The following is a 132,216-nucleotide window of genomic DNA, read 5'->3' on the forward strand; positions in this document are numbered from 1 at the left end:
GATTTTTCTGACCTAAGGGAGCAAACCTGGGTCTCCTGCATTACAGGCAGATTCTTTACCATCAGAACCACCAGGGAAGGCCTAATTTTTTTTTTTCATGTTAAAATATAATCATTTGGTTTTAAGAATTTTATTTATTCATTTTTTCCCCCTCTACACTCATGACTTTAGAGTTGTTGGCTTTCAATTTTTGAAACCTTATTGGGAACAGACCTCAACTGGTAAAGAATCCGCCTGCAATGCCAGAGACCTGGGTTCAATCCCTGGGTTGGGAAGATCCCCTGGAAGGGAATGGCTATTCACTCCAATATTCTGACCTGGAGAATTCCATGGACTGTATAGTCCTTGGGGTCGCAAAGAGTCAGACACGACTGAGCAACTTTCACTTCACTTCACAAAGAGAAACACTGCCTCTCTCCCTTCTACTCCATGAATGCTCAGATAGTCAAAAGCTTAGAGAACCCTAAAAGTAAATTCTTTGCAGCTCTGTCTTGAGCATGAGCCAGAGTGTTTTAATTGCCAGAGACCCCAAAGACCACAAGAGAGAATGAAGCCTTCACAGTTTCTTTTTTCTCAGGCCAGACTTTTCCTGACTGATGGGTTATAGTCCAGATTAAGCTATTCATGCCAATCAGCAGCCTAGAAGCTTCCCAAGATTTGAAAGGACGATGAGCAGACCAAAGCCACCACCTCCCTACATAGTGTGGATGTAGGTTCCTTGGGTCCTGAATAAAGGAATAAGGAGGAACAGTGAGAAATCCAATAACACTTTCCACAATGAAAGGGCTGTGTCAAAAGATATCAATTAACAATTGAGCACTGCTTCAGTCATTTGTAGATCAACAGTGCACACGCAGACTTGCTAAGCAGCTTTGTGCTTCAGCTGAGCTGCAGCCTCCCGCAGGCACAGCAGGACCGGCTCCTCTACAAATCAGCAGGTGGAGCCGCGGCCAGACACCTCCTATATCAGCTTCAGCAGGTTTAAAGCAGACAAAGTCAAAGTGAGGATGTCAGTAAGGATGTCTCGGGCCCAAATCTACTCGAATATTAGTTTAACGGTTTTCTCTTTAGTGGTTTTCCTCCTCCTCAGTTGACTCTTTAGCAAGCTCTCCCAGTGGCTCAGTGGTAAAGAATCTGCCTGCAATGCAGGAGCCACAGGAGACATGGGTCAGGAGTATCCTCTGGAGAAGGAAACGGCACCCTGCTCCGGTAAACTTGCTTGGGAAATCCCATGAACAGAGAGGAGCTTGGCGGGCTACAGTCCATAGGGTTACAAAGAGTCAAACACGACTTAGTAACTAAACAATAGCTGTTGACTCTTAGAACAGTGCATACTGAAAGGGAAAGAAAAACCATTTTGCTGACTGTCCTGTCCTACTATTACTCATCTCTTAGTTTATTTAATTCCCCGTGAAAGCCTTTTGAAGTGGATATTATGCATTCCCACTTTGTAGATAAAGAAAGCTGAGATTGGGAGAGATGAAGTCATTGGCTTATGGAGATGGGCTTTGAACCCAGGATTGGGCATAGCCTTAAGTCCCGTGTTCTTTCATTATACAACACTGCCCCTCCCACATCGACTCTGTAACCTCCTCAGTAACTGAAAAGATCTTAAGTGGTGGTTTTCTCAGATTGTGGAAAATCCCAAATCTCTCCATGGGTTATCAATAATCAAACACCCTTTCAGCGCAAGTGAAGTGTGTTAGTCGCTCAGTTGTGTCCAGCTGTTTCTGACCTCACAGACTATAGCCTGCCAGGCTCCTTTGTCCACATTAAAATTTTGAGCACAAAAAGATTTGTTTATAAAGCATTGTTGCATCCCACAGACTTCAAGAGGAATCAAAAGATGTCAATGGACAAAATAAACTTCTATTGCAAGAATAATAGTGTCTTTGTTCTAGAGCAAAGACACTTTAAACAAGTATATTAGGAACAGGATACCATCAAAATGAATATAGGGACTTCCCCAGTGGTCCAGTGGTTAAGAATCTGCCTTCCGGGACTTCCTTGGTGGTTCAGTGGCTAAGACTCCGAGCTCCCAACACAGGGGCCCTGGGTTCCATTCCCGGTCAGGGAGCTAGATCCCACAGTCTGTAACTAACAGTTCGAATGCTGCAACTAAAGATCCCATATACTGCAACTAAAGCCCTGGAGCAGCCAAATAAATAAATAAAACTAAATATATTAAAAAAAAAATACTCCTTCCAATGCAGGGGAAATTGGTTTGATCCCTGACTTGGGAACTAAGATCCCACATGCCACAGAGCAACTAAGCCATGAGCTGAAACTAGAGAAAAGCCTGAGCACTCCAATGAAGACCCAGGGCAGCCAAAAAATTTTTAAAGTTAGTATAGGTCCTTTGCATCAGAATCTCAATCTAGAGTCAATGAAATTGAAGAAGATGGATACAAATCAGAAATTTTCCGCTTGAAACAAAACTATACCTTGCTACAAATTAAAAAAAAATATATATATATATATATATATAACCACCTAAAGAAACAAAAGGATTTCAAAGTTATCAAATGAGGTGAAATTATTTGAACAAGAAAAAGTTGGGGAACTGTATTTGAAGTTAGATTTATAACCATCTCTTCACATTCTTTTGAGTAGTACAACACCAGAAAGAGCTTTTTTCAACCCCTGTCAGGCTCCCCTGTCCATAGAATTCTCCAGGCAAGAATGCTGGAGTGGGCTGCCATTTCCTTCTCTAGAGGATCTTCCTGACTCAGGGATCAAATCTGGGTCTCCTGCATTGCAGCCAGCTTCTTTACAGTCTGAGCCACCAGGGAAACCAAAGGAAGACATGAGGTGTAAAACTAATGCCATGATTTGGAGCAAGGTACTATTCAAATATCTGTCACTGTTTAACTAACCAGGTGTGGAAGCTCTTTGATTGGAAATGACTTCAGATCCCAGGAGATTTGAAGATGGGCCTGGCTCTGCCTTCACTGAGATTTGCCTTGCTTTCTCAGGTACATGATAGAGTAATACAAACTTTGTGATGACATTCAGTTACTTGTCCTGAAGTGCCTTAGCTCTCCCATGGTTTAATTGAAGACTCATAATTTAGGCACCTAGTTCAAATTCATATGATTTTACAGGTTACATGTATTTGATTCAATCCAAGACTTATCAGATTTTATACAAGGCCCTGGGCATAGAGGTGACTAACTTAAGGTCTCTACCCTGTAGTTGTTCAGTGTCCAGAGGAGGAGGGGGATAGAGAGGGAGAGGGGCTTCTGGCATCTAATGGGTAGGATGCCGCTAAACATTCGACAATGAACAGGACAGCTCCTATCACCACCAACAAAGAATTATTGGGATCAAAATGTCAGTAGTGCATATGGTCAATAGTACTGAGAGAGTCTGATTTAGATGACGTATAAAACTGGAGTTCTTCTGAGTGAGTTCAAATTGCAGTGCCAATAACTACTAGCTGTTAGAGGTTGACAGATTGGCAAAATGACTTCACCGGTATTTCAGGATTTATTTTACAGAAAACAATAATTTACTTTTAAAGCAAAATGTTCAGCATTTTAAAAAGTAAAATTTCTTGATATCCTTGAATGACACACACACATACAACTAAATGTAAAAATGTAAGCTTAAAAAACATGAATGTTAAATATACATTAATATTTTAATATGATTGTTAGGATATAAAATTAATAAAGTATTATTTTAGAGTAAGAAACTGAATGCCAATAAAAGTAAAAATATAAATAATTGGAAGTAAAATTATTTGCTCTTTCTTTTAAATGAAATTTATTTTTACATTTTTTAAAAAATTTTTACATCTTTATTTTATTTTGTCTTGGTCACCTGGTTTGTGGGATCTTAGTTCCTGGTTGTTTGTTGTTCAGTTGCTAGGTTGTGTCTTACTCTATGCAGTCCCATGTGCTGCAGCACACCAGGACCCCCTGTCCTTCACTATCTCCTGGAGTTTGCTCAAACTCATGTCCATTGAGTTGGTGATGCTATCTAACCATTGGACCAGGGCTCAAACCCAAGACCATGGAAGCCTGGAATCCTAACCACTAACCATCAGGGAATTCCCTATTTGCCCTTTTCAAAAATAGTGATCTCTTAAAGAAATATATTAAGATATCACTGTTAAATTGTAGGTGTGTTTTTGGTACAAATTTTTCTAGCTGCTTTAAAAAGCTCTTTATGGTGTTGTATTTCTCAAAGGAATGTGAAGAGATGGTTATAAATCTAACTTCAAACATAGTTCCCCAACTTCTCCTCGTTCAAATAATTTCATCTGATTTGGTAACCTTGAGTTATTTTTGTTTCTCTAGGTAGATATATGGGCTTCCCTCATAGCTCAGTTGGTAAAAGAAACTGCCTGCAATTCTGGAGACCCAGGTTCAATCCCTGGGTCAGGAAGATCCCCTGGAGAAGGAAATGGCAACCCACTCCAGTATTCTTGCCTGGAGAATCCCATGGACAGAGGAGCCTAGCAGGCTACAGTCCATGGGGTCGGCAAAATTTGGACATGACTTAGTGACTAAACTGCCACCAGGTGGATATATATATAAATATATTTTTAATTACTAGCAAAGTATAGTTTTGCTTGAAGTGGAAAATTTCTGATTTGTATCCATCTTCTTCAATTTCATTGACTCTAGATTGAGATTCTGATGCAAAGGACCTATACTAACTTTAAAAATTTTTTGGCTGCCCTGGGTCTTCATTGGAGTGCTCAGGCTTTTCTCTAGTTTCAGCTCATGGCTTAGTTGCTCTGTGGCATGTGGGATCTTAGTTCCCAAGTCAGGGATCAAACCAATTTCCCCTGCATTGGAAGGAGTATTTTTTTTTTAATATATTTAGTTTTATTTATTTATTTGGCTGCTCCAGGGCTTTAGTTGCAGTATATGGGATCTTTAGTTGCAGCATTCGAACTGTTAGTTACAGACTGTGGGATCTAGCTCCCTGACCGGGAATGGAACCCAGGGCCCCTGTGTTGGGAGCTCGGAGTCTTAGCCACTGAACCACCAAGGAAGTCCCGGAAGGCAGATTCTTAACCACTGGACCACTGGGGAAGTCCCTATATTCATTTTGACGGTATCCTGTTCCTAATATACTTGTTTGAAGTGTCTTTGAACTAGAACAATTATTCTTGCAATAGAATTGACATCTTCTGATTTCTCTTGACGTCTGTGGGATGCAACAATGATTTATAAACAAACCTTTGTTTGTTCAAAATTTTAACATGGCTACACCTCATTTATAAATCATTCAGAATTCAGATTTCTTTTTCCAATGTTGAAAGAATATTTCTACCTCAATTAAAATTATATTTTGGTATTTTAAGGTATGAGGATATGTGCAAATAACAAAATGCTGAAAACCAGTATTTTAATCACAACCAGCTATGCAACTTTGGGCAAGCCATTTTACTACCATGCCTCAATTTCCTCACCTGTGAGATGGGGGTAGGGTGGATGGTTCCTACAGTAAAGCAGGATGGTGAAGATTACAAAAAGGATACATAAACTTAACGTGTATTTTTTATATCCTGTGTATAATATATTGTTACAAAGTTGTTCATTTATTTGTCTTTATTTTTATAATGTGTAGCTTGTTGGCCGAAGTTCTTGAATATAATTTCCAGATCAGTTTGGTGTAATTGTTTTAAAATATGTCCACAAGGGAATTCTCTGGCAGTCCAGTGGTTAGGACTCAGTGCTTTCACTGCCGTGACCTAGGTTCAATCCATAGGTTAGGGAACTAAGATCCTGCAATCAGCATGGCCAAAAAAAGTCCACAATATTTTTTCCTACTTTTCTCTTAAGGAGCATGAGCTGGACTCAGTAATTTGCTTCTAATGTATATAGTGTGATGGCAGTGATAGAGCATGACTTTTGACACTAGGTCATAAAAAGCACTGTGGCTTTCTTCGTGCTCTCCTGGACCATTTGCTGTAGCAAAGGAAGCTATCGTGTAGTCATGACACTTAAACAACCGTGTGCAGTGCTATTCTTAGTTGCTCAGTCATGTCTGACTCTTTGCGACCCCATGGACCATACATAGCCTGCCAGACTCCTCTGTCCATGAGGATTCTCAGGCAAGAATACTAAAGTGGGTAGGCTATCCCTTCTCCAGGGGGTCTTCCCAACCCAGGAATCAACCAGGATCTCCTGCATTGCAGGAGGATTCTTTACCAGCTGAGCTACCAGGGAAGCCCCCAAGCAACCAGGTTGGTATGATGAGGGAGAGGTTAGTATGATGAGGAACTGAAGCGTCTTGTCAACAGCAAGTATCATAGGAGCTATCTATCCACATATACATACACCTATATGTGCCATGCACTGTGCTCATATGAAGATTCTATGTGATCTTTAGAAAAACTGCAGTATACTGAGTAAGCATTATACTGGTCTGCTATGGGGGGATGATGTGGGACATCAGGGAAACCTTCAAATGTGGGGTGTGGTCTGAAGTACATCTTAAAAGACAAGAGTTTAGCAAGTGGAGGAATGAAAGGTGGGAGTGTACAGCAGGGGTGGAGGAGGGCAGTGCAGCTGAGTGGAGGAAAGGATAATCTTTTGGGGGTTTGGTGCTGTAAAGAGCAAGACAGGGCAGATCTCAGAAGGCTTCTTAATGGTATTAGGAAGCCTGAATGCTACCTTGTAGGAAAGGCTTGCTTACTATTAAACAGCAGAAAGATCATCTAATTTGTATTTTTCAATTATTTAGCCACATTTTTGGGCATAAATTTTGGTAGGAGACAAGAGTGTAGGCAGAGAAACTGTTGAGATGCGGAGGGTGTGAATCAGGGCTGTGGCCGGGAGTGAATCAAGAAATAATTAGGACATCAATTTAGCAGCAACTCGGGATTGCCTGGGTATGGGATGAGAGAGAAGTAGGTCTTTAGAGTTAGTGGTGAAAACAAGCATGATAAAAAACATAGAAAAAGCCTATCTGTGTAGGGAAGTCGGGGGGTGGAAGGTGAGGGGAAAGAGCATGTGTTCAGTTTTTGGTATGTTGAGCAGAAGTGCCCATGGGACATTCAAATGGAGATGACTAGTCAAAAGTTCTGGGAAAGGAGCTAAGATTTAGAATTCATCAGCATATGAGTGGAAACTAAATGGGTGAACATGTTAAACTGTCTAGGCGGAGTGCAAAGAAAAAGTGAGCCAAGGATAGACTCAGTGAAAAACCAAAACTTAAGGGATTAGGAGGAGGAAGTCCGTGAGACTTCAGACACTAAAAGCAAAATAACATGGTGATATACTGTTCTTGCATGATGGAAAATTCTTACACTCTCTGTCCTTGATCTTTGTACTTCTAAAGATCATTTAAATCTGTTTTGCAATATCCCTTGAACAGAGAAACAAATTCTGCCTACACGGTTATTTTTTTAAATTTTTTATTGAAGGATAATTGCTTTACAGAATTTTTCTGTTTGCTGTCAAACCGCAACATGAATCAGCGATAGGTATACATACATCCCCTCCCTTTTGAAACTCCCTCCAATCTCCCTCCCCATCCCGCCCCTCTAGGTTGATACAGAGCCTCTGTTTGAGTTTCTTGAGTCATACAGCAAATTCCCGTTGGCTATCTTACATATGGTAATGTAAGTTTCCATGTTACTCTCTCCTTACATCTCACCCTCTCCTCCCCTCCCCCCATGTCCATAAGTCTATTCTCTATGTCTGTTTCTCCATTGTTGCCCTGTAAATAAATTCCTCAGTACCATTTTTCTAGATTCTGTATATATGTGTTAGAATATTTATCTTTCCCTTTCTGATTCACTTCACTCTGTATAATAGGTTCCAGATTCATCCACCTCATTAGAACTGACTCAAATACATTCCTTTTTGTGACTGAGTAGTATTCCATTGTGTGTATATACCACAACTTCTTTATCCATTCATCTGTCAATGGACCTGCCTACACAATTATTAATCAAACTCTTCTCAAAGATTTTCTACCCTCAGAAGTCCTATAGATAACCCAGCAAAGTTTGATAGCCACTGAAGTGACTTAATTTTGCATTTCCTTCTTTGCTTAAACATTCTCTGTTCCTTCACAATTCCCCATGTGCTCCATGTGATGGTATTTTCAGCATTTTATTTCTGGTGATTCTCTTCTGGTCAGTCTTCAATTTGTCAATTTGTCCACAAGCACAGCAAGGCATCCTATGGAAGTATTCTAATTTGTGCACAGTACACCTTAGGTATTATATTCTTCCCAGTAATACAGCCTAAAATTAAGTTTATGAGCAGCAACATTATATTACTAGCTGTTAGAACACAATTGTCTGTTTAATGATTAGAACTGTTTGCCCATTCTCTTCAGACATTTCTAGATGATTACAAGCTCATATTCCTCCAACAGCAAGACAGGGAGGACCCTTGAAACCCTGAAAGCCTTTCAGGCAAATGTGAAACACATGAAAGGGAAAAATTCTCACACACTTAGAAAAGATGCAGCACAGAAGTCAACCTCAAGGAGCCAGGCAGCATTGCCAGATCGAGCTTCCAGCTGAATGGAGGCCAAGGCTGTGAACTCATGAAAAAGGCCATCTGTCCAGTTCAGGCCTCTGAACGCTGTTCTTCCCCAAAGAGCAAGGACTGCTAAGCGACAGTCTTTGTGAAGCTGAGATAAGCAGACTGCCCCTCTATCATTCCCACATCCTTGAGCATCTTCCCATCTGGGCCCTATTGATGGACAGGGGCTCCCTATTCTAGGGTGACTGCTGGAGCCAGACTGCCTAGATTTGGATTCTGGCTCCATCATGAACTAAGGCCATGGCTTTGTGAAAGGTAACTTCTATAAAATAACAGTATCTTATCTCAGGGTCCTGATAGAAAAATATAAGTTAGTATAGATCACCTAGAGGAGTGCCAAGTAGGAATGTTGCATTGTTAGTGTAGACAGTTTCATGTTCCTGGGCTTGGAATCAGTCTTGTGTCTTTTTTGACTGTGCTCTGTGGCATGTGGGATCTTAGTTCCATGACTAGGGATCTAACCCTTGCCCCCTCTAGTGGAAGCATAGTCTTAACCACCAGACTGCCAGGAAAGTTTTTTCTTTTAATATTATTTTATTGATTGATTGATGGCTGCACTGGGTCTTTATTGCTGCACACGAGCTTTCTCTAGTTGTGGCGAGTGGAGGCTCCTCTCAAGCTGTGATGCACAGGCTTCTCTTGTTGTGGAGCACAGGCTCTAGGTGAGAGGGCTTCAGTTGTGGCGCAGGGGCTCAGTAGGTGAAGATCAAAGGCTCAGTAGTTTTGGCGCATGGGCATAGTTGCCCTGCAGCATGTTGGATCTTCCCAGACTAGGGGTCAAACCGGCGTCCCCTGAACTGGCAGGAGGATTCTTAACCACTGGATCACGAGGGAAGTCCCTTGGAATCGATTTTAATACAGGTATAAGTCCTGCTTGTTTGCTTCTATCAGGAGAGACAAATGAGGATTGAGGGAGTTAACCGTCAGCACATAGATAGGTAAGGACTTATGATAAGTGTTAAGCTTATGGACAACAATAGAAAACAACTGTTGTGGTGCATAATGGTCTCAAATTTCTGATTGGGACGCCAAAGCAGTTTCCTCCTGCACATACTTATTTGCACATGCTAAACCTTACTATGCATATCACAGAGAACTGCTAAGAGCAGGTTACGGCTGTCAGGGTAATCCTTGCTTCTGGCCTTGTTTTGTACCAAACTAAATAAACAGCCAGGAGCAAAACAGGGGACAAGGCAGTAGGGGCAGAGCACAGAGTGAGGGAGACAGAGCTCACAGTGAGGCAGGCAGCAGCAGTTCTAGCCATCAACACTTTATTTTTCCAGTCAACACCTGCACAGATGTTACTGTCCATTTCCTGACCCTAGTAGGGGGTCCCACCACACTTGGACCATGGCCCAGAGAAACAGATCTCCTTACTCCTCCCTAAGATAAGAAAGTCCCTTGCCCCACAAGACAGAGGCCCTGCTCACTACCACAGCGCTGGCGTATGTGCTGTGGGATCCCTGCTCTCATCCTGAATAGGGAAGGGCCGGGACAAACGAGGGTAAGGGCGCAGTGGAGGTTCCACGGGCTACAGTGACTCAAGTGCATTAACTACTGACCCGACCCACCACCCCAGGTTTCATCTGTACCTCCCAGACAGGAGCCTCCCTAAAGCTTAGCTGGGGCCTGCTGGGGAGGAAGAGCTGGTAAAGAGTGGGGATTGAGCTGCTAAGGACAGGACACAGCAGGGAAGTAAAGCAGAGAGGGGCTGGGATAGGAAAGAAAAATGATAAAGTGCCTGAACTAAACAACCAAGTGGGACACGAGGACAGAGCAGCACAGGTCCCTGAGGAAAGGAGGAAAAAGAAAAGGACAGACCGTCAGGGCTTGGGGCATTGTGGAATGAGACTAGAGATGAGGCGGGGAGGCAAGTGGGAAGGACTCCCCTAGCCCTGTTCATAACCACTAAACCCAAATGTAAAATTATTTACAAATTTAAAAGAAATCCCAGGTACTGTACCAGGCCTGGGACGGCAGGCAGGCAGGCAGGCAGGTGGAGGGTGGACTGGCTCCATCTGATAGCCAGCTTCCCCACATGTTGCTCCTCCCCAGGATAGCAGGGAAAGGAGCCAACAGTGACATCCCTAGCCAGGAAGCCCTACTGTGCCTGCAACTCCTTCCCCCAGGCTTATGGCTCTGCCACGGCCTGAGCTTCCTGGTCTGACTGTACCAGAGACAGGGTGTCGGGCCCTAGGGGTGGAGGGGGTGGAGCGTCAGGGGGCTCTGGGCATGTTGGCTCTGGACCCAACCCCAGCTCTGCATTCAGCTGCTCCAGCTCCCCCTGATCCAGCAACTCGAAGTCCTCAGTGGTGAGTGCCTCTTCTTCCTCAGGGGCAGGCAGGGGCTGGGGTGAGTCCCGGGGCAGAGACGGGAGGACGGAGGGGGAGGGGACCGGGTCACTTTCCGCAAGGCCGAGTGGGGGCGACAGGGTGCTGGGAGGAGTGGTGAGGTCACCACTCACTGCCTCCAGGCTTGGTGTCTCCACTGGTCCTCCAGGGGAGAGCATCACTCCATCTGTGGGAGACCCTGCCCCATTGAAGTGCGTGTTCACAAAGTGAAGGGGGGATGAGAGTCGAAGCAAGGTTTCCTTGGATGCCACATCTTCTTCCTCCTCCAAGTCCAGGTCTTGTCGTGAGAGGGCCTGAGGGGGGCCCAGCAGGTCTTCGGGAGGGGCCAGGTCTGTCTCCTCTCCCTCCCCTAGCTCCCGACTCAGGGCCTCCTCTGGCTCACTTGGCAGGCTCTGCTGGTCCAAATCTGTGCAGAAAACAAACGGCCAGGAATGGGCCTGCTGTTCTGAGTAGCTGCAATGGGCCATTCAGTTCAAGGATGAGAACTCAGGACATAGGATGCTAGGCCAGGCCTTAGGTGTTAAGGTCTTTTAGGAACTTGGTGTACAACTAGGGGATAGGCTCCCCAAAGAAAACATTTATGGCGGCAATCACCAGAGAGCACAGCCAGCATCCCAAGACAGGGAACAGGAAGATCAGGAAGGACAAAGGACTTCCCATACCCTCTGACACGTCAGTTAGTTGTGGAGTGGTTGCCCGGGAGACAGAGAAGCCACCGCTTTCCAAAATAGAAGCCTCCTCATCTGACAGCTCTGAGTCTGTAATGGCCAAAGCCAGTGCTGTTTTCTTCACATCCACCTGCAGGGGAACCACGATGAACACAACAGACAAAGGGGTGAGAGAGCCCATTTCCAGGAGCATCCCTGCCCTGCCACCGACTCCCATCCCCTTGAGAGGTGGCTGCTCTAAAGCAGATTCTCCCCCAGCCTTCTACTCGACAGCCCATCGCCCCTGGACCCCTGAACCTCACCACCGGGGAGAAGCCAGCCAGTTCTGCCTCGCTGTCACTCTCTGTCTCTGCCAGTGGCTCATCCCCTCCAGGCAGTGCATTCTTCCCCTGCCGCTCTGGAGAACAACAGGAGGGCAGTGACCAAGCAGGAACAGAGGTGGGGGACAAACATAGCCACAGGTCTGGAGAGTATCTAAATCCCAGGGCATTTCACAAGTCTCAAACCAAGGTCCTCCCCGCCTTCCCCTCCTGGGTCATGGGATCCCCTTACTCCTCTTGTCATGTTTGTGATGCAGGGCATCAGCTTCTGCCTTCATGCTGTAGTCCAGCTGCATGAGGAGGGGCTCCAGGCGCGTGTACATCCTCTGGATCAGTTCATGATACACCACCAGGGGCCAAAGCAGGATACTCAGCACTGAGGGTCAGAGAGTCCACTCAGAGTTCCCTATGCCTATTACCTAAGAGCCCTTATTCAACTGATGCCTAAACAGGAAAGGCTGAAGGAGACAAAGTCCCTTCCTGAGGCTGTGCCAACTTCTTCCCACATCCACTGCCCTCCTTCCACCAATCCCACAGCATCCTCCTGAAGATCTCAGAAGTGGGTAACTGGGCAAAGAGACTGCAACAACCCCCCTTGGGTCAGTCCAAGAAAAGAAGACAAAGAAAGGGCTTTGGAAAGGGCAGGGGCCCGATGCTACTCACAGACAATGTAGGAAATCATAATCCCTGGCACATAGTGTCCCAGCACAGCCAGCACAGCACAGCCAGAGCAGACGCGAGCGCAGAACTGCAGAGAAGAGCACAGGGTCTGAGAAGAACAGGAGACTGAGGTATGTGCTCCACTTATCCGGGGAAAGAAATATTATTGCTCCACTGGTGGAAGGAAGGGTATCTCCTCTAAGAACGCAGTGATCCAGTTTAGTCAAGAGGATGCCCAGAATCATTGATTCAGGAAGTTTGCAACTGACATAGCCAAACACCTATAATTCAAACTTGGTCTCTCTTGGCAAGAAATAGTGTCAGGACACCAAAAGCTTACTCCGCGTCTTGTATCAGGTTACTAGCAGTAAATTTTGCCTTTAGAAGGCCCCAGGCCTTATCCTTCCTCTCCAGTCAAGGAATTCGAGTCACTCCTCCCTATCCCCACCTCCATTTCTCCACAGGGTAGAGCACTGTTGTGTGATGAGGGGGAGGTTACCTGAGCTGGATTCTGCCTCTTGTACTGCAGCAGCTCCTGCAGATGAATCTGGAAGGTGAGCCAGCTCTCAGCCAGGTATCTGCACAACTCGGGCACACTCAGCAGGTGCGGCCGGGCTCCTGACCCCGCACCCTCACTGGGGAGACATGATATGACCCCTGGAGGCCTCAGACACCAGCTTCCTAGGCACTCAAATCCCTCTGAGAATGCCCATGAGCTCTGTAGTCTAAGGAAGTGGACAACCCTGCCTCCCAATGGGAGGCTGTCTAGGTCCTGGGAAACAAAGCCTGGGGCTCCCAACCCTTTGCCCTGAAAACAGCAGGCACACAAACACCTACACAAGAACCCAGGACCAAGCCTGCTACGGTGCATTCACTATGCTGGGGGCTGTGCCCACAGAAACTCCGGATTGCTCTGCACCGTGGTGGTGACACTGGCACCAAAGCAAGGGTGTGGACATTTGTCTGTTCTTCAAAGGGTGGTCTGCACTCACCTGTCAGAGTGTGGCTCCTCCGGGGATGATGCTATAGAAAGGGAAGGGAGACAAGTTACTGAGGGGCAGAGCTCTGGGAAATACTCCCCGAGCCAGAAACAGTTGCCCTTCCTCTGCAGTCCCAAAGCGCTTTCTTCAAATGCCATTTGCAGGAAGTATTACATTGTTGTGTTGTTTGTATTGTCTCCTTCCTCACACTTTACCCTTTTCAACAACAGGAACCCCATCTTATTCACATTCACATGTACATACACCCCAAACAGTTCACACACAACCTGGCACCCAATTCTCTAAACAGTCTACTAAGTAAACATGTGGACAAGAAAACCCTGGTTAAGATCTAATACTCCTACCATACATGAAACCCTACCATAAGCATATGAAGTGTATTTATAAATTCAAGAATATCCTCCTCTTCATGAAACTGGAGATCGAGTGACTTTTATAAGGTCACATACAGGGTAAACGGGAAGCAAGCAATGGAACCCAGGCAATCTGGATGCAGAGGTCCACAATCTTTACTACTACTGCTACACACAATGAAGACTGAAGTCAGGAGGAGAAGAGGGCGGCAGAGGATGCGATGGTTAGATAGCATCACCACTCAATGGATAAGAATCAGACACGATTTAGCGACTTAACAACCACACACGATAACATGAATTTTGAGAAAGAGGAAATTTATTTCCCATCTGGGGAAGTAAGCAGTCGTGCTTTGGGAGGCAGGTGGCCTGCGGTACATGCGTCTCACCATTCAACCCAAGCCGGGTGGGTCAGGCACAAAACAAGTGCTCACTGGGGCTTGCTCAATGAATCAAGTCACACTCACCAGAGATGTCTGGGAGGAAGCGAGGCTGCCATAAATCCAGCAGAAAATAGGCCAAAAGTGAGATGCTGAGTAGGAAGAAGGGCCGTAGGGAGGACGAAGACAGCAACCTTAGGGAGAGACAGGCAACTCAGCGATGAGTGGGTGAGGGAGGCTCCTATACCCGTCGCGAAAGGCGGAAAAGCGCCCACTGATGCGGGAATGGGAACCTCCAGGCCTAAACCGACACCGGAAGACAGGAACGGGGCACCCCAGGCTGACAGCGATCTTTAAACACCAGGAGGTGGACCAGCCCTCCAGGACAAGCGTCTTGCCCAGAAACGGGAATGGGACTCGGGGCTCGCCCGCCCCCGCTCTCCCGCGCGGCCCGGCCCCGCCCCCTCCTCCGCGGCCGTTACCAGAAGAGGCCGTTGAGCGCGGCCGCCGTGACTAGGCTGTGCAGCGGCTTCTCCCACACCAGCAGCCGCTGCGCTGCGGCCAATGCCGCCTCCCAGCCGCGGAGCCGCAGCCACAGCGTCGTGGCGAGGCGTCCCACCGCCTCGGCCGTGGCCGCCTCCTCCTCCGCCTCGCCGGTGGCCTCACCCATGCCCAGACCCAGGCCCAGGCCCAGGCCCAGGCTCAGACCCAGCCCCGGGCCCCCACCAGTGCCGGTGTTGCCACCGCCACCGCCACTCGCCATAGCCCCGCCGCAGCCGCCGCCCGAGCCCGCGAGGAGCCAGGGCTGCGCGGCCGCCGCCTGGGGCGCGTCAGGCGGAAGGGGGCGCACACCGCTGAGAGGGCCGCCCAGGCCGCGGACGGGCGTCACGTGACGGCGGAGCGACGAGCCCGGCACGTGATGTGCCCTAACCGCCGGGATAGGGTGACCGGCGCCTGCGCGCAGGGGGTTGCGGGTGACCCTGCTCCTACGCAGGTGTGTGTTTTGGCGGCGCCGGGCGGTGTCTGCCTCTTCCTGACAGAGGGGCTGTATCTCCGCTTTCGCCCACCCCAGCCAATTTTCTTCCCTCTGTGTGGGCAGGGCGGCTAGGGCGGCCGGTCCTGGCCTGGATTTCTGGTGTGAGGCGACCCGAAGCGGCAGGAAGTCAGCTTCCAGATGCCCCCGTGGGATCTTTCTGCTCTGGTTAGGGCGGCGGCCGTCCTTTTACTCAACCCTCGACGTACTGGTCCTCCCAGTTCCCTCCCCTCAGCAATAAACAAACACCAGCGCGTGACTCGATCGACTCAAAAACAGCTTCGGCTACACAGTAAAGTTGTTTCCGTCCCAACTTTCTGTAAACTCTCCCGCCTTCACGCATTGGAACTCCTTCCAATCCCTTAAGCGAGATACTGGGGTCTCGAAGTCTAAAAACCCTGTCTAGGTGCTATTTACTCTTGGCGGGGGAGGAGGGGCGTTAACGCCATTTATTGAGGCTTCCAACGTAACAAGCGTGTTGTTACGTGTTCCCTTGAGAACATTTAATCTCTGCAATATATATAGCCAAAAATCAGTGCCTTTGCTACTTTGTACACAATTCACCAGTTAAAATTTGTGTACTCTTGGTGATTTTATTTTTAAAATGTATATTGTTCTGTGTGTGCATACATCTCCCCTTTAAAAGAAAACAATCGCGAGCAACTCCCTGTCCCGAGTCTTTGTTTTATTTATGTTTATATCTACACCGGCACGAAAAGGTCAGCCGGGCTCGCTCGTCCTCGTGTGCCACGGCCCCCTAGGAATTGTCCCGATTTCGCAGACACGCCGGGGCTCAGCGATATCAGGAATTCTAGCCCAGCTCCTTCCCAGCGGTCGAAGCCGGCGGCTCGGCCCAGCTGGCAGCAGGAAGTGCCCGGTGCTGACTTCGCCCGCGACGCCCCCGCGGCTTGTAAACGCCGGGCAGACGCGCGGCGCGGCAAAGGCACAGCACGCGCCTCGAAGCCAGGACTCCTCTCTACTCGGTGAGGTGGGCGCCCAGGCCCTGCAGCTCCACGCCCCGAGTCCGGAGGCCAGAACCGGGAGCCGGGAGCCAGGAGCCCCGCCCGGAGCGGAACAGGAAGAGGCTCTGCTGCCCGGCCCCGCCTGCCGCGGCTGGCGCGAGGGGAGGGGGTTGCACCGGCAAGGGCGGCGGCCCGCGTGAGGGAGGCCGGCGGACAGGTGGGCAGGCTGGCAGGGACGGCTCCGCAGCCCCTTTAGAACTCGTTCCCCTCCCTTCGTAGGGCAGTGGCTGGCTGCGCGATGGACCTCGCTGGGCTCCTGCTGGACGAAGAAGGCACCTTCTCCCTCACCGGCTTCCAGGACTTCACGGTGAGCACGCGGCCCGCCGCCTCCCTAGCCTCCCAGCGCTTGGAGCCGTGACCGTGGGCGCTCCCTCCGCGCCCGCCCCCCTACCGGAGCCCGAGCGGGGCCGCGAGCTCGCCTGATGGCTCTGCCGGGAAACTAGGCGGTAGCCGCTCGACCCGTGCCTACTCGAGGCCCTGGCTCCTTGGGCCCATGGGGAGAGCCGCGGGGTACAGGAATGGGGTAGGAGGTAACCAGCCCGGACCCTTCTTGGAGAACTTCTCCTCCAGAGCCCTCGGTGAGGAGGACTCCACCCCCTGTAGACAGAGTGCCACTAGCAAACAATCCAGAGAATGCGGGGCCGGGTGGGGCACGGGCCTCACTAGCCGTGAGGCAGGCCTACCGCCCCGTAGCCCCCTTCCAGCCAGGAGCCAGGATCTCCATCATACCCTTTCCTGCCCTTCACCCTCCACCCCACTCCTGCCGTTTCAGTTCCTCCCAGGACACCAGAAGCTGAGTGCCCGAATCCGAAGGAGACTCTACTATGGCTGGGACTGGGAAACTGACTGTACTCTGGAGGAGCTCTCCAGCCCCGTGGCAGGTTAGACAGTGTTGTACGACCCGACAAGTGAGAAGCCTGAAAGTGGGGTTGTCAGCCATCATCAAAATGACTCTAGGTGTAGCCTGTGAACTACACTGCCTCTTGGTAGCTAGTATGTTTGACAGGTGTAAGGACTAGATTTGTATTTCATTTTTTCCTTAAATCCAGATGATTAGGAAATATTGCTGCCTTACAAATCTATATTATTCTTGATCTATAGACTAGAAACTTTTTAATTTTCCAAGCATACCTATCGTATATTTCCCCCATCAACAAGACATGTTTATCTTCTCAAATGAGCTAGAGTGAAGGACACATCTAGGTAATTAATTGCAGGTGACAGGGAAATAAGCCTTCCTGTTGGAAGGAGCTGGAATTCATATTTGGAGTAGGCCTTTTGTTTCAGCGTGGGAGAATTGGATCTCTGCTTTGTTACTGTGATCCTGTCTCCAAGACCTCGGAGAATGCAGATCTGGGTCTTCTGCTGATAGCAGTGGGCACAGCTGTGGGGGAGTTGTTTGCTCACTCTGTTATCCTTCTACCTCTGCAGATATTGCTGTGGAACTGCTCCAGAAGGCAGCCCCCAGTCCTATTCGCCGGCTCCAGAAGAAATATGTAGCCCATGTGTCCCGGTGAGTCCACAGTTCAGAGATACAGAGTGAGAGTGTTTGGGCTCTAGAGATAGGGGAACAGTTATCTCTAAAGAGAACTTGTAACAGGGATAAGCATCATAAGTTACAAGAACTGAAAGATCCTTGCATTTAATTCCTAATCCTTTCTGATACCCAGAGAGGCTTGCATCTCTCCGTGTGCTATGATGCTGGCTCTGGTATACATTGAGCGGCTCCGGCATAGAAACCCAGACTACCTACAGCACGTGTCATCCTCTGACTTGTTCCTGATCTCCATGGTAAGATGCCCCCTTCTCTTCAGCTCCCTGGTAAGCCCGGAGCCAGGTGTGAGCTCTACTGATACCACCTCTGGTTCCTCTGCAGATGGTGGCCAGTAAGTACCTCTATGACGAAGGGGAGGAGGAAGAGGTCTTCAATGATGAATGGGGAGCTGCTGGGGGTGTGGCCGTGCCCACTCTTAATGCCCTGGAGAGGGGCTTCCTGAGTGCCATGGTGAATAGCTCTTCTCTCTTGCTTTGTTTTCCTGACCTGTTGTTATGTTCTTTTCATCCTTTGTTTTTTATCTCCCAGCTTCCTCTGGTCTCTTTATTTATTTTTCTGTTTGTCCTCTTTATGTCTTCCCTTATTAGCATCTTCCCCTCCAGCTTTTCTGGAATAAGCACAGTCTTTGGAGGTTCCTAGCATGGTGAAGTCAGGAGTGGAGACCTCCCATTGTCAGTCTTCAGGTCCCACAGAGTCTGAGCCAGAGCTTATCTTACTGGGCTCTGGGTATTTGCTTCCAGACTTTGCCTTTCCCTAGATTCTGGGCTTCCTATGGACATGAACCATTCCCAGGATTATTTTTTTCTCTTTGCTTTAAATGGAGGGTGCAATGTGAAACCAGATATGTGGTGATTAAATAAGTTAATACATAAAAGTTTTTGGAACAGTATCTGGCACATGGTAAGAGCCAAGTGTTACCTGTAGTGGAGGTTGTAGTTGCTGCTGTGGGTCTGGTTATTAATTGACTGTGGCTCATGTCCAAGTCTGGTTGGATGCTCTTCTCTTTATCCACAGGATTGGCGGCTCTACACTGATCCTCGGGAAATCTTTGAGGTGCTGAGCTGGCTGGAGGGATGGTAGGTTCTAGGAATTGGAAAGAGGGACTTGAGGATTTGGAGGCTGAGGCCTAAGCCATAGGAGCTAAACAGAGGTGAGGGTCTGTGTAACTGGGGGGTAGGGAGAAAACGAGAAAGAGAATTGCCCAAGGTCATGGTTCCCAAACGAGTCTGCTGTCCTCTGTCACCTTTGGAAGAGTGGGAGAAGCTTATTTAAAATGCAGATCTTGGTCTCACCCTCATCTTTGGAATCAATGGGTATACCTAGGAGCCTGTACATTTAACAAGTTCACCTGTGTTCCCTGGTGGGTCCCCAGGTGAATGAGGGTGCCGGTGGGCCAGCTGCAGGAAGATTGCAGACCCTCTGTGTCTTTTCTCCTATCCCTGCAGCGTGGCTGAGCAGCAGGGGCGCCGGCGGGGCTGGTACACCTACACAGACCTATGTGTGCTGCTGGAGCAGCCTGCCTGGCAACTGGCGCTGGGCTCCCTCTGCCAGCGGCTGGCAAAGGTGAGGCGGGTCAGGAAGCAGAGGGAGCTTGAGCTGGCTGATAATGTAAAGCAAATACAGAATGGCTCAGGAGATGGGGTTGGAAGTAGATGGTGACTGAGAGCTCTAAGTTGAGTCCACGAGTCCAGAGATAAGGGGCGGGTGTGTTAAAGACAGAAGAGGGTTCAGGGGAAGGGGATTTGGGCACTGACCTTTCTTAACCCCTCTCCCCCAGCTATCCTGCCTGTTGGCTATGGCATATGTGAGCAGCGTGGCCCTCGCTGTGGCATCGATGGCCGTAATACACCAGTCCTTAGGGCTGTCCTGCAGCCCCCCACCTGGCCCTCCAGACCTTGGACTGGCCTCCAGGTGCCTTTTGGAACCCTGCATACCTTCCCCCATGCCACAGTGCCTGCCGTCTCCTGCTAACGTCACCGGCTGCCTGGAAGGCGATGTAGTGCTGCATTCACTGTGGGGCAGTCTGCTAGCCTCGCTGACTCCCCCACCGTTGCCTCCTCCAGACCCTCCTGCTCCCCCCACTCTTCTTCACAACTGCCCCCTTTGCCAGAAGCTCCAGAAGGACTCCCCAACCTGCCGTGCCTGCCATCACCTCAACCATACTGTCCCCACGGGGCCCCCCAGTCCTTGGTCTCACTCCCATGGCCTGGCTCCCCCCTGGCCTTGGAGCCCAATGCCCCCTCTGCTCCCACAGCCCCAGCAATGTTCCCTTTTCAGCATTATGGAACTGGCCCGCCTGAAGTCTTTCATTTTCCCAGGCTAGGTAGGGTTCTCAGGAATGCGTTAAGAGGATTTGGGAGTCCCTGAGAACCTGGAGGGGCAAAGCTTGATCTGGGTCCTTGGCTGGTCTCCTGTCCTCCTGGGTGATGGAGCTTAAGGGGGTCGTGTGGCAGAAGGACTGAAGGTCACTTGCTCTTCTGTCCCTCAGTGGCTGACTGGCCAGGGCAGTGGTGGTTCCAGGGAAAGCCTCAGCTCAGTGACCAGGGGCGTGTCACAGGTGGACAGGGGCAAGGCCTCTGTCTCTCCATGTCCCGTGGGCTCTTCTAGACTTCTGCTTTTGAGTTTCCTAGGATTGGGTGAGGGAGGGAGGAAACACTGATGAGGGTCTGTTTGATGTCCCTGGGGTAGGAGAGGCGGGGACTGACAGGGCCCCCCGTGGTGGGAGTTGCTGAGGGAAGGCGGGAGAGGGGGGAACCTCCCACACCCGCGCCAAGTCTAGAAGAACCAGGGGCTGCTGGGACCTTCACCCTGGCCCTTTTGTCTTCCAACATTCTCTTCTTAGTCCCCTGCTCCTGGGCTTCCCTCTCTTCCAGTTCCTCTCCTGGGTGTTCTTTTCACAGGCCTCTCTGGCCACTGCTTTATATCTGGGTTTTTCACGCTTTTGTAGAACTAAGGTTTCAATAAACAGTTTTAGTTGCATGGCCTGGACTCTTTATTCTGCAGCAGCCCTCAAAGAACTCTCCTCCCCAGATCTTCCTTCTCAGCCTCCCTACTCCCTGATCCTATCATCCTGCTGCTCATTCTCTCTGAGTCCCATTCCAGAACGTCCTTCTTGTTTGATGGTCATAGATTCTCATATCAAGCTGCTTCCTCGTTCCTGCTCCCAGCACCCTGGGGCCCCTAACACTCCTTGACTGGTGCAGTGGGGCACAGATGGTGACTGTGCCCTGCCTAGGTGTAACCCTGTCTGTCACAAGTTCTGAGTGAGAGCCATCTTTGTGGATCCCAAGGCCCATGTCATGGAGAGAGTATCCAGTAGAGCCCCATGAGCTCCTTGAGGGCAATCTCAAGGATACTTTGTCTGCTGACTTCCTTTCTGGGCTGACAAATGGTGGTTATTAGCTTAAGGGCTTCTGTGGTGGCTTAGTGGGTAAAGAATCTGCCTGCAATGCAGGAGACCTGGTTCAATCCCTGGGTTAGGAGGATACCCTGGAGAAGAAAATGACAACCCACTCCAGTATTCTTGCCTGGGAAATCCCATGGGCAGAGAAGCCCGGTGGGCTAGAGTCCATGGGGTCACAAGAGTCAGACACAATTTAGTGACTAAACCACCACCAAAGAGAAGACCAAGGCTGGGTTATCACTGAAAGAAGAGCAGCCAGCTGAGCTGAGAGGATTTGGGACCACAGAGGAAGATACACAGTGGGGGTGGTGCTGCCACCTAGGGGGCATCTGGAAATTTATGGGGCATTTTTTGGTTGACAAAAATTTGAAGGGATGGGACTTACTGGCACTTAGTCAGCCTATATAGTAAGCTACACATCCAGAAAGGCTCAGGAACTCCCTTCTTATGAAGAATTCCCGAGGCAACTTTTGAATGACTGGGTGGACATCATGTATGACTTTATCTGAGCCTGGAACTACTTATTTTCTCTAAGCATGTAAACAGAATAGATTTTGCCCATTTGGAAAAAGACTGTTTCCCAGGAATGCATCTCTGTACATTAAATCTACGCTTTGTTCAGCACTTTACGAAGAACTTGTTCACTCTTTTGGAACACTGGGTCATGAATGGCAGCACTGCTGATGGTACACATGTCATCAGGGAAGCACCAGTATCAGTTGGAACTGTAGCTGTTGCATCCATGGCAATTCCACATGAGGGGTGGGCACTAGGCTACTACTTCATTGTCTTCCAGTTTAGTTGGACCCAAGCTTTCCCATGGTGAAATACATTATTTAAATTACTTTGAGGACTTCCCTGGTGGTCCCGTGGCTAGGACTCCATGCTCCTGATGCAGGGGGCCTGGGTTTCATCCCTGGTCAGGGGAACAGGATCCCACATGCCACAACTTCAGAGTTTGCACGCCTAACTAAAGATCCCACATGCTGCAGCAAGGATTGAGGATTCTGCTTCCCCTAATTAGGACTGGAGCAGCCAAATAAATATTTTAAAAATAAAGAAATCACTTTGATTTCTTCTTTATATTACAATGAGGACATTGTATACAGAGTTGTGATCACAGTTGTCATACATGACGAAGGGATGTTTTCTCTTGAAGTACTCCAGGAGGCTTGACCCTAAAAGGCTTGAGAACTACTGTGTAATTTTGATGGTTCCAAATGGCAGTGGTGAGGAGGTAGTACAGTCTATCAAACTTCTCCTGGCTATGCTAGGGGCAGTTTCCTCCCCACCACTCCTATCCTGGGACAGGAGACCCAGATGGAGATTCTTGGGAGGCGGAGGGACTCAGAACTTGGTTCCCCAGTTAATGGGTGATGGAATTTGCACAAGAGCTGGGCAAAGGTGAAAGGGCTGCGTCCTGCCCCAAATCCCTCATCTCTTCGCTCTGCTTCATTGACACTCCCGCCCCCTCCCTGCTCCAGGCAGCTAACTTCATACAAACTCTGACCTCATACTCTCTCTCTCTCCCTACTTAACTCTGGCCCAGGGCGGCCAGGACAAGACAGAAGGCAGGGAGTATGAGCCAGTCACCCCCCAACGCCATACAGCTCCAGTCTTCGGGTTCCCAGAGCACCCTGGCTCCCCTGCCACGGCCACCTGATGTCCAAAATCCCCCCTCTCATTCTTGGGCCTCTCTGTGCGGGCCTCCTCCCTGGGGCCTCAGCTGTCTTCTGGCTCTGCAGGTAGGAGGCAGAGGTGCCTGGGTTGCTGCTACTGGCTGAAGAGGGTGTTTGGAGGGTGTAGGTGTGGCATCAGAAACCCTCTGGAAATATGTATTTCTGCCTAATCGCCTGCAGCATATCTTGGTGTTGGCTTCTCTACTCTGCACCTCCCACCTGCTCTTGCTTCAAAGTCTCCCAGCAGGAGGACTCTCTTTCTCCTCTGCCCAGCTCCTGGCTTCCAGCCTCTTTGCATGTGGTGTGTCTACCTCCCTGCAAACTTGGATGGGCAGCAGGTGAGAGGAACTCCCTGGAGAGGAGGTGATAGGGTCCCAGCCGGGAGGCGAGGCTCAGGGAGGCTGGCGACTGCCCCCACGTTACCAGACCTGCTGTTCCTACAGGCTGCCTCTTGTCCAGGCTCCATCCTTACAGTTTCTTATCCCCGCCCTGGTGCTGACCAGTCAGAAGTTACCTCTGGCTCTCCAGACACCTGGAAACTGTGAGCATAGAGCAAAGGCACAGGGTGAGGGTGGGGTTGGCTGCTCCTCTGAGCACACAGGTGGATTTGGGTGCAGGGCTGAGATGGGGCAATGATGAAAGGGCCAGGCGCCAACCAGAACTGTAGAGCAATGGTTCTCCATCCTGTTTCCATCTCTCTTCTCCACGCCCCCAACTTCTCCCAGCCTCCCTTGTGCTGCGCCTCTGTGGGGGGCCTGGCTGCCATGGCTTGGAGCTCTGGAACACTTCTATCCGAGAGGTATGTGCTTAGGGATGTGGAGGAGAAGGGCTGGACTAAGAGTGCTCCCGGGGTTGGGGAGGTTCTTGTTTCCATTTTGTAGGAACTGAGATGCTCTAGGGGAAAGAGGTGGTGGTGGGGAACCCCTCCTGGAATTGTTGGGGTTTTTTTTTTTGCCACACCATGCAGCTTGTGGGATCTCAATTCCCCAACCAGGGACTGAACCTGGTCCATGGCAGTGAAAGCCTGCAGTCCTAACCACTAGGATTCCAGCGAACTCCCTGGAATTAGTTAAGAAGTCCAGGCTGAGGTCACCTTGATCAAGAAGAATGTTTGCTCTTTGTCCTTTTCTCCTCTCCACCAGGTGTCCGGGGCGGTGGTGATCTCTGGGCTGCTGCAGGCCACTCTGGGGCTGTTGGGGGGTCCTGGCCACTTGTTCCGCCGCTGTGGGCCCCTAGTGCTGGCCCCCAGCCTAGTTGTGGCAGGGCTCTCTGTCTACAGGGAAGTAGCTCTGCTCTGCTTCACTCACTGGGGCCTGGCATCGCTGTAAGTCCTGAGAGGCGTGATGCCTGGTGGGCTATGTGGGAGTGGGAGGAGAGAGCTGCTACTCTACCAGTCCAGCAGCTGTCTCAGCAGGGATAACACTTGTGGCTTTGGAATCCAAGACTTTTACTGGATTCATTTGGTCACCTTGGCTTGTACCTTGTCTCCCATTGACCCCCAAGATGCCCTCCATCCCTCTCCACGAGGGCATTCTTTTCTGGAACCCCCTTTCGTGGTATCCTGCCCCTCCCAGCTCTACTCCCTGCCTCAGGGTCAAGCTTCCTCTTGCCCCTAAAGCCCCTTCCCTCTTCTAGGCTGATTGTGCTCATGGTGGTCTGTTCTCAGCACCTGGGCTCCTGCCTGCTACCCCCACGTCCCTGGAGGCCAGCTTCAACCTCTTCAACCCATACTCACATCCTGGCCTTCAGGTTCCTCTCGGTATGTGGGGGTTTGGGCGGGGCAGTTGGAGTTAGGAGGGCTGGCATGGATTGCTCACTTGGCCCCTACTTGGTTGTTGTCTACCCCTTTAAGAAGGTTGGAAGCTTCTGGGGGAGGGGTTCTTTTCTGAGTCTTGTCCTCAGGTGCTGATCCCAGTGGCCTGTGTGTGGATTGTTTCTGCCCTTCTGGGTCTCAGCATCATCCCCGGGGAGTTGTCTGCCCCCACCAAGGCACCGTGGTTTTGGCTGCCTCACCCAGGTAGGCTTTCTCCTAGAACTCAGAACCTGCACTCAGGAAGCTTATAATATGTCAGGGAATACAGATACTAATTCAATAGTTACCTAAGTGAATGTAGAGTTGCATGTAGTAGATACAGCAAAGGACATGTACCTTGTATGATGAAGGTTTATAATGGGAAAAATCTGACTTTATTGGAGAGGTTAGGAAAGGCGTTCTTTTTTTAATGGTTTTTATTTTTATTTATTTATTATTATTATTTTTTGACCATGCCACATGGCTTGTGGGATCTTAGTTCTCCATCCAGGGACTGAACCTGGGCCCTCAGCAGTGAGAGATGGAGCCCTAACCACTGGACTGCCAGAGATTTCCCAGGAAAGGCATTCTTGAGGAAGTGATCACTGAGCTGAGATGTGAGAGATGAGTAGGAGCTTATTAGGGAAAGGCAAGAGACAAGAGCATTCTAGGTGGAGAGAACAACTTATGCAAAGGCCCTGTGGTGGCCAGCAGCGCAACAAGTACAAAGGCCTGAAACAAAGGCCAATGTATCTGGAGTGAAAGAAATGATGAAGAGTGTGGTTGTAGATGAGGCTAGAGAAAGAGGTAAGGGTCAGACCAAAGGGACCTTGTAGATCGTAGTAAAGGAATGAATGGGTTTTTATCTTGAGTTTGATGGCTTTGTCCCAAGACATTATCTTCAAAGACAATGGGGCCTTTAGGCTTCTTGTGTCACAGGCTTTTGTAGGCAGGGGGATGCTTCAGACTTGAGGCTGGCCCCAAAGTGGCTCCTTCTCCCTCCCCAGCTGAGTGGGACTGGCCCTTGCTGACACCCAGGGCTCTGGCTGCAGGCGTCTCCATGGCCTTGGCAGCCTCCACCAGCTCCCTGGGCTGCTATGCCCTCTGTGGCCAGCTGCTGCATTTGACTTCTCCACCTCCGCACGCCTGTAGCCGAGGGCTGAGCCTGGAGGGACTGGGCAGTGTGCTGGCTGGGCTGTTGGGAAGCCCCATGGGCACTGCATCCAGCTTCCCCAATGTGGGCACAGTGGGTCTTCTCCAGGTATGTGAACTGGGGTGTGGGGAGAGGAGCTGGAGGTGCAAGAGAGGGAAGGGAACCCATGGCTTGCTGTGCCCAGCCCTTTGTCAGGCTCCTCACAGCGGCCATCTCATTGAGAGAGATGCTTAGAAGTTGTGGGGACTAGGAGTGTGAGGGAGACACTAAATCACTACTGAGCTCCTTCTGTGCCTCAGGCATTTGTACCATGGCTGAGGTTCTAGAGAGAAAGGAGTCAGATAAGTCCCTGTTCTCTTGAGGACTTCAAGAAAGAGAGAGGCGGACAGGTTAGGAGAAAAGCAAATAAGATAATTTCCAAAAGTGATAAGTGCTATTAAGAAAACAAAGCAGGGGCTGGGAAGCATGTTGAGTAAGAGAGAGCCCTTTAGAATGCTTTTTGGGAGAGTAACATTTGAGTTGGGATCCAAAGGATGAGATGGGTTGGCCAAGCAAAAGGCTTGAGTGGTCGAGGAGGTGTGTTCCAGTGTCTTTTCATCACGTAGGCTGGACCTCGGCGAGTGGCCCACTTGGTGGGGCTGTTCTGCGTGGCGCTGGGGCTCTCCCCAAGGCTAGCCCAGCTCCTCACCACCATCCCGCTGCCTGTGCTTGGTGAGTGGGCCTGTTCTTGGTGAGCAGATGTCTTGGCAGCACTGGTATTGAACCGGGATCCCTCAGCAGGGCCCAGCTGGTTGCTTGTGGGTGACACCCTTTCTTTCTGAGAAGCCTCCCTAGCATATGGCTGTGAGTATGTGGCAGCTGCCTTCATTTTCTCAGTCACATCTCGGCCTCCTGACTGGGCTTCTTGGCTCCTGGGCTTTTTGGTGGTCTCTGCCCATCACAACCTGCCCCACCCTATAGTAAGTACTCTGCTGTGCCAGCCCTCTCCCAACCTCTTTGATTACTTCCGGATGAGACAGGTGGGGTGCTGGGGGTGACCCAGGCCATGGTTCTGTCTACTGGATTCTCCAGCTTCCACTTGGCTGACATTGACTCTGGGAGGAATGTCTTCATTGTTGGCTTCTCCATCTTCACGGCCCTGTTGCTGCCGAGGTGGTTTCGGGAAGCTCCAGTCCTACTGAGCACAGGTGGGAGGAGGGGGAGGGACAGAGGAGTTGCCTGGCAGTGGGCAAGCAAGGGCTCAAGGCTTGAGTTTCTCTGGACTCCAGGCCTCACACCCTTCTCTGGACCTGGGGATAAATAGTCTGTCCATTTGTTTAGCAAGTATTTACTGAACACCATGCTAGCTTCCTTGGGATACAAAGGTGCCTGTAGATTTACAGTCTAGTAAAAGAGATGAGATGTGTAGAAATGTAACTAGAAAGGTTCAGATAAAGAGCTGTGATGCTCTGCAGTGAGAGAGATGGCTTCTTTTGGAGATGACCTGGGTAACTTTTATGGAGAAAGTAACATTGAGTTGGTCTTGAAGGATGGTAAGATTGAAACGTATTTGATGAGAAGGTCATTACCCACCGAGGAACCACGGTAAACAAAGATGCTGAAGTAGGAAGTCATACCATATGTCCCAGGAGCAGCAAATAACTTAGTTTGTTAGCTCAGCTCAGCAAACAGCCGTGATTTTAACTGAGGATGGTTTTGCCCCACAGAGAACATTTGCCAATGTCTGGAGACATTTTTGGTTGTTATAAGCAGGGGAGAGGTTACTTGCATTTAGTGGTTACAAAGATGCTGCTACACATCCTATAGTGCCCAGGACAGCCTCTCTCAAACAGAGAAGTATCTGGTCCAAAATGTCAGTAGTACTGAAGTTGAGGAACTCAGGCTAGAGCATAGAAGGTGAGAAGTAGGAAATAAGGCTGGGGATTTTAATACCAAACTTTCCAAAGACAGGGAGCCTCGAGTGATCAAAGCATATCTGGAAGGCACGTGGATGCTCAGAAGATAGGGTGTTAAGCAGGGGTCCTGTGGGAAGGGTCTGGGTGTGGGAAATAGAGAGCAGGGGGACAAAGTAGGGAGGGGGAGATAGAACAATTCAGAAAGACCTGTCCTCCATCCAGTACTTAAGCTTAGGTTGGAAGTATTAGACCCTTGGTTTTGCATAGCGTCAGAGTCCCCCTCCTGCCTGGTCCCAACCCCTTGTAGGCTGGAGCCCCTTGGATGTGCTACTGCGCTCACTGCTCACCGAGCCCATCTTCCTGGCGGGACTCTTGGGCTTCCTCCTAGAGAACACCATTCCTGGTAAGTTGAGGCCAGGCCCCAGTAGACTGGGGAGTGGCCAGGAAGTCATCACTCCCTGGGTTGGGCAAATGACCTGACCACTTTGTCTTTTGCAGGCACACGGCTTGAGCGAGGTCTAGGGCAAGGGCTGCCACCTCCTTTCACTGCCCGAGAGGCTCCGATGCCTCAGAAGTCTAAGGAGAGGGCAGATCAAGAGTACGAGCTTCCTTTCTCCATCCAAAACCTGTGTCCCTGCATTCCCCAACCTCTCCGTTGCCTCTGCCCACTGCCCCAAGACTCTGGGAATGAGGAAAGAGGGCCCTCTGAGCCCGGAGAGACAGCTGACTTGCTGCCTGACTTTGGGGACCAGTGCCCTCAGCCTAGCAGAGGAGAGTCCCAGTAATTACTAGGATTCCTACTCTGGTTAGTTTAATCCTACCTCCCAGCTTGCTGGAGAACCAGATCGCAGGCTCCACTTTCTCCCAGGGAGAGGATGTACTTGTGTGTCTCACATGGGCTCCCCAAAAGTCTCACTTCCCAATAGGTGTGTTTGCCTTTTCCTTTCTTAGTTAGGCCTGTTCCAGAGCAGGGGCTGTGAATGAATGAGTGATATTTTGCCTGTGAACGATCTATACTCAAACCCTAGCATTCACTTAACTGATATTTATTGAGTATCTCCTATGTGTAAGGTCCTGGAAATACAGATATGGATAAGACATGGTCCCTCCCCTCTCAAACACTTATGATTTAAAAAGACATGTAATTACTGGACTTCCCTGGCGGTCCAGTGGTTAAGACTCTGAGTTTCCAATGCAAGGGGTGTGGATTCGATCTCTGGTGGGGGAACTACTAAGATCCCATAAGCTTCATGGTGCATCAAAACAATAACAATAAAAGACATGTAATTACTAACTAAAATCCAAAGTGGAAGTCAGTCTTCAATAAAGATTAAAAGAATGCTATGGGAGCTATGGTTTTTCCAGTAGTCATGTATGTATGTGAGAGTTGGACTATAAAGAAAACTGAGGGCAGAATTGATGCTTTTGAACTGTGGTGTTGGGGAAGATTCTTGACAGTCCCTTGGACTGCAAGGAGATCCAACCAGTATATCCTAAGGAGATTAGTCCTGGGTGTTCATTGGAGGAACTGATGTTGAAGCTGAAACTCCAATACCTTGGCCACCTGATGCGGAAAGCTGACTCATTTGAAAAGACCCTGACGCTGGGAAAGATTGAGGGCAGGAGGAGAAGAGGACAACAGAGGATGAGATGGTTGGATGGCATCACCATCATAATGGACATGGGTTTGGGTGGACTCCGGGAGTTGGTGATGGACAGGGAGGCCTGGTGTGCTGCGGTTCATGCGGTTGCAAAGAGTTGGACATGACGGAGCGACTGAACTGAAAAAAAAAAAAAAAAAATGCGAGCAGAGAGGAAGAAACAATAAATTCTGATTGAGGACAGTGGGAAGGACTTTACATAGAAGCAGCACTGGGGCTGGCCTTAAGAGGACTTTGGGTTGTGGAACATGGATGAGGAGAATTTTTCAGACTTGGGTGTCCAGATGGAGTGAAACTAAGTTACACAAGGTACAAGATGAGTTGGATTGGTGATGGAGCATAAGTATGGCGGTGGATGGAGGGAGAAAGGAGGCAGGAGAGGTACAAGATAAGGTCAGACCAGGGGAAGTATGCCTGGGAGACTCATCTCTTAACTAGCGTGCTGGTGGGACCCAAGAGAGAATATCTAGTGAAGTTCAAGCCCCTCATTTTATTTAAAAACAAAACAATAAAAAAGACACGGTAGGGTACGGAAATTTGACTTTCGGTTTTTCAACAAGTCCAAATTCGTGGTCCCCTCTCCTGCATTTCGTCTGGCATTCTTTCTACTCTGCCAGGGCAACTCTGCTGTGCTGTGTTTAGTCGCTCAGTCGTGTCCTACTCTTTGCGACCCGATGGACTGTGTCCAGCCAGATTCCTCTGTCCATGGGGATTCTCCAAGCGAGGATACCGGAGTGGGTTGCCATGCCCTCCTCCAGGGGATGCATCTTCCCAACCCTGGCCTCCCGCATTGCAGGCCAATTCTTTACTGTCTGAGCCCCCAGGGAAGCTGGGCAACTCTTAGGAATGCCTTTATCCTTCCACCTCCCTACCAGGGGCTTCGGCACCGGCACCGGTAACCCTCCGCTCGGAGCACTCCAGTTATCAGCTCCTGGGGCCCAGATGTCCCGCCCACATCAGGCCTGGGCTCCGCCCCAGTGTCCCAAGACCCCACCTCCCTGTAGTGGGGGTGGGAAATGCTTCTACTCTAGGCCTTTTCGTTGGCGCGGGCGGGCCAGCCTGCCGCGGGGAGGCTGAGAGCTGTCCCGGCCGCTCACGGTAGGTGGGGTCGAGCTCTAATCCGGGCCAGGGCCCGGGCCAGGCAGTGAGAGACTTCTCGGGCCCTGCGGGCTGGTCCTGGCAATAGCGCCTCCTTCCCCTAAGTGTCCTGCCGGGAGGTACCAGCGCGCGGCCGAGGTTCTGGGCCAGGCCTCCGGGGATGGGCGGGTGGGTGGCGGAGGCCGCGCGTGCGCAGCTCGCCTCCCGGCCGCGGGGCGGGGTTTGTGGAGGTACTCCTAGCCGGCAACTTGCTGCGAGGAAGCAGCCCGTTTTGGGCCTTGTTTCCCCTTGGGGAGTCCGGAGCCGTGCCTCACGCAGCCGGCTCTGTAAAAATAGAAACGCGGACTGGAAGGCCTTTCTAGCGAGGGCGAATGGAAACTGGCTGCCACCAGGCGGGGCTCCTGGGGTGGGGCTGTGGTAAAGTGAGGCAGGGTCCGCCCTCTCCCCGAAGGGTGAGGCGGGGCGAGGTCTAGCCCGGACGGTCGTTGGCGTTCTGCTGCCCTCTGCAGGATGGCGGAGGAACTGCGCCTAGAGGGGCTCATGCCGACCCGCCTTAGGCAACCCCACTCAGCTGTTGGCCCTCCGGACTTCCCCTTCCTTCATTCAGTAATTATAACAGGTGTACGCTTGACTTCCCTCATAGCTCAGTAGGTAAAGGATCTACCTGCAATGCTGGAGACCCGGATTCTATTCCTGGGTCGGGAAGAACCCTGGAGAAGGAAATGGTAACCCACTCCAGTATTCTTGCCTGGAGAATCCCGTGGACAGAGGAGCCTGGCAGGCTACAGTCCCTGGGGTCGCAAGAGTCGAACACGACTTAGCGACGAAACCACCACCACCACACTTGAAGCTAATATAATATTGTAAATCAGCTATACTTCAATAAAAAATTATTAGGAGGAAAAAAAAGAATAATAAACGGGTGAATCTGGTTCATGTGAAGTCATCCTAGAAGGAAATAAAAAGCTGAGATATTGAGGCCTCAGAACTGGACGTGTGTGGTGGGAGCAGCTAACTCTAGGTGTAGTGCTGAATTTCTCAAACCTTTTTGGGGGGCTTGTTGACCCCCCCCCCCAGCTGCATTTTAAACTCCTCCCCGCCCACAAAACACCATATAGTGTGAGCGTCTTGAGCATCCAGGCTTTCTGAAGTGACAGGCTCAGATAATCAGCCCAATTTTGGTGACTGAGAGTGCACCCTGGGGAGTGCCTAGAAAGGAGAGCAGGGCTTGGTGACTTGCTGTTTGTGATGGACTTGAGGTGTGTGATCTTGGGCAAAGTGGGACTGTGGTCTGGTGAGGACTGGCTTCGTCATTCCCAGATCTTCTCCCAGCAGGAACAGCAGGGGAAATGTGACTGAAATACCATCCTCCAAACAGAAGGTTTTGAGGCTGCAGATAAAAATCACAATACGTGCATTTCTATTTCACCTGCCTAGTGACTGTACAAATTATGTTACAAGACTGCAGTAGGTTATGGTTGGAAGAATAATGGCTTAGATTGAGATGAAAATGACTGGAAGAACGGAGCCATGTTAACCATATTAATGAAATCCAAGGATTTTCATTGTTATCTTTATATTCTTAAAGATCTGCCTCCCCTAACTTCAGTTTGTATTTATAGACTTTGATTTTATCACTTTTTTTTAACCCACAGGAAAAATGATTAAACTGCCTATAAAGTAGCCATAGTTACTGAACATCTGTTAGGTTAAGGCTACACATTTAGTTAATGAAGTGGAAAGATTGGCTTCCAGGATGTTCAGCAGGGCGTGATATCATTGGTGGCAGTGCCTTGGGAGGGGAGGTGGGCGATGAGGGAAGTGGAGTTATTTCATGGTCTCTACCTTTGCTATGTTCTGTATCTTATATTGACTTCTTAGTCATTCAGGTTCTTCTTGAAATGGAGTTGGGGCTTTTCTCTTTGCTTCTGGACATGGAGTTATTAGCTCTTTATTTGACCATAACTGTGGACCTCTTCCCTCCAAATGGGTATATGCATTTATGCACAAATTTTGCTTTTATAAGCAAAATTCCAGAGAACTTACATGCATTGACTCTAGATTAAGAATCCCTGTCTTGGAGAATGTATCTATATTTAGGGGAAAATGTATTTAGGGGACAGATAAATGTGTATATATATATATATATATATATACATACAGTAATTTAGGGAATATATATATGTTTAGTGAATATACACACCTCTAGTATTCTTGCCTGGAGAATCCCCATGGACAGAGGAGCCTGGCAGGCTACTGTCAGTCCATAGGGTCAAAAAGAGTCAGACATGACTAAGCAACTAAACACACACACACACATACACACATATTTAAAATTCTGAGAGCTTCCAGAGTTTTGTTTTTAGATAATGATCAAATAATTTGAGTTTCCTGCTCATGACACTTATGATGTTTTATAAAAAAAGAACAATTTCTTCTCTTTTGGAAATTCTGGGAAAGGATAGCACTGACATATTTATTAGGAATGTGATAAAGATGTGACAAGAATGGTGTAGGTTTCCACATTGTTTTACCATTGGAAAGCAGAAATACTAGTACCCATTTATTGAGGCTTAAATGCTATAGAAGAAGGAGATATTTTACATCCTCTAGGAATTTAATATGAGAAAAAAACTGTCAAAATTCTAGATAGATTTTTAGCGAAAGGACGTAGTAAGATTGATGCTCAGCTTATTACTTATTGGGATGGTGGAGGAGAGGGGGAAGAAAGTAAATCCATTCCTTCTGTTTTCTTAGGATTTTCACAAAGCATATTTGATACAGAACTGTCTGAGTGGTGTCAGACCTGCAGCACCCTGGAGGCACTTTGCTAAATTAAGACTCTGCTGCAGATGGAGGAACTGGAGCAAGGCCTGCTGATGCAGCCATGGGCATGGCTACAGCTTGCTGAGAACTCCCTCCTAGTCAAGGCGTATATCACCAGGCAGGGCTATGCCTTGCTGGTTTCAGACCTTCAACAGGTGTGGCATGAACAGGTGGACACTAGTGTAATCAGCCAGCGAGCGAAGGTAAGTGTGAAGAGAAGTACTGCTGTGGGTGGCAGTGGACATAATTTCTTCCCTAGTGAAGGTCAGGGAACCTTACCATCTCCCAGCTTGTTGGCCTATAGGTTGCCAAGGAAGGTCAAATCAGGATAAAACAATTGCCACCAGTGTTCTGCACTTCCGCCTCTAACCCTGGGATCTTTTCATATGGGTGTGGGTGTGGGTATATTTCTGTAGTGTATTCAGTAGAAGGAAGAATTGTGAAGTAGGTCAGAATTGTTTTCTTCTTTCCTGTTCTGATGTTTTTATTTTCCCTCACCTTCCTCTTCTTCCTACTTACTGTCTTCTCTTTTAAAAATATGTCTTCATTTACGTTGCTGCATCAGGTCTTAGTTGTGACATGCGGGATCTTTCATTCTGGCTTGAGGTCTTCTCTAGTTGCGGCCTGTGGGCTCCAGAGTGCATGGCCTCAGCAGTTTCTGCACACTGGCTTAGTTGCCCCTCAGCACGGGCCCCTCACTTGCCCCTCAAGTTTTGGGATCTTCCCAAACCAGGGATTGAACCCACATACCCTGCATTGCAAGGTGGATTCTTAACCCACTAGACCACCGGGGAATTCCCCTGACCACTGTCTTCCTGTTAACCAGAGCTTTCCTTTGCTGTTACCTATGAGGGAGTCCCAGGTGGTGCTAGTGGTAAAGAACCTGCCTGCCAATGCAGGAGACAAAAGATACTTGGGTTCAGTCCCTGAGTTGGGAAGGCCTCCTGGAGGAAGGCAAGGCAACCCACCCCAGTATTCCTGCCTGGGAAATCCCATGGACAGAGGAGCCTGGCGGGGTCACAAAGAATTGGACATGACTGAAGTGACTTAGCATGCGTGTACAAGGGAGTCAGTTTCCTTTTAGCATTCTCACTCTGTACAACCCCTGCTGTCTTTTTAGGAGCTGAACAAGCGCCTGACTGCTCCTCCTGAGGCTTTTCTTTGTCATTTGGATGATCTGCTTAGCCCGTTATTGAAGGATGCTTCTTGCCCTGGCACGGCTACATTCTCCTGTGATCGTGTGGCAGAGGCGCTGATACTACGGGTGCGGAGTGAGCTTTCTGGCCTCCCATTCTATTGGAATTTCCACTGCATCCTAGCTAGCCCTTCGCTGGTAAGTGCACTTTGAACATGGGGTAGGGAAAGGGGTGCCAGCTGCTCCTTCTTCTCAAAGCTTCTCACCTGAAGCTTTTGGTACTATTTTTTTTTTCTTTGTAAACCCCATTTGAAATTCTTCAATTAGAAAACTTTTCTTAACTGGAAAGAAGGCATAAAGGTTTCTTGACCTGTATATCTTTTCCTTACAAAAGAAGCAGAATTTGGGTCTACATGCTTTACTGGGTATCTTTAGTCATTACTTGATTTATTGAACATTTATTAAGCATCTACTGTGGGCTAATTGTTGGTTGTTCAGATTTAAAACAATATAGCCTATTGGTGGCTCAGACAGTAAAGCATCTGCCTACAATGCAGGAGACCTGGGTTTGATAGATCCCCTGGAGAAGGAAATGGCAACCCACTCCAGTACTCTTGCCTGGAAAATCCCATGGACGGAGGAGCCTGGTAGGCTACAGTTGCAAAGAGGGTTGCAAAGAGTCAGACAGAACTATGTGACTTCACTTCACTTTACTTCAGCCTATTTCTGGATTCATAATCTAATGAGAAGACAGACAGAAAGCAGGATAAAGAATGGTATATATGTTGATCAAGATAAGCCCAGGATGACTGAGAAATCTGGAAAGCATTTTTGAAGACAGCTTCTGAGATGAGTTTTGAAGATGAGCAAGAACTAATTGGAGAAAATGAAAAAATCATTCTAGGCAAGAGTGCATTTTGAGAGGAGTGGAGGTGTGTAAGTGTGGGGCAAGTGGGGGAACTTCATGACTACAGGAAGTCGTGAGAGAAGAGGTAAACAATGGCCAGATCTTGAAAGATTCTAATGAGTTTGGATTTGATCCCAAAGGCAACAGGGATTCATTGAAAAACTTTAAGCAGGGGTTTAACCTATCCAAGGAGAAGGCAATGGCATCCCACTCCAGCACTCTTGCCTGGAAAATCCCATGGATGGAGGAGCCTGGTAGGCTGCAGTCCATGAGGTCACGAAGAGTCAGACATGACTGAGCGACTTCACTTTCACTTTTCACTTTTATGCATTGGAGAAGGAAATGGCAACCCACTCCAGTGTTCTTGCCTGGAGAATCCCAGGGATGGGGTCACACAAAGTTGGACACGACTGAAGTGACTTACCAGTAGCAGTAACCTGATCCAATTTGTAATTTATTAAGATCACTCTGGTAGTAGGGTAGGGTATTTACCAGTGGTGAGTACATTTCTGAACGTTATCTTGTCTTTTAATCCCCACGACTGTTCTGCAAGGTAAGTATTATTATTGATGTTTTTCAGAGTAGCAAGCTGAGATTCAAGGTAATTTGTCCAAAGTCATCCAGTTTTTGAATGAATGAGCTGGAATTTGACTTCCAGCTAGGTCTGATTCATGAGCCCATTTTCAGGGACTTGGGAGATAATGACCTCTGCTCACTTGTAGCTCTCTAGGTCCCAAGAGCTTTTATTTGTTTATTTTTATCTTTTGACTGCACTGTGCGGCATGTGGGTTCTTAGTTCCCTGACCAGGGATTGAACCCACGTACATTGGCAGCGTGGAGTCTTAACCACTGAACGGCCAGGGAAGTCTCCCCAAGAACTTTTATTAGTGATTAGTTAGTTGAGAGTGAAGAACTAGTTTAAAGGAATTACTTCTGCTAGTCTTTCTACCCTTCTATATAAACAGAGCTTGTTTCAGCATTAGAGGACAGGATCTTCTGTGGGTGTTTGAAGGTTGGAGTTTATCAGCAGAGAGAACTGAAGACAAGTGGGCATCATTTCTTACCTTCCTTCTTTAGTCTCCCAGAGGTGCTGTGATGCTTTGGCATCAGTAAGGTGATGGGACAAAGTGCTTTTCAATAAACTGTTCTGTTTTTGATCTGGTATTTTTGACCCAAGCTAGACTTGAGTGTTTGGAGAACCACTGCACATTAAGCTCTGTATTTTTAAGGCTCATTGACAGTGCTTAGCAGGTAATAATCACTCACATTTGTTGATTTTAGTTGAGCTTATGAAAATTTCCACCTTGCTTTAGATAGAATTTATGTTTTTGTTCAAAACCCCTGTACCTTTTTCTGAGTAACACCAGGGGGCACTGTTCCCTCAATAATGCTTGTGGCACCAAAACATTACGGCAACCTTGGGGAAGCCCTCGCAATAGCTACTCTTATTTTGTGTCACACAGCCCTGGAAATTCAGACAAGTGAGACTGGAGAGGCAGTTCTCGTTGGAAGCTTATGAGCTCTAATAGTTATTTCTTTCAACAGAATACAGTAAGGGATACTTGTATAATGATAGTATAATGGAAAGTAATATGTTAAGAACACTTAGCTCTCCTAGGCAAATCCCTCTAGTTGGAGAACGGCAATTTAAAAAGAGGCAGCAGTATTTAGAGTTGAATAAATCTTGGTTGGCCATGAGGAAAGCAGTTTATTAATAATTATGCTTCAAGATATATTATTCAAAGAAGAAGAATGCCATCTCAGGGAAACCCCTGTACCTGAGAAAGCTTTATAAGGGAAAATTTAGAACCAGTGGACACGGGTGAGGATGTAGGTGGATTCTATTTCAGGCTTGTATGTGTCTGTGAGGTCACACAGTCATAATTTTTGTTTGTTACTCATTCTTGTCATAGTTCTTATTTAATTCTTTTTGAATGAGTAACTCATGCCAAAGGCAAACACTTCAAATGGCATTTAAGGGTATGTCGTTAAGAAATCGGTCTACTTTCTATTCCCTTCCCAGTCCCTCATTTTCCTTTTCTAAAAGAACTACTGCTATTACATTCTTGTGAATTCTTAAGGAAAGCTACATATATGTTTGTGTGTATGTATCTATACACTTACATATGAATATATGTATATATATGAATATACTCATACAGTCAGATACATATCTTTGGATATGTATGTATTTTCACAAATGTCAGCATGCTGTTCACAGTGTCCAGGTCCTTGCTTTTTTCACTTACTTTTAGAACTTGGAAATCATTCACAGTAATACATTTAGAAGACCTGCCTTAATATTTTTTTAATGGCCACATAGCATTTTGATGAATGAATATATCAACATGTATTTAGTTGATCTGCTGCCAGGAGACACTTAAACTGTTTCCATTCTTTTGTTGTTGTATGTAATAAACACCCTTTATTTACTTTTTCTATGTGTAAATGTGTGAGTAAATTCCTAGAAGTGGAATAACTAAATCAAGGAATATTGGCATCTTTAATAAATCGCTAGCATAATGCCGTCTTGTCTTCTGGAGAGATTATGCAGTCTAAGTCCTCCTCGTCATACAAGGGAGTGAGCGCTTCCCTCGTCATACAGGGAGCTTCCCCACCTCCGCTACCACATGGTGTATCCACGTTAGTAATGTGTTGATAATAGTTTTCCTCTCTCTGCAAGATATTATGGGATATATAAAGCTTTCTAACCCAGAGCCCGTTTCCACTTCTGGCCAACCTCTCTTCATCACCCACTCCTTCCCACTGTTCAGTCTTTCTATTATCTAATCTAATTCTTTTTTGTTGTTGCTATCTTTTTCCCCAGTGTAATTCTTTTTTGTAAATAATTTTATTTCTTTGTTTTTGGCCACGTTGGGTCTTTGTCGCTGTGCCGGCTTTTCTGTAGTTGCGGTGCACGGGCTTCTCTTCGTGGTGGCTTCTCTTATTGGGGAACATGGGCTCTAGAGCATTATCGCTTCAGTAGTTGTGGCACGTGGGCTCAGGAGTTGTGGCTCGCGGGCTCTAGAGCACAGGCTTAGTAGTTGTGGCACATGGGTAGTTGCTCCAACGTATCCAGGATCTTCCTGGATCAGGGATTGAACCCATCTCTCCTGAATTGGCAGGTGGATTCTTTACCACTGAGCCACCAGGGAAGCCCTAATGTAATTCTTGATATTCCATATTTTGAGTTTCAAATTTGTCACCTCTTTGGCAATTTTATGATTCCCAGGAGTCACATCCAAAGGTTTTTTTCTTTTTTCTTTTTCATAGTGGAAGGAGCACATGGTTTGGAACCAGCAGACCTGAACTTGTAACTTAACTCCACCACTTTGACTACTTGTATCAGCTTGGATAAGTTACTAAATGTTTATGAGACTCAGTCTCTTCATCTGTAAAATGAAGATAACAATCATGACCTTACTACGGAGTTGTGAGGATTAGATAAGAGAATATGTGTCATATTACTTGGCCTTAGCATTAAAGTGGACCTATGAGAGCAAATATTCCCAATTCCATAATTTTTCTTTTTAAAAAAGACAGGGACCATGAGAGTACTTGGGGGTGAAGTCATTTTCACAGTCCAGGTGTAGTTAGAACCAGGGCTAGCATGTTAATCTGATTCCCAGTCTACTGCCTTTTTCTTTAAATTCAAGCATGCTGTGTTTCATCTTGGGATTGATAACTGCTGTCCTGCTCTTCTGACTCATGAACATTTCTATGGGAAATCTGAAGACGTTGGGGAAAATTATAAATAGCTTTTCCTCTAGACAAGATTGGCGACTCCTGCTTCTATATCCACCACACTTCCTGACTTCCTTAGCTGTTGGGAGCTCTGTAAGGGCAGAGGCCTCACAGGGTCAGAGCACATATTCGACACCCGGTAGGTATTTATTGAATTGACTTATTGAACTGCATCTTTCCATATGTTACTGTCCGTAGATGAAGGGGAAGGAGTGTCCTTGGCCTCCCACAGCACTTCAGCGTTTTTCCTTGTAGTATCTGTGAATTTGCTTTGAAATCTATTGCTTCAGCCACAATGTCTTATTCTAATTAATTGATCTAAGACAGGGTTCAGCTAATGTCGAAATGAGTTATACTCTGATGATTCAGAGTGGTGTAACCCAACTCTGTGAAATTATTTCAGAAGCTGAAATATTCAATGATAAAAAACTTAAAAAAATGCTGTATAGACATTGGAGTCCTATCAATAATTGAAATAATCACCACATTTAATTAGACATGGCATTGATTAAAAGCTGTTTCTCTTCATGTTTCATGCTGTTTTATTTACTACCACTCAAAGGAATTGCTGTGAAAGTAACCCCCAGAGAAAGGTTGGTTATTAACTTTAGGAGTTTCTATATTTGAGTGCTGCTACCAGATAGATGGTGACGCCACTCAGTTAGCAGTGGCAGTTATTTTCAATTCAGCTCACCAACCATTGACTTGCTTTCAGATAAGTATTCACCTGTTTTTCCTCCTGGTCTCCCTTGAAAAGGTCCAAACTTAAAACAATTCCTAGGAAAGAGGGTTGAGTCTGGAACAGATACATTTGCCAAAAGCAGGACTTCTGCCACACTCTGAACAGTACTGCCTGGAGGTTTAAGTTCATACTAAGGACTGAGCTGGGAGATAGTACTTGGTTGGGGTGTGCTGTGGGACAGAAAGCAGGGACTGGTCTCTGTGGCTGGACTTGACTACTGGCCTCCCACGCTGCACTGTTACCCCTGCATTTCTTGGATCATGGTGCTGATACAAAAGCTGTTGCCGTTAACCCCTCACCTCCCCCACAGTATCACACACCCAGTGTCTTCTCTTCTAATCTGTCTGTAGTGAAAGATCTCTTCCTCTCAGTTTGAACTGTGATACGCTTGAAGTCTTTAGTAATACGTTTTACTAGAAAATTAATGGAAATGCACACAGAAGAGTCTGAAGAATTCAGACTTCTGATCCTGGTCCAAATGAGTCTGGCTTGTACATCTTATTTGCCACTTCAGTACTTTTTCTTCACTTCAGGCCTGTGTGGGCTATCTTATCTAAAAGTTCTCCTGTTCAGGTCTAGGGCAGGGATTGGCATACTGTGGTCAGCAGGCCAAACCTGGCGTGCTGCTTGTTTTTGTAAAGTTATATTGGAACCCAGCCACCCCCATTTATTACATGTTGTCTATGGTGGTTTTCTTGCTACAACAGCCGAGTTGAGTATTGTGGCAGGGACTGCATGGGCCACAGAGCTGAAAATATTGACCATCTTGCCCTTACAGAAAAAAATTTGCTGACCTCTGATCTAGGGCATTTCTTCTTAGTGCCTCTTAAAAGAAACAATTCTCCTTGAGGGAAAGGAAAGGAACTTTCATACTACCTCCCAGGCATAAATGATCGAATTTAGCTTTTTTTTTTTTTTGGACTGGCTATTGTATACCATATGTAGGTGAATGAAATAGTTATTCTATATAACTATGCATTATCATATAAGCATCACCCTAGCTGCATTGCCATATGGCCATGCTTGCATCCTTCTTTACCTCTGGTTAAGAGCAAGCTGTGTGGAGGGCTGGCTTATTCCTTCCTATGCTGGTCTTTCGGTGACTGGCTTGCTTCAGCTATAACAATGATCTTAGACTTTGCTGCATTTGTGGGGACAGATTGAAACTCTGGCCTCATTGTGGGCTGTTATCAGCCCTGAGCATTCAAAAAGCTAAGATCAGCCCTGAACATTCAAAAAGCTAAGATCATGGCATCCAGTCCCATCACTTCATGACACATAGATGGGGAAACAATGGAAACAGTAATAGACCTTATTTTCTTGGGCTCCAAAATCACTGCAGATGGTGATTGCAGTCATGAAATTAAAAGATGCTTGCTCCTTGGAAGAAAGGCTGTGACCAACCTAGATAGCATATTAAAAAGCAGAGACATTACTTTGCTGACAAAGGTTTGTCTAGTCAAAGCTATGGTTTTTCCAGTAGTCATGTGTGGATGTGAGAGTTGGACCATAAAGAAAACTGAGTGCCAAAGAACTGATGCTTTTGAACTGTGGTGTTGGAGAAGACTCTTGAGAGTCCCTTGGACTGCAAAAAGATCACACCAGTCCATGCTAAAGGAAATCAGTCCTGAATAATCATTGGAAGGACTGATGCTAAAGCTGAAACTCCAATACTTTGGCCACCTGATCCGAAGAACTGACCCTGCTGCTGGGAAAGACTGAAGGCAGGAGAAGGGGATGACAGAGGGTGAGGTGGTTGGATGGCATCACCAACTCAATGGACATGAGCTTGAGCAAGCTCCGGGAGCTGGTGATGAACAGGGAAGCCTAGCATGCTGCAGTCCATGAGGTTGCAAAGAGTTGGACATGACTGAGTGACTGAACTGAACTGATCAGCCCTGAAATGGTTCATAATTAGTGTCTGAGTCTGATTTGACTTTCAAAGTTCTCTACTTTCTGCTGTTGTTTGTCTTCTGTTAGAAGAAGAAGTGCTGTGGGAGGCCAAGCCTCTTCTCCAGCCAGAATACTCTGTTTTAGCTGCACTCACTTTCTTGAAGTTTACCTGGATCTTCTTTTTTTGTCTCTAAATTTTTCCTGAGAGTTGAGTCCATGCTTACCTTCTATCACCTGTATCACAGCCTTCTCTTTACATCACGAGGTTATCTGTTCATGTGTGCTCTCCTTTATTCTTCCCATCCTCTTATCTGTGCCACAAAGAAAATCCCTGGACCTCTTTCACATACTTATTAAATTATTATATCTGTGTTTGCATTCACGTAAACATGTTGCTTGCTTGTGAAAATATAAGTTCCTGTGAAAACATTTGTGTTTTTTTAGCATTTTTTCCTAATACCTTATATTAGGGAGTACTTAATGTGAATCTGTTGACTAATTAGTATCTCTTCCATGGAAGGTCTCCCAACATTTGATTCGTCCTCTGATGGGCATGAGTCTGGCATTGCAGTGCCAGGTGAGGGACCTAACAACGTTGCTTCATATGAAAGATCTAGAGATCCAGGACTACCAGGAGAGTGGGGCCACACTCAGCCGAGGTGAGAGGACATTCTTTTAGACATCATGTGGGGTTTTTCATTTGTTTGTTTTAAATAATTTTATTTATCTATTTTTGGCTGTGCTGGATCTTTGTTGCTGTGTGGGCTACTCACTAGTTGCAGCAAGTGGGGACTATTCTCTAGTTGTGGTGCACGTGCTTCTCGTTGCAGTGGCTTCTCGCTGAGGAGCACAGGCTCTGGGGTGCACGGGCTTTAGTAACTGTGGCTCCTGGGCTCTGGAACGCAGACAGTAGTTGTGGCACACGGCCTTAGTTGTTCTGTGGCATGTGGGGTATTTCCAGATCAGGGATCAAACCTGTGTCTCCTGCACTGACAGGCAGATTCTTTACTACTGAGCCACTAGGGAAGCCCAGGACATTCTTTGGGAGTTGGGTGGGGAGTGATTGAAGGGCCTTTGGAAAGGGGGAGACTCATTTGTATTAGGGAGGTGCTTCCCCAGGTGCTGGGTGCTAACCAGGAACTGGAGCTTAGATGACACTTCTTTTGCTTCAAGTATCTGGCTGGGGCCCAGGTGTCTAAGAGATGCTGTAAGTGAGTCAGACATGCCCTAGGCAGTGGCCAGGAAAGACTCTGGAAAGGGGCCAACAGCTATACAAAATTGCGTGAGGGCAAACATGACTTGGGGCTTTAGAAGGCTGCATAGCTCCAACTTCAGATTAAAAATTCAATCCAACCTGTCTTTGCGGTGGGAAGACCTTCGAGAGCACATGCTGCCACTGAACCTGTTGTCATGGCTAATCACCCTTTCCTCCTCCTGCTTGGGCTGTTCTCCCACTGGATTGATGTCTCTGGATGTTGCATCTTTATCCTTTTCCCCAAGAAGTCCTAGGTTCTGTTTCCTTTCCATCTCACAGGTAGGGAGCTCATTCTAAGACTCATATTTCCTTTCTGTCTCCCTTCTTGTCACAGATCGGTTGAAGACTGAGCCATTTGAAGAGAATTCCTTCTTGGAACGATTTATGGTGGAGGTAAAGTGTTCGTTATTTCCTTTCTCCTTGTGCAGCCTTCACTTTACTTCCTCTTTCCAGGTGCCTGAGTGGTGACTTGCATTTTGGGTATTGGGTTTGATTGCATGATTGAAAAATCTATTTTCTAGAAAAGTCACGTATAGAAAGTCTGAAAAGCTTAAGATGGAGAAGCTGGGGAGAAGTAGGGTGAAAGATGTAAAAGGTAGAAGTGGGCTGATTAACATTTGTAAAACGTCTCTGCTGCAGTACGTAGGCATTTTATTTGGAATTCTCTTGGAAAGCTTGGTTGACCAGTTGCTAAATTTTTGCTTGTTGAGATCTGATCCCAGGTCTGGATTGTGGAGTGAGGGGCTAGTCATTATTACTTGTCCCCTTGTACATCCTGCAGTAGGGGAAGGTGAAAAGCGCAGGGCTACCATTTGGGGACGGTCTTGTGGGCGCAGTAGGCTGTGGAAAATCACAGTGTTTATGCAAGGGGACTGGCAAGGGAATGAATGGGGAGTAGATAATTGTGGCCTGTCAGAAGCTCCTTCCTAGGTTTCCCTTCTAAGGATTGAGCTTGGCCAAAAGAAACATCTATTAAATGCCAAGCAGGGGGAATATTAATAATAGTGACCTTTGATAATACCAGTCAATATTGATCTTTTTCTCTAACTCTTCTGGGAGTTGTTGGTTGTACAGTTAGTACCCTAGTATTATTGCACTATTTTCTAATTATACATGTTACCCAGGTTGGTACCTTATTGTGTAAGTAAATAATGCTGTTATAATATTTATCATATGTATGGATTATTCATCTTTCTGTCTTGTCTTCTAGGCTAATTTGTCAGCTCCTTGTGGGCAGGGACTATGACTCATACTTCTTTTGAACCTGAAATTCGTGCTTTTCATAGGGCTGGGCAACAGGCAGGTGTTCTTGATTCGGATCCTTCTGTCCTGCCTCTGTGTATTGACTGAGCAGTAGCTGCATGATGCTTGAGGTCTTAACAGTGAGAACCAAATGTGTGAACGGAGCCCTGAGTCCCTCTGCTAAAGTGGTTGTAATTCTGGAGGAGGAGAGATGCATTGCTAAGTCTTCAAGCAGAACAGGTTTTAGGTATTCATGGGGAAAGAGAGACCTTTAAACCAAAACTTGGGACAGAGAGATTTCCTAGGCCATTTTTCTTTCAGATAGCTTCTCCTGTCTATAGGGTTAGGTATGAAGGAGGTTATTGTAGGCTGGTATGGCATGCTTGTTCCATGCCTCAGACTTTTAGTCAAACAATGTTAGGCTTATTCTTAGCTCATCAGGGAGGTCCCTTCCTATCTAGTGCCTGCATACCTATTCAGCTTGGTTTCTCAGCATTTTTTTTCTGTATATTTTATGCATCAGCCATATAGAATGGCTTTGAATTGCCAAAAATGCTGTTTTCTCTCGCCTTTGTGTTTCTGCACACATCGTTCCTTTATCTAGAATGCCCAGTGCCCTGGTCTTTTCTCCCATGTGAACTTCTTTTAATCTTTCAAGTGTCAGCTTCAACTTCTTTGGGAGACCTTTACAGATTGTCCTTGTAAAGATAATTCTTCTTTCCTGAGTTGATAGTCCCTGGGTTCATGCCTCTATTTTTTAGCAGTTATAGCTTCATAATGATGCTGTTTCTATGCTTGCAAGAGTATGTCTTTTTCCACTGAGCTATGGATTCTTTGAGGGCAAGAACCATGTTAAATGTGTTTCCATGTTCCCAGCACCAAACATAGTGCCTGGAAGTAAGAGGTTCTCAATGAGTTTGTGGGTGAATATGTTGATAAACCTATGCTAGAGGGATTTTATGAAAATTGTGGCTGTGTGGGCTGTGGATCCAGTGTTGCTTGTTAGACTCATATTTGGGATCTTCAGTTTTTCTTCTGATTTATTTTGTGGCTTTGATAAATCACTTCTCTCAGAGCCTCTATTTTCTCATTTGTAAAATTGGAGGCTCATTTCACACTATCGGGGTGGGGGAAACACTGTGGAACTGAATGAGAAATCATGTAGAAAACAGGTGTTAGCCCAGGAAGGAGATTGGTGTTTTGGAACCAACTGCTTCAGGAATACTGGTCCTCTAGATTCTGGGTGGATCACATCCAAACTGCATAAACTTGTAGAGTTTTATTATATCTGGAAAGGATCTGAGATAGATAGTAGATTTCCATTTCATCGCTTAAGAAATTGGGCCTGAGGGACTTTCCTGGTGCTCCAGTGGTTAAGAATCTGCCTCACAATGCAGGGGATGCAGGTTTGATCTCTGGTTGGGGAACAGAGATCCCACATGCCATGGAGCATGTTGCAACTAAGACCTGACACGGCCAAATAAATAGATAAATAAAATAAAAGAAATTGGGCCTCAGAAAGGTTAAGTGACTTGCCTAAGGTCATATGGTGGTAGCTGTAGGTTTAGGACCATCCACACTTCTTGACTCATAGTCTAGGATTATCCCTATTTTGTTTTGATACTTTTACTTGTTGTGCACACAAATTAGAGAGTCAAGGACTGGAATAATGTAGAATTCTTGTGACCTCTGGGATCACTGCACTGTCCTCAGAATGTCCTACAGAGCTGCTAGAACTGAAAGATTTCTTCCCAGGACTGCAGCATTTCTTCTGGCCACTGCATCTTTTCAGCAACCCTGCTCGCCTGGGGTCCTACAAACAGGACACAGAAGGGTCATAGGGTCACCCAAGACTGAGCTGAAAGGATGTGCCATCAAAATAAGCAACATAGGAAGATAAACAAACTGGGGACAGAGAGCTTGGGATGAAGGTGCAGGGGGCCAGGGCCGATGTCAGAGGGCTGTGCGGTCAGTGCCTGGGGTCTGTTTCCCTGGTTCTCACTGGGACTGTTGCTAGGCAAGAGGCCATCGAGATAGGGTGCAGGGGGCAGTGGATGGGAGGTTTCTAGGACACTAAGGCCAGGAAAAATATGTAAGGATTGAACAGGGGTTACCTCTCCATATTTAGACCTTTTGTTTTTCCTCTTCCCTCAAGAGCCTGATTTTCATTTCCAGGGACCCCAAAGGGGCCAATCGATGGTGACCTAACTAGAGGAGGAATCCTGGCAATGCCCACTCAAGTCAGGGCTGGCCCTGTTCTCACAGAGGGCAACATCCCCGCATAGAGCATTTCCCAGAACGAGGGGCTGAGAGGCCCCTCTAGGAATGGTAGACCCATCAAGGATCTGGGGGCTGTGACTACATGCCAGTCAGAACGGTGTTGAGGAGGAAGTTTAGGATGAGTGGGCTGGCATGGCCCTCACTCAGCAGGGTCCACTGGAGGGAGTTCCTTCTCCTGGCTCTGTCGGTGCCTCCCTCTCTTCATCTGGTTGCCATCAGGCCGTGCGGCTGCTGGCGTACTCTTTATTTATTTATCCCAGTGTAATGGGGTGAGGAGGGAGCTGGCCTAAGGCTGGCATTCCGAGGCCATGCCACGAGCCACAGGCGGTTTGCATGGGTGTGTGAGTCACTGGGGCTGCCTGCTGCTCAAACCAGAGGCGGCCGGCTCAGGGACAACAGGCAGCCCAAAATAGAGCCCCGCCCTCTGCAGCTGGCAACCCCTGGCTGGGAATCAGCCCCAGACTCCGAAACCTGGGCAGTTGCATGAAGCCGGCTTCCTCAGGGAGGGGAGGCTTCTCAGAGATAGACATTTTGCAGTTCTTCCTCTCTGTCTTCAGAGGAGAATATTCGGCATAGCAGTTACTCCCATGACTGCTTTCTGAATGCCTTGTCAGACTTAAATAATCTGTTCCATGTAATACCTTAACCAATTTCTTTTCTTTTTTACTTTTTATTTATTTTTTCCCACTTCTTTAAAATTTTTTTTTCTTAATATATATATTTTATTGAAGTAGAGTTGACTTACAGTGTTTCAGGTGCACAGCAAAGAGATTCAGTTATACATATACACATATATTATTTTTGAAATTATTTTCCATTATAGGTTATTACAAGATATTGACTATAGCTCTCTGAGCTATACAGTAAACCTTTGTTGCTTGTTGCATATCTGTTTTTTAAATTAGAAATTTACCATTCTATTCATACTAAGTCAAACAAGTGGAATCAAATGTCATAAATTTTTTTAGTTAGGCAAACATTCATGTTTTCTATAATATATATATTGTACATGTTATTTATAAATATGTATACAAAGGCTTTTCTACCATGCTTGATAATAAACTTTTTATTTTGTATTGGGGTATGGCTGGTTAACAATGTTGTGGTAGTTTCAGGTGAACGGTGAAGGGACTCAGCCATACCCATATATGTATCCGTTCTCCCCCAGACTCCTCTGCCATCCAAGTTGCCACATAACATTGAGCAGAATTCCGTGTGACCAATTTCTTTTATACAGTTCTAGTTCTACAGCTATAATTCACATTGATTTGACTCAGCATCCTGAATGCAGCCATGCCCTTTGTGTCCTGCCTAGCTTTAGGTAGTATTTTCATCCCTTGTCTGGTTTCAGCATGATTCTAGAGCAGAGACCTCAAGCTCTGAAGACCTTCATGGCTGCTCTTGTGAAGCTGGAGCTTATGTCAAAGACACTTGGGGAAGATGGGGAGTCCTTTCACCTGAAAACTGCTCTGCTGTTAAGTTCACAGACAACTTCTACTTGGTTTCCTTGGCTGGCTCTCCATCCTTTCGCTGACCCTCACATGCTAGTGCTCCCGGGGCTGGTAACCCTCCATCCTCCCACCCTTCAGTCTCTCTCTGGTGATCTCATCCAGACCCCATCTCCAGCTATCACTAGCACACCCCTGAGTACTGGTTTTCTATCTCCGTTAGGTTTCAGGCTCATATTTCTTTCTGCATCTTTGACATTTCCACTTGGATGTCCCACAGGCAATACCCTAAACGTGTACAAAATTAATTGTCTACTCCCCCAAACCCAGTTCTGTTCTATATTCCTTATCTTGGGGAACTGTACCACTATCTGTTTAGTTTTCTAAGCTAGAAACTTGGGAGATAGCCCCTCTTCTCTTTGTCCTTACTTCCAGAGTCTAACTTGTTAACCCCTTAAACATTTTTTAAACATTTCTTTATTTTGGGTGCCCTGGGGCCTTCTTGCTGCACACAGGCTTTCTCTAGTGGTGAGTGGGGGCTTCTTTCTAGTTATGGTGCATAGGCTTCTCATCATGGTATCTTCTCTTATTGCAGGGCATAGGGCTCTAGGGCAAGCAGCCTTCCGTAGCTATGGCCTGTGGGCTCAGCAGTTGCAGTTTCCGGGCTCTAGAGCACAGCCTCAGTAGCTGTGACATGCGAACTTCGTTGCTCTGTGCCATGTGGAATCTTCCTGGACCAGGGGTCAAACCTGTGTCCCGTGCGTTGTCAAGTGGACTCTAAACCACTGGACCAACACGGAAGTCTTTGTTAACCCTTTTTTGAATCTACTCTTCTTCTCTATTCCAACTTCCATTGCCTAAGATTAGCCATCATCTGCCCCATTTTTGGTTTGACTGTGTCACAGCTTCCTAATTTGTCTCCCAGTTAGTTCTTATTTCCCTCCAATTGGACTGGAAGTTATGTCAGAGTGGTCTCTGAAGCAGAAAACTGATGATGTCACTCTCCTGCTTAAAGTCCTTAACTGGTTCCCAGTTGCCTGCAGAAAGTGAAAGTGTTAGTCCCTCAGTCGTGTCTGAATCTTTGCAACCCCATGGACTGTAGCCAACCGGGCTGCTCTGTCCATAGGATTCTCCAGGCAAGAATACTGGAGTGGGTTGCCATTCCCTTCTCCAGGGACTCTTCCTGACCCAGGGATCGGACGTGGGTATCCTGCATTGCAGGTAGTTTCTTTACTGTCTGAGCCACCAGGGAAAGTTCAAACTCCTTGCATGCCACACAAGATGGTTCATGATTTGGTCCTGCTGACCTCTTCAGCCTGACTTTCTGTCTTTCCCCAGTAGAACCCGCCCTTTCATCATGTTCAAGTATTGACAGCTTCCTGTCCATATATCTCGTGATCCATTAGCCTGGTAGTCTCTTCTTTCTTGTCCTCATGGCTTTTCTTGTTCAGCTTTCCCAGCTCCACACTGGTGTCATCCCTTTTGTGAGTCTCCCATGACAATTTTTCCCTCCCTCAGTCTGCTCTCCTTTCTCCAGACATAAGTATACTACCCTGTTATCCCTACAGCCTCTTGTACTTTTTCTTTTTGACTATATCACATGGCATGTGGGATCTTAGTTCCCCAGCCAGGGATCGAACCTCCGCCCCTTGCAGTGGAAGTGCAAGTCTTAGCCACTGGACCGCAAGGAAGTCCCTCAACCCCCTGTACTTAGCACTGCTGTAAAATTTGTCAACAGGGAGGATGTGGAAATGAAAAGGAAGGGTAGGGAGGCAGAGGACAATTGAGTTGACTGATCCTTTCTTATATAGGTTTTTCCTTTATAACACTTGTCAATTCCTTTTCCTTAGTATACTGTCTTAACGTGGCTTCCACAGTATAATAACTCTCCTGTTTTTTCTGTCTCACTGGTCATTCCTTCTAGACTCTTTTTCTGGTTCTTTTCCCTTACCTCTTAATGTTGGAGTGCCCTAGGACTCAATCCTTGATGCTCGGATCTTTTTTCACTCCTTTAGTGATCTCATGTAGTCTCATGTCTTTAAATATCATTGCACTGATGAATCTCAAATTTTGTCTTCATTCTAGGCCTGGCCCCCAACTCCAGACTGCCTGCTCAACATTTTGACATGGAAGTCTAATAGGATCTCACCTTTAACATGTCCACAACTGGACTCCTAATCCTAACCCTCAAATTTGCTTTTCTAAAACCCCCTTCTCATGTGGATGGAAAGGGCTTCCCAGGTGGCACTAGTGGTAAAAACCTGCCTGCCAATGCAGGAGACAGTAAGAGATGTGGGTTTGATTCCTGGGTTGGGAAGATCCCCTAGAGAAGGGCAGGGCAACCCATTCCAGTATTCTTGCCTAGAGAATCCCATGGACAGAGGACAATTCATAGGGTTGCAAAGAGTCAGAAACGATTGAAGTGACTTAGCACATCTAACACAGCACATGTTGATGGAAGCTTCATCCATTCACTTCCTAAAGCCAAAAACCTTGGAGTCATCCTTGGAGTGAAATCTGTCCTTTTCCATCCTATATCTAGTTTATCAGCCTCGTGGCTTTACCTTCAAAGCACACCTGTAATTTCACCTCTGCTGCTGCTACTCTTGTCTGAATCACCAGCATCTCTTACCTGAAGTTTTACATGAACCTCTTTATGAGTATCCCTGTTGCCACTTGTCTCTTCTGGGCCCATTACCAACAAAATGGTCTTATTAAAACCAGATCCCATCATGATACTCTCCTGCTCAAAGCTGCCTTCACATTTCATTTATGGAGTAAAACCCAAAGACCTGATGATGGTCTGCAAAACCCTACATGATCTGGACCTCATCTCTTCCCTCTCTCCTCCCATCGCTTCACTGAAGCTACACTGAACTTGTTGCTGTTTTTCTACATTTTGAGCATCACCTCCTTTAGGCCTTTATATTCCTATTCCATCTGCCTGGAATGCTCTTTCTTCAGGTATTTGTATGGCCCAAACCCTCCCTTCTTTTCCGTCTGTATTAGTTATCTATTGCTGTAAAACAAATTACTCCAAAACTTCGTGGCTTAAAACAACAAATATTTATCCTCTCACACAGTTTTGAAGGTTGGGAATCTAGAAGTGGCTGGCTGGGTGATTCTTTCTAGACTCAAGAGTTTCTTCTGAAACCGCAAGTCAGGATCTCAGCTGGGAAGGCGTCATCAGAAGGGGCTGGAGGATTCATTTCCAAGCTCTCCCCTGTGACTCTTGGCACGAGGCGCCATTTCATTGCCACATGGCCTATCCATAAGGCCACCCACATGACGCGGCTCTGGCCTCCTCCAGAGCCAGTAATCTGAGACGCAGACTGAGAGAAGGAGACCAAGAAGGCAGCTGAAGTCTTTTTATAACTTGATCTCAGAAGTGACACCCCATCTTGACACCATCTTGCTATATTCTCTTCCTTAGAAGTGAGTCACCAAGTCCAGGTCACACTCCAGGGAAGGGTCATTTAAGGGGAGGGGGCTTCCCTGGTGGCTCAGATGGTAAAGAATCTGCCTGCAATGTGGGAGACTTGGGTAGATCCCTGGGTCAGGAAGATCCCCTGGAGAAGGAAATGGCTACCTACTCCAGTATTCTTGCCTGGATGAGTCCATGGACAGAGGAGCCTGGCGGACCACAGTCTATGGGGTCACAAAGAGTCAGACACAACTGAGCAAGTAATGCTTTCATGTTTTTTGTTTTTTTTCCTGAAGGGAAGACATGTCAAAAAATGTGTAGACATACCTACGTGGACTACAATCATGCCTTTGTTCAGGTGTCACCTTCTCAGCGGGTTTACCCTGATTATACTATTTAAGATTGTAAAGCCACACCCCCACCCTTCTGCACCTGGCACTCCCATTTCACTTCACCATGCTCTACTTTTTATTTTTTCACCATAGCACTTATATTCCATATTAACATCAACTTTATTTTATTATGCTTATGGTTTATGGCCTGTCTTCCCCCTGCCAGAATGTTTAAACTCAGTGAGGACACGGATGTGTATTTTGTGCACTGGTTTATCCAAAATACCTAGAACAGTGCTTCCACACATGGTGGACACTCAGGCAGTATTTATTAATGGATGAAGAAATCATATCTTCTCACTTTTCCTTATTTTTACTGTCTTATGAATAGTAAACCATGAGACCATCACCATTTGGTAGCCTGAGACTTAGACAGTACTGCTATGAACAGATGAGTAGCTTAAGGAGAGGACCACTGTCAGATTCCTGTTCTAGTACCTGCCTTGTTTCTTTGGCACTTAGTTTACTGGGACATAGTCCCTTTTGGGGGAAGAAGTATAAACCTTGACTCTTTCATTATTGAGAGATCCTGTGTGTGTGTGTGTTAGTCACTCAGTCATGTCCAACTCTCTGTGACCCCATGGACTGTAGCCCGCCAGGCTCCTCTGTCCATGGGATCCTCCAGGCAAGAATACTGGAGGGTTGCCATTCCCTTCTCCAAGGGATCTTTCCGACCCAGGGATTGAACTCAGGTCTCCTGCATTGTTGGCAGATTCTTTACTGTCTGAGCCACCAGGAAGCCCATTGAGAGATCCTAGAACCTCTTTTTTAAGAGCCAGTTAAGAAATTAAATATCTCAAAAACCAAAGGAATAAGAACCTGACAAAATCCTGGAAAGAACATTAGTCATAGAGCCCAAAGTAAGTTATTAAGTTTCTCCCTTCTTCAGCCTTTCCTCTCTCTGGGCTCTGCTTCCAAGGTTGGCAGGGCTGCTCTTCTGCCTTGTTTCTGTTTTTCAGCATGTAGAGGAAGACATAGCATTCAGAGGATGTTTTTTTCCGTCTCCTTCATGGGCATCTCGAAGAGGGGCAAGTCTAGATGCATAAGAACATCCTCCCCACGATTGTATGTGTCAGTTCTCTGATCCTTGCAGCTAGTTCATCCTTGTAGTATTCAGTATTGTGCATGTGTACCATGCCAGGTTCTATGAGCATAAATGATAATGTTGCCATCAAAGAGCTCACTGTGCTTAATGAATGGTTATGGGGCCACAGTAGTGGAGTGATTGGAAAAAGCTTCCTGTAAGAGACAGGACTTGAATTGGACTTTAGTTTGTTTTTTTTTTCAGATTTTCCTAGGGAACTATGTGGAAGACATTTTAGGTGGGAAACACATGGACAAAGGATGTAAATTAACAAGAGTGGGTGAGGATCAGTAGAAAATGAAGTTAGTAAGGTAATACTTGAGTTGGGGAGCAGGGGGCTTAGATGCTGGCCTGGAAGATTGGTGCTTTGTGCTAGTGGTAAATGTTTTGTAGTTCTTTTCTGCCTGTAATCCATTTATTTACCCATTTCAGTCCAGTTATTAACATCTGTCATTACATGAAGTGATGCTCAAATAGGGGTATGTCTCCTAGGACAAAGATAGGGCGCTTCCTGCTTGCAGTTAACTACTGTTATAGAGAGTGGGAAACCATGGGAAGTTTTGACTGGATAAGTGACATATGAAAGTGATCTTTCAGGAAGATTAGGCTGTCAGTGCTTTGCCTATGTGATCTGAAGAATAGTGCTGCCATTGACAGACTGGAAAAATCATGGGTGGGGCTCAATTAAATCTAATCTTAGGCCTATAAAGGAATGGCTTTCCTTATTTAAAACACAAGTCCACAGTATTTGAGGTCTGGAATTAAAATCTCCAGGGAGGCAGGGATGGCCGCACATGTTTCTCAACCATATTTCTTCTGAATTTTGCCTTTTCTTTGGGGTTTTCTCACTGGGATTCCTGTAGTCACCATCAAGCCCTGCTATCAGGGCTCACCACTTCTTTTTGTCCCAAGAATGTATAGAAAGGCCTCTTTGTTTATTTTTCTTTTACAGAGTTTTATGAGGGCTTATACTTTCAAAAGGAAATGTATTAAAAATATGAAAAAAACCCACCAAAAATCTGAGGGAAAAGCTAAAAGGAAATTGATATAGAAAATACAATGGGTTAAAATTACTCATTTCCAGAAGATAGGCTCTCTGATTCTGGGAATTCCAATAGTGAAGGGCTCTATCACATTTAAATTCTCTTATCCTGAGTGAAAGTGTAGTTGCTCAGTAGTGTCTGACTGTTTGCAACCCCATGGACTGTAGCCCACCAGGCTCCTCTGTCCATGGAATTCTCCAGGCAAGAACACTGGAGTGTGTTGCCATTCTCTTCTCCAGGGGATCTTCCCAACTCAGGGATTGAACCCGGGTCTCCCATATTGCAGGTAGATTCTTTACTATCTGAGCCACAAGGGAAGCCCTCTCTGATCCTAACATACTCAAACCCAGATGACTACATGGGATAGGTATAGTACAGAAACATGTGTGTCAGACTGGATAAAAGACAGCAGGGTTTGTAGGGGCCTGTGGGAAACTAGATGGTGTACATCTAGACACATCTAGACCCAGATTGCCTAACATAGATAACAAACACTGCTGCAGGGGTTGGGCATCTCGCTTCATTCAAAGGAAGTTACCCATTCTTCTAAAATGAAAACCACTTTTTTTTTTTTTCTGTTTAGCTTCACCATTTGGTTTTAACCTCTGGTCTGAGAAATCCACTTAGTTCAGAATTGAGTCATGAGGCAATGATCATTGATACCTTATTTCTAGCAAATATTGAATCTTTTTAGGCTTAACCTATAAGCTTCATGGGCTTCCCAGATGGTGCTAGTGGTAAAGAACCTGCCTGCCAATGCAGAAGACATAAGATACATGGGTTCGATCCCTGGGATGGGAAGATCCCCTGGAGGAGGGCATGGCAACCCACTCGTGTATTTTTGCCTAGAGAATTTCATGGACAGAGGAGCCTGGTGGGCTACAGTCCATGGGGTTACAAAGAGCCAGACATGCCTGAGCATTCACACACACAATAAAAGCTTCACACACCTCTGGAACATCTTGCCATGATTCACACAGTTGAGTCTCCCCCCTCATCCCCTAGTAGAGGAACAGTTTCATAAAAGTCCATTCATTTCAGTATGACCACTTAACATAAGCCTTAGCTTGTTGGAAAAATAGTCAGTGCCTTATATATAATCAGAATTAATTTACAAAACATGAGATGAGGATCTTTTTTAATACATGTTGAATTTAAATTGATCATAAAACATAGAAGTGGGAATGTTCAGGAAAAGAGTTAAAAGAAATAGAGTTGAAGCTTAGGTTGATAAAAGGACCCCTAGAAATAGATTTGGGAATATTCTACAAAGGAGCAGCATTTGAAAGCATTAGAATGGAAGCATCTTTTACTGGGAACAGCATGGAGAAAAGAACAAAAGTGATTGAGATTTGGGGGACAAATGTAATTGGAAGGTCATAGGAGCCAGTGAAGGAAATGTGGGTGAGATAGGAAGGGAATCTGGGTAGAGGAGTAATTTAGCTAAGGAAGGGGAACTAGCAGTTATCTAATACATACTGCCTGTGCTAGACACAGTGATAGGTGCTTTAGCTAAGGAATAACTTTTAATCCTTACAACAAACCCATGAGGTTGGTGATATTATCCTCATCTTAAAAGAAGCAGAGGCCCAAAGGCTCAGTAATTTGCTGCAGGCCACTTCAGGTCATGGAATTTGTCTTTTTTCAAATCCCTTGCTCTTCCCATCACCAGGGAGGTGACCCACTGTGCTACACACAGGAGAGAGGCCAGACTGACTGCCCGAGGAAAGATCATCATGCTGTTCAGAATCTTGGGCAACATCAGCGGATTACAGGCAGCTAAAGAAGGCTTGATTGATATGGTGGAAACAGTCAATTTAGAACTTTCACTGGAAGTTTCACAGTGAGAAGGTAATAAGAACTAGCTGGAGAGCTAGAAGTGGCCCAACAACCTCCCTTTTTAAGATGGGAAGACACATGTGTGTTTGAAAACAAAGGAGAAGCCACTGGAGAAGGAGACATTTATGCTGGTGATGTGAAAATGACAGTGTGAAAGCAAGGACCTATGGAGTGGAGCAAAGCGAGGGGCTAGGCCTTCCCCTGGGATTTGTAGGTGGAGTGAAGGCACAGGTGATATTTTGAAGATTGAGGACTTGATTTCTGCCTATTTCCGTCTTCTTTCCCCAGGAGACATAGCCTTTTCATCCAGGAATTTTGCAGTTCTTTCCAAGGGCATTTAATTCTCCTAACTTAAAAAGAGCATCAGATGGTTCCGTGATGTTTCTGTAATGCCAGAAATAGTGAAAGAGACAGAAGTCAAAGTATAAGCTATATTCTTTCCTTCGTCTGAGCTCCCACAATGCTTTGTATCTTTCCTATGTCACATCTCACTTTGGCCTTGTATATGAGAATTCCTATACTTATCACCCCTTTTAGGTGATAAACTCCTTCCAGGGCAAAACTGTCTTGCTCATTTTGTTTCCCTTCTGAGTCTACCGCAGTGCCCAGTAGTAGGAAGTCCAAAATAATAAATGCTTGTAACTCAGAAGTCTTGGCATTGAAGTTTCTCCCGTTGTTCAATGTCTCTGGTTATAGAAATGAAGAGAGAAAACAAAAGTATCAAATGACTTACCTTTAAGCTTTGCCTGATCTATTGACTTTACAGCTTCAGCCTTACACCCATGTTCTCTTATGATGGCTTTTGCTTGTGGGTGAAACTTTCTTTGGATAGTGAGCCACAGTGAAACGTGAGACAGGGAGGCCTGGCGTGCTGCAGTCCATGGGGTTACAGAGTCGGATGTGACTGAGCGACTGAACTGAAACATGAGAGTGAGGCTGAGGTCTATAGTTTGGCAGCTCACCTGTCCAATGTTTAGGGCACAGACGGCAGGATTCATGGGTATCCTTGCTATCTCTTATAATGAAACTGTCAAGGGGAAATTGCCCCAGAGTCTCAGAAAGCTTTTTTTTTCATTCTGTGTGGGAGATCCTTGGTCTATGTGTTTGTTGTTGTTGTTTTTTAATTTGGAAATTTAAGCTCTATGTGGACAGTACTTTTTAAGCACCAGTGAAAATTTAAACAACATGGAGTCATACTGAAAAGTTAAAACATGGTCTTTGTCCTTGAAAGTTGGACTTTTGAGAGATTAGGCATATTTACACATATGCAAAGAATATTCTAAATACATAAAATATATGTTGTCTGAGAGGAGGAAGAAATAGATTCATTTGGGTGGCATCTGGGGTTCATACCAGGCTAGTTTGGGTAAGGTATTTCTGGAAGAGGGAAATCTTGAGCTAAAAGTTCAGAGGGATTTTATATGGTGATAGGCTGTTGAAGGAAAGACATGTCTAGGGATTTTATTCAGTTACGCAATCTGAGAAGCTCTCCCTAGATATGGTGGTTTGAGGGAATGCTGCAGAAACTCTTAACGAGCTTTCCTCATAGCTCAGTTGGTAAAGAATCTGCCTGCAATACAGGAGACCCTAGTTCGCTTCCTGGGTCAGGAAGATCTGCTGAAGAAGGGATAGGCTACCCACTCCAGTATTCTTGGGCTGCCCTTGTGGCTCAGCTGGTAAAGAATCCGCCACGATATGGGAGGCCTGGGTTCTATCCCTGGGTTGGGAAGATCCCCTGGAGAAAGGAAAGGTGACCCACTCCAGTATTCTGGCCTGGAGAATTCTATGGACTATATAGTCCATGGGGTCACAAAACGTCAGACACGACTGAGTGACTTTCACTTTCACTTTTTCTTCAAACTTTTGGGCATCTGTTACTCTTACACTTGAAGGCTGAGCAGTTCTAATGCTGCTTTGAATCTTTTACTCCAGTGAAATCCTTCCAACTGGGTGTAAGTGAGGCTAGGAATGAAGAGGAGCTTTTGAGACAAGCTGCTGCTGCTTGGTGTAAAGAAGGAAGAGTCAGGGACTTCCCTGGTGGTCCAGTGTCTAAGACTCTGTGTTCCCAATGCAGGGGCCTTAGGTTTTATCCCTAATCAGGGAGCTAGATCCCACATGCTGCAACTAAGACCCAGCACAGCCAAATAAATAAATAATAATAATAAAAAGAAGAAATAGTCAATGAGCCTCTTAGCATTTAGTTCTCTGCAGCGCCTGGCAGCCAGGGAAAGAGCAGATTGAAACTGCTGAATTTAATGGATACCTAATGAAATGCTAGTTTCAAGCAGAATATCCCCCCCAGTTTGGGGTCATCTCTGATACTGAGATAAATAATAACCAATATAACCTGGCAAATAGATGGGGAAAGAGTGGAAACAGTGGCTAATTTTATTTTTTTGGGCTCCAAAATCACTGCAGATGGTGATTGCAGCCATGAAATTAAAAGACGCTTACTCCTTGGAAGGAAAGTTATGACCAACCTAGACAGCATATTAAAAAGCAGAGACATGACTTTGCCAACAAAGAAATGTCTAGTCAAGGCTATGGTTTTTCCAGTGGTTATGTATGGATGTGAGAGTTGGACTATAAAGAAAGCTGAGCGCAGAAGAATTGATGTTTTTGAACGGTGGTGTTGGAGAAAATTCTTGAGAGTCCCTTGGACTGCAAGGAGATCCAACCAGTCCATCCTAAAGGAGATCAGTCCTGGGTATTCATTGGAAGGACTGATGTTGAAGCTGAAGCTTCAATACTTTGGCCACCTGATGCAAAGAGCTGACTCATTGGAAAAGACCCTGATGCTGGGAAAGATTGAGGGCGGGAGGAGAAGGGGACGACAGAGGATGAGATGGTTGGATGGTGTCACCAACTCAATGGACATGGGTTTGGGTGGACTCCGGGAGTTGATGATGGACAGGGAGGCCTGGCGTGCTGCAGTTCATGGGGTCGCAAAGAGTCAGACACGACTGAGCGACTGAACTGAACTGAATATAACATGGGTGAGATTAGCTATCTACAGAAGGAACCCACCCATCTGTTTGTTGAGGTTACAAATCTCAAGGGCCCAGGCTAGTACCTTAAGAAGGAAATCATGGTGTCTTTGGTACCTTGTTGAGAAGATTAGAGTTGTAGAATTTAAGAGCTGGAAGGGGCTTTATCAATCTAAGGATATGTCAAGGCTCTTTGTTTTACTCATAAGGAAATTAGAGCTTGCAAAGATAAAAGAATGTAATGGAAAGTCAGTGGTAGATTGGCACCAGGACCCAGGGCTCTGAACTTGCTGCCCAGTATTCTTCCATTGTGTCCCATTGCCTTGCTACATATTACACAGCTACAGCTAGACCTTCATGTGGGCACTAGGCAAGACTGAGACCCATCTATGAGCAGTAGGGAGCCTCCTAACTACCTCATAACTTAATTACAAGATGGGGAAATGGCCATGGCTGGAGAACTACCCCAAGAACGGCCTCATTGCTTATTCCTTTTCTTCTCTTTGTCTTGCACACCTATAGGCTCTTATAAGCAGTTTGAGAAAAGCTGTTATATAATTAATTCATGAAGTCTGAGGAGATGTACTAACAAAGATCAGAGTTGTATAGAATGTGGGAAGAGAAAAACCAGGGAGTGACAGTTGATTAATTTGTCTACTCCAGTGCTCCAGCAACGCTAGTGTAGAATAAGGATGAATGGCCAGCTTTTTCTGCAGTGTACATGCACTATTCCATAAAGTCATTTGTTGTTTTTGCCTTTTTTCCTGTGTTCAGCAAGGGGGGCTCTCAGTTTTTATCTCTCTTCTCAGGAAAAGTCAGCACAAGGTGTATCAGCCACCGGAATGGTTATAGCCCCCACCTTATAAACTAATAAGTTGGCGTTTTAATTTCTAAATTGGTCTCTTGTGATTTTAGTTAGTATCAGTCAATCCTCTGGAGTCTGATTATCCCTAAATTAACCAGTGAAGACCAAGTTAGAGACTCTGGACCTTTGGTGACGCCTTCAAAGTATAGACTCCCACAAGATGCTGCTTTAGCAGCCATTCAGGGCCTCTCAAACCGTGTATCTCCTTCCCTGCCTTGACACTTCTTATGGAAAGCCCTCAATCTCAGGGGCTTCTCTAACGCTCTCTCGGAGTATCAGGGTGATTTTAAATGCACCATAAATCAGTCCTCGGAGAGTGCTTATTGAATGCTCTGCCTTTTGCTCAGTGCGATAGATGGACACCTGGCCCCTTTCACTGAACCCAACATGTACAGTAAGATATCCTCCCATCAGTTGTGAGGCTTTGCCCAGCTAGAGAAGCTCTTTGGATGGGGAATGGGAGGTATGAAATGCGAACTGGAAGGGGGTCTCTCTCAGCACTCCTTTAACTTGTAGCTTTCCTTTCTCTGACTTCATCCACCAGCGGATGGGGAAAATACTGGTGCCCCATTGTCTCTCTCTGTCCTCTCATGCCCATTTTAGGAAATTTAGTGTCAGAGGACTTCCTGGAGTTTTGTTCCCCTGATCTATGGCGCCTTGATACCTCAGAGTTCGAGGATTGGTTCTGGCTGTACCGATCTGGTCAGAACCGCCTGGCTCAACTAGCAATCAGCTGACACACAGACCCCATAGCCTCTCTCTCCTGAATCAAATGGCCATTGTACTAACCTCGTATTGAGGTTCAGAATGTCAGTTTCAAGCTTGTCCTCATATATAAATATAGGTCTCTCTAGATATAAAAAGTGAGAGAGTCTGTAAGTTGCTTTTTTTTTTTTTTCTATACCCCCTTTCATGGGGAAAGCTAATGAGATGCATATCATTAAAGACCTGATGTTTTGTGGGACGGAGCCTTTTAAACTGGATGTGCCTGGCTTAGTCATGGCAAATATTTACCAAAAAAAAAAAAAAGGGACATACCATATAAAATTAGAGTTCTGAAAATAGTACTGAGAGAGGGAGAAAGAAAAAAAAAAAAAAAAAAACCCAGGACAGAAAATACAGGCCAGTCTGTTTGGGGAAAAGGGAAAAAGAGATAAAATGAGAGAAACCTCGCAGTAAAAACAGCATCTTGGTAAACAGACTATAAAAAAAATTGTGACCTGCTTTCTGGCAGGCCTGGCGGCTGTCGAGCGGGTGAAGGTGGCGGAGCTGGCGTCTGTGTGGACACACGGTGCCCCGGGCGCACGGCTCCCCTGGCCGCGCAGGGCGTTAAATTTAGCCACATAATGATGGGCTTGAGGACAGCCTCTTGTTGACCATACCATAATTACTGCTTCGCTTTATGAATTTTATTTTGCTTATTCTGTTTCCTCCTTCTTTGGCATGAAGGAGGCTTGGAGTGGGGGGGAGTCCCGCCCCCACACCCCTCCCCTTATTGGACAAATAAGTCTTCATAGAAACTTGGACTCTTGAGCCATCAGGGTAAAGAGTAAGCTCCCTTGATGAATCAGAAAGGGAGGAAGCTTTCCTGGTCCCCCATGCTCTTGATGGATCCTCATAAAGTCATAAGTAGGACTTGCCAGCCCTGCTTCTCAGTGCTCTTGGAGAAAATGTCCCGAAGTCTCTGGTCTTAGAAGACACTCTCCTGCGAGTCTGGGAGGTTGACACTCTTACTCTGTTTATACCCCGAGAGCTAGACTAGCAGATGCTGTCGGATGTTTGTTTGGGTCTTTGGTCCCTGCTCCCTAGCTGGCTGCTAGAAGTTTAGTTTTAACAACATTCTGTGTCATGAAGAGGTGCACTGTTTTATGTACGTTAGTCTTGGTGATAATTGGGTTCTTGAAGCTGAGACTCTAATATAATTGACTCTTCAGATAACTTAAAAATACATGTTGAGAATAAGTTGTTGAAACCTCAGATATCATTCTTCTTGGGCCTTTGGAGAGGTGCCGATCTACTTGATTTTAGACTTAAAATAACATCGTTGGCCAGAGCATACCATGGGCTTTGTTGGAATGGTGCTCTGAGGCCTAGCTTTACCTACCACTCCCCAGAAGTATGCCCTTTGTCTCAGACCAAAAGTACCATATTGGGAAGAGAAAGTAGGCTGTAGAAAAGGCATAAGAAGAGCTGTATGGAGAACATACTGGGTCATGGGGGGTAAAGTTCTTGAGTAGTGACCTAGGCTGGCAGCTCCCTATGGCCCCACAGTGGCCCTCCAACTGAGGAAGTGGTGGAAAAGGAAAAGCAAACAGGGGTTGTGGTCAGGGTACTGGCTTGTCTCTCATTGGCCAGGACTGTCCTGTTTGTGTGTTAGGGGTGGTTGGGCTCCTCCTGAAGCCAGGCAAGAACGTGTCAAGGAGAGGCTCCTTGCAGCTCTTGTTTTCCCAAAACAAAGGAAGCTCCTTGCATTGCTGGAAGTCGCGTGCTTGGATGCTGAGTTTGTTATTGCCTGATAACCTGGCCGCCAACTCCTGCCCTCCTCTTCACCCCATACAGCCAGTGGCCTAGGAGGAGCAGCTTCCTGTTCCTCATCCTCCACAGCAGATTCACTCTTTATTGTAACCAGAAGAGGGGAAAGAGCTGGTCCTTCTACCCCCAGACCTCTCCTCTTCTCTTGCTGTGAAACCTTCTAGAATGGTGCTTTTCAAAGTAACCTGGTCTTACTGTGCATAACTCATTGCAGCACATGCCGCACGTGACGAGTTCAACAATGCTTGAACCGTTTTATTCCCTGTTCACTGAGGTGAGTCCTCTGAACTTGTGTTTGGCTGTCATGGCAATATCAGGTTGTTATACAGACTTTCAAATGCTTACACTTAACTTCTGTACTTAGCCTGTGTGTGGTAACAAGGAGTCCATGGACCAGGACCAGTTTACTGATAACACTTTGAATAGCATTATTCTAGAACCATAAGACCTAGTGAGTTACAGCCATTCTCTACTGGACATAGAGGTCCTACGCTAGACCTGTCCAGTGGGGGATGAACATAAAAATAAGTTCTGAAGGAAATTTCAGGCAGTAAGAAATAATCTGATTGCAATTGCCAGATCACGTCAAAGGGCTGTGATACTCTTGTGGAAGGCTGGATGGAGGATTAAAGGTTTCTTTCCCAGTGCCAAGGTTCTGCGATCCTAAGGTTAAATGGTGAGGCCAGGAGATAAAGTTAATGGCCATGATGCCTTCCCCTTAGGGTATTGATTCTAAGCCTTAAACTGTGGCTCTAGGTGACTTAATGAGGTAAAGAAAGAAAAGGAGGGGATGTTTTCCATACACTTCATTTACTAGTCTATCATTATCATCCAGATATGAGGTCTTTCTTATACAGATTGATCATGTGTCTGGGCAGTATTAGCTTAGTCTTCTGTTAGGAGGCCCCCAAATTGTTTCTAGAGGTTGAAAGATCTAGGATTGAGGAGAAAGTAAATATTGGCAAACTTGGTGGAATTTGAGTAAGAGATAAGAAATGGGCCTTGGGTTAGAAATGTGAACTCTTGGCTGGGTGACCCGACGGTCCTCATTGGAGAGTGGGGGCTGGGTGGGGACGATACTCAAGAAAGGACAACAAACCAGATGGAAGCTCCTGATTAAAGTAAATCTGGTCATGTGTGTCTGCTGAAAATTAATTGGTCACTCCCTATTGACCTTAGGATAAAGTCCAAGCTCCTTAGTGAAACCATGAAGGCCCTAAATGATCTGGCCTCTGCCTGCCTCTCCAACTCTTTTGCTAGGCCACAGTTCAGTTCAGTCACTCAGTTGTGTCCGACTCTTTGCAACCCCATGAACTGCAGCATGCCAGGCTTCCCTGTCCATCACCAACTCCCAGAGTTTGCTCTGACTCATGTTCATCAAGTCGGTGATGCCATCCAACCATTTCATTCCCTGTTGCCCCCTTCTCCTCCTGCCCTTAATCTTTCCCAGCATCCGGGTCTTTTCTAATGAGTCAGTTCTTCTTATCAAGTGGCCAAAGTATTGGAGCTTCAGCTTCAGCATCAGCCCTTCCAGTGAATATTCAGGACTGATTTCCTTCAGGATTGACTGGTTTGATCTCCTTGCAGTCCAAGGGACTCTCAAGAGTCTTCTCCAACACCACAGTTCAAAAGCATCAATTCTTTGGTGCTCGGCTTTCTTTATGCTAGGTCACACTCACCTCCAAATCTACACTTCCAAATCTGTACCCCTAAACCCATCCCTGATCTTCACTTCAGTCCAGTGAACTATGGTCAGCTCCTCGAGCTCACTGTTGTCTTGTCTCTAGTCCTGGGCATGTGCTTTACCTTCTGGGAGTGCCCTGCCAATCAGCAGCAAAACCTTCTCATCTGGATGATTGCTGTTCATTGTTTGGGTTTCAGAGAGGATGTCACTTCTGCCAGGAAATTTTCCCTGGCCCTCTGAGCTCAGGTTGAAAAGTGAAAGTTGCTCAGTCATGTCCGACTGTTCTTTGCAACCCCATGGACTACACAGTCCATGGAATTCTCCAGGCCAGAATACTGGAGTGGGTAGCCATTCCCTTCTCTGGGGATCTTTCCAACCCAGGGATTGAACCCGGGTCTCCCATATTGCACATGGATTCTTTACCATCTGAGCCACCAGGGAAGCCCAAGAATACTGGGGTGGGTAGCCTATCCCTTCTCCAGCGGATCTTCCCAACCCAGGAATCGAACCGGGGTCTCCTGCATTACAGATGGATTCTTTACCTGCTGAGTCACCAGGGAGCAAAAGTTAGTTGTCACTTTTTTTTTTAAGGCTACTCTGTGTGGCTTGTAGGATCTTAGTTCCCTGACCAGGGATCCAACCTGGGCCCCCAGCAGTGGAAGCATGGAGTCCCAACCACTGGACTGCCAGGGAATTCTCTAGCTGCTCTTCTTATGTGCGACTTTATTTGTTCTATCATAGGCCCTATCAACACTACACTGTAAGTACTAGTTTTTCTGGCTCCTTCTACTACATGGTAAGTTCCCCAAGGGCAGGGATATTATCAGTCTTGTTTAATTTGTCTGGTCCATTTTAAGTACTCAGCAAATTTTTTGGTGCTATGTATTCTGCAGATGATTTCTGCCTGCATTATTTAATTTGATTCTCATAACTTCTGGTGAAATAAGCAGGTTTCATTGAGGAAAATTCAACGTAAATATATTGATCACCTACTCAGATTTTTTAAAAGGCTATGATAAGAGAGAAGTAACTTACATATAAAAACTTTGTTTCCACTCCCCTCAGGCCACTTCAGGATAAGGAGATATGATGGATTGGCTCAGAGAAGTTTAATGACCTTTTGTCCACAAGTCATTGCAGTTGAAGCCAGACCTCATCCTTTGACTTTCTAGGACAGAGCTTTTCCACTATCTCACACTGTCTCAGAGACTCTGTTCTAATGAAATATATTTGAGAAGGGAGGATACTCAGAGAGTAAAAAGCGTTCCTGTGACGCCCTTATATGTGCCCTCTGAAACATAGTTCTGAAATGATAGAAAAACAGCCAAGCCCCAAACCCGAGCCTCATCACATAGAAGGTCAAGGAAAAATGTTAGGACCATGGGATGTGGACATGACCTGAGACACAGTTAGAGGGGAGTCCTCCCTGTAGAGGGGAATCTCTCTATCTGGAGAAGGATCTAAGAAACACTGACGTTTTCAGCTGCCAAAATGTTTCCCTTGGGGCTACCCTGGGAACAGGATGGCCGAGTGGGATGAGAACAGGGTGGGATACTTTCTTCCTCATCCTCTTCCAGTTTCTAACAATTTCTCAGCCACTGAACAAGTAAGGCAGAGTTGGAACCATTCAGGCTGCCTTTTGGTCCTTTTTTATTCTTCAGCTCTTGGGAGCTGGAGGGAATTGGTATCACCCAAATCAGTGGAAACCTCGTCTGTAGGCAGAGCTGGCCACAAGGCCAGGTTTCAAAATTATCCCTGCACCCTAGCCGTTGGGTAGGGAAGAGCACGGCCGGGTTCTCTCGCCAGCAGGGATCAGTAAATTCTAGCCATACAGGACCCAGACGCTCTTTGTCCGGCAATGTTTCCCCAGTGTCTCCTGGGGAGTGATTCAGGGCCAAGGTAACAGTGGGTTTGGAGCCTAGATGAAAGGATCGCGGGGACCACAAGACAAGATCCCTTGTGTGGTGGCCGGCTGGAAAGAGGAGGGAGTGAGTGTGTGTGGAGGTCAGTGACGCAATTCCCCTGGCTTGCAGCGATGGAGGAGGAGAAGGCTCCGCGGGTATGTCTCCTTATAAAGAGGCCCTTACCACATGAAGCAGGGGTGAAGGTGAGCCCACTGTGAGTCACCCCGGAAGGGACGCCGTGTGCCCGAGCCCAGAGGAGAGGACTTGTGGATTTCCCACCCTTTCCTTCTATGATTTTATGCGTAATATGGATTGGTTTAGTCACTCAAGCTACGCTGCTTCTCTTTCTGTCTTCGAATCCATTCTGTCTCCTTCCCCTGCACCATCCCTGACGTGTGGAGATTCTAAATCAATTTGCTCTTGATTTTTGTGGTTTTTTTTTTTTTAAATCCGAAGTTTGATATCTGTTGATTTCAAGAAACCCAAAGCATTACTAATTGTGCTTGCCTTGGAGACGATGGCCTGGTGGCTCTTTGCCAAGCATGGTTGTTCTTAGACTATATTTGCTCTTCCTTCTTATCTTCCAGCAAGGCAGGTTCATATCCTGGATTGGAATCTGTAGAGATTCTAGGGGCCCCCCGAATCCAGCTGCCCCTCAGTTGAAAAGCGACTCTAGTCTGGGCTTTATTGAGGTCTGGGACTGCAGAGAGCTCCGGGGAGTGTCCCTGTAATCAGCCAGCCACCAACCCCACACTGCCTTGTAATAAAGCAGCTCTATATTTGTTCTGTTTATAGTCTCCTCTGTAATAATGCCACAGCCCTCACTGCTCTCTTTGGGGAGATTTTCTGGGTAATAGAAAATTTTGAAATGTTAAAGAGGGTGGTAGACTCAGAAAACATTTTTTATCTATGATGTGCCTTAATTTGGGAAGATGCCTGGGAAATCCAGGCAGCCAGTGAATGCTCGTGGGGAGTGTGCTGTGGCGAGTCTGTTGTGTGTGAGCTGCTGTTTCTCTAGGGACCATGCAGGAGAGGGGAGGTGTGGGAGACACTGTGGTTGTTGTAGGTGTGGAGCATACCACGCTGGCTCGTGGTGGCTACAGGTGGAGCATATGGTCGGAATGGGGAGTGTGAGAGGTGTGCAGAGGGGCCAGTGCATTGATGGAAAACCCTGTTTGGGCAAATTTCAAAGCTGTCAGGTATGTTGGATGGTGACACTAGAAGGTTAGCCTTTTAAAGCTCACATTCCATTCATTCTTTGACTGCCTTCCCCTGTCCTCGGATCCCCAACATTTTCAGGCCTCTAGTGGTGCTGACATTCCTTCTTCTTCCTTCCTGTTCCTTTCAGTTTCTCATCTCTTTCTTTGTTAAACCAAGAAGAAGTTAGAGACAGACTATTCAGGCGAAGCAGTGGACGGGGAGCCACACTGATCTGGACCAGTGAGAGTCAGTCCAATGGCTGACGCTTTGAAGTTGAGCTACATGATGAATGCTCGGGGTTGTTGTCACCGGGGCTCTCATGAACAATTCTGATTCCTCCTTTTTCCCTCCCCACCTCTACCTCTGCCCACCCCCACCCCCCGGATTCTATAAATACTTTATTATATGGCACTAGTAAAACTTCAAGTATTTCTTTTATTAGAGCTGCATAATATGGTAATTGTGTGACAGAACACAGCTCGGTGAGCAGCCGCCACCCTCTTCCTAGGTGTGGCCTCCCACCACCTCAGCTGGGGCTTGGCCCACAGGCCTCTGTTCTTCTGCGTATGTGTGTAAAGGGGGCTGGGTCAGATTTGCAGACAGAGCTAAGGGGTCAAGGCCTTAAGTAGGATCAGGCGAGAGGAGCAAAGAGGTGTTTTCTAGTTTTAAACAAAGTCTGTTTTGGGGTGTGAGTACAGCAGGAATCCAGTGATTAGCATTAATTCCCTGCATGGGGCACTTAACCTGCCTTTCAGTAGTATTATCGTGTGCCATAGGACTAGGCTTTTTTTTTTTTTTAATTGGAGGGTAATTACTTTACAATATTGTATTGGTTTCTGCCATACATCAACATGAATAACTTATTTATTTTTTACTACCCTAGGTCTTCGTTGCTGTGTGAGGGCTTTCTCATTGCAGTAGCTTGTCTGGTTTCGGAGCATAGTCTTTAGGGCACGCAGGCGTTAAGTAGTTGTGGCTCACGGGCTTAGTTGCTCTGCAGCGTGTGGGATCTTCCTGGACCAGGGATCAAACCCTGTGTCCACTGCATTGGCAGGTCAGTTCTTCATCCCTGGACTACCAGGGTAGTCTTGGCAGTAGGTTTTGAACTTAAGAGCCAGGAGTGCCTGGGTTTCTTTGGTTGACTCTGATTCAGGGTACTTCTCCTTTATTTTTAATAACAGTCATCATTCGTTCTGGTGTCACCTGGGTTCAGAATCTGTAGGTGCTAAAAGAACCCAGTCTCTCTATCTCTTGCTCCTTCGGTGTTAGAACATCTTTTCCCTTAAACCCAAGTCACTGGTCTTTATGTCCACTTATTTCACGGAAGGTGTGGGGCTGGAAATTCCGCAGCCTGTAGGTCTTTCATTATGTTAATGTGTGACCTGCTAACTGTATTTTGTTGTCTAAATGAGCCTGATTGTTTGATTCTGGTTTTTGTCCAATGAAATCTGACTTTGAACCTTCCCTAGCCCTCTACGGTAGCTCTTGAACTAGGTCAGGGTATCCCTACCAGTTCTCTGCATTGAGGATGACTTGGGTTTTCTGCATCCTTACTTCTGCAAAGCTTGTGAACTGGGATTTCTGCCTGGATGGCAGCTAACAGTGCTCTCGGTGCCAGGGACGTGGGCACAACGTTTGGTCCTTTCTTAACTGCCCTGTGCCCAGTGTTTGCATAGGGGCCAACCCCCAACCAGACTCCGCCATTCAGTCTTGACTCCGCATGGAGTCGTATGGGCATATGCTCTCCCCACCTTTTGGGGCTAGCCAAGGTTAATATTAGACCTTCTAGCTGGGCTGCTGTTCCCGAAAGCCACAGGGTGTTGTTAATATTCATGTGACCACAGAGGCTCATCCATATGCATGAGGTTATCTGCAGCCTTCCTTCGAGCCCTTAGCTTGGAGAAAACAAGAATGATTAGAGTTTCTAGAAGTTAAAACTAACCCTATTTCCTGGAGTCTGTTGAGGAGGAGGCAAATCTTAAGAGTAAATGTCTGGGCCAAGAGAAAAAGGAGTTTTCATGCCAATATCCTGAACTGGTCTGATGACTTAGTGGAGTTGTGCTGGATGGCTGTTGTTCCTGCCATTGTCCTTGTTCCAGGGTGTTGAGGACCGCTGGGTTTAGGTTCTTGTTCGAGGTGCTCTGGGGGGTAGGAAACTAGCAGTGGTAAGTACTTAGTGAGTGCTAGGGATCCAGCGATAACTGACATGATTCCTCCCCAAGAAGCACGTGAAAGAGAAGGGGAGATGGTTAGGTGTACACGAATCCAAAATGAGAGTGCTGTTCTGGAGATAACACACAACGCACTGAGCTAGGACAAATGAGGAAGTCATTCTCTGTGGGGAAATTAGTGAAGGATTCCCTGGGAGCTCTTGAAAGGAAAGGAAAGTAGAATTTCCTGTGGTTCCTTTAATAACCGTCAACGAGGCGTAAAGCCCCTCTAAATGCTCGCCCTGGGTGCCCTGCTTACCAGCCTTGCCTGCTACACCTTTTGTCGGATGCTTGGCTATTCCAGTATCTTGTTTAATAGAACTTCTTTTCTCTATAAAGTATCCTTGTACTTCCTAGGTAAGAAAATTTCCCCCTTTTTTTTTCTTTCAGATTTAACCAGTAAGAGTTCCCAACAGCGACATAATTTTTGGCATAGTTTGGTTTTTTAAAAACATGAACAGAATTCCAGATTATATAATTAAAAGAAGAGGAGGAGAGCCTGAGGCCACCCTTCTATTACAGGATTTTGGTGTCATGTTTGAAAGATGCATAGAGCCTTAGTGCCCATAGGAAAATCAGAACAGTAGTGAGAGTGGTGGAAATAGAATTAAAAAAAAAAAAACCAAGGAAAATAGGATTAATTAAGAGAGTAGATTGAGTTGTAGCTCATTCTTTTAAATATGAAAAATTAGTGCCTGTAGGATGTGCTTTTCAGCATTTCAAAATTATATTACAAGAAAGGATGAACTTGCATCATATCAATAAGGATATAGTTGAAGTAGAAAGAACAATTTTTCACCTGACTAGAATGTCACCAGGGAAACTTTGGAAACTACCCTGCAAGAATTCTTTAAGACTCTTTCCCTAACAACAGGTGTTATCTAGCCCTGCTTAGAAAGCAATAGGAGAGGGTATGGCTAACCCCAAGATTCTATGGTTAACTCTCTATTCCCCTTGATTTGCTGGCTTGTACTACAGCCCAGCAGAAGCTTCTTCCTCTTCTACAAGATGACAATAGTTTTTATGGAGCCCCACATATTTCCTGTGGTGACATTTGGGGAATTACTTGCATATAATTTAAGCTGTCAATCCCAGGCAGCCCTCCATACTTTCTACTAAAGACCTACTAAATCTTTCTTGAGGTCTGAGGAAGCTGACCTTGGAAGCTGGCATGCAGTTCCTAGAGTTAGGTCCAGAAATGGGTTTTAGGAAAAAAACTCTTCTTCATAAGGAATATGAGGAAGGAATAATATTAACAGTTCTTTTTCTGTACACATTCATTGTCCTACTCTGTGTATCTTTCTCCTTTATCCGCTTATATTTCTTCATTCTCTTTACAAATTCTGTTTACATTTTTGTCTTGATCTTTGCTGTTCACCCAGATATTCTTTAAGATGGGTGAGAAATTGCTAGACTACCTGAAAGAATCAGATAAATGATGCTAAAATGAAGGGTCCTTGAGAGCTGGGTACTTGTATGTCTTATTCACCACTGTACCTCCAGCTTGTGCCTCCTAGGTGCTACAGAAATATTTGTTAAATGGATGAACAAATGTTTATATTTGTAAGATGAACTGGCTGCTCAATGAGCATGTTGCTTATTAGAATGTTTGCCCAGACCATAGTGAGGACCACAGGAATGGTGGAGCAATGAGGAGTATCTAAGTCATTGCTTGTTGGGGACACTGCTTTCATTCTACTGTTGGATGACAAAGGATCATGTCATCTTGGTGCAAAATTAGAATTTCTACCAAAACCAAGAAAACCAGTATGATACAGAAATATTTTAAAATTATGTAGAACTTATTAACTAGAGTAAGGGCTTGTTGAGTATTCCCAGTTCTCAAATCAGCAAGACTCTTGGAGAAGGAACTTCAGAGACCCATGGCTATTAAGACTGGAACTCAGAACCCAGTAAGATGGTTCTGGCTAACTGGAGTTCCTACGATGTTGGTCCAGGGGAACCAGGAGAAGCTTGGAGTCCTGAAGTTGTCCATTGGTTGAATTCCGTTCCTTTAGGGCTTGTGATGAATTAAAGAAGGTGAATTTGAGGTCCATCCAGTTTTAGGATGTAGTGTACGCAGCTGTTAGGAAAAAGACAGCAGGTGGCGCCAAAACATTGTCCTACTTCTGGCACTGGCTTGGGGAACACTTGAGGTGGAGAGGGTTCTCTCAGGGACAGGGAGCCGGGGACTGGCTACCTTGGTTGTTGCTCAGGTAAGAAATCCTTGCGGGCTCAGTGTCTGCTCCCTCCCCCTCACCCAGGGTCTGGACCCCCACTGTCCTACTTTGGCCAAAGGACTGGTGAGGAGAGGGGGTTCCCAGTAAACCCAAGAGTGGAGGAGGAGCCCGTTAACTTTCTGTCGCGGCCAAGACTGGGTCTCCTTCAGGGCCTGATGCTGCCAGATGCCCTGGTTCCTGAGGCTCTTGCCTCATTCTGTGAGCCTCTGTTTTTTCCTTTCTGTGAATTTCATTCTATCTTTTGACAGATGTCCATCTTAGGATACCTTTCTTGTTTCGGGACACTTTCCTCATGGGTAGATCTCTTTTTTTTTCGACCCCAGTTTCTCTGAGAGGCAGGGAGTGGTGAGTGGGAACACTGGCTCGCAGATGAATTTAAACTGGAGGTGCTGCCCAGAGGGCGGAGAAGGACAGGGAAAGCTGTTTCATGAGAGGCTCTTTGGTTCTGAGAAGGCGGCAGGGCACTGTCCCGACCATGGGACACCAAAGCGAGTGTTACGAGTCACCTCAGGATCTGCCAGAACTCAGAGGCCGGCTCTTTGGCGTCCAGATGCTGGAGCAGGCACGGCTCCCCGGCCCTGACCAGTTCCCACAGCCCCGTCGTCAGCTCTCTGCCATCATTGTCCCCAGCGCCCCTTGCCTTCCCCACGCCCTGCGCACACCCGCCGGGCTGTCTCCAACTTTCATTCCTTGAGCTTGTTCCTTGGGCCTCCCTGCTTCCCCGGGGCGGGCTTAAGGGCTGGGCGGAGCTGTCCGCCCGAATCCCCTGTGGGCCCTTTGGTTCCTGGTTCTATATATATCCCTGTCCTTCTCTGCGCAGGGTTTGATACGGCTTTATGGGCATTTCCATGCGCTTCACAGGCACAGCCATCACAGAGGCGTGTTTCACCCGAGAAACCTCAGCGGAGCCTGGCCTGTGGCGGACTCAGTCTGGCCCCTGAATCAAGGCTCTCTTCTCTCCCTGCCCTCCCCCGCCCTCCCCCGCCCTCCCCCGCCCTCCCCCGCCCTCCCCCTCCGTGTCCCCACTGCCTACCCCCAAGTGAATAACAGAGCTCTGGGGAGCACTCAGCCTCATTGGCAAAGCGTTTTGGAACTCAAGAGACCCATGGAGAATTCCTGAGTGTCCAGTTTCTCCACTCAGTTAGCTGGGGAAGGTGTGAACCCTGACTTCTGGCTTAGACTCTGCTGTAATAGGGCAGGTGGGCATTCTCGAACAGAATGGAACCTAGCGGCTGCTGGCAGGTTCTCTTGAGGCATATGAAAAAGGAAGAAGAACCTTATGAACTGGGGCCAGAGGAGCCAATGGGGCCCTAGTGAGAGGATCAGAGGCAGACCTTGGTCATATGAATTCAGAGTGATCAAAAGGGTACTCAACCCAGTGGGTAGGGAAGATGCTCCTCCAGGGACCTCCCTTCTGTCTCATTCTCTGGCCAGGAGATGAACTGGTGGAATCTGGTTTAGAAAGAGAAAGTTTTCTTAGAATAAAAGGGAAACTTGTTAAGCAGGCTAAAATTTGCATGAGGAAGCAATAGACCCTCCCCCCATTTTAGGATGTCTAACATCCCCAGGAGTCGTAACAGGTACCATTTTGTGGGGTACCTTTGAGTGCTAGGCCCTCTGCCTATAAATCTTGTTGGGACTCTTCGCCACCTTTTTATGAATTGGTATTTCTCTTGGTATAGAGAGTGAAACTGAGATTCAGAGAGTATAAGCTTCCTGAAGTCACTTAGCTAATAAATAAGGGATGAGGCCAGCTTTCAAAGCAAGTCAGCTAAATCTGAACCCATGCTCTTTCTGCTGCACTGTGCTGCCTCCCTAAGGAGCCCATATAAGCAGGTGACAGTGCTGCTTCTGACTTAGTTTGTGGTCTGAAAAATGTTTAGTCTCTTTCCGTTATTTAAAACTTCACATTTCCACGTGGTTCTCTGAACCTGACACCTGTGTTTACTTGTGAGTTTCCCTGACATTCTGGCTGATTCTTCCAGCCTGGGAATTCCCAGGGCACCGGCATGCTTGGCTGTGCCCGTAGAGGACTGGCCCATCTGTGTGTGCATCTCTTTGTTATTATCCAGCTGAGCTCAGGCAAGAAGGCAGCGCACTGTACTGTTGTTGCCTTGAGGCCTTCTCCTCTGGCTTAGAGACATCGGTCCATTTGTGACTCTGCTGTCCAGAGTGGCCTGGCTAGGTATTTTCGTTTCCCTGCGATGTTTACTGTTCTTTCGTGGGATTTCAGATTTCCATGATGGCGGAAGGCTTGTAAAATGTAGGGGTGGGGAAGGGTTACAGTGGCAGGAGCCTGGGCCAGGCCAGGTCGAGCCAGCAGCACAGACAGCTTTTATAATGGTGTGCAGGGCTGGGAGGCTTGTAAAGGCGATGCAGGCAGATAGGGGGATAAATCATGCAAGCAGTGGGCAGGGTGGTGAGCCGAGGTTAGGAATTAACTTTGTGTTGGATGGAGCCCAGGTTGTGGGATGGGAAGAGAGGCCTCTCCTCTTTTCCTCTCCTCTCAGCTCTGTTCTTTGCCTCTCCTTTCTGTTGGCCCTATTCACTACAGGCTGTGACATGTTTGCGTAGCCCTTCCTGTCCCTCCTCCAAGTTGCCTGAGCTAAATCAACAAAGGAGAGGGTACCCCAGAGCAAGGGAAGAAAGTCCTTCATGCTTCCACCAATCAAACTGCTTTGTTCTATTGCAAATACGGAATGGAACTGGCTGCCTCTTTCCTTTCTATAGCCATGTGTATATCAGGGTGCCCAACCCGAGTTCCGTTCTGCTTGTTCTCATGTGTTATGACTTTTACCTAGAAAATGGACCTGATTCCCTCAGTATCATAAAGAAAGCAGAAAATACTCTTTCAGCCCTTGTGAGGTTACCCATCTTGATGTAAGACCTTGGCCTGTCTGAGCCAGGGTGTAGACCTTGACAGGCTTCTTTTGAGGGCTCAGGCAAATCCAGATTGCTTCTTTCAGGAATTATATTGGATGATGGCCTCTTTTCCTCGTGGAGTCTCTGTGTCTCATGTATGGAAATGAGGAGGGAGCTGGGAGCAATGCAAAGTCAGGCCACATGAGCAGTCAGAGTGGACTTTGTGTGTGAAAGAAGTCAAGGTTAAATTTTCTCTGAAGACGTGTGCATGTGTATATAGTGACTGAGGGTTAGGAAGTAGGTATTTATGCAGGGGTGGTGTTTGTAAGCCTCTTCAGGTCAGAGCTACATCTGTTATGATCTTTATTCTTCTTTATTCCTTCCTGTTTATTTGTACAACCCTTCATGTGATGCTTTACAAATTGCAAGTGATCAATAAATGTTTTTAACTATGTGCTTTGGCTGCTGACTGGCATGAGCAGTCAGCCCCTTCTTCCATTACTCCCCCCCTCAGCATCTCTCACCATAAATTGTCCCTCTAATCATCACAGCTTTCAAGTGGATGGCTCAGCCCAAACGAAAGTCTGACTGCATTTCTTCCTCCCCAGATCTGTAATAATAGCACTGCCACTTTTCTTTCTAATTAGGCCCTGATTGAAAACTGGTTGTATTTGGACTTTTCTTCTTCTGTTCAGCTTTTTAGTTCCAGTGGTGAAAAAATATTCAGCTGAGGTTTGGGTTTTTCTTTTCTCCACCCCCCCAACCCCTTTTCTTCTCCTTTTTCCTTCTTCTTCTTAATATGGTGGATTCTTTTGGAAAAGCTGTCCCCAGCCTGTTGGATCCCCACTCACAAACCCCAGCCTTCTCCTAGAAGACCGGGTCTTTTCAAGTGGTTTGCGTTGAACACGTCGGAGCCCCCAATGCCTGTGACAGTTTCTGTTAATTATAGAGGCTCTTTCCCCCTCTCACATTAGTCAAAGGAGTTTTGTGTATTTTAACAGCGCTTTCCCTTGGCTTGAATAAGACTCTGTTCAGACATTTCCTAGGGCTGGTGAGTGAGCAGCTCTCACTGGTACCCGGTAGCAGTGTTTCCTTATTTACTTCTCTAGGGGCTTCAGAGATTACAGGGGGAAGGATCTTTCCTCATGTGCTCGAAATTTAGTTGTTTCTGGGTTACAGACATAGTTCTTACCCAGTCAAAAACTCCTGCAGTGTCTGAGCCTCAGATAGGGAAGAGATATGCACTTGGGTATGGAGATGCTCTCCAGGTTTTAAGTCCCTTCTTTGTGCCTTCACTTTGCTCCCAGCCTTATCAAGGCCCTGTGTGAGTCCCCTGCTTGTCCTCACTGTTGGGCTACATCAGAGTGTTTCTGGCACCCTGGCTTCATCTGTAATTCTTTTACCTGAATAAGCATTACCTCTTATAGCCCTCGGAGCATTTTTGGAGCCATCATCTTCGATATTAAAAGTGCCTTTCTGTCCTGAAGGCTCCCAGAAAGACATTTTGCTGGCTTAGTCAGGTGAAGGCCTTCTCAGTGGAGATCAGCCCTGATACATGATCTGCCCTGATAAATGGGTTTGAGCAAACTCTGGGAGCTGGTGATGGACAGGGAAGCCTGGCATTCTGCAGTCCATGGGGTCGCAGAGTCGGACACCACTGAGAAACTGAACTGAACTGAACTGAGCATGATCTGTTGTGGGACTTCCCTGAGAAGTCAGTCTCCCAGTTTGGCTAGGAGAAAGCAGAAGATCACGGAAACAACCGGTGTTCAACTGCATGTCCTCAGTGGAGCTGCATTCTGTTGAATTTGGACAGCCTTAATTTAGTCTGGGAGGGGATCGAGAGGTTCTCACAGATGAAGCTGTGGGTAGGGTTAAGAGACCCCCTCATCAAGCATCTCTGAACATGTCAGTTTAAAAAAAAATTATTGGAGTATAGTTGATTTATTGTGTTGTGTTAGTTTCAGGTATATAGCACAGTGAATCAGTTATACACATATCCAGTCTTTTTTTTTTTTTAATGTATCCAGTCTCTTTTTGGATTCTTCCCCTATATAAGGTATGCTCTATATACTGTTTACAGAGTATTGAGTAGAGTTCCTTGTGCTATATAGTAGGTTCTTATTAGTTATCTATTTTATATATAGTAGTATGTATATGTCAATCCAAATCTCCCAATTTATCCCTCGCCTCCTCTTATCACCTGGTTATTTGGACCATAAAGAAGGCTGAGCACTGAAGAATTGATACTTTTGAATTGTGGTGCTGGAGAAGACTCTTGAGAGTCCCTTGGACAGCAAGGAGATCAGACTAGTCAATCCTAAAGGAAATCAACCCTGAATATTCATTGGAAGGACTGATACTGAAGTTGAAGCTCCAATTCTTTGGCCACCCTGACGCAAAGAGCTGACTCATTAGAAAAGACCCTGATGCTGGGAAAGATTGAAGCAGGAGGAGAAGGGGACAACAGAGGATGATATGGTTGGATGGCATCACCGACTCAATGGACATGAGTTTGAGCAAACTCTGGGATATAGTGAAGGACAGGGAAGCCTGGTGTGCTACAGTCCTTGTGGTTGCAAAGAGACACAATGACTGAAGAACAACCTTAAGTTTGTTTTCTCTATCTGTCACGCTATTTCTGTTTTGTACCTAAAGAATATAAAAAAGATAAGTTCATTTGTACCCTTTTTTTTAGGTTCCACATAGAAGTGATATCATGTGCTTGTCTTCCTCTGGACATGTCACTTCTAATTGCTGGATAATAATCATTGGTCCCACTGTGACCTTTATTATTTTCTTGGAGATTTACTTAGCTGTGAATTTCTCCTTAAGAATAGTTTGCTTTTGAAGATCTTGTTTTCAGCTCCTGCATCATTTTCTGAGCCAAGACACCCCCTCTGTCTGAAGCACTGGTTTTGCTTTGGATGAGAACATTGAGGCAGGAGGATCCTGAAGAGTGACAGACTAGCATGTTCTGTTCAGGCTTCTCCTGGGAACACTGGCACTTAAGAGTGAAGATGGATTTTTTGGAGTATTAAATGGGTGACACTCGTAATTATGGTAATGCCTAGTTCCCTTTTTCTGGAAGTAGGGAATTCTTGAAAATGGTATCATTTCTGGCTATAGCTTAACAGGTAAGGAATCTTAGGCCCCCTACAGAGAAGATCTGCTAGTTTAGCTAGCCTAGATTCTTCTACGTTCACAGAAGGTGGAACTAAAACTTACAGGGGGGAGTCCTTTGCTCATGGAAAGGAAGGGGCTGGAGTAAAGAAACTACTCTTTTTGACAAAAGAATAACACAAGCTCTTAGAGGCCCTGAGTGGCTGGACCTGAGGGCATTCTCTTTGTCCCTGCAGAAGGGTAAAACCAGAGTGTTAACAGAAATTCACAATGATTCCATTTTAAAATCACTTCTTGGGTCACAATCCAGGGAAACTGATTCCCCACATGGAGTGTAACTTCCCCACTGTCTTCTTTCCTGTCTCCCCCTCCCCAATTTGTTTGGAGTCTCTGCCTCAGCACGTGTTTGGTCTACCAAATGCAAGTCATCTTCCTGTCCTGTGACCACAGAGACTGCAGCGTTGGAAATTCCTCCTGAATTGCTGACATGGTTGTGCTGTACATTGTTTATGTTTTATGACACTCGTTTAACAATATAAACTGTAATATATTAAGGTAAAACATTGAACAAGTGAAGCAGAGTCGAAAGATACCAGTGACGTGTTTGCTTAGCACGGAGGAGGTAAAGGACTTCCATTTCATCACTGCCTTTCTCACTTGCCGTAAGTGATAGATACTGGTTTGCTCCATGCTTTTAAGGTGTGGAGTGTAAACAGTGCAAATAGTGTGCTACATAAAGGCACAGGAGCTGTCTATAAAACTGGTGATTAATTTCAGCAAAATCTATTCATGTATTGTTCAAAGTTGAAATACTTTCAGAGTTCTGATTCTTGGTGGCACAACTAGAGGGGAAGGTGTTGTCATGCCTTATGTCAAGATTGGATCCAGGCATTTTGTGTGTATTCTTATTGGTCATGAAAGTCACAAGTGTAAAGGAAAGTGTAAAAAAGGCATCAGAGGTTGGGAACAGAACTAAGTTGCCCTGCATCTGTGATGTTTGTTCCTGAAAAACCTTAGTTTGTCAGAGATCAGCTTTCAGGGAAATAATATTGATGAGTCCTTTCTCCTCCTGCTTATCTAGATGTTTTGCAGCTGAGAGTGTGGCTTTGGGGGGCTATTTCAGCAGGCTGACCTCCTTGTCATCCTGTAGCAAGGGAAGGATTGGGTACATGCCTTTGTTGTGTTAGTTGCTCAGTCATGTCTCTTTGAGACCCCATGGACTGTAGCCCATCAGGCTCCTCTGTCTGGAATTCCTCTTGCTTGGAATTGTCCAGGCAAGAACAGTGGAGTGGGTTGCCATTTCCTCCTCTAGGGGATCTTCCGGCAGACGCAGGGAATTCGAGTCTGTTACATCTCCTGCGTTGGCATGCAGATTCTTTACCACTGAGCCACCTGGGAAGCCTGTAGGTATATGCCTTTAGGAGGCTTTTAAACAAGTCCAGAAGAAGCTTAGGCTCTCCCTTCTGACCCCTGACTTTGCTCTAGAGAGACTGCAGTTTATTGGCCAGTTTGAGCATAAAGCTGCACAGTTAGCTGGAATAGAATGAATAAAAAGAATGATTGATATCTGTGTGGTATTTATAGTTGGCAAAGTGCTTACACTCACATTGTCTTTTGGTTGTGGTCTTTGTGTAATTCACAAATTAGGGCAATGTTTTTATATTACCACCCCTATTTTATAGATGAAGAAACTGGGGTCCCCAAATGTCCCAAGGTTACATAGCAAGTAAGCAGCGGAGCCAAGACTCAACCCAAGTCCATTTAGGTTGTTCCACTGGGTTAAGTTGGTCACCTGGTCTTCTACCTTATGACTCTTGGTTTGACTAAGGGCCAGGGTTCAAAAGGATAAGCTCCCCAGTGTTTTCTCCGTTCAGTTTCAATCTCTGTTCTATTTCTCACTATTTTTAGCAGTTTTTCCTTCCTGACACTTCCTTTCCCCTCTGTGTCCCTACTTCTCTGACCCCCCACTTTCAGAGACGGCTTTATTTGCTTTCCTAGAAATTCCTCTTTTAAGGCTTTTGGGAACTTTGACCTACCAGTAGTAACTACGTTTAAGAGAGTGTTTAAAATGTCTCCTGCCCCTCTCATTCATCCCCCACCCCCAAAGCGTGGCCTCGCCCCATCCTGCCATCACGCCGGCCAAGCGCGTGGGGCAGCTGTGGTCAGTCCCATTTATAAAACTGGTAAATATGGGACCAGTTTCTGTCCCCTCCAAAGGTCAATATTTGTGCAGAGTTTAATTTTAACTTAACAAGCAGTTGTTTTCTGCAGCTGCCCTGGTGTGTTGTGTTGTGTGTGCTTTCCTTTTCCTTCGTTCCCCCTGACTCTGTGCGTCTGTGTGTATAAGTGTTTATCTGTATCCACACTGTAGACTTGGTCTGGTCTTCAGACCTGCAGCCCACTGGCTCAGCCAGGCTCTGTCTCACGAAGGACATTTGGACTGAAGGCAGCTAGATAAAGAGCAGTGGGCCTCGCATGTGGAGATAACAGAGTTTTTTCTAGGGGGTCAGGGGACAGAGAATGCTACTGAGCCTTCAGTGATCCTAATATCATCATTAGGATGTCACCTTCCTCTGCAGGAAAGATTCTAGAAATGTGAGATTTGAGAGAAATGGTCTATTCTTTTAAAATCTGCACCATCCCCCTCCTTTGCTTTCTAAGGAGTGTTAACCCTCATGCAAGAACCCTGGGTTCTAATTTTGGTAGATGCTTCTTGCATAAGGTGAGGGGAATGTGTAAGATAATCTCTTAAGGCCTCTCCAGGGTTTTTTTTTTTTAAGTTTGTAAAGAAATTTTTTTAAAGAAATTTTAAAGAAAGTTTTTTTCAAGTTTTTAAAGAAATTATTTATTTTTGGCTGTGCTGGGTTTTCGTTGCTGTGTGTGGGCTTTCTTTAGTTGCGGCGAGCAGGGGCTACACTCTAGTTGCAGTGGGTGGGCTTCTCATTGCACTGGCTTCTCTTGCAGAGGGTGGGCTCTGGGTGAGTGGGCTTCAGTCACTGTGCCCCACAGCATATGGAATCTTCCTGGGCCAGAGATCTAACCCATGTCCCCTGCATTGGCAGGCAGATTCTTAACCACTGGATCACCAGGCAAGTCCTCCAGTTTTTAATATGCTATGATTTCCTGAATAATAGAGCATCAGCCTGGGTATCAAGAGTAAATTCTATTCCACTTTCTAGCTTTAAAATCATTTAACAATTGATTCTTGAGCTAGCCATTTCCCCGTCTAGCCCTTAGTTAAGGCGATAATGACCTTTGTTCCTTGGAAGGATTTTTGTGTTAATGGGTGAGATTTTATTTAAAAGAACTCTGAGCTGTTTAAATAGAAATACTTTAATATTAAGTTCATCTTTCCTAACTACCTAAGTCCCCTTTCACCAAGGTATTTACGTTTTATTTTCTCCTGCTTGTGATCAGTGGAATGTGGGCTTCAGCCTCAGTGGCCACCTCCTTACCGTTCCTTGGACATCCCAGACATGTGCCCCACCTTAGGACCTTCGTACTTGCTGGTCCCTCTTCTGAGAATGCTCTTTCCCCCGATACCTGCTTAGCTGGTTCCTCCACTTCCTCCAGGCCTTTTCCCTGTGCCTTCTAGTTGAGAACTTTCTGGCCACCCTATCTAAAATTTCACTCCCACCCCTACCAGTTATTTTCTGTTCCCTTTCCCTGCCCTTTTTCCTTAGCAGTTATCATTACCCAACATACCCTGGTGGCTCAGATGGTAAGAATCTGCCTACAATGCAGGAGGCCCAGGTTCAATCCCTGGGTTGGGAAGATCCCCTGGAGGAGGGCATGGCAACCCTCTCCAGTATTCTTGCCTGGAGAGTCCCATGGACAGAGGAGCCTGGTAGACTATGGTCCGTGGGGTTGCAGAGAGTCAGACACGACTGAAGCGACTTAGCGTACACAACATACCCCAGATTTTACTTCTTGTTTTTTTTATTATGTTGTTTTCCTCCCTTGTGGAGGCATGGATTCTCAGTGAGGGCAGGGATCTCGTTTATGTGTTCAATGCCATCTTACCAGTGCCCCTAGAACAATGCCCGGCATGTGTATTTGTTGAATACATGGAAGGACGGAAGGGGGAGGGAAGGAGTAATTTCTCTAAACTGATGATTCTTCCTAGGGGGTACATAACCCATAGTGGAGGTGAGGAGAACGCTTTGGAGGCCTTTTCATACCCTTACCGAAAAAAATTCCATTATGTGCCCCCACCAACCCCAGGATGGTTAAGAGTCATTCCATGATGACATATAGTTGCCGATGAAAATATTTGGTATGGCTCATATGTGTTGGTGGGGGAAAAAGTCGAGAACCACTGTCCTAGGCAGGCTGACGGCCGTGCCCCTTCTTGGCCTGGGTGTTGCAGGCAGCCCTCATGGTAGGAGATGTGTTGTTTGCTGTTTTTCTCCTCCTTCCCACCTTTCCCTACCTCCTATATACCCCCAGCCTGTGCCCCCTTTCCCCTCCCTTTTCCTTTATTCTCAGCCAGACACCCACCCACCTCCAGCACACAGAGGCTGCCTACATTGTGAGTGGTTGCAGTCAGGACACAGAGAGCCCTTGACGGCAGCAGGCACTTCATGTGACATCAGCTCTGTGGCTTTAGGGGGAAGGCTGTGGCTCCAGGTCCCCAAGGGAGGGGGCTGTTTTTCTCTTCTTGATCGTTCACGTTGGTGCCCGTCTGACTTATAAACTTTAATGGCCAGTTTTAAAGGTTACTGCCATGGGGCACCTTTGTTGCCAGTTTTAGTTTTTTAATTTGGAAACTTTTTTCCCCTTGTGGTCTTGGGAGGAAAGATTTGGGGCCATTTGGGGCTGAGAATTGGTATTTGTGGGTGATGATGAGATAACATAGCAGCATTCTGGTTCTGGCTCCAATAACCAGAATCTCTGGCATATTATCCAGTGGCCCAAATGAACCCCAAAGTGAAAAGGGGAAGGCTGACATTGGGCTGTATAGTCTTGGGCAGTGTCAGTTGAGGGATGTAGAGGATTGGGAGCTTGTTGGGCGGTCTGAGAAGAAGGGCAACCAAAGTTTGGGCATTGGAGAACCAGGAAAGGAAGGAGATGTCTCACTTTAATTCTAAGCCCTTTACCTCTTCTTTCACATCTAGTTGTAATCCTTTGCTCTGAATATGAACATCATTGACAATGGTCAGGTATACTTGATAGTTGAGAATGTGGTCCATTTTTGGTTACCTCGATGTAGCATGGATATAGACCTAACACAGAAAGCGTCACTGAGTCTTTTTGCCAAGTCTTTTTGCTGTTAATCTGTATGCCTTTATTTATTTTTTAAAAAAGCAAAAAAATGAAACAAAAACCTTTTTCCACTCAGGGTAACTTCACAAAGCTTCCTATGTCCAAAAATGGTCATTGCCCACTTCAGAATCATCTGTATTCCTAGGGGAAAAGCCATAGGATAGAATAATACTCAAGCAATAGCATCTTGGAATCAGAAGGGATTGTTTATAGATGGAACTCTAATAAAACTAAAAAGTACCCGAGTACTTGTCTTGTTGTAAGGTAGTAATACAAACAAATGGGTAGATCATCTAACAAATAGACCCCAAGAAGGGGCAAGCATAGCAATCCACAAATGCTTGGACACTTGCTCAAGAGACATGATCTTTATGGCCTGTTGTCTAATGTCCTTGATTATCTCCCTAGTATCTGAATGGATTAGCCTGAACTCAGGATTCATTTTTGGATGATCTTAAAGAATTCAGGAAAGGATGCTGGTATAGAAGAAAGGGATAGCTCAGCTCCCCAAGATATGCAGTAGGTGGGCAGACTCCTTGGAACAGTTTTGATACCTTCCACAAGACCTATAAAATAGGGTCTTGGATTCAGATCTCACTTCAGGCTGTTCTTCCTGGGCTGGACAAAGCTGGGTTTGCTTCTTGTTCCCTGGGCGGGGGAGGAGGTGTGGGGGTTGGCTCGGGGCTGGGCCACAATTAGTGACCTGGAAGCTGGGCTGGGCACCCAGAGGCTATAAATAGCAGGCATGGAGCAGTCGCTGAGCGGACTCGAAGCCCAGCCAGACTAGCCGCGTTTCAAGTGGTCTGGGTGGGATTTTTTTTTTTCCCCTCTGTTAACTATTTGTACATCTGGTTTCCTCAGTGTTAGTGGGGGCAAAGGAGGAGGGTGGGACTGTAAGCAGAACCAGGAGTTCATACGTGGAGTAGCTTCTTGGTTAGTTTTGCCATGTATGTATCATGGTGCTTTGGGGGTCCTTAGACTTGTAGGCATCTGGGACTAAAAATGGTGACTGCCAGAAGATAAGATCTCAGAGCAGGACATGGTGTGGGAAATGCAGAGCTCCCTAAAGCATGGTGAACATTCCTGAAGAGGGAGAGAAGTGGAGTCTCACACGGAGCCACCCAAATTATTTTGGAGTAGAGCGGGGCTTTTTAGTTCTCAGGAATCTATAAAACAAGCCCTCTGTCACAGCCAAGCCAGTCTGCTCACCTTCCTCCTTACAGGCATTGCTAATTCTTGCTTTTCTGCTTGAGTTCTTGTCATCTGCCCTGGATTTGAAGGCAGAATACTTGTTTTTTTTTTTTTCAATTATTGCAATATGGTTGATGTACAGTGTTATGTTAGTTTCAAGTGCACTGCATAGTTATTTGACATTTGTATACATTATAAAATGATCACCATTTAAGTCTAGGAACCATTTGTCCTCATATAAAGTTATTACGGCATCATTGACCATATTCCTTATGCTATAGATGACATCTCTATGGCTTATTTATTTTATAACTAGGGGTTTGTACTTCTTAATCCCCTTCACCTACTTTGCCCCCACCTTACCCATCTCTCTTCAAGTAGTCACCCGTTTGTCCTCTGTGTTTATAAGTCTGTTTCCATTTTATTTGTTTTGCTTTTTAAATTCCACATATAGGTGAGATCATATAGTGTATGTCTTTGTCTAACTTATTTCACTTAGCATAATACTCTCTAGATTCATCTATGTTGTCACAAATGGCAAGATTTTATTTTTTGTGGCTGAATAACATTCCATTGTGTATATAAATATATGTGTGTGTGTGTGTGTAATATCCCATTATATATAACATATGTATAATATTCCATTATATATGTGTATGTACATATACATATGTGTATATGTATATATTCTTTATTCATTCATCTATTGACACTTAGGTTCTTTCCTTAACTTGGCTCCTGTAATCAATGCTGCAGTGAACATTATTGTTACTTTGACTTGAATTCCAGTTCTTCCACTCATTTATTTGTCACTTGGACTAACAGATATTTAAGTTCCCTGGGCTTCTGTTTAATGTACCTGTCAATGAGCAATTTTAATAAAATACCCCCTAAGGTTTCTTCTAGCTTTTATAAACCCATATATTGATTTCAGTCAGTCCATTTTTATTTTTCTTCTCCAGAATGTATATCTCTTCTCCGTTTGCATATATCATATGTTCCCTTGCAGCTATTTTCTTGCTATTTTCACATATTTATATTTTGTCTCTTCAAGTAGATTACAAGTTCTTTGAAGCAGGAAGCCCTATCTTCTCTGTTTCTACCACTCACTGCACTTACTATGAATGTTGTAGGCGGCATTGAAGCCCACTAACACTTTCCTGGGAGGCTAGCAGGCAGACTTGGAGGGGATTGGAACAGGAAGCAATGAATCTGTTTTCAGCAAACTGCACTTTGAGAGGTGACTTTGTTAGCGTAAAATGGAAAACAACAATTTAGAGCATAGATAGGAGATTGCATGTGTTTTTCTGAACCACAGGATTCCAGTCCTATTGCTTTCTGATTCTCTTTCTTTCTACTGTTTCTTCTTTTATCTTCTCTTGGAGGAGCTTTTACTTATGGGTACAGTCTGAAGCAGTGGTTTTTTTGGACACTGCTTTAATATAACCCTGAGTATGGGGCTATATTTTGCATGAGGGTAAAAGGACTTTCTGTTCCAAGCATAGGCTCTTTGTATTAGGTTTCAGTTCTTCTAGTTTCAGCAATCCGTCTGTTTGTAGACCTGTATGCCTAAAGATGAGGATAATAACACTTGTTGATAGCTGTGAAAATGTATGTGACATTGTTTTCTCAGTCCAAGGAGAGCAGGGTCTCTCCTGGTTAGCTTTCGTCCCAAGGCTTTGATCTTCCATCCCTTATTTCATCCTTTCTCCTACTTTTAGCTCTTTGGACCAGGCTAAACAATTCCTCCCCTCTTGGGTGTTTACACTCTCCCAAAGTTAGCAGCAGGTTATCGTGTCCAGTCTCAGGCGTCACTGAGGCCGTCTGCCTGGCTTAAGCCCCTAATCACTCCTTTTTCATCCTGTCCTCTCCCACCCCAAGTCAGTTATGTGGCTCTTCCTAGAGCTCCCCCAAACTTATTTCCACAGTTTTGGTTCCAGAATGTCCAATACTTGCCACATGAACCAGGCAAGAAAGAGACCGGTTCTCTAACCCCAAGGCATGATGCCTCCCAACCCTGGGATTTGAGGCCAGGAACTTAGTTTTGTTCTTCATGTAACAAACATTTATTGAGCACCTATTATATGCTTTCTTCTTATTAGACACCAAGAACGTAATTCTGTTTTATTAAACTTAGCAGACATTTAAGTAACGACTATTTACAAGGTATTATGTTAGAAGATGGGAGTTCAAGAGTAACTGAATCCAGAACTTGGCCCTCAAGGAGCTTATAACCCATTAGAAGGGTCCCAGACATGTATATACTGAACTATAATGTAATGCAGAATGACATGAGAGCAAATGTGGGTCTAAGTAATAAGCTTTGGAAGGAAAGAATAAAGTAGGTTTGATTTTGGCTCTTTGAAGGAGGTGGAGTTGTGGGCGGCAGGAGGGGATCAGGGAAGATTTTGAAAAAGAGAAAAATTTGAGCTGGACCCTAAAAGATAAGAACTTCCCTAAGTAAAGAATGTGGAAAGGGATATTAGACAAAGTGAACAACATTTATTCTTTGTTCCCAGAAATATTTTTTGAGAGGATGGGAAAAGGACATATTAACCAGAACAGCACCTATTCCTTCTTTAGATATTTGTGAGTGCCAGCTATGTGCCAGTCACTGTTCTAGTGTCAGTGACAGAGCAATGAGCAAAACAAAGTTCTGGCTCTCCGAGAACTGATAGTTTGGTGAGTTGTCTAAATGAATGTGGTCTTTTTTTCTCTGTTCCATTGCTATATCATTCCTCATGCTTCCTACTGTGCTAAGTTCTTTGAACTGAGAAAGATCATGTCTCTTAACTCTGTGGTCTTTGTAATCTATTTGGTGTCACCTACGTGTTTCTATATTATTTCTTCTTAGCTAGAGTTTTGATATATCAGTAACAGGGACCAGATTCTGCACAATCCTTAGACAGTAATGATGACTGATACTTTTGATCAACACTCCATGTCATTAGAAGGGTTTCTCTGGTGGCTGAGTTGGTGAAGAATCCTCCCGTATTTTGATAAACACCTCATGTCATTAGATGGGCTTCTCTGGTAAAGAATCCTCCTGGAATAGAGGAGACCGCCTGCAATACAGGAGACCCAGGTTCAGTCCCTGGGTTGGGAAGATCCCCTGGAGAAGGAAATGATAACCCACTCCAGTATTCTTGCCTGGAGAATCCCATGAACAGAGGAACCTGTCAGGCTACAGTTCATGGGTCTCAAGAGTCTGACGCGACTTAGCAGATAAACCACCACCACCACCATGTCATTAAAAAGTGATAAGGTGTCTTTATTTTAGTGTTATTTTTATTTTGCAATATACTTTCAAATTCTTTGAAAATTGATAATCTGTATATGTAACAAATAGTAAATATTAAACTAGAAAATGGAATTAACCAGAATATCCCCTTCTCAGTCAAGCATATGATTTATAGTATAATCATAGTTACCTTGGCTGAATCTTCTCTGTTTCTTTCAGTTACTATACTGATTCTCAAGGCCCATATTCTGCCCGCTGATGTATGTTTCTGTTTTACCCATGGTCTTTTCATGGCTTTAGGCCATTTTAATTTGGTCAAGTTAAGCCTTTCTTCCCAAGTCTGCAATTGCCTTTGCCTCAATTCTAAGAGAGGCTGACAGTAGGAATGAATCCAAAATTCCATTCATTTTATATTCACCACATCTGGGTTTCTTTTAGCATCATTTTTCCTCTTGAGAACATTTTCAAGGTTCTCCCAATTTTCTAGTTTTTTTTCTTTTTTTTTTGGCGGAGGAGGGGTGCCTTTTATAAGATTACTAAGAAGTTTCCAGGACTGATTACCTAGTCTTGAGTCAATTTATGTATATCTCCCCGCCTTCTCTCTCTTTTTTTAATTTACTTATTTTAATTGGAGGCTAATTACTTTACAATATTGTAGTGGGTTTTGCCATACATTGACATGAATCAGCCATGGGTGTACATGTGTTCCCCATCCTGAACTCTCCCCGCCTTCTCTACCACCTTCTCTAGTTTGGTAAATTCTAAAATTTTAAAAGGTAAATCCTTTCCTTTTTTCATTTACTCTGTAGGTATCTTATTCTTGAGACCCAAGATGTGGGTGATGTTTATCATCTCTTCCACTTTGTTTCCTATAGAACCATTGATTGTCTAAAGAGTAGTCTTGATATGTCTTGAATGCTCTTAAAAAGGGACACTTCTAGGCAGAGAGAGCAGCAATTATTTTTCATGTCTCTTGATTTCACTATAGCAACTACCCTTGTTCAGCAGTTCTGGACTTCTCTAGCTAGATTTTGCAGTTGTTAACACCATTCTCAGCAGCTAGGGGACACTCTGTTTCCCTTGGCTCTTTTGGCCTATTTGTGGGAGAAATATCCCCTTGTCTTTAGTCAATTGGGCTTCCCTTGTGGTTCAGCTAGTGAAGAATCTGCCTGCAATGTGGGAGACCTGGGTTCGAAACCAGGGTTGGGAAGATCCCCTGGAGAAGGGAAAGGCTACCCACTCCAGTATTCTGGCCTGGAGGATTCCATGAACTGTATAGTCCATGGGGTTCCAAATAGTTGGACATGACTGAGTGACTTTCACTTTCACTTTTAGTCAGTTGGTGTCTGGTCCTGGGGCCACCACATTCAACCCTTTGGGTTGTATACTGCACAAATAAGGTATGATGCCCCGGTATCATGAGATGCGGTGGTTCTGCATTTAGTTCAGCCAAGGGAATTTCACTTAAAACAAAAACAAAAAAAACCTTAGACAAAACAGAACCCAAAATACCAAAACCAGAATCGAAAAAACAAAAAACACATTCGGTTAGGAATAAATTCTTTCCCACACCATCACTACATTATTCATATAAATAATGCAAGTTCTACTAAACAAATACCTTACGTATGTGTGCTCTGCGAGTTAGACAGGCCTGGGTTTGACAGTCAGAGTTGACTGTACCATTTACTGGCCGTGTAATTTTGGTTGGGCAAGTTACTTAACTTTTCCGAATAGGGGCTCCAGAGTTCAGGTGGTTTGGGTCCAAAACATGGTTCTACTCAGTTTTTAGCTATGTGACTTTAAGAAAATACTTAACCTATCTGGCTTCAGTTTATTTTTCTGTAACATGGGCATATTAATGTACTCCATAGAGTTGTAAGAGCTCAATAAGATAATATACTTAGGTACTTTTCATAGTGTCTTGGCATGTAATAAACACTCAGAAGTACTGCTTATGTGTAGAACTATTCTCATATTTCTTTCCATTTAGGAATCAGTATATTTAATAAGGATGGTATCCCATTGGTTCAATGTTTATGTATATAAATGAATTTGAAATTGGTTCCCATTATCCTTAAACTGAAATATCCTTCCCCGCATAAACAGAAAAACAAAACAAAAAGAGTTCACGTTAAATCAAGAGTGAGATCTTCTTTTATCAGCTGGCAAAAATTAAGATGGATTATTATAACTTTGGCAGGACTGTGGAGAATTGGGCTTTCCTTACACAATTTTAGTGGGAAGGTAAGTTGATACATTATTTTGGCAGGGCAGTTTTTAATCGAGCAGATAGGAATGTAATCTGCAGAATTATTAACATGCGAAGATGTACACAAGTATGTTCAAAGGAGCCTTATTTGTAACAGGGAAATTTGGAAACAGTTTAAATGCCTATTGTTATGCACATAAGAGAAAATTATGGCTTATCCATTCAATGTAATACAAGGAAGCCATTAAAAAGAATGAGGTAGACTTTTCTATACCTTGAAAAGGTGGCCATGATATACTATTAAGTGACCAAAGGAAAAAGCATAAAATCCCATTTTAGGGGGAAAATCATCTCTCTGTATGTTTATATAAGAATAGAAAAAAGTCTGGGAGGATATACACCAAGGTGTTCACAGCAATTGCCTCTGAGGAATGGATCGGAGGTGAAGAGAGAGAGTCTTTTACTTCTGTACTTCTGGAGCATTTAAGTTTAAGTGTTTAGTGTAGAACTTAGATATTGTCAGTATGTTTCTTTGTAATTTTTTTAAAAGGAAGAAAAAGTAAATTGATGAGTTTACCCAGCTCCAATTCCTTATCCTGAGAGAGTTCTTTGCCTTTTTTTTCTTAGTCCAATCGGTTTAACTTTCAGGGCTCCTCCCTGGTCCTTGTTCCTTTCCTCAATCTTGTCTGGTTGGTTGGGTGTGTTGTGGGGGTAATTCTCAGTCCATCTGGGAATTTACATTCTAATTCTCTTCCAGAGTGTAAGCTTTAGATCAAGTCCTCTGGATTCTTGGCCATATTCCATTGCTCCTTTAGAGCCCCTCTGGCCCTCATAGATCACCCTAATTTCTGATCTTCTAATGAGGAAAGCACTTTCCTAATTGGCCCCAAGAATTCTACTTACCTCTTTAGGCCTATCTGGACTAACCTTACATCAGTTTCACCCTTCTTAGCTACTGGACCTTTGAAAACCCCCTTCTCATCTCCTGAGAGAGATGCATCTGGTTGGTTGACTTCCTAATATTAAAACTGGTGCAGACATTTATCCTTTTGGTCTAGGCTAGTTCTAGCCTGCTAACAAAATAACAGAAGCCTTCCTTCTTCTCTGTTCTGAAGATTTGTGTCCTCTACACCACCACTCCCCTTGGTGGACCTCGCACTGGATTCCACCTCCCAGTTAGAGGAGCACGTCTTGCATTTCCCTATTCTGTCCTCTTCCCACCTTTCTGCAATTCTGAATGCTTCCACTGTGCCTTCTGGGATTAACAACACAACATCAGCAGACTCTTCTTTGTCATCAGTCTCTTATCTGGGCATTTCTTTCTCCTTCCTGCTCAGAAACCTGGCTTTCCCCTGAGGATTCTTTTTCCACCCCCCTCACATGGTGGCTATTCTTCCATAGTCCTCTTACCGCTGAGTGGCTTCTCTGGTGGCTCAGATGATAAAGAATCTGCCTACAATGTGGGAGACCTGGATTTAACCCCTCGGTCAGGAAGATCCCCTGGAGAAGGGACTGGCAAGCCCTTCCAGTATTCTTGCTTTGGAGAATCCCATGGACAGAGGAATCTGATGGGCTATAGTCCATGGGGTCACAAAAAGTCAGACATGACTGAGCAACTAACAGACACACACATGAAGATGGGGGGTAGGTGTCCTCCATGCTTCTAATCGCTGCTTTCTGACCGTTCTCCCTCCTCTTCCCTAAAAAGCCTGGCTTTGAATCTCGTGTCATCAGATTATATCATCCATTCTCCGTTGTTGTTGTGACACACCGACTCTGAGTCATTCCAGTTCATTTCTTGAGGACTTTAGCTCCTGACTCACCATCACTTTCTCTAGTCTTCTCTAATTATCTTGACTTCTGCTCTGTCTCGTTCACTGATTGCTGTGACATACTCTAGAGCACTGGTTCTCAACCAGGGGAGACTTTTGCTCTTGGGGAACATTTGGCGACGTCTAGAGACGTTTTTAGTTGTTACCATTTGTGGTGTGGATGCTCCTGGCATCTAGTGTAGTGTGTAGCATCCAGAAATATTGCTCAGCAGCCTAGAGTGCACAGGATATGTCTCCCATGACAAAAAATGTCTAACCAAAAGTGTCAGTAGTGCCACTGCTTAGAAGTTACCTTAGGATCTACTGTGGACTTTGTCATCGGCCGGTAATCGCAACCCCTCCGTAATCTCAATTTTAGACATCCTACTTTCTAACCATTTCCTTTTCTTATCATTCCGGCTCTCTCGCTCTACCTTGACTCAACATTCCTTTAATTCCACAGAGACCTCCAGTCCATTGATCTTACCCTCCTTTCATTGTCCTGACCCCTTTGATGTCCTGCTTCCTTTCTTTACCCAGTTTCTATGGTCAGTCATTATAATCACTTCCTTATATGCACTTTTGATTCTGTTGCCCATCTCTTGTGTTGTATACAGTTAAACCCAACCTTTCTACTTCTTCATACCTGCATATGCAGCCAAGTACAGTCAGGGAGAAAAAAAAAGAAGCATGCCAAACTAATTTCAGTTTCATTTTTGTTTTCTTACTTTTGGCTGCATTGGCTCGGTTGTGTGGTGCTCAGGCTTAGTCACCCAGCAGCATATGGGACCCTCGTTCCCTGGCCAGGGATTGAACCTACGTCCCCTGCATTGGCAGGCAGATTCTTAACCACTGGACCATCAGGGAATTTCCTCAATTTAGATTCTCGAGCAAGAACCTCAGATGTACTCTTAATACTGCCAGGCAGTCATACTTCCCTAATCCATTCACTCTCCCATCACTCTAGATGACTGTTTTATACCTTTTTCTGTCTGCTTAAGTCCCTATCACCTTAAGCTTGCTTTCTGATTTGCTGGGGGTTCGGGTTGGGGGAAGAATCAACAAGAAGTGAACTATAACAGACTTACGTCTTCTACTTACTACTAACATATATACCCTCATCCACTGCCTTCCTGTTTGTTTGCATAGATAACTTAGCCATCTTCCTTTCAAAAACAATTCCTCTATTTGTGCAGTTAGATGCCACGTCATCTACTAAGGAAATTGCTCCAGTAATTCTTCCCTCTCTAGTTTTTTGCTTTCTATAAGTTTATCACATTAGTGTACAAATGTGCTATTATTTTTTCTGTATTTTAAATTTTTATTTATTTTTGACTGTGCTGGGTCTTGGTTGCTGTGCTGGCTTTTCTCTAGTTGTGGCGCACAGGCTTCTCATTGTGGTGGCTTCTCTTGTTGCAGACCATGGGCTCAGTAGTTGTGGCTCCCAAGCTCTAGAACACAGCCTCAACAGTTCTGGCACATGGGCTTAGTTGCTCCACAGCAGGTGGTATCTGCCTGGACCAGGGACTGAACCTGTGTCTCCGGCATAGGGAGGCAGATTCTTTACCACTGAGCCACCTATTTTTCCTATCTTAAAAATCCTTCTTTTGATATTTTTCCTATCTTGAAAGGGAAGCCCTGTTTTTCCTATCTTAAAAATCCTTCCTTTGATATCTTGCTTTACCCAGAAGTTACTCCTGTACTTCTTTGCCCCCTTTGCTGCACAACTCCTTTCAAGAGCTATCTATTTTCATGATGTTCAATCTCTCTCTTGTTCTCTCTTAAAACCGTTTCAGTGGGGTTTTGACTCCCCCCTTTACTAAAGCTGTCCTTGAAAAGGTCATTGCTGACTGTCTCCTTGCAAAATCCAATAGTGAGTTCTTGGTCCTCATCTTTTTTGATCTACAGGAAGCTTTTGATATAGTTGGTCATCCAGTCCTTCTCGACACTGTCTTCCTTTGGCTTGCAGAGCTGTGCCCTCTCTTGGCTTTATCTTCAGCTTCTTGGTTACTTCCTCACACCTCCTTTGCTATTCCTTCTCTTCTGCAATCTCTCTGGGGCTCAGTCCTTGGTCCTCTTCTCTACCCACATTCACTCTTATTGGTGATTGCATTCCATCTCATGGCTTTAGACACCATCTTTACGCCTGTATCTCCAGCCTGGATCTTCTTAAACCCCACGCTTGTATTTCCAATTGCTCGTTCAACATTTCCACTTAAAAGTCTAATAGACAGCTCAAACTCAACCTGTTCAAATTGAATATTTCCTCTGTTTCGTGCTCCCACAAATCTTAAAAAGCCACTCTGGAACTAAACTCAGTGGAAGTGGGCAAGGAAGAAGGCTGATTTGGCCAAGTGTTTCCTTAGCTTTTGTCTCATATCCACTGCCCACCTTTCCTTTCTAGGAAGGGACTAGTACAGCCTTTCACAACCTTTGGTCAATCTTTTCTTTTAGACCCTCTCTTTGGTGCCCTTCTACTCTGGCTGGTGGCCTTTGGGATGGAGTGGGGGATGGGGATTGTTATTCTCTGGGGTGGGTATCAGAAGGAATAAAATTCCTCTCCCACCCTCTTCCTGTGTTTCTGTGGGTTGGAGGGCCAAAGCCCTGACAGATAATGTTTTATGATCGGCAGGTGTTCCCAATGCCCTGTAACCAGAGCTTAGGTTTGGTCCTTCCTTCATCCCCTCACCTGGAGATGAACCCTGAAGTAGCTGTTCTGTTCCCTTGGGTCAGCCTGGTTGTCAGGGCTGCCTGTTCTCGCCTCCTAAGTGAACCTGAGGGTACGGGTTTAGCAAACTCAGTGGGAACCTTAAACCCACAAGATTATGGCCTCCTGCAAGGAAGTGGAGAGTGTATCAAGTTGGGAAACGCTTCGTAAGGTAACCAGGGCTTTCTCTCCTCCTCAATGAAACCTGTATTCTAAGGAGTATGAGATGTACTGTACCTAGAAATGAGCCCCTTGTCTACACCCAGGAAAGCAGACAAGGAGTGCAGAAACCCCAGGCTGAGGGACTAGAAAACCTCAGGAAACAGCTTTTAGCCTCAAGCCTGATTATATCCATTTAGGAAAATTCCCTCCTAATCAAGCCTGCCTTGACCCCCCACCCCACCCCGCCCCCGCCACCATAGAGTCATTCTTCTCTCTTTTTTCAGCCCCCTTCTCCCACCATCACCGTCAACTCCACCATAGCATGACCACACTCCTGAGTTGTGGTCTGATTGAAGTGTATCTTTTAACCTCCGCTTTTCTCCTAGTATTCTATCTTTTACTGATATCTCTTTAATCCTCGTTAGGCCTGCTTAGTTTTCCCCAGACACTGGATTTCAGAGTCATCATTGAACAACTTTGGGTCACACCCTCCATCACCACCCCAGCCATGCATTAGGCAGGTGCCCTGTTGTGAGTATTTTGTTGTGAGCTGAACTGGTAGCAAGAAACTGAGGTCTAGCACTTAACCTGCTAGCGCTTCAACTTTCTAAACTTGAGGCCTCCTAGGCCTCTTAGTTTTCTGGAAAATGACTTTGTATTCAGAAATTTTTTTCTTAGAACCTCAGACTTCTTGGAATCTGGGCCCATCTTGAAACTCAGAGTCCAGGCGTGCCAGGCACTGGTACAAGTCTGAAGAACACATCTCCCGGTGGGTTTACTGTGCTTGGACTTTGATGCAGTGTTAAGTATTTTTTACTTTTTCATTTGGATATTTGATTTGATTTGGTTTTCACTATCTTTTAAATACTCTTACTATAAAATGTTATTAGAAAATATATGACATATATAAGGTATGCTGTGCTGTTCTTAGTCTCTCAGTTGTGTCTGACTCTTTTTGCCTCCTTGGACTATAGCACTGCAGGTTCCTCTGTCCATGGGGATTCTCCAGGCAAGACTACAGGAGTGGGTTGCCATGCCCTCCTTCAAGGGAGCTTGCCAACCCAGGGCTCGAACCCAGGTCTCCCACATTGCAGGTGGATTCTTTACCATCTGAGCCACAAGGGAAGCCCAAGAATACTGGAGAGGGTAACATATCCCTTCCCAACCCAACAAACCAAGGTCTCCTGCATTGCAGGCAGATTCTTGACCAGTTGAGCTACCAGGGAAGCTCCAGAATACTGGAGGGGGTAACCTATCCCTTCCCAACCCAATGAACCAGGGTCTCCTGCATTGCAGGTGGATTCTTTAGCCCCTTAAGAGGTATATAAAAGATAATAAAACAAATACCATGTACCCAACACTCACTGAATTTTTAAACAATTGACAGTAATATTCGGTCCCTTGTCCCCTCACTTCTCCTTCCCTCTTTTCCCCCAGTGGGATGAAAAACAGTGGGAAGAGCAATGGGAGAAGCCTTGGAGGTCATTCTGTTCTCTTCTCCACAGAAGTGGCCCCAGGCCTACATCTGTCAAGGGGGAGTTAAATGTTGACCATCAGCATTGCTTTTGTAATAGGAAAGCTGTTCAGGACACAATTTATCCCCCTCAGTTTTTCCCCCTCAATAAAATGGAATGTGTCAAAGATACATCTTCTAAGAGGCCTTCTGACAACTTTGGTTTCTTTTTTTTTCAACTTTGGTTTCTTCTTCTGGCCATTTGTACCTTTTTCTTGCTCTTGCCCTCCCTAAACCTAGAGCTCTACAATGATTCAGATGATACCAAAGCGTCTTACGTGATTTGTCATCCTAATCCACTTCATCGGGCTCCTACGAGCTCACTCTGTAAACTGCCCAGGTTTGCTGGCCAGGTTTAGCTACACAGGAAGAAGAAAGGCATGTTTCCTTCCTCTTCAGAGGCTTTGATATTGTCAGTATCTGCTATAGTGGGTTCGTGTACATCAGCAGCAATGGGCTTTTCAGAATTAAGATTATACATACTCTGAGCTCTAAAGGAATTCATAATCCAGTAGTATGTTAATGTACACAAATAAACACAATGTACTATAAACATGGTATAATACACTCATTTGTTTAAAGGATTATCTCAGTAGTTAATTGTAAAGAAAAAAATCCCCTCAATTAGTTTAAGTAAAAAGGAAATTTAGTGAAAAGGCTCAAGAAGATCTGTCAATACCTAATTTCAGGATGAGATGGTTGGATGGCATCACTGACTCAATGGACATGAGTTTGAGCAAACTTCGGGAGATGGTGAAGGACAGGGAAGCCTTGAGTGCCGCAGTCCATGGGGCCTCAGAGAATCGGACATGATTGAGTGACTGAACAACAATGACAATGGCAGCCATGTCTCACAGAAACTGGAAAGGCAGTGTCTTTCCCCGGGATCTCCAGATCCACCCATCTCTGCACCTCATAGTGACCTGCTGCCTGGTTTGTTTCTGATCCTATAAGTTATTGGTCGACGTGTGGCTTTGGCTCGCCTTGTTACTCTGACTCGGTCTGCATGGTCTTTCTGTTGATAAGTAAGCAAGCACTGTTACCCAATGAGAATCTTTATAGCAGAAGTTTTTCACCCTGGTTCATGAATCCTTTGAGAATTCGTGTTTAGGATTCAGGGTTCTGTGAATTGGATGGGAGGAAAGTTGCATCTTTATTTTCATTAACCTGTAACTGAAATTTAGCATTTCCTTCTATTATAAACGTAAGCAAGGTTAGAATGGTCATCATCAAAAAGCCTGCTGCTGCTGCTAAGTCACTTCAGTCATTTCCGACTCTGTGCGACCCCATAGACGGCAGCCCACCAGGCTCCCCCGTCCCTGGGATCCTCCAGGCAAGAACGCTGCGGTGGGTTGCCATTTCCTTCTCCAGTGTGTGAAAGTGAAGTCGCTCAGTCGTGTCTGACTCTTCGCAACACCATGGACTCAGCCTACCAGGCTCCTCCGTCCATGGGATTTTCCAGGCAAGAGTACTGGTGCCATTGCCTTCTCCATCAAAAAGCCTACAAGTGATAAATGCTGGAGAAGGTGTTGAGAAAAGGGAACCCTTCTACACTGTTGGTGGGAATGTAAATAGGTGCAGCCGTTGTGGAAAACAGTATGGAGATTCCCTAAAAAAACTAAAAATAAAGCTACCATATGACCCAGCAATCCCAATCCTGGGCATATATTCCAAAAAGATGAAAGATGTAATTTGAGAAGATATATGCACCCCACTGTTTATAGCAGCATTATTTACAATAGCCAAGACATGCAAACAACATAAGTGCCTATCAACAGATCATTGGTTTAAGAAAACACCATACACACACACACACACACACACACACACATATATTGCAATATTAGCCCCAAAAAAAAGACAAACATCATGTATCACTTATGTATAGAATCTTCCCTGGTGGCTCAGATGGTAAAGAATCCTCCTGCATTGCAGGAGACCTGAGTTTGATTCCTGGGTTGGGAAGATCCCCTGGAGAAGGGAACAACTACCCACTCCAGTATTCTGGCCTGGAGAATTCCATGGACAGAGGAGACTGGCAGGCCACAGTCCATGGGGTTGCAAAGAGTCAGACTTGACTGAGCCACTTTTACTTTTCATATACAAACCAGAAACAGACTCAAAGACAGAAAACAAATTTATGGGTTATCAAAGGAGAAACAGAGGGTAGGAGGGATAAATTAGGAGTATGAGATTAACAGTTACAAACTACTATACATAAAATAGATGAACAATAAGGATTTACTATATAGCACATGGAACTATATTCAATATCTTAACCTATAGTGGAAAATAATCTGAATATCTATCTATCTATATCTGATCACTTTGCTGTAACCTGAAACTAACACAATTATTGTAAATGAACTGTATTTCAATTAAAAAACTAAACAAATATATGCAGAAAATCACCATGTCATTAGCACTTTCTGTGACTTTGTCACCAATAGAAATCACAGATCATTTTATAGTTGCTACAGATATCGTGAAATATAGTTTATGCTCATCACTGTTTGAAATTTTGGTGGATATTTGATCCACTGTGAGAGCTTATAATTTAATGTGTTAATAAAGAAGTACATGTAAGCATTCTAAAAGCAAGAACAGTCAGTTCTGGCAAGGGATGTATGTCTGGGGTGGGGTGGGTGGGAGGTAGGGATAGGGAGGTGAGAGTCTCCTTTTAAGTCCTACAGAGAAGGAATAACTAGAGCCCCCAGCACTTTTCAAATTCAGTGCTCCAAGATTCTCACTATGGCTGCTTCCAGTAGTCTGAGCTTCTTTAGCATTGAACCTGACCATCCCAAGGTGGCTTCTTACAAGAGCCAGCCTAAGCTCAAGGGATGCTCCATGAGGCTTTAGTTAATAGAGTCAGTGGCAAATTCTCTGGGAATAGGCCAAGGGAACACTGTTTTCCAGGACTGGGAGATAATAAGATGGAAATAATTACTTTAAAAGCTGCTTCACATTCTTTATTAAATGAACAAGGTGTGTATGCAAACACATACACACACATACATGGTCTGAATCCTTTAATAGCAGGAGATGGTTGTGACCCTGATCCCCTAGTCCTGAATGCTAACAGGAGTAGCTTTACAAGGAGAGAATTTGCTGAAATGACTCCGAGGTTGTGTTGTTTGGCCTCGCTTAACCTCGGCTGGGCTGTGAGCATGGGAATCTGGGACTGCAAAAGGATAAGATGTCCCTAGAGTTGCAGCCTCTTGTTTCTGGACTCAGTGAGAGATTGGCAGCCCAGGACTCATCTCTGACTGGGCTAGTCTGAAGAGGTCCTCAGCCAGGATTGGGATAAATGTCCATCCCAAAGCTCTGCAGCAAATATAGACTATAAGCTATATGAGGGCAGTGGCCATATCTCTACCCCCAAGCTGAATTCCCGGTGCATACTTCAGAGCCTGGCACATAGAGATACTCAGTGAATATTTGCTGAATGAACCTGAACTCTAGGAGTTTACTGGGAGAGATAGGAAACAAGTAAACAAATAATTGAAAATTATTATGACTGTTTTGAGGAAAAAAAATAGAGTGCTCTAAGAACAAATACTTTAGGTAAGGGTGCCAGGAGAGGTGCCATTTAAACTGAGATCTGAAAGATGAGAAAGAACCAGCCACTTGAAGAGCAGGGGAGATAGATATATAGGAGATGCCCCTAAGCCCCTGCCTGGTTAACAGTAATGCTGAGAAGGAAGTCAAAGTCTGCCTGGCTGTTTATCTAGATTCTTGTAGGCTATTTGTAGAAAAAAGAAGGGGTCTACTGTTGATTCATGGTTAGTCTGTTCGCCACTGCCCCCACCCTACCCCCGTTCTTCACATATCCAGCTTTGTTTTATAATGCCTCAGACCTAGTGTTTCTGACTGGCAGTCAAAGACTCCAGTGTGTGCCCAGCAATAAGAATAATTATTTGTTTATGTGACTGACTCCCCAACCAGACTATGAGCTCCTTGAAGGCAGAGAACTCTTTCTTATCCTTAGGACACAGCATACTATCTGGCACAGTCAATAGTTTTTTTTGTTTAATGACTTAATTAATAATAACAGTTAATATTTAGTGAGTGTTTTCTGGGCTTCCCTGGTGGCTCAGATGGTAAAGAATCCCCCTGCATTGTGGAAGACTCCGGTTTGATCCCTGGGTCAGCAAAAACCCCTGGAGAAGGGAATGGCAACCCACTCTAGTATTCTTGCCTGGAGAATTTTATGGACAGAGAAGCCTGGTGGACTACAGTCCATGGGGTCTCAAAGAGTTGGGCATGACTGAGCGACTAACACTTTTCTATGTGCAAAGTGGTGTAGTGAGCGCTTCACATGCATTACTTCATTTAATCCTCAAAATTACTCTAAAATGCAGGTAGTGTTCTTATTCCCATTCTACAGTTGGAGAAATTAAGTTTAGAAAGATAAAGTGATGGACTTGGGATCTGAGTGTTTTGCCAAATTGAAGTGCTTCTGGCTTCCCTGGTGGCTCAGAGGGTAAAGCATCTGCCTGCAATGCGGGAGACCTAGGTTTGATCCCTGTGTCGGGAAGATCCCCTGGAGAAGGAAATGGCAACCCACTCCAGTATTCCTGCCTGGAGAATCCCATGGATGGAGGAGCCTGGTAGGCTACAGTCCATGGGGTCGCAAAGAGTCAAACACGACTGTGTGACTTCACTTTCACTTTTCACTTTGTTTGTATTCACATAGCTGAGGTTGCTTAGAACTTCAGGAGAGTAGAATTAATATGTTACATACATGATCTCATTGAACAGTCCTCGCAACAACCCTCATTGATATGAATTATTCTACTCATTTTATAGAAAGAAAATTGAGGCTCAAAGAGATTAAGACACTTAAACAAGATCATGAAAAGGGGGACTTCCCTGGAGGTCCACTGGTTAAGACTTCGCCTTTCAGTGCAGGGGGTGTGGATTCGATTCCTGGTGGGAGAACCAAGGTCCACATGCCTTGTGGCCAAAAAAGCTAAACACAAGACAAAAAACATTGGAACAAATTCAATAAAGACTTCAAAAATTGTCCCCATTAAAAAAAACTTTAAAAAAATATAAAGACACTTAGCCAAGAATATGTAAGTGGTGGGCTTATTTCCAAGGCTAAGCCTATGTGACTCTAGAGCCCATGCCCTGTCCCCATTTGATGCTAATGCCAGTCACTCAGCCACTAGATAGGAATCTACTGTTAAAATCCTTTGAAAGGAAAAAAAAAAAAAAAATCCTTTGACAGTTGTTCAGGCCTGCCTGTTGGGAGGCTGAGTCTATTCCTGAAAGAAGGAACAGAGAACAGACAGAGGAGAGTGGGAGAATAGAGACTTTACCTTTTCTAAAAAATAAAACATTTTTTTGAAAAATTGAGGTATGATTCACACCATAATATTTACCAAAAGTATATACAATAAAAATGTACAATTCTGTGGTTTTACAATATTCATAAGACTGTCTAATTACACCTGCTATCTACCTCCAGGACCTTTTTATCATCCCCCCCAAAAGAAACACTGTACCCACTTGCAGTCATTTTCCATTCCCTACTCCCCCATTCTTGGAAAACACTAATCTACTTTCTGTCTCTATTTGGAGTCACCTCTCCTAAATGTTTCATACAAATGGAATCATATAATATATGGTCTTCTGCATCTGACTTCTTTCACTTAGCATTGTTTTCAAGGTCCATCAATAAGCAAGTATCTACTTTATTCCTTTTTATGGCAGAATAATATCCCTTTATATGGATATACCACATTTTGTTTATTCATTCATCAGTTGATGGACAGTTGGGTTGTTTTCCACTTTGGGGTTGTTGTAAATAAAGCTACCATGAACATTTATGTATAAGTTTTGTATGAACATACATTTTCAATTCTCTTGGGTATATACCTAGGATTGTAATTGCTTGGTCATATAGTAACTCTATTATTTAACTTTCAGGGGAATTGCCAAATTGTTTTTCTTCTATTAATAAACTTTTAAAATAAAAATATAAGATGCATATAGAAAAGTGCCTCTATCATAAAGAAAGAGCTTGAAGAATTACAACATGAACATAGCTATGTAATCAGCACCCAAATCAGGAACTAGAAAATTTCCAGTCCTCATGCATAACTATGCATAACCTACTGTCTCCAAAGGGTCACTGTCCTGACCTCTAATACGATAAGTTAATTTTGTCTGTTTGTGGAATTATATGGTATATACTCTTTTGTGTCTGACTTCTTTCACTTAAAATTTTTTTGAAATTCATCCATGTTGATAGTACTTTGTTAATTTTCATTTTTGTATTTTATTGTAAGACTATACCACGATTTATTCATTCATTTGTGTTGGATGTTTCATGGTGGTAGTGGTTTAGTCACTAAGTCATGTCTGACTCTTGGTGACCCCACGGACTATAGCCCACCAGGCTCCTCTGTCCATGGGATGTTCCAGGCAAGAATACTGGAGTGGGTTGCCATTTCCTTCTCCAGCGGATTGTTCCCACCCAAGGATTGAACGTGGGTCTCCTGAATTGGTAAGACTGATTCTTTACCAACTGAACTAACTGGGAAGCCCTGGATGCTTCATAGTTATGCATATATTTAGATTTCATAGATACTGCCAAGCAGTTTTCCAAAGTGACTACATCAATTTATACACACACAAACAATATATAAGAGTTTTGGTTTGTACCACATCCTTGTCAGCACTTGTATTATCTGCCTTTTCCTTTTAGCCATTTATAGTGCATGTGTAGTGGTATCCTACTGTGGCTTTTTAACTCCTCTGGTAACTAATGAGGTTCTGAACATTTTCATGTAACTATGGATCATTTAGCTATGACCAAGCCTTTTGTCAATTTTCTATTGGATTATTTGACTTTTTCCTATTAATTTCTCAAGAGTTCTTCAAATATTCTGAAAATGAGTCAGTCCTTTGTTGGCTATATGTTTTACAAATATCTTCTTCTGCTTTAGAGCTTGCTTTTTTGCTCTCTAAATTGTATCTTCTGATGAACAGAAGTTCCTAACTTTGATGTAGTCCAATTTATCAGTCTTTTCTTATGATTTATGTCCTGTTAATAAATCTTTGCCAAGCAACCTAGATGCCCATCAGCAGACGAATGGATAAGGAAGCTGTGGTACATATACACCATGGAATATTACTCAGCCATTAAAAAGAATTCATTTGAACCAGTCCTAATGAGATGGATGAAGCTGGAGCCCCTTATACAGAGTGAAGTAAGCCAGAAAGATAAAGAACATTACAGCATACTAACACATATATATGGAATTTAGAAAGATGGTAACGATAACCCTATATGCAAAACAGAAAAAGAGACACAGAAATACAGAACAGATTTTTGAACTCTGTGGGAGAATGTGAGGGTGGGATATTTCAAAAGAACAGCGTGTATACTATCTATGGTGAAGCGGATCACCAGCCCAGGTGGGATGCATGAGACAAGTGCTCGGGCCTGGTGCACTGGGAAGACCCAGAGGAATCGGGTGGAGAGGGAGGTGGGAGGGGGGATCGGGATGGGGAATACGTGTAAATCCATGGCTGATTCATATCAATGTATGACAAAACCCACTGAAATGTTGTGAAGTGATTGGCCTCCAACTAATAAAATAAATAAATAAATAAATAAAATAAAACCATCCCCCTTCCAGACCAAAAAAAAAAAGAAGTAAATAGCCAATCTTAAATAAAATGAAGTAGAAGTCAAAAGACAACTGTTCCTACACTGAGAATATTTTTAAACTATTTCTGAAATTGCTTGACTAGAAATGCGATCATTAAATCCATGAATCAAAAAAAAAAAAAAAGAAATCTTTGCCTACCTAAGGTCATGAGGATCAGGCCCTTATCATGAGCACACATGTGTGTGTGTGTGTGCATGTGGGTGTATGTGTGTGTTATGGGAGGGCGGTGCATCACCCTGTAGAGGAAGATTTCAGGAGGTGGAGAGGATGGACGGGGTGGGGGTGGGGAGGCCCTGAGATCACAGCCGCCGGGATCTGTGTTCCCAGCTGTCACGCATGAAATCAGGAGTGAAAGAGAATCCCTTTGGTGGTAGAGGTCCTACAGATGATACTAGAGGTCCTCTAAATCACCTCTGTGCCCTGCAGACCCAGCTGACTGTCCTCTCTTGTCCGCTAAAACAGGGGGAAAATGAAATATGTGCTCCTGAGGAGTGCTGGGGGCACAGGGCAGGGGTCACGCGCTTCAGTCAGATGCCTGCTGTGTGGCTGTGATTTTCTTTCTGTCCTTAGACCTGATGCTTTTTTGTTTCTGGTTCTCACCTCCTCATTTCATTTCCATTTGGAGAAAGGATGGTGAGGCGGCTGACTTGAGAAGGGGGCTAACCTATCCTTCAGACTGGTTGTCCCGGAGAGGCGGGTCGGTGCCCCCGCCCCGAGCCAGAGCTGACAGGAGCTGCTTGTTCTTCCTGGAGAAGGAGCGGGAGTAGAGAAAGAAGGAATGAGAGTTGCCGCTGCATTTTCTGAGGGGCTCTGAGGATTCCTCCCCCCAGGAAACCACTCATGTCCCCCCCTACTGCAGCCCCTTTGCTGCTTGTTAGTTAGAAAGCCGTGGTTTGTGCTAGGGCTGGGTGGGGCTTCAGGGACAGTTTAGGCTCTGGCTCTCCAGAGGGGAGGGGGTGGTTATGGAGCGAGCAAAGGGTCACCGGTTAGGCTGTACCATTTGCTTGTCACCTTGAGAAGTTCCACCTTGTCTAGCAAAACCTCCTTTCAGAGGCACCACCACAAAGGGCTCTTATGAGAGCAGCGGCCCCTGCCCCCACCTTCACTTCCACTCCCTTTAGCATTATTTTTCTTTTGGGGGCAGAGCTGAGGGGCCTTCCTGCTATGACTTTGAGGGGCTGTACTTATTTGAAAAGGAGATTTAGAGTTGAGAGCCTCCCCGTACCAGAGATTTCATTTCTCTGATTTTTTAGTCCCATTGGAGGACAGTCAAGGAGTTAATAAGTAAGGTGTTTCTTCTTTGGAGGGTGTTTTATCTTTTCCCTCTGTCAGTTTCTTGGGCTATTTGGAGATTTAAGAAAGAAGGCAAGAAAGGTACATTCTAGTACTTTGAGGTCTCAGAATGGATCAAGCTCCTCCTGGGGAATGGCAGGTGGGGGATGGGAGAGACAAATGGCTGTTTCTGGGGGTGATGTTTTTTTAATATTATTTTATTTATTTATTTTTGGGTGTGCTGGGTCTTCATTGCTGTGAAAGCTTTTCTCTAGTTGCGACGCACAGGGGCTACTTACTCTCTAGTTGCAGTGTGCAGGCCTCTCATTGGGGAGGGCTCTCTTCTTGAAGACTGTGGGCTCTAGGGCGCCCAGGATCAATAGTTGTTGCACACAGGTCTAGTTGCTCCGAGGTATGTGGGATTCTCCTCCAGGGGTGATTTTTAAGAAGCCACATAGTGAAATGGTTCAAGTGTGTGTATGTTCTGGGGTTCAGCTTCCTGGGCCTTTTGCTTCCCCATTCTGCTACTCTCTAGCTGCGGTCTTGGTCAAGTTTCATAACCTCTCTGAGCCTTTGTTTTTTCCTGTATAAATTAATGAGACTGATTATTAGATTATCAGATTACTTAATAGGCTTACTGTGGAGATTAATTGAAATAACACATTAAAATGCTTTGTAGGACATGTATTAACTTTAAAAAGGCATCCCAATATACATTAAGTGTGGACAAGTATTATTTAATTCCACTTGTACGAGGTACCTGGAATAGTCAAATTCATAGAGTCAGAAAGTATACTGGTAGATGCCTGGGAGGAGAGGGGGTGGGGGCGGTGGGGTTGGGGGATGGAATGGGGAGTTAGTGTTTAATGGGGACAGAGTTTCTGTTTAGGAAGGTAAAAATTTCAGGAAATGTATGTTATACATTTGTATATATACATGTATGTTATACATAAATGGGTATAACACAACAATGTGAGTGTAGTTAGTGCCACTGATCTGTACAGTTAAATATGGTTAAAATAGTATATTTTATATTATATGACTTTTAACCACAGTAAAAAAAAAAGTTTTTTAATGTTTTGCCTAGTGCCAGTACACTTAAAACATTCCAAAATGTTAATCTTACTAATAAAATTCAAGCCTTCTGTTTGGACTTCTCTTAATAGTTTTGTTTCCCATCTCCCTTCTCTTCTTACTGTGCAGTTCAGGGAGCTACCTAGGCTTTCTTTAAGCAAAGCCAGAAAAATCTAGACTTTATCTTAAACTGTTTTGAATTCTGCACCTATTTTATCTCAGTTGCATTTCCAGCTCCGTGAGGGAGAGTGAGGCACAAAATGACCCCACTTTGAAGAGCAGGCCACCCAAGATAGTGATGTAAAGGTTTGCCTGGACTGTATGCATGCTTGGATGGGTGAGTGCACGCGTGTGTCCATTCTCCTACCTGATTGTAAAGGTAGGGAGGACAGAGGTGAGCTATAATGAGTGTGTAAGGTCTCAAACAAAAGATTAGGTTCAGACCTATTTGTGTTTTTTCCTTGGCAAAGCCCACCGCTGTGGGGGTGGGGGCACAGGAGCCAGAGGCCGACAGGAGAGCCGGGCGAGGTCAGTCTCGGTGGGGCATGGTGGTCAGGGTGGGCCTGGTGTGACCCAGACCCAACAAAGCCAAACCAGACCAAACACAGGGGCAGGTCAGCTGTCTCAGCAGCTTCACAGACGATCTCAAGGGCAGCTTGCCTCGTATCCTTAGTGTGCCGGATCTCTCACAAGTCACCAAGGTTTGTGATCACTGAACTGAGGGAATTCAGAGGGGTATTCTGTGAGGGTCAACACACACAGGGACCCCTTGGGCTAGGATATTGCCTGAAACACTGCATCCAAGTGAGCCTCTGTGGAATCATTTCAAGGGAGGCGAATGGAGATTGAGCTGGTTGTCTTTTAGAAACCTGGACATTAATAAAAAAAAAAATTTTTTTTTAATGGGACTTACCCAGCGGTCCAGTGGTTAAAACTCTATGCTTCCAATTCAGGGGGCGGGGGTTCAATCCCTGGTCAGGGAACCAAGATCCCACATGCCACTCAGGGCCACCAAAAAAAATTGAAAAATAAAAACCTAGACATCACCACCACTTCTCTTTTCTCTGTCCTATTAATGTTTTTTTGTTTTTTTTCTCAAACTCTGAAGAAACTGTGAGATTAATCCCATCAAAGACATATGACTTAAAAAAAAATATATGACTATTGGGACTTCCCTGGTGGTGCAGTGGATAAGAATCCACCTGCCAATGCAGGGGACATGGGTTCGATCCCTAGTCCAGGAAGATTCAACAGTGCGGGGGAGCAACTAAGCCTGTGGGTCACAACTACTGAGGCCAAGCTTTAGGACCCGAGAGCCACAGCTGCTGAGCCCGTGTGCTGCAGCTGCTGAGGCCCATGCACCTAAAGCCTGTGCTCTGCAATAAGAGAAGCCACTGCAATGAGAAGCCCATGCACTGCAACAGAGTAGCACCTCCTCACCACATTTAGAGAAAGCCCACTCAGCAACAAAGGCCCAGTGCAGTCAAAGATAAATTTTAAAAAATTAAAAAAAAAAACATATTTGGATGACCTATCTGCAGATCATGTTTTTCTACTTTCCAAATAGCATTTTGTGAGTGTATATTGCTTCACAATGGAGACACCATAGCAGAACCTCTTGCCCAGGCCTCACTAGGGAGCAGGAAACAATGGCGAGAAAAGTTTCCTGGTGGAACCATTGTTGGACAGGTTGGGCCATGTGGAATACTTTAGCTAAAATTTTTCAGAGAGTAAACTGTGCTTTGTGTGCTTCTGAAGTAGGAAGCTTTATTCTCCACTATTATACTCACCACCTCCCCAAAAAAGAGGGTAAGGAGGATGGAAGTGAAACCTAGCCTTGTGGGTAGGTCCTGTACACTGGGAGAGTAAGGGGGATCTTTGAGAGGCAATGAGAGCATTTGGGGGGAGGTCAGGAGACATCATTTACAAGGAGCAGGCAACCCTTATATGTGTTATCTCATGCAGTCCTTCTAACAGCCTCATAAAAGTGGATACTGGTATCCTCATTGTTCTGGTGAGGAGACAGAGGCTAAAAGAGGTTAGTAACATAGCTGCTAACTGGCAAGGCCAGGGTTTAAAGCCAGGACCTTGGTCCTTACTAGAGACTGAGGATTGGGCTTGTGTGGTGATAGTGACAATGAACTACCCAGAGGTTACTAGCTAGGTTTCTGACCTAGCCGTATCCCCCTGACCTAGGCTTTGACTAGTCACTGAATTGTTGGAAGATCGTATATTTTGGGATGCACTGGAGAGAGGTTCATAACTGAGTGAGACGCCGGCTTCTCTATGTCCTAGAGCATCAGGACATTTCTTGAGCTTCCTTTGTCCTGCAAAGGGAGGGGACAGCATTTCTTGGTGACTTATTCTACTGTCTCCTTTAATCCTTTCACAAACTCTGTGGTATAGATGTTGTCTGTCTCAGTCCTCCCTCCCCAGCCCCCATATCTACCCATCCCTCCATCTGTTTCTCTCTCAAGATAAGACTGATTAAATACCACAACTTGCCCAAAATGTCACAGCCAGCAAATAGAAGACCTTAGGTACAAATCTGAGTCTTTGAGGCTCTAAAGCCTGAACTTAAATCTTGTTTTTATTCTCTTTTCTTTTAGAGAGTTTTTTTTTTGTCCTAATTCCTAGATAGTTTTGCTTCTTCTTCTTTGAGTGAGAAACCACTTTGGGCTTCCTCTTTTTAAACTTTCTGATACTTGGGTTGGTCATTGGGTTCACCTTTCTCACTCAGTCTCCCTCTTTTATTATCCACACTGAGTCTGTGCTGTTGATCAAGGGGCCATTTCAGGTTTTCTCTGACTTTATTTTAGATTTCTGGCTCATCACTCTGTAGCCTCTGCCTTATGTCCTGGAATAGAGTTATCCTTGATCCTCTCATGTTCTATATACCCAACCCATCACTGAATCCTATCAGCCGTTCGTTCAGTTCAGTCACTGTCATGTCCGATGGACTGCAGCAACCCCATGGACTGCAGCACGCCCAGCTTCCCTGTCCATCACCATCTCCTGGAGCTTGCTCAAACTCATGTCCATTGAGTTAGTGATGCCATCTAACCATCTCATCCTCTGTCATCCTCTTTTCCTCCTGCCTTCAATCTTTCTCAGCATCAGGGTCTTTTCCAATGAGTTAGTTCTTCACATCAGGTAGCCAAAGTATTGGAGCTTCAGCATCAATCCTTCCAATGAATATTCAGGACTGATTTCCTTTAGGATAGACTGGTTTGATCTCCTTACAGTCCACAGGACTCTCAAGAGTCTTCTTCAACACCACAGTTCAAAAGCATCAATTCTTCAGCACTCAGCTCTCTTTATGGTCCAACTCTCACATCCATGCATGACTACTGGAAAAACCATAGCTTTGACTAGATGGATCTTTGCAAAGTAATGTCTTTGCTTTTTAATGTGCTGTCTGGGTTTGTCATAGCTTTTCTTCCAAGGAGCAAACATCTTTTAATTTCATGGCTGCAGTTACCATCTGCAGTGATTTTGGAGCCCCCAAAATAAAGTCTGTCACTGTTTCCATTGTTTCCCCATCTATTTGCCATGAAGTGATGGGACCAGATGCTATGATCTTAGTTTTCTGAATGTTGAGTTTTAAGCCAACTTTTTTACTCTCCTCTTTCACTTTCATCAAGAGGCTCTTTTCTGCCATAAGGATGGTGTCATCTGCATTTCTGACGTTATTGATATTTCTCCCCACAATGTTTATTCCAGCTTGTGCTTCATCCGGCCCAGCATCTTGCATGATGTACTCTGCATAGAAGTTTAAATAAGCAGGGGGACAATATACAGCCGTACTTTCAAATATATCCAGAATCTAATCAGGTCCACTGTTGCCAACCAGGCCCAAGCTACTGTCATCTCCCGCTTAGTTAGTGCAGCAGCCTCCTAACAGATCTGCCCACTTGTCTTTCTGCACTCAAAGTGATCTTTTAAAAATGTATGTCAGATTGTTTTACTCTCTTCTGTATAACCTCCGGTGGCTTCCCGTCTTACAGTATAAAAGATCATGTGCTGTATTATCTTATGATTTCACACAAACATGTGTCCACATACCTGCCATGCTCTTCCTCTGATAATAGGGGGACCACCTAATTTATCATTCAAATTGGGACACTCGTAAGAGAGAAAAGGAGCTCTACTGATAAATGACAGTAAATGCAAACTGAGGCTGACCAGGCAAACTGGGAGGAATCTGGTCACCAGGTCTAGAGAGCCACATGGAGTATTCTCTTACTTTCCCTAGAAGTAAGAGACACTTTATAAAGTGTCACCTCACAGTGAGGCCCTCTTTGACCACTGTTTAAAATTGCAACACATTCCTGCCCCGATCCCATATTGCCTGTGCTGATTTATTTTCCTCTGTGGTGCTGACGCCATCTGATAGAGTCTATGTTGTTGTTGTTTTTTAAATTTATTTTGCTGTGCTGGATCTTGGTTGTGGCATGTAGGAGCTATTAGCAGTTCCCTGACCAGGGATTAGACCCGGGCCCCCTGCATTCAGAGGGTGGAGTCTTAGCCACTGGGCCACCAGGGAAGTCCCTAGAGTATTTTTTTCATTTATTTTTAGTTGGAGGATAGTTGTTTTACACTGTTGTATTGGTTTCTGCCATATATCAGCATGAATCAGCCATAGGTATACCTATGTCCCCTCTCTCTCGAACCTCCTTCCCACTCTCCACCCGATCCCACCTCTCTAGGTTGTCACAGAGCACCGTCCTACAGCAGATTCCCACTGGCTATCTGTTTTACATATGGTAATGTATAAGTCTCAATGCTGCTCTTTCAATTTGTCCCACCCTCTCCTTCCCCTACTGTGTCCACAAGTCTTTTCTCTATGTCTGTGTCTCTATTGCTGTCCCACAAATAGGTTCATCAGTACTGTCTTCCTAGATTCCATATATGCATTCATATGCAATATTCGTTTTTCTCTTTCTGACTTACTTCACTCTGTATAGCAGGCTCTAGATTCATCCACCTCACTAGAACTGATTCAAATTCATTCCTTTTTATAGCTGAGTAATATTCCATTGTATGTATGTACCATTATCCATTCATCTGTCAATAGACATCTAGGTTGCTTCCATGTCCTGGCTATTGTAAATGGCGCTTCAATGAGTACTGGGGTACATGTGTCTTTTAGAATTGTGGTTTTCTCTGGGTATATGCCCAGTAGTGGGATTTCTGGGTCATACAGAAAATGGCAACCTGCTCCAGTATTCTTGCCTGGAAAATTCCAGGGACAGAAGGGCCTGGTGTCTTATAGCCCATGGGATCACAAAGAGTTGGATGTGACTGAGCGTACACACACACACACACACACACACAAACACACATGGTATTTTTTATACCTGATTTTTTAGAGAACTCTCCATACTGTTCTCCATAGTGGCTGTATCAATTTACATTCCCACCAACTGTACAAGAGGGTTCCCTCTTCTGCACATCCTCTCCAGCATTTATTGTTAGTAGATTTTTTTGACGGTGGCTTTTCTGACTAGTGTGAGGTGATACCTCATTGTAGTTTTGATTTGCGTTCCTCTAATAATAAGTGATGTTAAATATTTTTTCATGTGTTTATTAGCCATCTGTATGCCTTCTTTGAAGAAATGTTTATTTAGGTCTTCTGCCCCATTTTTTTGATTGAGTTGTTTGTTTTTCAGATTTTGAGCTGCATGAACTGCTTGTATATTTTGGAAATTAATCCTTTGTCAGTTGCTTCATTTGCAATTATTGTCTTTTCATCTTGTTTATGTTTTCCTTTGCTGTGTAAAAGCTTTTACATTTAACTAGGTCCTGTTTGTTTATTTTTATTTTCATTACTCTAAGAGTATATGTTTTAATTGTTGCTTCTTGTTATTGTTCAGTTGCTAATGTGTCTGACTCATTGCAACCCCATGGACTGTAGCACACCAGGCTCCTCTAAACCTGGAGTTTGTTCAATTTGATGTCCATTGAGTCAGTGATGCCACCCAACCATTTTATCATCTGCCACCTGCTTCCCCTTTTGCCTTCAGTTTTTCCCAGCAAGTCAGTTCATTGCATCAGGTGACCAAAGTATTGGAATTTCAGCTTTAGCATCAGTCCTTCCAATGAATATTCAGGGTTGATCTCCTTTATGATTGACTGGTTTGATCTCCTTGCAGTCCGTGGGACCCTCAAGTCTTCTGCAGTACCACAGTTTGAAAGCATCAATTCTTCAGCACTCAGCCTTCTTTATGGTCCACCTCTCACATCTGTACATGTCTATTGGACAAACCATAGCTTTAACTATAAGGACCTTTGTCGGCAAAGTAATGTCTCTGCCTTTTAATATGCTGTCTAGGTTTGTCATAGCTTTTCTTGCAAGGAGCAAGCATCTTTTAATTTCATGGCTGCAGTCACCATCTGCAGTGATTTTGGAGCCCCAAAAAATAAAATCTGCCACTGCTTCCACTTTTTCACCTTCTATTTGCCGTGAAGAGATAGGATTGGATGCCATGATCTTAGTTTTTTTAATGTTGAGTGTCATGCCAGTTTTTTCATTCTCCTCTTTAAATGTTTTAGTTAGTTATGTTTACTGTTGCTCTCCCTTCTCTAGAATGTAAACTTCAGGAGGACAAGGGATTTTTATTTCTTTTGTTCAGTGTACTGTATCCCCAGCATCTACATCATCCCAAACACTGTAGATAACCAGTAAATATTTGCCAAATGAATGGAAGAGGGAGCAAGAATTCTGTTCTAAAGAGTCTTCCCAAAACAGTTTTCTTGTTCCTTTCTATTTATTTTGGTGACCCTTTGGTAATTTGAGACCTTAGAATGGTTTTCCAGTGTGCTCTTACCCCTAAGAGGAGCTAATGATGCAATTAATAGGAAATGGCAACCCACTCCAGTGTTCTTGCCTAGAAAATTCTGTGGACAGAGGAGCCTGGGGGCTACAGTCCATGGGGTTGCAAAGTCATGACGGAGCACACACACCATGCTTTCCTAACCTGACTTGGGCCCCCTATGGAGGGAAGTTTGTACAAGAGGGAGGAGAAGATTCTTACCTTTGGGAACTCATGTGTTTGGGGCCCTGCCCTGGAAGTTATGATACTGAGACAGGCAGTGTCAGATCTTGGGGCTGTGCCAGCTTCTGGGGCTGGTACCAGAACCAAGGACCTACTCAGAGCTGGTGCTGGTAGCTCCAGTTTGCTCCTTTCCCCTTTCTCCTCTGTCTTATAAACCTGAGTACTTCACTTGTGGGTCCGTACAGAGTAGAGTGAGCAGGGTCTTGAGGTCCAGCCTTTCCTGACCCAGACTTCTAAATGTTGTTGTTTTTTTCTGAAGCAGCCTCAGAGGAAAGAGTGGATGAAATGGGGGTGAGGTCTGGGGATCGGATCAGACGTTTTGTTTCTAATTGGAAGGGGCAACTGGGATGGCTCCAACATCCCGTTGGGGTCAGGGGTTAGGAGGGAGTCTTAGAATTTCCAGACCACTGGGAATGAGTTTTAGACTCAGTGAAGGTGGGAGTTATTGTTAAACAGGAGGGAGGTTTGGGGCCTAGCAACCAAGAGGAGCTGCTAGAGGGACAAGAAGGGGCGATCAAATGCCCTTTGTGATTTCTGTGACTTTGGTTTTCCTAACGCTTTTTTTTTTTTTTTCTCTTTTTTTTTCTCTCCTAACGCTTTTGATATGGCCATAAAGCAGGGGCCAAAGTCCTGGTGGGCTGAAGGTGAGAGAGTGACAGAGCTCTTGGAACTAGAGTGTGATGTGGCTCTTAGTCACAGTACTAGCAGGAAGTAGTGAAGAGGTTCTAGTGTAGCAGAAAACCTAGAAATGCAAACCTAGAGGAAACGCCTGATTACTAAATGTGACTTCTGTAATACTATATACGCTGTATCAGTAACAGTTTGAAGTCAGGGAAACCTCGGCAAGTAGTTGTGTAGCAGAGAAAGCCACTTTGTGAAGCAAAAGAAATTCCTATGGGCATATCCTTAATTCAGAAAATGAAGTCCTTTGCAGTTTGGTGGTTATGAATTAGCTGTTCGGTCTTGTTTCCCATCAGATATGCCCACCTAAGGGCTTCCCTGGTGGCTCAGATGGTAAAGAATCCACCTGCCAATGCAGGAGACGCAAGAGACACAGATTCAATCCCTGGGTTGGGAAGATACCCTGGAGTGGGAAATGGCAACCTACTCCAGTATTCTTGCCTGGAGAATCCCATGGACAGAGGAGCCTGGTGGGCTACAGTCCGTGGGGTTGCAAAGAGTCAGACACAACGGAATGACTGAGCACATGCCCACCTGGCTTATCTTTTCACACCTTTGTGCCTCAAATATTTCTACTACAAAGTCTAACCTTGCAAAGACTTAACTCAGCTTCATCACCCCTGAAGTGTTTTGCAGGACTCTCAGTGAGACTTTGTCCCTTTCTTCTTTGCTGGGTTCTTATTGCTCTTTGTTTATAACTCCCTTATAGCATAATGCCTGAAAGGAAAAAAAAAAAAAACAAACACCTACAGGTTCCTTCTTCTATCTGAAAGTAAGAGCATTCCTATGAAACCTTTCATAAGCTGAAATGGTGTAAAGTGAAGAAGCAATTACCTTTCTTTGTAAAAATGAAAATTTTTTTTGGATTTCTTCTAGTTAGCAAAAACAGGTACTAATACAGGCTTTTCCTAAAAGCAAAGTTGTTGTTTAGTTGCTGAATCATGTCCAACTCTTTGCGACCCTATGGACTGTAGCCCACCGTGTTCCTCTGTCCATGGGATTTCCCAAGAAAACTGGAGCGAGTTGCCATTTCCTCCTTCAGGGGATCTTCCCAACCCAGGGATCGAACCTGCATCTCCATGTCCCCTGCCTTGCAGGTGGACTCTTTACCTCTGAGCCACTGGGGAAGCCAAAAGCAAAGTGGCAGAAAGCAAATTTACAAAAAGTGGGGGATACCTGAATCTGCCTCTTTCCTATGTGTGACTATAAACCCTTGGAGGCAGGGCCTCTGACTTATTTATCTTTGTACTAACTCTGTCCTTTTTCTGAGGCAGGAAGGACTGGTGCATCCACTTCCCCTCCCCCAGTCCTGTAGTAACTGGCTCATGATAGAATCTAAGTAGCCTTTTTGCCAAGTAGGATTGATTCTGGGCTGATCAGATGAGCACATTATACAGTAGACTGACCTGGCTCTTCTTCCCCTCCCCATTCTGGGCAGTGACCCGCTTGTGGCTGGTACACCTTGCTCCTGGCTCCAGTGTACTATAGCAGGGGGCACTGCTGTTTGCTTTTCTTAGTCCTGACTCCAGCTTCTCCCTTTGATCTCTGCTGCTTGCCCCAGCTCACCCCTACCATTGTCCTGCCCAGGGAAATAATGTTTCTCCTTCCCAGGCTCAGGCCTCACCACCTCTTCCCTCTCATATTCTGAGAATGATGCCCAAGGAATCCATGATGATGGAGAACAGAGAGAACAGGATTATGGGTATGACCCTTCAGCCTTCTGAGGGTTCCTGGTAGGGCCAGTTGCCTCCTTGTTATCTGCTCCCTTTTTTTTTTCCCCTTGTCCCCCAAGGGATCTTGTTTCTGAGCTGGAAGGGAGTATATACAGATGATCTGTGATGCCAGGAATTAAGGGCCTGTAATCCTAGGGAAGGTTGTGTTGTCCTTTAGATTAAAATTCTATGCTTCAGAGAAGTCCCTAGGGTAGTTGTTATATGTGAGGGCCCTGAAGACTCATGGTCTGGATTCTAATCCTGTCCCACCAGTTACTAGCTGTGACTGGGTAACTGCTCAGCAGGGTAGGGTCATCCTCATGCCCACCATGTCCATTCATTCACACATAGTTACTGAGCCACTCCTATGAACCAGATTGTTCTAGGTGCCAGGGAGATAGCAGTGAATAAGACAAAATGGGTTGAACATTTAAATCCTTAGAACAGTGTCTGTGCTGTGCTTAGTCGCTCAGTCATGTCCAGCTCTTTGTGACACCATGGCCTGTAACCCGCCAGGCTCCTCTGTCTGTGGGGATTCTCCAGGCAAGAATACTGGAGTGGGTTGCCATTTCCTTCTCCAGGGGATCTTCCCAACCCAGGGATCAAACCAGAGTCTCCTGCATTACAGACAGATTCTTTACCAGCTGATCCACCAGGGAAGCCCTAGAACAGTGTCTAGCACATAGTAAATATGTGTTCTCTTCCTAGTGCTTTTCTGAGAAGGATTACTCAGATGGGATGACCTTTGGCAGCAGCTGCAGGATCAGATCTCTCGGAGAAGGGGAAGGATGGAGGAAGGGCTAAGATACAGGTTCTGGATTTGGACTTAGTTCCAGGACAGCAATAGCTTGAACGGCCTTTTATTTCTGGCACTTTATTTTGAGACTAAATACATGCACTGGTTAAAGGTCACTCTGGAAATTGTATGAGTCTGTTTAGTTCCGTAGAAAGGGCAGGAGGAGATGCCCCCATGGACTGCCTAGATTCCGGCTGGCTTTTTTGTACAGACAGCACAGTTCCCACCCAGCCATGTGTGGGTGACTCTAAGAGAGGCCACACTTCCTGAGCAGCATGAAGGGACATCCCAGAGATATGAGATGTGAGGACAGAGAACAGCTGTTTCTCTCTTTGCTGTCAAAGCTCTCTGGCCATGGGATAGAGGACTTTCTGCTGGAGGAGATGGCTTGGGGGTTGGAGAGCTGAACTTAGGAAGGAGAATGAGGTGAGGCAGAGGTCCATGACCTGTTTCAGTTCATTCCTTAGGGAATGCTGCTGAAGAGGACATTGCACTCTGAGTGTGATTGCTGCTGGAAGCAAAGTCTGCATTCAGGGCTCCTGATTCACTGTCTGTGGTTTCCAGTGAAAGTTCAAGACTGACACAGTTTTTTTGCAAGTTGGGTTGGAATAGAAATCTATGGAGTAGAAATCTTTCCTGGAATCAACCAGTTTTTCAGCTACCACCATGCTTGGGGGAAAGAGCTGTGTAATCTTGACTATGGTTCAGCAACTACTTCGCTGCTTCTCCCACTTTCTCTTCCGTCCTTCTCCCACCATGGGTTTGCAGAAATGCATGCTTTTATATAGCACAATGGAAGTGCCCTCAATGTGCGATGTGGGCAATCCAGGATTCTTGGGTTCGTTCCCATGTGAGCTGCTGGCATGGCTTTCCTTCAAGACCTGCTAACCTGGCTGGGAACCATGACAATCGGCATTCACAAGGACAGATGAAGTGGCTCTGGGCCCTTTCCAAGATTCTAAAGTACAGTCAGGTTTAGGTCCACTGGACACCATACTCTTTCATCTCATTTTGATTGCACTTTCTTCAGTTTTCAGCCATTACTTAAACTCAGTTCAGCCAAGTGTATGAAACTTGAACTAGGCAAAACATTTTGCTGTGAATATAAACTCATAGTTCCTTCCATAATGAAGGAAACAGATAAATATGGTGTGATTATGGTGGGGTTTCTCAACTTTTTTTCATTATCAACTTCCAGAGGAACCTTTTAAGACATTTTCCCCTAATTATCCCCCCTAAGGAAATTTTAATACCACAGGTATACCAAAACTCTGTTTATGTACTATTTGTGTATCTGTGCCATATACATTAAAAGAGTAAGATTTTTTTACCCCTCCCACCAAGAGCAAATTTTCTCCTCCCTGGGGGGGTGAGGGTGGGGCACGGAATATCACCCCTATTGTGAGTTCATGGATTATAGTAAAGCACAATGGGATTGCATAAGTAATGTAAAATGGCAAGCAAGCCTCCAAACTTTGTAAGCTGTGTTTCTCCTGTCTCCTTTGACTGAACATCATAGCTCCATAATTTATTCTTGTCTTTCAGTCTGTCATTTCCATTTTGCTCTCTTTCTTCTTTCCTTGATTTCATCCCTTTTCTCTCTCCAGTGTAGAAGTTTCGGAGTAAATTTGATTAAAATAGTAGGCTGGGAACTTCCCTGGTGGTCCAGTGATTAACAGTCTTCCTTGCAATGCAGAGTATGGGGGTTCCATCCCTGGTCAGGGAACTAAGATCCTACATGGCATGCAGCAATTAAGCCTGTGCACTGCAACTGCTGAGCTGGTGTACATCACAACTAGAGAGTCCATGCACTACGATGGGAGATCCCACATGACAACTAAGACCAGATGCAGCTAGATAAATAAATAAATAAAATAGTAATTTACAACTCAGGGATAATTTAAAGAATGTGATTTTCTAAGAAAGTTCTCTAAAAGGTTATCCTTTTGGAGGAAAGAACCTACAAACCTATGAGGTATTCATGGGGAAGCAAAATAGATGTAAGTATTGAGAGAAATAAAAGTATTCATTTGGAGTTGCCTTTCGGAAGAGATGACCTCCCAAGAGGTCTTTATATCAGTCACAGTGGGTTTGGCTATGATGTCTATATTGGACCTAGTGTGTTAGATGCTCAGTCATTTCCGACTCTTTGCGACCCCATGGACTATAGCCTGCCAAGCTCCTCTGTCCGTGGAATTCTCCAGGCAAGAATAAAAGAGTGGGTAACCATTCCCTTCTCCAGGGGATCTTCCTGACCCAGGGATCAAATTCTGGTCTCCTGCATTGCAGGGGGATTCTTTACCATCTGAACCATAGCTTTACCATCTGAGCTATGACCAACCTATATAGCATATTAAAGAGCAGAGACATTGCTTTGCCGACAAAGGTCCGTCTAGTCAAAGCTATGGTTTTTCCAGTAGTCATATGTGGATGTGAGAGTTGGACTATAAAGAAAGCTGAGCACTGAAGAATTGATGCTTTTGAACTGTGGTGTTGGAGAAGACTCTTGAGAGCCCCTTGGACTGCAAGGGGATCAAACCAGTCAATCCCAAAGGAAATCAGTCCTGAATGTTCATTGGAAGGACAGATACTGATGCTGAAACTCCAATACTTTGGCTACCTGATTCAAAGAACTTACTTATTAGCAAAGACCCTGATGCTGGGAAAGACTGAAGGCAGAAGGAGAACGGGACGACAGAGGATGAGATGGTTGGATGGCATCACCAATTTGATGGACATGAGTTTGAGCAAGCTCTGGGAGTTGGTGATGGACAGGGAAGCCTGGCATGCTGCAGGCCCCAGGGTCACAAAGAGTCAAACAGGACTGAGTGACTGAACTGAACTGAGCCACTAGGGAAGCCCCATATTGGATCTAACTTCTGTATATAAACTCTTTTGGGGTTGATGCCAGTTCTGCCAGTGGGATATCGAGTTTTTCTCTAGCAATCCCATGTAACCCATGATAAAATCTCCTCTCCCCTGTAGAAACTACCAGAGGCATGCAGTGTTGGTGATGGAAAACCCTTCGTCACAAATCTGCAGAGTATGTATGTGGCAGTCACCAGACAAGCGATCCAGGTGGGACAGAAGCATCATGACGCTGGTACGTAGCTCCAGAGGTGTTGGTCTCCCTGGGGTTAGAGTTAGGGTCTAGGTTTGTGCTGTCCATTATGGTAGCTCTAGGCAATAGTAACCACTTAAATGTAAATAAATAAAAATTAAATAAAATGAAAAGCTCATCTCATTTGTACATTTCAGGTGCTCAGTAGCCACATATGGCCAGTGGCTACCAGGTGGGACAGCACAGATCACAAGTATTCATTCTATCGCTATAGAAAGTTTTATTAGGACTGGTCTACATGCTTAGGAGAATTTTGTTGTTGTTCAGTCACCAAGTCGTGTCCAACTCTTCACGTGCAACCTCATGGACTGCAGCACACCAGGCTTGCCTGTCCCTCACCAGCTCCTGGAGTTTGCCCAAGTTCATCCCCATTGAATCAGTGATGCCACCCAATGGACAATTAGAGAACCAGGAAAAAAAGTTAATCCTCCTACCTGAGATGTGGCAGGCAATATGAAGAACAGTTAGCTGTTTTGAGTCACAGAAACTCTTGTCCTACATGCTTACAATTGGCCTGGAGGATCTTCACAGTAGAAACAGCTTTCCAAAAGTTAATTGGAAGTGAATTTGTGTCTGCTTACATACTAGTACCAAGGCTTGGATAGAGGGGCCTGGGATGCTACAGTCCTCGGGGTTGCAAAGAGTCAGACATGACTTAGTGACTAAACAACCACAACAACCAAGGCCAGGCCTTTATCAGAATGCTTGGTAAATGCTAATGCTTTCCTGGTAAGAAGGCATTATCACTATCTTCCTTTGATCTTTCTGGTTTCAGGAGATCCCCAGACCTCAAGCAGTGCTTTCTCACGGGGAACTGATAACCAACTTTTGAACCAGCTAGACGAGCCGGTCTCTTCAACACCATCCCTCCCAGGACCTGAGACAGAGCCCACAGTAAGTCATGAGCAGCTTCCTAGATAGCATTTCAGGAGTTGAGAGTGTCTGGGGAATTTCCTGGTGGGCCAGTGGCTAAGACTTCTCCCTCCCAATGCAGGGGGCCCAGGTTAGATCCCTGATCAGAGAACTAGATCCTACATGCTGCAGCTAAGAGTTTGCATGCTGCAACTGAAGACCCCACTTGCTGTAACTAAAAGATTCCACAGGCTGCAGCTAAAGTTCCTATGTGCCGCAATGAAGACTGAAGATCCCGTGTGCCGCAACTGAGACCTTGCACAGCCAGATAAACGGATAAATATTAAAAAAGAAAAAAAGAGTTGGGAGAATCTGCAACTATAGCTCCCAAGCTGGTGGTCCCTGGAATTGTCACCTAGTTGACCCTGCCTTAACCCAACATGGGGCGATATTTGTGACCTGGCGTCCAAATTGTGGATTGTGGATTTCTGGATGGAGAGTCATGGTCTTTTCCATCTTCCCTTGCTGTCGTCTCTCTGCAGTTCTTCTGAATGATGGACCTTGGCTCCCTTTCACCCTTATTGCACTTCCAGGGATGGTCTATGAAGTTGTTCCCTAGGGGAAAAGGGATGTGGCTTGCCTCTCCTGCATAGACTCTTCCTTCGCGTTCACAGCCTGACATGGACCTCAAAACCCCTGCGTCAGTCACCCTTCTTAGCCAGAGCCGTGGGAGCACGGAAATTCTTTTCCTAACTTAAGTGCAACTGTTCAAAACCTCTATTAACTTGGATTCCTTTTTTTCTAGGTTTCTTCAGGCCCTATGCAGAGACCTCAGTTGTTGAAAGTCAAGAGGAAGAAGCTAAGGGGGCTTTTCAGTTAACTTGTCATCATCTCAACTGCTGAGGATGGACTCGGAGAGTAGTTTCCTAGTGTCACCTTGGAAGGAGCTCCCGTGGCAGCAGCATCTCTGACACAGAGTTATACAGTCAGAGACTCCACCGTAAGGGCCAGATAACTGAAGCTTATGTTGACAGGCATGGCTCCTGTTAACAAGGGAATCCTGGCTCCAATCCATTGGACACTGGCCTTCCTTGTCCGAGTGGAAGACAGTTTCTGGGAATCCCACACCCTCCTTTCTTTTAGTGAGGGTTCTCTAGACTCAGGATCTACCATGGACTTTAGGTATATGGGGCAGGTCAGCAAAAAGGCACAATATACTAAGGGAAGTCTTGCCTGTCTTTCTGAAGAGTCCTTAGCTACTCCCAGATGATCCTCAGAGACACTCTCCTCTCTAGCACAGAATAAAAAGTGCTCACACTCCTGCTTTTGAGATTGCTTATCTGTGGAACATATAACCAACCCATTACTGGATCCCAACCCAGTGATATCTCTGGCTGAAGTCTAGGCCCTTGTCCAATCCGTCAGGATTCTTCTTATGCTTCTCTTCTGTGGCTTGTGCTAAGCCTCCATTGGGGAGCATTGATCTTGAAACTTCGCTCCATAGTCTTGTGCCCTGTGGCTTCTGTGCTTCTTGGTCCAGCTTGATATGGGGTGTTTTTATCTGTTTCTGAGGCATAGACAACAGGTTAAACCACAACATAGGATTGAAATGACAAAGAACCATGAGCCGTAGGGCCAAGTTAGTTTCTTGGAGTGGGAGAAAAAAGAATTTTGCTTTTTGCTGTCCCATCCTTCACTTCAGATAACAGAGTAAATAGAAGAACTAGAAAAGATAGGATGACTGGGAATAGGAAATGGCCACAGTTCTCTGGGACCAACAGAATTGACGTATAGAATGAATAGTGCTTAGCAGGAAAAGATATAAAGCCTGTATGAGATAGACTTTCTCAGTTAGAAGGTCAACTTTTTGGACAAATCTGGCAAAATGTGGAACTTCCCTGGTGGTTCAGTGGTTAGGACTAGGTGCTCTCACTGCCACGACCCCGAGTTCAATCCCTGGTCGAGGAACTAAGATTCCACAAGCTGCATGGCTCAGCCAAAAAAAACAAAAAAAGGATTTAACAGACCAACAATCGTAAAGCTCCTTGGCCTTCTCTGCTAGGTTTTCCTCTATAGGTAAGACCATCTGAATCTTTACCTTGGAGAGACAGGAAGGAGAGTAGAACTCAGATGTGCACTGGGAGCTGTTAGGTAGAGGAGGGGGTTGGGGCAGAACCCACAGAGGCCTTTTCTGGTTTATTTACTTATGATGGTCAAAGGCCTTCTCAGTCACATATCCTTCCTTGGCACTGAGAGAGAAACACATAGGACTGGTGTTTCTGTCCCCATTCTTGGGAGAAAGAGGACCATCCAAGTAAAAATAAAATGATGATGATCATAACAACAATAAACAGTTACCGTCGGTTAAGCAGTGAATGTACACCAGCTACTCTACTAAGTGGCAATGGTGGTTTAGTCAATAAGTATGTCTGACTCTTGTGACTACATAGACTGTGGCCTGCCAGGCTCCTCTGGCCATAATTTCCCAGGCAAGAATACTGGAGTGGGTTGCTATTTCCTTCTCCAGGGCATCTTCCCAACCCAGGAATCCAACCTGCATCTCTTTTTTCTACTGCATCGGCAGGTGGGTTCTCTTCCATTTGTGCCACCTGGGAAACCCGCTTATCAGAGGTCACACGGCTAATAAGTAGCAGCCAGAATTTGAACCCAGACAGCTGAGTTCTGAACTGCATTATTATATACCCCACTGAAAACATTTTCCAGGAAGGATGTAAAGTCCTTCTTTTTTGTCTTCAGCTGTGACCATTCTTTTCCCGTGACCCTGCCTGTTTTTAAGAGGGTGTTCTTTCTACTCCCAGTTAGCTCTTCAGGGCTTTCCCAATGGCTCAGTGGTAAAGAATCTGCCTGCAAGGCAGAAGACACAGGTTCGATTCCTCGGTTGGGAGGGTCCCTTGGAGTAGGAAATGGCAACCCACTCCAGTATTCTTGCCTGAGGAAAAAAAAAAAAAGCCCATGGACAGAGGAGACTGGCGGGCCACAGTCCATGGGGTTGCCAAGAGTTGGACCTGATTGAGTGACTGAGCATATTAGCTCTTCAAGGGAGGAGCCTTGGCAGACTCCAGGACTTACCCCAGGCCTTCACCTGCTGGCAGTCTGAGAGCTCCACTGTGGCTCATTCCCAGTTGCTGCTGATAAGTTTCTTTACCTCCAGGCCAGTGCCCCCATCTCTGCCCTGGTGGTGACTGTCATTTCAGTACATAGGGAACTATGTAAAAACAATCTATCGGATGACTCACTTTGTTGTTTAGCTTCTCTTGGCGTAGTATAGATAGACAGATTTCAAGGTATGAGACCACATGGAAAATGGAGAGACTTCCCCAGCAAATTGGAAGAAAATAAGGGTTCTTCACTCTAGGTAGGTAATCCCTGTGCCCTAAAAGCACAGTCTCAAGAGAAGGCATTTTTTAATCAGAGCTGGGATCAGGGGCTTGTAAATCCCCTAAAATTATAAATAAAATCCTAAGAGCATATTTTTTTTCATGTTCTCAAAAGAATGTGTAACTTTTTAAAAAGGTTAAATGAGAATATGCCTAATGACTTCCCTGCCCACCGCCCCTTGTATCCCCAAAGCTTGCTGACCCCTGGGACTATTGCCCAAACGCACATCCTTAGAGAAACATTGCTCCCCGTGGCTCTGCCTCGGGCATTCTTGCCCTGAAGCCCTTGCCCCCCAAAGCAAGGGGTGGTGTTTAAAAATCATTCATCCCAGGGCAACTCCAGGGAAACCCCTGCCTTGACAAATTGGCCTAGCCAGGCTGTATTCCAGCCCTGCCCCCTGGCTTGGGCCCCTCCCTGAGGCCCCCAGCCTGGCCCAACCCCCACTCCGCATGCACATAAAAGGGTCGAATTCTCGTGGCTGCTCCATAAATTTTATTCCGTAAATATTAGTTTTCCCTGTGTTTAATAAAGCAGTGGCCCACCTCCCCGCCTACCCGCCCGCTCCCCGGGGCCGGGGCTGGGGCCAGGGCTGGCTGGTGGGAGAAGGGACTCTTTCAATTGCTTTGGAGTATTTTTAGAAAAAAAAATAATATAAGGTGGTTTACAGCAGCAAGCCAGCAAACCAGGAGCAGGACTAGGGACCTCGAGGAAGTTCCTGCAGGAACTTGACCTAAAAAGTAGAGAAATAGCGCCACCTAGGCTGCAAGGCCTTCTTGGACTTGCTGGTGGTTTACCCCTCCCCCACAGTCAGCCCAGACAGACCAGCTCTTCGCTGGGAGACAAATCTTCATCCCCGAGCACTGCAGCTGGGCAGCACCTCCTGTCCTCCAGCTTCACTGAGGGCTTCCCCAGCAGCCCCCCAAAGGCAGAGCCCAAGCCAGAGCCCGGAAAACCCCGCGAGGGTCATTCTCTGTTCTGAGACCGTTCAACCAAACTCCAGATCAAAGAGGGTCTCCAATGGGTAGTGAAGTTATGGAAAAGGGATGAAGGAGCTTCTAGTCTCTGCCCAGTGAATCCCGGAATCCCTAGGGTGTAAGGTGGCAGAGAGTGAGATCTGAGCTCGTGTACTCTGGACTGGAAAGAATCTGTTCCTTCTGGACTGGAAAGAATCTGTTCCTCTTGGACTGTATCCTTCCACGGGTCTGATGCGGTTCACCTTCAGGGAGCACTTGTGGAAGAAAGAGGTGCTCAAGTCTCCTGAACATTCAGCACAATGCTTTTTAAATTTTGTCCTGTGGTCCATTTGAACTCCCTTTTCTTGCCTCACTTGTTCACGTAAACCTCCTTACCTCCTCCTCCCAGGTCGACTGGGAGATAAGCAGGAGCCCGGGTGTCATTCTCTACAGAGATGGTGGGAATGGGAACGGGAAAGGCCGTGCCACCTAAATTTGGTCTCCTTCTTGACAGTATTCTTGCCTGGAGAATCCCATGGACAGAGGACCCTGGCAGGCTACAGTCCATGGGGTCACAATGAGTTGGATACGACCGAGTGACTAACACTTGACGTTGTCATCGGGGGCATTTCCTTCTTTCCAATTATTCTGTCCTTCATTTCCTCCTATTTACAAAGCTAAGGGGATTTGCTCCACAGAGTATTGGGGAAACCTAAAATCCTCTTAATTAACCTTCCTCGTGACGTGGTAAGCTCATTTTATCTGTTCTTCCCACCTCCTCACTGTGCTATGAAAGTAATCAGCATTTATATACACATTTCCTGTGGGCTTTTTGTTTCCATCCTTACATTGGGTTACACTCAAGAGTATAACTTTGAGAACAGGGTCAGTGTTTAATGCTAACTCAAAAAATAGCACTGTGCTGGTATTACACTACTAAAGGGTGCCACTTTATGTTAACTGGGCTTTCATACAATCATGCTTTTCTGAGCTCTACCCAGATGTATTTTTCTGTCTTTTCATTTTCCTGAAGAAGAAACAGTTCAAAAGGAGCAAGTGACTTTCTGCAAGGAAGCCACCAAACTCAGAGCTCAAGACCTTTGGTTCCTAGTCCCTGTTACCAACATGAGTAAATGTATGGACGCGCAGAATTGTAGTGGATTCTGCTAGGCACTTAGATACAGAGAAATGCCAGATCAAGGGAGCCCACGTTGTGGAGGGAGGGTTTTCCCCAGCTACTGTGCCCTCCTACGAGTTGCCACAGGGTATTCTTGTCAAGAGCTTCTTAATGCTCTAACTTTCTTCCAGGTTCTCTTGGACAGAGCTTCAGAAGATCCCACCCTGAGAGGAAACATTCAGAGAGGGGAGGGTGTGAAGTAGCTTGTCTGTGATAGGGAGGTACCCTAGGGAATCCATCTCTACCTGAGGATCTAGAAGCCCACCTATCCTCTGTCTCCCAGCCCAGACCCATCAAGGAGTACTGTCTCCTGAGACTTGGTTTATGGTGGCCTCAATGCTTTCCCTCAATTCTGGGGTCTCCTTTCTACCCTGGCTCGTGGGAAGCCGTGAAGTAGCACCGAAACATTCTAGAAAAGGCTCAGTCTCTTCTCAGTGGAATCCTACCTGCTCTCAGTTTCTCTGTCCTGGAATCCAGCTGATTTTGTGTGCTTTCTACACTTCTGGACCCTCTGAGTGAGCGCTAGCCTCTCAGCACCTAACTCGCATGGGTTCCTGAGAATCTGGGCCAGCCTAGGGGAACCCGGAAGAAGCACTGGAAGAACTCCAGGGTGTGGGGAGCGCACAGCCATTGACTCACCTGGGAATACCGTGCCAGTTACTTGTCTTGCTGGGCCGAGGGCCAGGATTTAGAGGAGCACGCAGTGCCACACTCTTCCTCCCTCCCCTCACTTCGGGGTCAGAACTGGGGAGTAAGGTTTGGGGGGCTGCTGGGAGTCCCCTCTGAAACCTGGGTGTTGTATTTACTTTTTCATATTGGCAGCTGGAAGGGGACGCCCATCCCAGCTCAGCATTGTTGTCTAAAGTGGTTAATCAGATCCCATAATCCTGCTGTGGAAATATTGGGCCTCACTCAAAACAATAGAGACCAAGAATATTGTGGTTAAATTTCAACCAGCTGCCTCCCTGGCCTGTTTGCCTAACCCCTACCCCCCTCTCCTGGGCCAGAGTCCTCCTGGCTTTATGGACCCCTGATAGGATCGACAGCCGGTCAGAAATGGGTGACAGGAGAAGAGAGGATGGGGTAGGGGAAGGGTAATCCTCTCGACTGGCACTCCATCCTGCCTCCCCGCTGCCCCACCTCCAGGCCTTGAAGAGTAAGGAGGGGGTGGTGAAATGAGTTTCTGCTTGTGGGGAAGCCCCCCACCCCCCAGCAGGGTCTGGATGTGTGTTCAGGGGTTAAGAACAGCACTGCTAGGAATCCTGGGTGGTAAAGAGATCCTTTACTCAAGGCAGAAAAAAGACTCCTGCCAGATGAGAAGGAAAGACTGCCGATTTCATCTGTTACTGCTGCCTGGTGCTTCCAGGGCACAAAGCAATGCCAGTTGGTCGTAGGTCGCATATAGGGAATAGAAAGGCACTGGTTGGGGGAGAGGGAGCTGGTAGTAAACATTTCTGTTTCATTAGTAACCTGATAAAACAGCAATATAAATTATACTGTGATGGTGTATGAAGGTGGTACTGATATCCCAACTTGAGTGGTTTTCTAGTAGTAGTAATGTCCATTATGTAGCTCTTTAATAAGTATGAGTTAACTGTGGCAGGGTAATTTATATAATTAGAATTGCAAGACAGGGAATAGGTGAGCTGTACAATGGCATTTTGAAAAAAAGAAAAAGATGCAATGTCTGGCTTGTGCTAAAGGGCACAAATGAACACGGTGCTACACTCAGGAAAAGGCAGAGGCCGTTCCTCTTGTAGGTTCCAGGACACCCAGCTTGTGAAGTGGCCAACTTTGAGTTGGTACTTGGCTGTCATGCTCCCAGGATGCACTGGGTACAAGGTGCCCCCACGCTGCTTTCGGAGGTGTCACCAATGAAGTGAAGCAGAGTGAGGCCCCAGTTCCACACTGTGGACTGTTGAACGGTCAAAGTGTACGTGTGTTCTTAGGACTTGAAGAATGAAATAGCAGAACTGTGCCTGTACTTAATTTCTTCATATAGACTTCCCAGGTGGGTAAAGAATCTGCCTGCAATGCAGGAGACATGGGTTCAATCCCTGGGTTGGGAAAATTCCCTGGAGGAGGGCATGGCAACCCATCTTGTATCATTGCCTCTCCAGGGACAGAGGAGTCTGGTGGGCTATAGTCTGTAGGGTTACAAAGAGTCGGACACCACTGAAGTGACTGAGCACGCAGTCTCTTCATATAGGGCAGGGATGGAGCAACAGCAGAGAAGCTTGATTTTTCCCACCTGGGGTGCTATGTGATGATTCAGGGACAAGCATGGCTCCTGTAGGTCATTCATCAAAACCATTTTAAAGCAGGGACAACTGGTGGGAGCTGAGTTTCCCACCAGAAAGACATCTGGAAAATACCTCCTGGGACTGAGAATCTAAAAGATGTGTATGCTTCTGGGTAGGAATCTCAAAAATACCTTCATGGTAGTCATCAAATGGAATGGAAGCAGGTATGAAACTGATATCAAAATCATTTAAATGTGACAGAAAACATTTCAACCATTAAGAAGCTTGGGTAACTAGTGGGAAGTATTCAATGTGAAGAAAGAGCCCCCGTGGAATCTCTAAAGAATGCTGTGCTCCTGGCCAGGAAGGGATATGTAAGGAACCAAGTTGGTTATACTGCACAGAGACTTGAATTGCAAAATGAGAAAGTCCAACAGGAGTATTCCAGATCACTGCAAAGGAATTCAAAGGAATGGCATGGATTTGTTGGAACTGTGTTGGGAATGAGCTACAAAAACCCATATTCAACAAGAAACAGGAATACTTAGATGTGTATTAACTCACATATATTTGAATGCTCATTCACTAGCACTGTCACCAATGGGGGTATTATGCTATGTGCTGTATTTTGCCACAAAGACATATCTTTTGCTCTCAAGAAGTCTGCAGGCCAAAGATGATATTTAAAGCACAGTTTTTTTCCCGCCAAAGTTTTTCAAGAGTGTGTGGTAGAAAGTAACAGCTGTGACTATGTATCTTTTTAAATTTTTTTTAAATTTATGGATAAATCCTGTTTTATTACTCCTTTTACTTAACTGTCTTGTGTCTGTAGTTACATGTCAATACATAAATTCCTTTAAAGGATCAGTTATCTTCACTCTGAGCTTCATAAAATGCTTGGAAAACACCCTTGTGATCAGAATTCACTCCATTGCACCCTTGCTTCTTTTTTGGGGGGTGGGGGGGCTTGCCACATGCCTTATGGGATCTTAGTTCCTTGACCAGGATGGAACTCAAGTCCTCAGCAGTGAGAGCGCTGAGTCCTAAATATTGTACCACTGGGGAATTCACTAGCTTGCTTCATCTTTGATCATACTGGTCCCCTTGTTATTTCTCTAATATGCAAACACCTGAGGGCTTTAGTTCTTTGCATTTCTCTCTGCCAGAAACTCTCGTCCCTTAGGTATCTGCTTGAAATCCTCACCCTCTTCAGGTCTGGGCTTAAATCACACCTTCTCAATGAGTCCTCCACTGACTACCCTGTTTAAGTGTCACCTGCCTCCTGACCTTGGATGGCTGCCCACAGGCTGGCTATACCCTCAACCTTTCACCCTGTTTCAGGTTTTGTGTTCATAGTCCTTATTCCTTTCTAACACATTATATATTTGTTTTTTTTTAAACTTTTATTTATTTTTATTGAGATATAATTGGCTTATAATGTTGTGTTAGTTTCTGGTGTACAGAAAAGTGATTTTTTTCATATTCTTTTCCACTATAGGTTATTACAAGATATTTAATATCTTGGTGCTATGCAATAGGACCTTGTTGTTTGTTTATTTTATATATAGTAATATTTTGTTTATTTCTGTATTTATTTTTGTCCCCATGGTGCCTCCCCACTAGAATAAAGCTCCATAAGGGCAGGAATCTTTTTTTTTCCCTCACATCTTGAGCACTTGACACAGTGTCTGGCATTTAGTAGGTGCTCAGAAACACTTGTTGAGTCAATATATGAAGGATTATCACACTCACCCATCCCTCCCACACATACACACACCCCTCCACACCAGCAGTATCTTGAAGTGGTTTTAGAAATTTGTGGATATAAATGAATGTAATCTTTTTTGTTTGGGGCAACCAAGGCAAGGAAATTGGAAAATGAGTACTGAATGTGTACTAAATAAAAGTATGCATAGGCGTGCATGCTCAGATGTGTCTGACTCTTTTCTGACCCCATGGACTGACCCCAAGGCCCACCAGGACCTTCTGTCCATGAAATTCCGCAAGCAAGAAGACTGGAGTGGGTTGCCATTTCCTCCACCAGGGGATCTTCTTCCAGGGGAATCTTTCCAACCCAGGGATCAAACCCGAGTCTTCTGGAGTTTCCTTCATTGCACGTGGATTCTTTACCTCTGAGCCCATCAAGGAAACCCAGTCATAAGGTGAGAGCGGGAGTTAAATACCATTTTGTTAGCTATAACCATAACAGAATGAATCTGTCATTTTGCAGAAACTAAGAATACAAGTTATTAAAAATGCAAGTGGCTGTATACCTTCTTGCTTTCTTTGGCTATTGACCCTTGGCTATATATCAGGCATCCTTAGGGTGCTATCTTGACCAAGAGAGATGACTTGAGTGTGGGTGGACTAATACAGAAAGCTAACAGGTGTCTCAGGAGCATTGCTTGAGTATTAAAAGAGTAGAACCCTGCCCCCTTTATTGAACATTCACTGAACTAGTATCTTCCAAGAGTCTCTTTAAGCAACTAATTGCTTCCAAATAGAGACATTGGGATGGAAATAAAGCTCATTAATCAGTAAACATGTTATTATCCATACTCAGAAATATATATGTGTGTCTTTCTGTCTGCAAAGGTCTTTCTGTCTGCAAAGGTCTTTCTGTCTACAAAAGTTTCCCACAGTCTTTAGTCTCTGACTTGAAGGGAAAATACTCTTTGTAACTAATTCTGCTACTTTTTCCTACCCTGTGAAAGTCTGTCAAAGCAAGGTCTTTAGAGCTTGAATCTCTCTGAAGTGCCTTGTAATGAGCTTATTGTTAGGGCAAAGGTAACTTGACATTCCCATTTTTAATCAATAGCCAGTATGCATAGCATTGTTAGTTTCGAGTGGCTCTAATTGAATCTCCAAATGTGTCCTGCCCTGATCAGAAGCTTGAAAGACAGACCTGCTTCTTCCCTTCATGCATATGGGTGAAATTTGGTGGAGTTCCTAACCTCTTCAAAAAATCAACCATAAGAGTCAGGCTGATGCAAACCAGTTGGGGAAATGATTAGTCAAAGAGAGTTTGAAGCTTAAAAGCCCAAGATGAAGATAATAAGAGTCTCCTGGATTTAGAGAGAAAAACCTGTGACTTGAACAGAGGTTAACAGCCCAGCATGCTTGCCTTAGGAATTACCAAGAAGCTGGATTATTATGGAGTCTTCCCCGATGGCTCAGCGGTAAAGAATCTACCTGCAATGCAGGAGACAGAGGTTTGGTCCCAGGGTCAGGAAGAGCTGCTGGAGGAGAAAATGGCAATCTGCTCCAGCATTCTTGTGGAAAATCCCATGGACAGAGGGGCCTTGTGGGCTACAGCCCATAGGGTTGGAAAGAGTCGGACATGACTCAGCATGCACACACACATGCAAGCAGGCCTGGATTCCAACTCCTGCCCCTCCAACTCCCCTCACAAGCTCTGAAACTCAGTTGCTCATTCATAAAATGAAGAGCGTTGTGTATACATCACAAGGTTTGAGTGAGGAGATCACATCAGATAATATTAGGGCTCCCCCCCCTTTACTAGGTCATCCAACTTGGCTCTTCATGATCACAAGTGCCACTGCCCTTTCCTGAATGTCCTCTTCATTCCTTTCAGTCATTCCTTCCTCTCCTTCAAAACTGATTTCCGGATTTCCCTGCTGGTCCACTGGTTAAGAATCCACCTGCTAGTGCTGAGGATGTGGGTTCTATCCCTGGTCCAGGAAGATTCCACATGCTGCAGGGGCAACTAAGCCCATGTGCCACAACTACTGAGCCCTTTTGCCCTAGAGCCCTGGAAATGCAATTAATGAGAAACCCAAGTGCTGCAACTACAGAAAGCCTGGGCTAGCAACAAAGATCCATCACAGCCATAAATTAATTAATTAGATTTTTTTAAAAACCTGATTTCTTCCAAGAGGTCTAACCCTAGGCCAGTTGTTTCTTAATTCCATATTCTTCTAGATCAAGTTCATCTATTAACTATCTAATTTAGAATGCATTATTCTGTACTTGTTTATGAGTGGCATTCATGGCTTTGATTGCCTTTTAATTTCATGATTTACCTTTGAGGTTGAATAGTAAATACCTTGAGGACAACAACTGTCTCTTCTATTTGTCTGTTTGCATTTTCTGTCCTTTTGGGCCTATTATACCAGCTTGCATGGGGTAGATGATTCCCTAATGGGGTGGCCCTAAGCCCCACCACTGTCTTGGGCACACATATATGAGCATTCTTATATATTTCCCGTGGATGCGTACTAGGAATCAGGTGTTTTATAACAATTTTTAAGAGAAGTTTTGCCCTAAACTCGATCTTTCTCCCTTCATCTCTAATGCAAATTCAACTCCTTTCCTAAATGTTTTCTGGCCTTAGAGATTAGGGCCATTATCCTGCTTTTATCCCATATGCATGGTCTTGAAGAGTTGTTAAATTCAGTTTCAGTCTTCTTTTCTCCAAGTGAAAAACAGTTTCTTTAAGCTTCTCTTAGAGGTTCTACCTTATAACCACTTATTAATGCTGTCATTCTTCCTCTCACTTCTTCTCTTAAGCTGTGATCCTGTTGAATACAGATCTCTGGGTAAGATCTGATCAGTGTCAAATAGGAATTATTTATGCGGTGCTAATGTAGCTTGATCAAGGATAGGTGATCTAGGATAGGCGACCATGGAAGCCTATGGCATTAGCCCCTGTTTGTCTGGATTG

The 132,216-nt window shown here is 45.3% G+C and overlaps 4 protein-coding genes across 8 annotated transcripts; 3 read left to right on the plus strand and 1 right to left on the minus strand.

The window, feature by feature from the left end:
- Positions 1–9,776: 9,776 nt before the first annotated feature.
- RETREG2 (reticulophagy regulator family member 2) lies at positions 9,777–15,050 on the minus strand. 2 transcript variants are annotated; one of them, XM_061148716.1, is made up of 9 exons: positions 14,738–15,050; positions 14,343–14,449; positions 13,514–13,544; positions 13,021–13,156; positions 12,525–12,609; positions 12,094–12,237; positions 11,844–11,938; positions 11,536–11,671; positions 9,777–11,279 (listed from the first exon to the last, which is right to left on the minus strand). In XM_061148716.1, exons 1-9 carry the CDS (start codon positions 15,016–15,018, stop codon positions 10,654–10,656), a joined length of 1,641 nt encoding a protein of 546 aa, XP_061004699.1. In that variant the 5' UTR covers positions 15,019–15,050; the 3' UTR covers positions 9,777–10,653. The 2 variants fall into 2 exon arrangements, with proteins under 2 accessions (XP_061004699.1, XP_061004700.1); XM_061148717.1 differs by lacking the exons at positions 14,343–14,449; positions 14,738–15,050 and having other exon boundaries at positions 13,021–13,068; positions 13,514–13,530.
- A 193-nt stretch (positions 15,051–15,243) lies between these two features.
- On the plus strand, positions 15,244–20,844 carry CNPPD1 (cyclin Pas1/PHO80 domain containing 1). 3 transcript variants are annotated; one of them, XM_061148719.1, is made up of 9 exons: positions 15,244–15,456; positions 16,530–16,617; positions 17,083–17,191; positions 17,742–17,823; positions 17,981–18,101; positions 18,187–18,315; positions 18,880–18,941; positions 19,311–19,428; positions 19,643–20,844. In XM_061148719.1, exons 2-9 carry the CDS (start codon positions 16,549–16,551, stop codon positions 20,186–20,188), a joined length of 1,236 nt encoding a protein of 411 aa, XP_061004702.1. In that variant the 5' UTR covers positions 15,244–15,456; positions 16,530–16,548; the 3' UTR covers positions 20,189–20,844. The 3 variants fall into 3 exon arrangements, with proteins under 3 accessions (XP_061004702.1, XP_061004701.1, XP_061004703.1); XM_061148718.1 differs by lacking the exon at positions 15,244–15,456 and adding an exon at positions 15,522–16,276; XM_061148720.1 differs by lacking the exon at positions 15,244–15,456 and adding an exon at positions 15,960–16,271.
- Positions 20,845–22,780: 1,936 nt separating this feature from the next.
- Positions 22,781–29,134, plus strand: SLC23A3 (solute carrier family 23 member 3). Of its 2 annotated transcripts, XM_061147910.1 has the most exons (12): positions 22,781–23,013; positions 23,128–23,285; positions 23,391–23,512; positions 23,673–23,746; positions 24,090–24,271; positions 24,583–24,706; positions 24,850–24,964; positions 25,747–26,000; positions 26,498–26,603; positions 26,912–27,079; positions 28,095–28,190; positions 28,286–29,134. In XM_061147910.1, exons 1-12 carry the CDS (start codon positions 22,849–22,851, stop codon positions 28,570–28,572), a joined length of 1,851 nt encoding a protein of 616 aa, XP_061003893.1. In that variant the 5' UTR covers positions 22,781–22,848; the 3' UTR covers positions 28,573–29,134. The 2 variants fall into 2 exon arrangements, with proteins under 2 accessions (XP_061003893.1, XP_061003894.1); XM_061147911.1 differs by lacking the exon at positions 25,747–26,000 and having other exon boundaries at positions 23,391–23,488; positions 24,614–24,706; positions 24,919–24,964.
- Positions 29,135–30,442: 1,308 nt separating this feature from the next.
- NHEJ1 (non-homologous end joining factor 1) lies at positions 30,443–121,080 on the plus strand. Its single transcript, XM_061148722.1, has 8 exons — positions 30,443–30,546; positions 33,304–33,575; positions 34,493–34,705; positions 42,314–42,452; positions 43,383–43,441; positions 118,773–118,890; positions 119,684–119,802; positions 120,566–121,080. Exons 2-8 carry the CDS (start codon positions 33,399–33,401, stop codon positions 120,638–120,640), a joined length of 900 nt encoding a protein of 299 aa, XP_061004705.1. The 5' UTR covers positions 30,443–30,546; positions 33,304–33,398; the 3' UTR covers positions 120,641–121,080.
- Positions 121,081–132,216: the final 11,136 nt, after the last annotated feature.

Source organism: Dama dama, chromosome 8 (genome assembly GCF_033118175.1).
Source record: "Dama dama isolate Ldn47 chromosome 8, ASM3311817v1, whole genome shotgun sequence".
Classification (NCBI taxonomy): Eukaryota; Metazoa; Chordata; class Mammalia; order Artiodactyla; family Cervidae; genus Dama; species Dama dama.

Bases quoted from the DNA above. Each gene is read 5' to 3' on its own strand.
- RETREG2 (XM_061148716.1), bottom strand. From the start codon at position 15,018: ATGGCGAGTGGCGGTGGCGGTGGCAACACCGGCACTGGTGGGGGCCCG. The intron at 14,450-14,737 runs GTAACGGCCGCG...TCTCTCCCTAAG, and splicing joins GCGCTCAACGGCCTCTTCTG to GTTGCTGTCTTCGTCCTCCC. The intron at 11,280-11,535 runs GTATGGGAAGTC...TTTTCTGCACAG, and splicing joins ACTAACTGACGTGTCAGAGG to ATTTGGACCAGCAGAGCCTG.
- SLC23A3 (XM_061147910.1), top strand. From the start codon at position 22,849: ATGAGCCAGTCACCCCCCAACGCCATACAGCTCCAGTCTTCGGGTTCC. The intron at 23,747-24,089 runs GTATGTGCTTAG...CCTCTCCACCAG, and splicing joins GGAACACTTCTATCCGAGAG to GTGTCCGGGGCGGTGGTGAT. The intron at 27,080-28,094 runs GTGGGAGGAGGG...AACCCCTTGTAG, and splicing joins TCCAGTCCTACTGAGCACAG to GCTGGAGCCCCTTGGATGTG.
- CNPPD1 (XM_061148719.1), top strand. From the start codon at position 16,549: ATGGACCTCGCTGGGCTCCTGCTGGACGAAGAAGGCACCTTCTCCCTC. The intron at 16,618-17,082 runs GTGAGCACGCGG...CTGCCGTTTCAG, and splicing joins CCGGCTTCCAGGACTTCACG to TTCCTCCCAGGACACCAGAA. The intron at 18,102-18,186 runs GTAAGATGCCCC...GTTCCTCTGCAG, and splicing joins ACTTGTTCCTGATCTCCATG to ATGGTGGCCAGTAAGTACCT.
- NHEJ1 (XM_061148722.1), top strand. From the start codon at position 33,399: ATGGAGGAACTGGAGCAAGGCCTGCTGATGCAGCCATGGGCATGGCTA. The intron at 43,442-118,772 runs GTAAAGTGTTCG...TCTCCCCTGTAG, and splicing joins TGGAACGATTTATGGTGGAG to AAACTACCAGAGGCATGCAG. The intron at 119,803-120,565 runs GTAAGTCATGAG...CTTTTTTTCTAG, and splicing joins GACCTGAGACAGAGCCCACA to GTTTCTTCAGGCCCTATGCA.